A 116,187-nucleotide genomic window follows, 5' to 3' on the forward strand; every position below is an offset into this window, starting at 1 on the left:
CTTTAAGATGATGCAGCAAGTGGTCTTTTCCACATGTGATGATGTATTTCAGGACAAGAGTTTATTCAAGATTTTCCAAGCCTGTGGGCTCCTGATCCTTTTTCAAATTACAGAGATGATAGCATACCGGGGAGAATTGTGATTAGTTTAAACTCTCCACAGCTGCGAGAGATGAATGTAAAAATTCCACCAAAAAATCCACTTCTTCTGGATTGAATTTACCTACACGACACCGAGTCCCAACCAAGGGACCACTTAAAAGAGCTGGAGCAGCATCAACACTATTTAGTTTCTTCCATCACATCAACCCAGGGAATGCTCACAACTGTTCTACCCAACACATCCCTCCCAGCAGCACTGTCATCGTAGGGGCTGGGGTAGTAACGAAGCCCCAGGATGCGTGGGGAGGAAAATGGAACGATGAAATAAAAGCCTAAGTACGAGGGAATTCAAACAGGGCTTGCAACTCATTACTTGGAGTACCAAGAGAATTGTAAAACACCTTGTAACCGAGAGGCTTTGCTTGGAGCTGTTAAGGACTGCAGCCCCTACTTCATCACGGGCTGACAAATTTTGAACAGCCTTGGCAATGCGGGGGAGGAGGGGGGAGCGCTGAGTTCTCTGTCTCAGCTGACCGGAGGAGACGGCAATGCTTTGTTTTGCTTAACAGGCCCTCTCTCTCTCTTAATTGCCTCCTTGGGTTTCTAATCAAGTATTGTAAGATACAGCATTCACCTCCATCATTTGTCTCCAAGCGTCAGCATTGACAATGCCAGCAGCGCAACTACCTCGAGACGTTGAACTCCCCATTGTCTCTGAAGACAGAGGAGACCAGAGCAGACATTGGAAGACCAGTCACTGAGATCCCCTACATTTGTCTGGATTTATTAGTATGGCAATAGACGAGACGCTGTTTTATGGGACGTCCCTCAAAAATGCTAAATAAAGCACATAAAATTTAAAAAAAAAAAAAAAAATCAAATCCCACTTACCCAAAGAAAAGGAAGCCTGTGGCTCAACTGCACGAAGTCCCCAAAACCCCATAGCCGGGCAGGAGCCAGCAGAGGCTTCCCTCAGTGCCCGGGCTGAAACCGGCTGGAACCAGCCAGAACCGGCTGGAACCACCCAGTCATTCCCCCACCCAGCACCTGGCCACTTCTGCTCGTGTGTCCCCATCTGTGCCACGGGCTGTGGGGAACGTCTGGTGGTAAAGAAGCTGAGGCCATACTCTTGACATTACACATTAAACCCGCTTTTATGTCTTTCATGCCACTCTGTGAGGAGATATGCCCGAAATACCAAACTGTGCTCTTCACAGTTGTATCAGGTAACGTTACCCTCAAATATTCCCGGCGCGTCTGGGCTGGGCTGGGCCGGGCCCCTGCAGCCCGTTCTGAGGCGGCCAGCCGAGGCGGAGCGGCCCGGTTCAGCCCGTTCGGAGGCGGAGCGGCCCGGCTCGGTGCGGCGCGGCGCAGGCTGTTAGAGGTAGTATGGCGGGAAAAACACCACTAGCATGCGTAGTCGTGGCCGAGTGGTTAAGGCGATGGACTAGAAATCCATTGGGGTCTCCCCGCGCAGGTTCGAATCCTGCCGACTACGGCAGAGTCTCACAGCTCTGCGTTGGGTTTTTTTTCGCTTATTTCCTTCTCCCGGGGGTGGCGGGACGGCAGGCGGCGCTGCCCGATGGCCACACCGCCAACGAGCGCCCCACACACCCCACAGGCATCCCCAGACCCCGGCGGGCACGGAGACCCCGCCCCTGCCGGCGCCGCCGTGGCAACCGCTGGCGGCGGCAAGATGGCGGACGACCTGGACGAGTTGCTGGATGAAGTGGAGCGGCGGCTCTGCCGCCTGCCGGGGATAGGGACGGTAGCCGGCCCCCGGCACGGCGATGGCGAGGAGGAGGAGAGGTCGGCGGCGAAGGAGAGCAGGTCAGCGGTCCTGCGTCGGTCCCGGCGCCCTTACCCCGCTCCCCGCCGAGCGGGCAGCGGCAGGGGCGGGGCGGCCCGTCCCTCCGCCGCACTGTGGGGCGGGAGGGGTCGGCGTCCGGCGAGACCCCTCGGGAAACGAAAATACCGAGGTTCGGGAAGTGAACCGGTGGCCAGAGGTCATCCACTGTCCCGTCGTACTTGTTTTTAAACCAACAAGCCGTGTGCCGATGAGCTGAGTTAGTTCAGATGGTCTTTGTCTCTCGGGAGTGTCCCAACCACGGATTAAATATGGCGTTAAAAGCTGCGCTAATGTGCTTGTGAGTTAGGATCAGGGGTTACTTAGCTATACAACCGACCTCATGATACATAAAATAACTATAAATTTTGTGACTTACGGCAGGAAGAGCTTTAGCAATAGTATTCTAAACCGGTTTATTCTGTTGATACTTATGTCATTTGTGTGTTCTGTTAACACTTTTTTAATTGACCATATCTTCCACAGTAAGTGCATAACTTACACCCTATGCTTTCATGTATCCAATTCAAATTTCACAATTTTCCAGTGACGATCTGACTACTGATAGTTTCAGTCATGACAGGGTCGGTGCTGATGGGACTGCCAAGGCGCTGCCACGTCGCTGCCATCCCAGCTCTCATAGGCGTCTTTGCTGCCCTCAGGTTTCCATCCCAGCCCTCACAGGTGTCCCAGATTCGGGTTGGGAGGTCTGTGGACCAGGGAGGCTTGGTCTGATGTCTCCACAGGTGGACTGCTGAGTGCTTAGCCAGTGGACATCTCAGGGTCCCAGGCAAGGATCCTAAGGAGCCAAATGACTAATAGAAGACCAGCCCCCCTACCTTTGGTCACATTACTGGACTTACCTGTTGTTTGCATAATGGTCAGATGAGCACCTAAATTTAGTCAGTCTAATTACAATTTTTTTAAAAATCACAGTTATCTTTCTCAGGACTAGACTTGTTCTTGATTGGTTGATGCAGCAGTACTACATGCCTCCCTTTCTTTGACAAAGAGCTATCAAACAGCAGACTTGAGTGACAAGGCTCCTCCATTGAGTGAAAGCAAAGTGCAGGTGATCTCTCTAAATGCATGCAGTTTGGCAGGGACTCCTTAGAACCCCTGCAGTTGTATAACATGAGGAGAGAACTCCCTCTGACCTTTTTATATTCCTGCTGCTGAAGATTAATGTGAAAAATCAGGGCTGTCCAGTTTGTTGCTCAGTAAGTGCAGCGTGGCTTATATTATTATAGTTTTATTCAGGGTTGGAAGTGGTTGGAAATAAGCAAGCAAAAATAAGACCTATGATGAGACAGTTCAACAGGGACTGAAAGGCGTCATCGTGCAGTTTACATCTGTCCAGTCATGATTTGGATGGCATACCTTAGATACTACAGAAATATTAGAGGAAAAAGGCTGCAACTAATCTCATGTTTTAACTTACAATTCTTAGAACTGCTCTGATCATGCTACAGAATGAAGGCTGATTTGTTTTCTTTTCAGATCAGCTAAACTGTTGATGAGTGCTGGCAGCAGTGAAGAAGATATAGATGACATTATTGATGAGATCTGTAATGACAGCAGCTTTGCCAAAACACCACTGGTGAGTAGGAGTCAGGGGAAATGTGGAACAAATGAGAAACTGAAACTGTTTTCAAGCAAAAAATGAACTAAAACAAGCTGTAGGATAACTTGGAAATAAAGTAGAAAGGAAAATGCAACATTCCTATAATGAAGAACAGGAGAGATATGTAGAGATGGCCTTACCCAGGCAGAAAGAGGCAATTAAAGGAAATGTGAGTTCAAGATAGAGCATCCTGTCAAATATCATAGAATCACAGAATGGGTGAGGTTGGCAGGGATCTCTGGACGTCATCTGGTCCAGCCCCCTGCTCAAGCAGAGCTACCCAGAGCTGGTTGGCCAGGACCATGTGCTGGTGGCTTTGGAGTATCTCCAAGGATGGAGACTCTACAGCTTCTCTAAGTAACCTGTTCCAGTGTTTGACCACCCTCACAAGAAGTAAAGAAGTTCTTTCTTATGTTTAACTGGAATTTCTTGTATTTCAGTTTGTGCCCATTGCCTCTCGTCCTGTCAGTGGGCCCCAGTGAGAATAGTCTGGCTGTGTCTGTTCTTCCCCATAACATATTCTTATACCTTTATAAGATTCTACTGACCCTTGTATTCTCCAGGTTAAATAATTCCAGCTCCGTTAGCCTCCACCTATATGTCAGATGGTTTTAAGTCCTCAATCACCTTCGTGGTCCTTTGCTGGACCCACTCCATTATGTCCATGTCTCTTTTGTACTGGACACATCACTCCGAACATGTCTGTGAGGCCATATCTGGAGTACTGTGTCCAGTTCTGGGCCCTCCAGTACAAGAGAGAGATGGAGCTGGAGGGCCTTCAGCAAAGGGCCATGGAGAAGATCAAGAGGCTGGAGTATCTTTCATATGAGGAGAGGCTGAGAGAGCTGGGACTGTTCAGCCTGGAAAAGAGAAGGCACCAGGGAGACCTTATCAGTATGTGTAAATACCTGATGGGAGGAGTAAAGAAGGGGCCCGACGCTTCTCTGTAGTGCCCAGTGACAGGACAAGAGGCAATTAAGTTCCATCTGTACACAAGAAAACACTTTCTTACTGCGAGGGTGGTCAAATACTGGGACAGGCTGCCCAGAGAGGTTGTGGGATCTCCATCTGTGGAGATTTTCAAAACGCAACTGGACACAGTGCTAGGCAAGCTGCTGAATCTGACCCTGCTTTGAGCAGGAGGGTTGGCCTAGATGATCTCAAGAGGTCCTTTCCAGCCAAAATGATTCCATGCTTCTGGCTCACCAGTGCTGACTAAAGAAGGATCATCTGACTCGACCTGCTGGCAATGTCCCTCCTAACACAGCCCAGGATGCTGTTGCCTTCTGTGCTGCAAGGGTACCCTGCTGGCTCATGGTGAGCTTACCATTGACCGCATTCCCTGTGGCCTTCTCTGCAAAGCTGCTTTCCAGCTGGTCAGCCCCCAGTGTGTTCTGGTGCATGAGTTACAGGCGCAGGAGTTTGCATTTCCCCTTAGTTGAACTTCCAGGGATTCCCCTCAGCCCATTTTTGCAGTGTGTCGAGGTCCCTCTGATTGGCAGCGCAGTCGTCTGGCACACAAGCCACTGCTCACCATTTTGTATCATCTGCAAATGACTTCTGTCGTTTGACAGGAGGAGACACAGATGAAACCACAAATTTACATTATCAAAACAGAGTGATAGAAAACATTGCAATTAGATATTCCCTTAGGTATCATTGGAAGAAAATTGTATTATTAATGCTTCATAACCCCCTGTTATTTTCATGAGTGACATTGGTTTTGGTTTTTTTTGTCTTTGATTTCACAGAATCACAGAATGTTAGGGATTGGAAGGGACCTCAAAAGATCATCTAGTCCAATCCCCCTGCCAAAGCAGGACCACTTAGATGAGGTTACACAGGAATGTGTCCAGGTGGGTTTCGAATGTCTCCAGAGAAGAAGACTCCACAATCCCCCTGGGCAACCTGTTCCAGTGCTCTGTTACCCTCACTGAGAGGAATATTCTTCTCAAATTTAAGTGAAAGCTCCTGTGTTCCAGTTTGAACCCCTTCCCCTTTGTTCTATCGTCGGTTGTCACCAAGAAGAGCCTGGCTCCATCCTCGTGACACTCGCCCTTTATATATTTATAAACATTAATGAGATCACCCCTCAGTCTCCTCTTCTCCAAACTAAAGAGACCCAGCTCCCTCAGCCTTTCCTCATAAGGGAGATTTCTTACAAAGTGGCTAAAACTGAACCAACAAAAAACACTTGTATACTACAATATATATGTCTGAGTCAGAATTATTTCAGTAAATTTGTATAATTTTATCATTTATATCCTGAGGACTTCCCATTTAGGATCTAGAATTCTAGCATTCAAGATTTCAAATAACCTGTTTCCTGCGCTGCAAATAGCAAACTTCAAAAACACTTTAACGTTCTGAATAACAGAAGTCCGTGATATGTTTCAGTAAAACAAAAGCTCAAAAACACCAAGGGAGAAAGTTCCTAACTTAAAACTGGTTTTAAAAGCATAATTATTAAAAAGAGGGCATGAAATACTAAGTGTTGATTATAAAGTCGAAGTGATCATGTGGTGTTAAATTCCATCAGGCAGAGCTGGGAATTCAGTATGGGAAGAGAGTCCTCATTCCCCATTTATTTGTTACTTCAGCAGCTTTTGTCCTAAAGAGCCTCACAGAAACACAAGAAAATTCCCAAATTCTTAGTCCCCTTCTTCTGTAACTGAGACTTTCTGGCTCCTGCTTTTTAAGTAAAACAATATTGTTAACTTGCTCTAATGCTGCCTTTTATTCTTTGATTGTTTTTAAATAGAAATTGAAGTCTAATTCTGCAAGTTTCACACCGGAAAGCAATAGTGCTGTTGTACAGGCTTATAGGAAAAGGTAAGTGAAAAATGTCTTGGCTAGTTGAACATAGCTTGATTATATCTTGTTGTCCACCTAATAATACTGCTGCTGTTTAATTTGTGTTGACAATAACTAAGAAAGAAACTGAGTACTTAGAGAAACATTCATTTTAAAGAAAAAGGTAAACACAAAGATAATTTTGAAGAATTACTAATGTGCTTTCATGTGGCCAAAATTAATTATTATAAATATATTAATTATTTAAGTTGTTGAACAACAGCTTCCTTTGCCTTATGGAAATACACATTTATCAGATGCTGCAATATATAGTCCCATATATATTTAGTATAGAGAGATGTTGTCATAGTGTTTTTCTTTGAACACATTGGTAATGAAATTTTAAAATTCTATAGTTTGTAAGTGTTTGGATGCTTTGCCTATATTTAATAAATATTGGTTTAGAAGTACCATTTTGTTGAACTAGGAGAAGCATTGTAGTACTATCTCCAAAAGGTTGTGGCGTAATTTAATATTTTTTAATGAAATCCATATAGGTGCTGTCCAGTGTACCTGGGCGGAAGCTCTTCACCATGTGGCATAGGAACAAATATTTCAAAAAGGTATGAAACGTAAAAAAATTAGTTCTACTTGCTTTATCATTATTTTTATTCATACCTATATTTCTGGAGCTCTGCATTTGAACTCAACAGGACAGCCCTACTTTCATCTAAGCATGTGGCTGCCTGTAACTGCAGTTGAAGTCAGCTGGTCCCTTCCAATCCTCTGCTGTTGACCACGAGATCTTTTGTTTGTTTGAGGAGTTGAAAGATGTATGCAAATGAGACATGAGACTCCAAAAATCAAAACCATGTAGTTAAGGAAATTGCTGCTGTATTGTTATTTTTCCCTGCTTCTCTTCGGCTCTCTGTGTGATGCCAAGTATGTCACTCATCTAAGTGGGCTGGTTTAAATCATCCTGGAACCTGAACTGAAAATAGCCAGAGTGCTTTGCAGCTGCAGCTGAACTTAGTAGGAGAGATATAACACTTCAAAGATTTATCCCCAACACCCTGTAGAACATTATTACATTTCCATATGGGATTTTTTGTGGTAAGTACTTATGCACTTGATGTGTATTTGAATGCTGGGTCAGGTACCATACCAATGAGGAAGACCAAAGAGAATATATCCAGAATATCTGTTTATTTTATGTGTTCAGTGAGGTTAGGAACCCATAAAAATAATACATGATCGTATTGTTAAAACAAGTACCATAAAGAATGAACCAGAGATGTACAAAAAAAATAAGGTTACAGGGCAACCTTGCTTCTAGTATATGTGAGCGAGTGCTGTACTTTAAAACCATTATGGTCTGTGTAGCTTCTGTGATTGTAATAAAATCTTGGAACTTCCTGTTCTTTTTTGACCAGAACATGTGATCAACTACGTTGCACTGCCTGCGACTTCCGTGTGTCACTTTTCAATGATTACATCTGGGATCAGTCCTGTGATTATCTTTTTTTCAGGTATGTCTGAGGTAGGTTTGGTAGTAGTATCCTGTTGCTGTGTTTTGGGGCTTGATAGGAACAGGAAAGGTGAAAAGTCCTTAGCACTCCTGTGTTATCTAAAAAGGAGAATACATGCAACCTGTGTGCTGATCAGGTGGGAAAGTCTGGAGGGATGAAACACATCCCATAATCTGTTTTCATATCTACTGCAATATGCAGTCAGTCTGTGTGATGGATCAGCCTCTGGTGTGCCATTCCAGCGTGCCTGCAAAATGAATGCGGACTGTTTGGCATGAACTTCTCACCATACCTTCAGTCACACAGACTGTGATTGCTTCAATCAGGTTTTCTTTTTTCCAATATCAATTATTATGTGGTCATGTTCAATGAAAACCAAATACATTTGTTTCTTAACAGACTTCTTTTTGAAGCAAGATATGATTAAATGAAGGGTGGGACTCTTTTTTTCTCCTTATATTTGTGATGTCTTTGACTTTAATTATTTCATTTTTTTTTAAGACTTAAGGAATTCTTACTTCCAGGTTCTCTAAAACTGTATCTAATGCCAAGGCTTAGTGAAGGGTGGCGTAGTAGGCATGCTCCTAATACAGACATCAAATTTCAATTCCTTTTATTTTAGTGAAGTCTGAATGTGCCCATTAACTGATGGAGGTGGTGGTATTCAGATTGTGTTTGGCCACCAGGGGTGTGACAGCTGTAGTAGAACAGTAAGGGAGACATCATCTCCTTTTCCATTATTTTTCTTTTATTACATGTTATTTTTTTCCTGTATTTCCCTTCCAGTTTCAAAATTTGAATGAAAATCTTATGTTCATTGCAGGGGGGTTGGACTAGATTACCTTTGAAGGTCTCTTCCAATCCAAAGTATTCTATGATTTTCCCATTGTTTAAAGCAGCATTAAATATACAGTGTTGCACTAGTCTTTTAAGATGAGTTTGGTAGCTGAAACTGTTAAATAAAAATATACTTCTTTTATTTGCTTAAAGTCTAAATTATTCTGCTTCTGAGATCTTGAAATTAATAATTTTTTTTTTAAAAAAAGAAAGGCATTAGTTTCAGATACTTGGAACATTGATTAAAATCTGTAATCTTTAGCAAGATATCTAGCTATTTATTTAGAATAATCTGAATTTTAAAAAGCAAACTTGAAAATTAAACATTTGCTTTCCATGAGTAAGTGTCTGACCTCTTTTTCTAAAAATTCTTCCTTCGATGTGTGTTTTGGGTTTTCTTTCTTTATCTGGGCTTGTTAATGTTGTTTCTGAGCAATTCAGTGGCCAGTAATTGGTGGTCAGTGGGAGGTCATGAGAGCAGGGATAGTTAAAATGCTAAATTTTCTTCACTTATTTTTTGAAACAACTTGTTTTTGTAATAGCCATGCTGATTTTTCATTTGTTGTGATTGATGCTTGCACAGGAGTTATTTGTGGTTTGATCTACATTCTCTTATGGCCATTTCATTTCAGTCACTTAAACAACCATCCTGAGTAACAGTTCCTGATGAAAAGTTTAACTCTCTAATTGTTCCCATTCTGCATAGGGATTTTAACAGTAAATTTGATAAAACATTTTTGCTAATTTCTTAACACAAGAATTAACTCTACCTGGTTTTCTTCCCCACTCTTCCTCTGGAAGGGTCTCTAAATCTGATGGAGAACATTGTTTACAAAAACATCAGTCTCCAGTTGATCTGAGAATAAAGCAACTATGCACCAAGACTGGTCTCAGGAAAGGATTGTGTTCAAAACAGAATTTAAACATATCCTTAAACTCATTCATAACAATGTTACTCAGAAATGTTCTTAAGAGCTTTTCTGAATTGAAATGCCCTCATGAATCTTTTTTCTTTAAAAAAAAAAAATGTGTGATCCTCAACTGAGTTCACTCCATTGACAGGAATAACATGCCTGAGCTCAGCAAACTAAGAGCGAAGATGATCAAGAAGAAAGGAGCACGAGCATATGCTTGTCAGTGCAGCTGGAGATCCATTAATGAATTAATGGACCTCCAAACAGACCAGCAGCTTCGGTGGGTTTGCGGTAAACATGCAGAATGAAGTCATCTTGCGTGTGGTACCTGCTTGTGTGGAAACGGGTTGTCGATGCAATTCTTTCCCGCACAGTTTTCTGAGAAAAGATGGAAACCTGAATACTTATATCTAGAAACAGATTATAACACCCAGACCTCAACTCAAAAGCTTTTTTTTTCAATTCAACTGTCTTGCAAGCAGTAAGGGGAGTTGAATTATTAGAAAGCTCAACCAGTTTGGAGGCTTGCTGGAAGGTAAATGAGGTTAAAGCTCATACTCAGTTAAAGGAAGAGGAAATTGACAGATTTAGCCATGGGGCAAAGCACCTTGAGGCTGTTCCTCATATCTAGCAGAGCGCCTTGTTTCCTGTGTCTGCAAAGTCTTGGACTCCAAGTGATGAGCTGGGATGCAGCCATGACACACACAAGTATATGAACTTCTGCATAGAAATTAATACTGCTGTTCTGCATTGCTTGTAGCTGTTAATGAGCAAGTGGGTGTAGATCTCTTTAAAAATTACTGCAAGATCAGCTCTCACCTCGAAGGTTTCAGCATACCCCAAAACTTTATTTTACCCACCAGTAGCCAAAAACTGCAGGTGCTGGAAATTTCCTTCCAGTTCCTACTGCTTTCTTCAAAGCATTTTCAGCTGACTCGGGACCTTTACCACAGTGAATTTCTTGGACTTCCCTTCAGCCTTCACTGCAAGAGGTGAACAAGTCATTGTACCGTTATTAAATATTGTACAATTTTAAAGAGATTCTGAAGAGTATATGACTCTTCTGTCATTTTTTTCAAGGGAAATAAGGCTCGGGCTTTTAAGAGGGAGAAAATGTATATCCCCACTGGCATTCAAGTTTGGATTTTTCAGTTTCACTTAGCTTTCACTTCAGCTTCACTTCAAAATACTACATATTCAGAAAGTGTAGCTGTCCTGTTTCAACACACTCCCTTCCTCCAGTAACATAATAAAACTACTTCCAGTATCATTTTACTTGGTGAATTTTCTTGATTACTGTTAATGTCACTATAGTTTACGAGCTCTTTCTTTTCATTATGTATAACACAGGAGGTGGATTTGAGTTTTGGGCAGGCAGAGAGGAAGGAAGGGATTACAAGTCCTGGCAATTGCTACATTGAAAAGTGTGTCAAAATGGGAAGTCTGTCAGTATTTTTTGCTATGCAGAATGTGGTACTGTACAAATAAATTCAAAATTGATTACTTTGTGCAATTCTACACAGAGCCTTTTTTTTTTTGTGAAGTTTTGCTCATGGCTTTAAATCTGTATATTGTCAATCTGTTATTTTTCTGAGCTTTTCCAAAACAATTATGTTAACTTTTGTATAGAAGTCATCTCTTGAATCTGTCGCTTTTTCTGTACCCCTCTGAAAGAGCAGATCCCAGTAGTGACCAGAGGCATAATGTCCTCTGCATCCCGCTCACCTTGCCCTTCTGTCAGTGTTTTTTAGAACCTGCACTTAGAGTTCTAAGCAGTAAGTGTTCCTGGGCTTTCTTCAGGTGGGCCTGGGTGATTTCCATTCCAAGAGAAACATCTGTGCTGAAATGGTAGGAGAAGAACCCCCAACAGTAGGATGTAATTTATTAACAAGCTCCAGAGAAGAATAAACCTATTTTCCATCCTTTTTCTTGAAGAAGGATGCATTTCAAAAAGTGCTAAGTTGCCTTGACTTGCCTGTTCCAAGGCCATTTGAAACTCATGACCAAGTAGCCCCACAGGATGCTCTTTTGGCCTGGATTTGCACTGGAACTTGTGGCACAATGTCAGGAACAAGTTAGGCTTGAAACTTGTGAGCAGGAAACGGGGAAAATAATAAGACCCATCTCAGTTCATTAGACCAAGTCTTATGTGACTTGGAAAAGGAGCATGTCTCCTGTACCCTGCTTTAAACAAACCAGCAGAAATAGTCACCCCCACTGGAGCAGTTTGCACTACCAAGTGTGTGGAGCGAATCATACAGGAATGAAAGCTCAAGACATCCGTTCTGGTGATTTTTGTGGCAAGCAAACAACCTGGAGCACTTGAAAAGTGGAGACTAGGAAGGAATTAAGACAAAAGAGTGTAGGAGAAGTGAAAAAGGATTAACACCAATATCTGTTGACATTAGTCAGCATTTCTCCTAGGTCACCTCATCCCTCACTCTTCTGTTAGCCTGAAGAGCTGTACAAAGAGAGCTCACTTTCTGAACAGAGATTATTGTCAGGCGATTTGTATCACTAACGACATTAAGACTGCGGTCCAAGCACCAGAAATGTTTGAAGATAATCTTTATTGATAAATATATATGGGAATCTGAGCATTCCCATGAAATCATCATATTTATTCAAGTGTAGTTACTTGTTTCTGGCCTTGGTCAGAATGGTGGGATATGACAGCTCTTTGCCCAAGTGAAGCTTTAAACGTGCAGAAATAGTGCTTATTTTATTGGTCTTCATTACAGAATTTAGAGTATTTTTAGATGTGATAATAGTTACTATGTCATTAAATAAAATTATTTTGTTGGAAAGAGCAGTGGTATTAAGTATTTGATTTCCCTTCCTGTGCTTTCGTCAGTTGCATGTTACAAACCACTCTGAAGTCATAAAATAATGTGAAGTAAGGTAAAATTTGAGCTTGAATATTCATTTGATGAAGGCATTGTAAGATGGCACAAAGTTTTCAAGTTGTACCCCAGACCCTTAAGTGATACTTCCATGTCAGTTATCTGAGACAGCAGGGATTATGTAAAGAATTCTGTTCAAAAATGCCATTCAGCTGTTCTCAAAGGGAACTACTTGGAACAGTTTTGTGAAGTGCATATGTGACCGCGGTTTTGCTCCATTTTTTTGCTTTGGACGTTTATAATACCATTTCTGTTTGTGAAATGGGCAAGGAGAAAACTTCGGACTTTCATTTTGCTTGCATGATATGCCTGGAAATTTTCTAGCCCACAGCATTAGTCTGCAGCAAAACGAGAATCCACAGAAAAGCATTCACTTGGAGATGTACTCAGTGGTTTAATGTCATACCAGCTTTTCTAAATCTATGTTCCGTCAGTACTTCTGGATAGGAATCCAAATCAGATGTGCATCGTACATTTTGATAGCTTTCCTTTATCAAATTTTAATGTGCTGTTCTAATTATATCTCACCTGTTCTACCTACAAACTGTGGAGAGTGTCCAAACCAGATGGTGAATATATAGCTCAGAAGAGTCATTATTAAGGCTTTTGTCCTGCCATAAAATTTAACTTACAGAAGCCTAATAACATTACATATTGCAAGCTCTACACTGTATATAATTGAATAAAGATTTTTTTTTCCTGAACACCCATTTCAGTTTCGTACTGAAGGTATTCTGCAAATGCCAGGCACTGGAAGCTGCCACTTGTTGAAAGACTGCTCACTTCTCTTGTTTCCTGACATGTGAGTCTTCAGGTCATGTAACCAGCACATGTGGTAGTCACACAATAGGGGAGGGACTGGGCTGGGTGCTATGCAGGCAAATTTTTCTTCCTTCCAGGCTCTTTTTGCACAAGAGCTGACCATTTTTTTCTGTTGCGTGACACCTGATAGCTGCAGACAGGCCAAGCTGTAGGGGTTGGAGTAAAGGACTATCAGGTGCTGCGCATCTGTGAGGGCTGCATACGATGTCTGGGACTTGGCAGGTGTGCTTGGATAAGAGTATTTTCGAAATGTCGATACTTGAAGAAATAAAAAGTTGGAACAAATTTGAATTGTGTGTCGTGGAAATTCTACTGTGTTGTTCTTATTCAAGAGAAGCCTTATGAAAATGGTGTAGGACCATGTTTTCTCTGTCAGAAGGATTACGAAATGCCCTTAACAGAAAACCATTGTCCAGCTCATGAAAAACAGTAAGTACTGTTGTGTTTTCTCACATCAGAGAGGATGTAGCACATACCTGAAAAGGAAATGAGCTTTAACATTCTTTACGAGATAGCATGAGGAGAGCACATTAAATTGCAAAGAACTCATAAAGTTGAATGCATTTACCACATTCCTTGGATATTTACTTAGAAGAAATAGTAGAGCCAGCTGCTATGGGAAGGGGCAAATAGCTGAAGTTCTTGCAGAGTGGGATGCTGGTACCTCGGTGTGTCAGTCAAGGCAGGTTATCACTGGCATCATACTGGTCCCTTAGAAGTGGGAAATCAGTCAGGGAATCGCAGCATTTGCTGTCCCATGGATCTTGCTGTAGAAAACCATTCTTTGTACCAAGAAGTTGCTCTACAACTAATCTTGGTTCTCCATGATGATGAAACGCTGCCTGGAACACATTAGAGTAACAGACACAAATATTTCCTATATTGCAGTGTCACAGAGCACCCTCAGAAGGTAGTGTTCATATGTGTTTAATTCACATTGACAACTTTTGTTCTGTTGGGTTTTAAATGCGATTTGGGGTAAAATGTGATTACACAATGTAGTCTGCAGAGGGCAGAGCAACACCGCTCAGTGTTACAGCTCAGGCTTCTGCTTCATTAATACAAGCTCATACTTCTTGTTTTTTTTCTGGAATAATGAATGTTGATATTCAATGGGCCAAGGCTTTTTGCATTTGTTTTCTAATGCTGTAATTATAAGTGGAGTAGCCAGATTTGTGGCAACTCCACTTGATTTTTGTGTGACTTCATCCAAACGGTCCTCAAGTGTCCACGGCCAGTACTGGAGCAGATTAACTTGTTCAGCTGTCAGCTAATGAAGCATAAAATAATCTGTGTGTATATATATACATGTAAGTGTATGTATGTTTATCCTCCAACAACATCAGTGAAAAACTAAATTGTCTTTGGGATTTGCCTTTCACCCACTCTGAGTTAATTTTCCATGACATTGTTAAGTGGTTTTGGTGAGTAGAGGTTGTACACTTTAGAATGTCATAATGTTCAAACAAAATGTATATAGCACACCATCCGAGATGTGAAAAGATGGCAAATTTTAAAAAGAAAATGTCAAAAGGCTGAGATTTAAAAATACCAAAAAATTGTTTCTATGTCAGAACGGAATGAAGAAGCCCAGAGATGCTGCAGAGCAGTCTGAGCCATGGCAGTGAGAACTGCCCGAGACCTGCACCCTGCTGTTCGTCCGCCCTGAGCCCTGGCTGAGGTTTTGGGGAAGAGTGAGTTTTAAAAGGTCGTGTCAGCTGCACATCTCCAAACAGCCACCTCCTGTGAACCCACACACACACGCGAGTTATTTTTTAGGTCTGAACTCTTCTAGTTCTTTGGGAATCCAATAAGGGTGACGGCACAAAGATTTAGAGTGGATAGATGTAAATGTGATCTCCGATAACCAGTGAAGTTGTGTCTATTTCTGTAGAAGCTTTTAACTAGAAGCACAAACCATGAAACTAGAATTTGCTTATTTTAATGGTAAAATAGGGATTATCACCTAAATTTAGCCTAGTTACACCATAGGTGAGTGTAACACTCAATTTTTTACTCCCTTCCTTCCCTATGATCACAGAATCACAGAATGTTAGGGATTAGAAGGGACCTCGAAAGATCATCCAGTCCAATCCTCCTGCTGGAGCAGGAACACCTGGATGAGGTTACACAGGAATGTGTCCAGGTGGGTTTTGAATGTCTCCAGAGTAGGAGACTCCACAACCTCCCTGGGCAGCCTGTTCCAGTGTTATGTCACCTGTACTGAGAAGTTTCTTCTCAAATTTAAGTGGAACCTCCTGTGTTCCAGTTTGAACCCATTACCCCTTGTCTTATCATTGGTTGTCACCAAGAAGAGCCTGGCTTCCTCATCGTGACACTCACCCTTTATATATCTGTAAACATTAATGAGGTCACCTCTCAGTCTCCTCCAAGCTAAAGAGACTCAGCTCCCTCAGCCTTTCCTCATAAGGGAAATGCTCTGCTCCCTTAATCATCTTTGTTGCCCTAACAGAAGAAATAGTTGAACAAAAGGTTTTAGTAGAGGAAATAGAAACAAGCAAGGCTGAGTAGCAGACTGCAAGAGGCTGCATGTAGAAAAGTTTTGTGAAAATATTTTTTCAGGCAAAAAAATAACCCATTGTTTTTTGTTTACTTCTAAACTGAAGAAGACACACCAAAATGAAAGAAACAAAAATAGCTTGCTGCAGGGAGATGTGCAAATGTCCACAATTTGCCAGAAGCAAGGACAGAACTTCATATGGGAGGTGTCCTTTTTAGGAGTCCTTTAGAATTGCAATTCTATGGGCTGGCCCAGAAGCCAGGGATGAATCCATCCTCTCATCCACTGCCCTTCAGTCACTTCCATCCCAGGAACCTGAGCTGCAGAGGCAAGCGAAGTGCAGGAGGGACTTGTCCTCTGAGGGTACCTGCTTGCTTCCCCAGAGGATGCTGTGGAACACGTGAGCTGATTCATTTGGGGTTGGGGGTTGTCCCCTAAAATGTGTGAGAAGGGCTTCCTGCAGTATTTTGAAAGATGTTTCTTGGTGGTAGGTTTTAGATACAAGAGCTAAGATAGTCACATATTTTATTTAGATATTATAGTCAGATATTACATTTAGATATAAAAGCTAAGACATTCAGGGCTGCTAAAATCCGCTTAGCCAGTGGTTTATGACTGTTATTCAAACATAAGCAAATAATCCTGAAGTTTTTCATGAGAGTTTAGTGAAACTGAAACCCTTACAACCTTGGAGTGCACTGAGAGGCAGAGAGGAGGAAGACATTTTCATAGTGGTCAAACAATATTCTAGCTCCAAGTGTCTTAAATACACCTATTTTAAAATAACATTGCTTACAGAGCAGAAAAAATGTTAACTAACTCTTGAGTGGTGGTAGGATATCTAATAAGTAGCCATAGAATTTTTCAATCTCTATTTAAAGGCAAGCAGAGAATGAAATGTATGTGATAGTAATTAAATACAGCGAGCACAAATCTTTCAGCTAAGGCAAAGAAGCTTTGGGCCAGTCAGCGATCTGACAGTGCTCAGCAGCCCATGTCCTGCCCGCCCTGGTGTAAACAGCATTCACAGGAAGGGGGGAAACAGCTACCAGAGACAGGAAGGTTGAATTTAGCATCAAACTCCTTATCTAGGAGAGAGGGCTGCTCAGGATGCTGGTAGGAAAAAGCGTACTAATTGCTCCAGCAGGCTCTGACAGCTGCCTGGCCCTTCCTGGGGAGACCATTCATAGCCATGTAATCAGGGTACATTCTTGCGTGTGCAGATGGATTTAGGAAGAGATTAAATCTTGAGGACAGTTATCCAAAATAATGCTTAACATGGTGTATTATGGTCTCGCTAAGTCAGCTACTGATACTTGCAGGAAGAGACTGATCTGCAAGCTGAAGTAAGAGGGGGGGTGTCTTTTAAAAATCAAAGCTTTATCATAATAAGAGTTATTAGTTTTTAGCCCTAAAGAAATATAAGCCTTTCATTAATTTTAACATGAACCGCAATATCTGGTTCATATCAGAGCTGGCACAGCTCTGGTTCCAGCACTTTAGAGATAAAAGTTGTTGCAACATTAGTTTACGTGCATTGAATCAGTGAGGTATCTTGTTTACAAGTGGAAGATAAATGGCTTCAAAACTTTCCTTACAGAGTAATCAGTTGCTCATTAACCTATGATGCCCAGTTTCCTTTTGATTTCTGTGTAGATCTTGGGAAATCCATCTGTCCTGAGCTTACAGCACAGCAAGGCCCCATTCAATCAATACATGCTCCTCAGTGGCTGAAGAGTTAACACAAAATTGTAGTGTCCGCTGTATTGATTTTCCTATGAATGATGACTCTTCTTTCTCCAGTCTTCCCTAAAGTATACTGCAAAATTATTTCAGATATTCTCAAAACTTTGTTCAAGCTAAGACTGAGAACTGGGAACACTTAAAAGCAGTCTTCCAGTTGCATCTTCCCACATATGTCAAACACCTCTTTTCACTTTTTTTTTTTTTTTCCATCCTAGATATATATTTAGTTCAATTCCAATAAGGAAGGCTGGAAACAATTAAACTGTGAAAAAGGAGAGTGGTATACAGAAGTCTACCCATGTACCAAAGAGCAATAACATATATCTGCCCTGGGTAACTGCAAAAAGAACATTCTGGATTTGAATTGCTAAAACAATTTAAGCCAAGAAGATATCAAGGTCCATCTGTTCTGCCAGCTGAACGTGGGTAGCGCACATCAGCAGTCTCCTGAGTGCAGGAGGATACGGTGCCACAGCCGTCAGCAGTCTGAGCACCCAGAGTACCCAGCCAGGTGCTTCTCGACGGGGTTGCTGGTGTAAGCTAAAATCCTTAATCGCTCTGGTTTTGCAAAAGATTTTTTTCCCCCAAGGTATATTGGAAATCCCTCCTAAAACCTGGAGAGCATTACTTCTTTATAAAGAATATGTTTGTAAAGTGGATAATTTCCAGATGTCAAATGGTTTCTCAGACCTTGCAATAACAATTCACTACTCAGGGTTCTCAGCCAGTGCTGGGCATGTGGTTTCACTGGGTATTTTCAGGATGCATGGCCAGGCAAATGACACCTTTAAACAGGGGAAAAACAAACAACCTAATAGGCAACTCACGGCAGAGAGCACCTCATCAGGTTTGTCCCAACACATTCTCACGTCATTGTTCCATAGAGTAACAGGCCATAAAAGAACAAAGCAGCTACTTTCCTTTTCTGTCAGATGTTGCAAGTAACTCATATTTCCTGTTCTGCTATTTAAAGGACTAAGGTCTGAAAATGGGAGTTCATTAACTTGTCAGAAATGAAGTATTTTTATTCTACAGCCACTTTTGAATGAATGACGTAGGCACAGGCCTGGAAGGCACCTCGGCAGAGCAGGTTGTGCCTCCTGCCCTGGGACAGGACTGTCCCTTCTGCAAGCGCAGGCTGGGCCTTGGCGCAAGTTGCCACCAGAAATCTCCCTCCATTCTGCAGGGGAGCTGGGTATAGCACAGGTCAAAGAAAGAGAGACCAGGGGGCTCCATGCCGGCTGTGGGTCCCAGGAGGGGCAGCAGGAACACCCATCTCCCTGTGGCTTGGTGGGTTGGGCTGTATTTTAGCCAAGAAGTACACGGGAGAATGCAGGAGAATTCCGATAAACTTGCACCACTGCTATTTGGGCACCAAATCCCTCTGTATTTTTGACAGTCTCTCCTTAAGTGAGCACATTCACACTTCAAACATTTAAAAATAAAACATTGCTTCCCACTCTTTTTTTTTTTTTTCTTTCCTGATGGTTGTTGTTTTCTTTATGGGCTTGAAACTATGCTTATTCATCCTTCAGAAAAAATCTTGTCTCAGTCTGGGAAAAGCTCAGGGGACACTTGCAATGCAGACTTTGAGGAAGTAAATTTAGTTTCTCAATGAGTCGAACCACTTCAACTGTCACAATTGACAACCACCCTTCTAAACTCCTGATGGAGAAGGAGCTTGCTGCTCTGGGACGTGCAGCGTGGTGCTGCAAGGCCCTAACGCAGCTTTGCACCCCAGGAGGTCACAGGCCACATCTTAGGGGCCCAACACGGGTAACTAAGAAAAGCAAGTCTGTTGTCAGCAGCCTTAAATTTGCCGTGCTGGAGTCTGGACTGCTGAGAAAAAATAAATAAATAAATGTAAGGGTTCGGAGGTTGAAATAAAGGTCTGAGAGCAAGGCCACAAGTCGGGTACCTGAAGCTGTTGTTTTTCAAAAGGCAAAGTCTTCCTGAAATGCAAAAATGTTTGCAGGAAAATCTTCTCACTCTCATATACTCTGACTCAGCACCAGTATGTAAACTATAGACCATGAATATACTTGTGTATAATTGTCCTCATGTGAGTTTCTGCCATCCAGGTAGGTGTGGGTGAGTTCTGAGGAGTCTGCTCACTGGATAAACACACCTGAGGAGCTCCCTTTGCTCTCCTAATTACACTCTAGGAAGCCTTGGTGTACAGCACCAACCCATCCTGCCAGCTTCTGGGCTACATTTTTTGATTTGTGCACCTTAAATGCAAAGAAAGGGGCTTCGAGCAGGAGCTCCTCTGTGGTTGCTGCCAAAAGAGTAGCAATGGATTTGAAAGGGGAAGGAGATGGAGGATGCTGTCTGGGAGATGAGAGCCAGCAGAGATCCTTCCACACATCCCCCTGTCCTAAATCCCATACAGGGAGCAGGGATTTGAGGCTCCACCTTGTAAGAAGAAGGAGCCTGTCGAGCCAGGAGTGTGCTGAGCCTGGGGAAGGCAGACGTCAGCCAGAGAGAGGGGGAAGAGCAGAGCGAGGAGGCAGGCCGCACTTCCACAAAAGTCTGGGGAGTTCAGACAACGAATAGTCACATGCATTACTTACCTTTTAAAATCTCTCCATATAGTGCTAGCCATTAAAAAAAAAATAAATAAAATTGACAGTCACAGCTCTTAGTGAGGAAAGCAAAAAAAAAAAAGATAAAGAACATAAGAATAAGGTGCAGAGCCACAGCCCTAAATCAGTGTAAACAGAATGTGCTCCTGACCCAGAGATTTTTATATCTTATTGCCTTGAGAAATTATCTTCATTTGATTCATAAATCAACATGATGCAAACAGTGTCAGGAACTTAATAGTTCTGAGAGGCGCTGATACTAAAATAAGGTATGTGGGTGCTGAAATGCCTCCCAGCAGGACAGCCTGTCGTGTGGTTGTGTAATGGGGATAAGTACAGTATTTCTTTGGAGCATTAACCTGAATTAAAGGATGAAATCACTGGGTGGCTGGGCAGGGATCAAGCGACGCTCCTTGTCATTGCTGAGGCTTTGGCAACTGTAAGAGAAATTGCCAGACCATGATTTAAATAGGGAAACTCTCACTAAGAAGTGCAGCAGCTTCCTTGCAAGGGATTTCTTCTGCCTGCAGCACCAGATCAGCTCTTGGGGCAATGGTAGCTGGGGAGGAGGAAGTTCAAGAAGGGGGTTCAAGGAAGGGTTTGGCATTCACACCCCATCATATCTGCCCCCAGCTTCTGAAGGGCACAGCTCTGGTCTGGTCCTGCTTACCCCGTGGGCTTCAGTGGCTCTCTGTAGGGCCGAATGGTGCTTTCCAGGGACAGCAGCTGGACGAAATGTTAGGGACTGGTGCAAAATCAGTTTATTGTGTCTATTATGCAGCCGCATTGGGAGTTACATACCTAAATCCCTGTGCAGCACGGCGGGGGAATGCTCTCCGCACAAGGCTGCTTGTTCTCAGTAATCCTCTCAACTCACTGCTCAGAATACAGCATGTGGCAGTAGCTGCCGCGCCATGGAAAAAATGTGATACACACCAAAGTCATGCAGAGCCTGATCTTCATCTGGGGTCAGGCCGTGTAAACCAAGGCAATGCCTACCACAGCCGGTCCATCCCGCTGGAGGCATTTCTTGCCCTGGGCGCAGAGGCAAGGCCACACACTGGCAGGAGGCACCACTTTAAATTCAGAGCGCTTCAACAGGATTATTCCAGATTTTCCTGGGGGAGATAAAATATTAATTTAGCCAACAGGACATGTACAAATGCCATTTGTTTGAGTTAAATCCACCAGCTTTGCTTCAGTTTGAGAGATGCTTCCAAGGAATAACCCTCTCCACATGCTTTGCTACTGGAAAATGGATTTTAAGGTGCTATTGACTGCATAGGGCCTGTAACAAAGTGTGGCCTTGCAGAACTGCCTTGTATCTAGCAAACAGCACAAACTTAAACCCTCTCATCCCCATGCTTACACACCAGATAGGCTTACTGCAAAGGATGCCCACTGGGGTAGTATTAGCTTTCAGTGAAGGGAAGACCGGTCCCTGCGTATTATATTCTGGAGTTGAGAGAAGAATGACAAAGGCCTTGCCCACTAGATGAGGATTTTGAGGCTCCCAAGTGTTGGCTCACTCCGTTCCCTCCCTGCATCAGCAGCCCCAGGTCTGACAGCTTTTCTCTGCTGCTGAGGCTCATGCAGCTGTGTGATTTTGTTGTGGTGACTTTCATGCATAAAAGCTCTTGATGGGATGAAGCTGGCTGGCCCACACACATCCCCTCAACCATCACCACTGCTAGCTTCTGCGGGGCTTCTGTTCCCAAAACCAGTGCCCAGAATTGCAAAAGAATATGGCCCGAGTCAAATGATGTTAACATGTAATTGCACACCGAAAAAATCTTCCTTTGCCACTGATTAAAGGCAACATGAAGACATTTGGATGATGTGTTTCCCTAAACCGATCATGTGCCTGAGCACTAAAGCATCCTGTAACTAGGCAAGGCAAGCTGTCTGTGGGACAGCTTCCCACCAAGACCGGTTTAACATGTGCTAGGGAACAAGTGACGACGCCTTCACTTGGTTTAGAGTGTAGGGTACATCAAACCAGCTGGGATGATTTTGCATCATCCCTTTCAGCACTGTCTAGAGCTAGGAAGCCAGAAATAAGAACAGTCATCCAGATTTCGATACTCTCCTAAGAAAACTAGTTTAAGAGTCATACCTCAGGAGATTATCTAAATGTAGAATTGCACTACCTCAACAAAAAAAAAATAAACTAATTGAAACTTTTGCAAAATATTGTGCACGTACTCCCCCTTACATTTTAACCAGGTGTCTTTTGTACCAGTCTCCACCATCGCTTGCTCCAGTGATTTTCAGTGTGTGCTTCCTCCACCTTCAGACAGGTCACAAAAAATAACTGAGAAAAGCAGTTTGGCAACAGGTTTGAATTCCTTTGGTGTAAGCACTGGAAAGTATCTGGGAGAATGAAAAAAAATTTAAAAATCAAATAAAATCAGCTTCTTTAGTTAGTTAAATGTACATGTAGCTAAAGGCTGAGGATAAAACCCACCACTCCCTTGGATGATGAGGCCTCGGGAATGACCTGGCCAGCTCACACCGCAGCACGGGGCAGGGGTGCCACAGAAGGACACACACCGAATAGCTGCGAAGTGGGATCCCACCCTGTCACTTATTTTCCCCATGCTGAATGCTTCAAAAGTAAAAGAGTCACTGCCATTCATCTCACCTCTGCTAAGCCCAGTGCTGCTCAGGTCTGCTGTGATTTCCAGAGCATCACTGACCAGCTGCAAAACTGGTCCTTGCTCTTGGGCGACCAAGCCCCAGCACACACAGGGCATTACATGGCACTGCACTTCCCGCTGTCCCCTTCCAGAAGACCTTCTCCTACACATAGGACTGCAGAGACATCCCCACAGTGCTGTGGTTCAGCGTCACAAGAAGCCCTCAGCCTTGCTGGCAGGTGGCAAGTTGAACTGGGCTGGCTCTTTGGGGGAGATTTTGCATGCGTGATTTATTGCTCAGTGCTTCCCACAGCTAAAACGCAACACACTGAGGCTGCAGGGTTTAGAATCTGAGTCCATGCTGAAATGCACTGATTATTTTGTAGAATTACTACTCTATTGAAGGTTTGAGATTCCCTCTAAGGCAAATTCTGAGGTAGTGACGTGGTGGGATGGAGAAAGGCTTACTGGGGTTTCGCCCCTTTTTGTTCTTTAAATGATATTTTCAAATTATAGAAATCATATCATGCATCTGATCACATCCCAGACTGGCAGAACCATTCCCAATAGAGTTGGTCTCCTTAAATTGTTTAACGTTTAGAAATAAATAGAGGTATATTATAGATAACTTCTGTCCACTGAAGTGTTGGTTCATTTACTCTACACTCATCACTTTTTCAATTTGACAGTTTTTTAGGAACTACTTTTGCAGAGGCAAGAAAGTAGCATAAATAACGAGTAGAATTTCATTGTCTTTACCTGCTCAAAAATTAGTAGTGTTTAACTACATTCTTAACAACCATCACTCCTAGCTACATCAGTTATAGTTGAACCCACTGATGTGCTTAAATGTAGCTAAGAAATATGAGAAATATAGAGGGGAAAATCTAGCAAGAAAGAGACACTTTGGAGTGTTTGTGTCCATACACGCCCTTTTACTGAACTGGGATTTAGATATCTCATAAAAGAGAGAGTCTGGAGCAAGGAGCTCACCCATTCCTGCAGTTCTTTAACATTTATTTAAAGCACTGTGCATTTAAAATGCAAGAGGATCACGTCTATATTAGCAAATATCAACCTGCAGATGTTTCCTCTGGTCAGTGAAAGTGCCTGAAGCTCTGTCCTGGTTTTGACAGGAACAGAGCTCATTTTCTTTCTAGTATCTGGTATAGTGCTGTGATTTGGATTTAGTGTGAGAAGAATGTTGATAATACACTGATGTTTTGGTTGTTGCCACGTAGTCAAGGACTTTGTTTCATCTCCCCATGCTCTACCAGGTGCACAAGAATCTGGGAGGGAACAAAGCCAGGACAGCTGACCCAAGCTGGCTGAAAGGGCATTCCTTACCATATGATGTCAAGCTCAGAATATAAACTGTAGTTGGCCAGGGAGAAAATACCACTGTTGAGGACCTAACTCATTGAATGGTAAGGAATTGCATTGTGCATCACTGGTTTTGTACATTCTGTTATTATTATCATTATTTTCTCTTCATTTGCTGTCCTATTAAACTGTCCTTATATCAACCCATGAGTGTTTTTTTCCTTTCTCACTCCACTTTGGGCGGAGGAATGAAGGAGTGGCTGTGTGGTCCTAGTTGCTAGCTGGGGTTAAACCACAACAAGCTCACAAACTTTTCTCTTGCCATCAGAGCAGATGTGCAGTAAGGCAGGTGAGAGACTGCTTATTCAACACAGAAATAATCTATCAGTGACCGTGCCATCACTACCACCCCCGTTCCACCTGCAGGCACTTGGCAGGGGGAAACAAGAGATGCTGCAATGAGGAGAGGTGTCACCGAGGAGCGCAGAGCATGACTAGTAGCCAAGTGGTAGATGGGAGATGGAATATAACCGATGAAGAAGCTTGAGTAGGTAGCACATAGCAAAGAAGAAGAGCTGAAGTGTGTATGGGAAGTGCAGGACTAATCCATCTTTCCAGAGGAAACAGAGAGAGGGATAGGACAGATATTTGTGCAAAGGAAACCACAAGGGACAGCGATAGATGCAGCATGGCAAAGGATAACATAAATGCCGTTGGAGAGGACCACTGCACCAGCAGTACTGACCCACAAGAGGAGCTGATTCATGTCCACAGCAGCAGCCCAAGAGGAGCAGGTGAAATACTGGAGAACAGACTCCCTGGGTGAGGGCTGGAGGTGGCACAGTACCTCGTCACCTCACTGAGGTCTCTCAGCCTTCAGCCAACGTGTCCCTCCTCTTGTCCTGGGCAGGGCTCTCCATTTAGTGGGTCAGGCTTTGACATTCTTACTATGCTTCCTCTCATTTTTTAACTACCACAGTGCAGGACATCAGCAGTAAGATCTGGAGGACTATCCCAACCTCACTCAGAAGGGACAAGAGGAGACACAAGGGCTTGTTTGTGCACCACATGCTGTTTCCTCCTGCATTGGATGGGTATTCTATTTCAGTGGCTATCAGAAACTGGGAAACGGTGCTGGCCACAGAGAATGTAGCTGCTCTTCTCCAGCTCCCTGAAAAACTTAGGAAAAGGAAGGGAAATGAAGCAAAATGAGGCACCTATTTCCAAGTCCCCCTCAGAGCTCCCTTCCCTCACTCCAGCAGCTCGAGACACACTGTGAGCGAAGAGCATTACCCCAGTGCAAGCAGGGTTGTGCTTTACCAGGGCACTGCACAAGTCCAGAGGTGCTTCCCTCCCACATCCCACCCATCAAAAGGTTTGAGCTGCCTCCAGTTGTTGCTTGTGGAGCTGCCGAAGAGCAATGCACAAGCTCTTTCTATCCCACCAAACAGGGTAAAAAAAAAAAAAAAAAGATACTTTTAAACATTGCAGGTTTAGATTTGCAGAAATTTATTTTTCTTGCAAAGTAGGGGGGATGCATTTTTACTTCCTATGATCAGTGCCAGCTAAGTGCCCCCCTTGTCCTTTTCTCCTCTCTGGGGCCCCAGAAGTGATGGTGTTCCTCTTGGCACTTGTGTGCACCTCTCCTGCTCTTGATCCTTGACTCAATGGCTTTTTCCAAACAGTGAATTTTCCATGAATCCTGTAGCCATGTGGCCTGCACTAAACTTGACTGCAAGCAAAAGGCACTCAGGGCAGATAGTGCCTTTAGGGCACAGCGGGATGTATGGCCCATGGATGATGCTCTGCCCACCACCGCTTGCTTACACATTAACACTGCAGCAACTTTGGAAACAGCAACTTTAAGAACATGCTAGATGAATTATATACAGGTTTGAGCTATTTCCAGTTCCAACCGTGAATACTCAGCTTGTAGAAGAAAAGCCCAGGTACTTCAGGAATAAGAAAAACCACAAACCTTAAGAAGCTACAGATCTTAATTCATTACTTTGGTGCTCTACACGGGATGGAGGTCCCAACCCTGCTATAAGCAAAAATTGGATGAGCAAAAACATGAGGTGAATATCCCACTAAATGAGAGAATAAAAGCCAGAGCCTGGACCTTTAAACCCCACATCTGCCTCTGCCAGGAATGCCATAGCACTGCCAAACACCAGGAGCAGCAGGTAATACCATTGCCTGTATAACACTGTTTTCATTGCTATTTTTTTTAAAATTAAATCAACACCTAAGCTCTGTTCTGAAACATCAGGCTGCTGACAAACACCCTCTAGTCCCATAGGGTACTCATAACCAGGCACAGAGGTGTAAAATGGCACCTGGCATGGTGGGGGCCTAAGTGTCTTTCACCAGTAGACACTGCCTGTCTGCCAGACCAAAACTGCTCCCTGGTGAGGTGCCATGGAATGGGGGAAAACCACCTGCTGGGCCGGATCAGGCCCTGCTCCTGGCTGGGGATGCTCATCAATGCCCCTTTCAGAGCAGCAAGTTTAGCATGAGACACCTGAGCAAACATCTGCATGTTTCCAGGCTATTTGCACGCCCCGTGGTTTCCAGATGTCTCTCCCTGGCCTCTGCGGGTGCCCCCAGCTTGGTAGCACCCCCCTTCACACACCACAGAAGTGAGACACACATCTTTACCCAAACCTATAGGCTTTGGAGTAGTTTTGAAGCAAGTTTAGTCTCCTGGGTACTGACTGTGCTGGTCCTTGATGCTTCAGCTGCTCCAATCTGCTCAGAGACACGAGCACTGCTCTTTTTCGTCAGGGAAATGGCTGTAGCAAAAGAAAAACAATCATTCCTTTGGTTTTCCTCCCCTCTCAAGAAGACTTTAAAACAGCAGAGTTTCTGTGGCTTCAACCGCAGCTTCTGCAATGGATTGTGCGCACCATGGGCACTTGGCAGGGTGGCATTTGCTGCCAGGCACAGCGGGATTGTGAGGTGCTGTATTTAGATTCCTGTTTTCTGTGTAAGTAAAGACAGGGTGAACAAGGGACTTTCCTCGGAGCTTACAGGACCTACCCTTCATCCCCACTGGCGAGCCACTCGCCCCATGCCCTGCACTGCCCCAAAGCTCATGCCTTTGTGGGTGTGGGGCAGCACTAGTGTAAATATTAAGAGAGATGCTTTGGCCTGCTCAGAGGCTCTGCAAAGCATCTGTACAGCAGAGCTGCCAAGGATAGGTTGTTCTTAAAGAGCAACAAAATAGATTTTTCTTGTGCTAATGCGACTTGGAGGGGATAATTTTGGGAAGGAAAGTCCATGTGTTTGGAGACAAGTGTAAAATGTGCCCGTGACACATGTTCAAAGTGAGATCTGTCCAGAGAGGCCCAAGCATCCATATGGGCTGAGATGGGGGGTTTTATTTTCCCCACTGGAGAAACTCATTTGGGGTGGCAGAAGATGCCAGGGAGGGGCAGGAGGCTGCAGCCAGCCACTGCTCCTCATGCCCTGAATTTAATAACCCAGTTTTCTGTAAGCACCATGAAAGCGAAAGACTGAAGGTACATGCAGCTGCACAGGTATTGCAAGCTCAGGGCGGGAAAACTGCACCCTGGCTTGGCTTTCCTACCCATGGCCCACGGCAGTGGGCTCCTGGGGCTCAGCACCACCCCTGTGCCCCGTGGAGATGGGACAAAGATGGGGAGCTGGCACTGGCACCATGCAGCTCTTCACCCCAAAACACATGGAGGAGGGTGGTGTGGGCTGGCCCCATGTCACCATGCAACTGCCCAGGCAGCTCCACCTCTCAGACACCCCATGTCATATACACCTGGCTCAATGACCGCAATATTTAAAATTACCACCACCTGAAATGCCTGTGCACCAATGCACGCAGCATTGGGAATAAGCAGGAGTTAGAATCCTGTGTTCGGTCAGGAGATTATGATATGGTGGCAATTACAAAGACATGATGGGACAGCTCACATGACTGGAATGTGGTCATGGATGGCTATGTCCTTCTCAGGAAAGACAGGCCAGCCAGGCATGGTGGTGGAGTTGATTTTCACGTGAGAGAGCAACTACAAGGTATTGAGCACTGTTCAGGCACAGAAGAGGAGCAAGTTGAGAGTCTATGAGTGAGAATTAAGGGGCAGGCTGGTAGGGGTGATACTGTCGTGGGTGTCTATTACAGGCCACCAGATGAGGATGAGGAAGTTGACAAGGCCTTCTACAGACAGCTGAGAGCAGCCTCACAGCCACAGGCCCTGGTTGTCATGGGGGATTTTAACTGCACTGATGTTTGCTGGAAGGACTACTCAGCCAGCCAGCCACAGTCTGGGAGGTTCCTCCAGTGCATTGATGATAACTTCCTGATGCAAATGGTGGAGGAGCCGACTAGGAGAGGTGCACTGCTGGATCTCATCCTCACTAACAAGGAGGGTCTGGTTGAAGCGGTAAAGGTTGAGGGCTGCCTTGGTTGCAGTGACCATGAAATGGTGGAGTTCAGGATCTCATGTGGCAGGAACAGAATAGCAAGCAGAATTCCAACCCTGGACTTCAGTAGGGCCAACTTTGGCCCTTTCAAACAATTGCTAGGGGAAATCCCATGGGACAGGGTACTCAAAGGTAAAGGGGCCCAAGATAGTTGGTTAGCATTCAGGGACTGCTTCTTCCAAGCTCAAGATCAGAGCATGCCAACAGGTAGGAAGTCAAAGAAGGGGCCAGGAGACCTGCGTGGTTAAACAGGGAACTGCTGGGCAAACTCAACTGGAAGAGGAGAGTTTACAGATCATGGAAGGAGGGGCTGGCCACTTGGGGAGAATATAAGGCTGTTGTCAAAGGGTGTAAGGAGACAACTAGGAAAGCTAAGGTCTCCTTAGAATTAAACCTTGTGAGAGGGGTGAAGGACAACAGAAAGAGATTTTTCAAATATGTTGCAGATAAAACTAACACTAGAGGCAATGTAGGCCCACTGATGAATGGGGTGGGTGCCCTGGTGACAGAAGATACAGAGAAGGCAGAGTTACTGAATGCATTCTTTGTCTCTGTTTATACTGTCAGAGGCTGTCCTGAGGAGCCCCGTATCCTTGAGGCCTCAGAGGAAGTCAGGACAATGGAGGGGTTTGCCTCGGTTGATGAGGGCTGGGTTAGGGACCAATTAGGCAATTTGGACATCTATAAATCCATGGGTCCTGAAGGGATGCACCCGCAGGTGCTGAGGGAGCTGGCTGACGTCATTGCTAGACCACGCTCCATCATCTTTGCCAAGTCATGGGAAATGGGAGAGGTGCCTGAGGACTGGAAGAAAGCAAATGTCACTCCAGTCTTCAAAAAGGGGAAGAAGGAGGACCCAGGTAAGTATAGACGGGTCAGCCTCACCTCCATCCCTGGAAAGGTGATGGAACAACTATCCTTGGCGCCATCTCAAGGCATATCAAGGATAAGAGGATCATTAGGGGCAGTCAGCATGGCCTCACCAAGTCGTGCTTGACCCACCTCATAGCCTTTTATGAGGACATAATGAGGTGGTTAAATGATGGTAAAGCAGTGGATGTGGTCTATCTTGATTTCAGTAAAGCATTTGACACAGTCTCCCACAGCATCCTTGCCGCTAAACTGAGGAAGTGTGGACTGGATGATCAGGTAATGAGGTGGACTGGGAACTGGCTGAAGGGAAGAAGCCAGAGAGTCATGGTCAATGGGGCAGTCTAGTTGGAGGCCTCTATCTAGTGAAGTCACTCACGGGTTGGTACTGGGACCAGTACTATTCAATATATTCATCAAGGACTTGGATGAGGGAATAGAGTGCACTGTCAGCAAGTTTGCTGATGACACCAATCTGGGAGGAGGCTGTGCTACCATCCGGTGAGACCTGGGCAGGCTGGAGAGTTGGGCGGGGAAAAATGTAACGAAATATAACAAGGGAAAGTGTAGAGTCTTGCATCGGGGCAAGAACAACCACAGGCACCAATATAAGTTGGGGAATGACCTGTTAGAGAGCAGTATAGGGGAAAGGGACCTGGGGGTCCTGGTGGACAGCAGGAGGACCATGAGCCAGCACTGTGCCCTTGTGGTATCCTGGGGTGTATTAGAAGGGGGGTGGTTAGTAGGTCGAGAGAGGTTCTCCTCCCTCTCTACTCTGCCCTGGGGAGACTGCATCTGGAATGTTGTGTCTAGTTCTGGGCCCCTCAGTAGAAGAAGAACAGGGAACTGCTGGAGAGAGTCCAGCGCAGGGCAACGAAGATGATGAAGGGAATGGAACATCTCCCATATGAGGAAAGGCTGAGGGAGCTGGGTCTCTTTAGCTTGAAGAAGAGGAGACTGAGGGGTGACCTCATTAATGTTTATAAGTGCATAAAGGATGAGTGTCACGAGGATAGAGCCACGCTCTTCTCAGTGATAACCAATGATTAGACAAGGGGCAACAGGTATGAACTGGAACACAGGAGGTTCCACTTAAATATGAGAAGAAACTTCTTCTCAGTATGGGTGACAGAGCACTGGAACAGGCTGCTCAGGGGGCTTGTGGAGTCTCCTACTCTGGAAACATTCAAAACCTGCCTGGACACATTCCTGTGTAACCTCATTCAGGTGTTACTGCTCCGGCAGGGGGATTGGACTAGGTGGTCTTTTGAGGTCCCTTCCAATCCCTGACATTCTGTGATTCTGTGATTTGTAGGTCCAGCTGAATGTGAGTTCCAGGAAGCACGTGCCATACCAATTAGTGCTAATGACTGTTTACTCCCTGCATCCCTTCCCATCTGCCCACTTGCAGCAAGTTCAAATAAATGAATACTATTTAAATAAACAGTGCATTTGTGATTCCTAGTAATTTCCCTTGAAGTAGTTATGACAACTGCATTAACTGGTACTAATTCAACATGCTGCTTGTAATTTGGCCAGGATTCAGATGGGAGAACCTGTTTTCATAGCAGCTAATAAAAGGTGGTTTATTGCTGCCCTACCAGGTGTCCTGTAGCTGCAGCCTCTTTCCCAGCACAGGAGCCACAAGCATCTGCTTATCTTGGCACATGCTTCTGTTGGAGAGACGATACTGTACAAATAGGCCACGTTGGTTATGATGCAGCCCTAAGCACCACAAGCAGTCTTTCTGTTCCATCAAGGGAAAACTGGGTGGAGAAAACGTCTACCCAACAGTTCCACCTAATGCCACGCAGCTCAAGCACATTAAATAGCACCTGGAGCCCAGGGTTGTGTTCATAGGCCTTGCCCTAAAACTCAGCTCAGGCTTAGGAAACCAAATTACACCGTGATCTTGCTTATGCATCATGTTCACAGCTGTTTCAGTTTATGCAGGTGCTCCTGGAGTTGCTGCTGAGATCAGACCTGTGGTGGTGATCAGCCTGGCAGTGCCATGAGCCCCAGCCCAGCCCCAGGAGTCAATGGCAAAACGGGAAGCTGAGGGAAAAGGACTGCAGGAAGTTGGCAGGATCCCCAGGTCCACATAGGCAGTCAGGCTCTGTACTTACTTCACCTCAGCAAGGGCAGGAACTGAATTAAAATCTGGCCTATGAAGGCTGTGTGGGCTCTGCTGGCTCATTATAGGGTGTCAGATGAGGGGGTTTGCCCTGTTAACCAGTGAAATGGCCAGGCTGGGAGAGGAAGCCAAGGCTGAGACTTCTCTTGTCAGCACACCCAAATGCTGGTTGTGAATGTACTCACCTGGTGACTGAGAACTGCTTAGAGGGACATAGAGTGGGATTTGCTCATCAATAAGCCCCTGTGCTTTGAAACGGTTTGTCCTGGTGTGGACGAGGACAGAGGGCACATACCCCTAGGGGATGTAGGAGAATTTGCCAAGTCCCTCCTTATGGCTAAAGATGCTAAGCTTCTGCTAAAACTGTCAGTTAGTAATAGCCAATAGGAAAAGAAAGAGTATTGGGTTTGGTGGTCCCTGTCAAGGCCGTATGAAGACCTGATCAGTGGTGGCCCCCGAGCCAGCGATACCCTGGGGTTGCTAGTAGCGTCATGGGAAGCTGCAGTGGGTTTGCTTTGGGCCTGCCTGTGTCACCACGCAGCAGCACATCCCTGCCCCGCCAGGTGCTGGAGCATCCCTGTCCTACCCCTCCACCTAGAGCAGCCAACTGCACTTCGTGCCTTGATCTCCAGCTGCCAGGCTGGGGGGAAAAGCAGTTCAGCAGCAGCAGGAGGCACCACAAGGTCCTTGGGTCACATTTGGCTCTCCTTCCCCACAGGAACAGTCTCCTCGATGTCAAGTGCTTCTGACTTGAGAAGTGCTTGGCTGTGAGAAGCAAGTCCTGGTCCACTTGCTTTCACTCACTGCTGGTGAGGCACCACACGCGCAGCAATGGCAAATCTTGTGGGTGTCCAGCCGTGGACTTAAAATTTTAAAAGCCTTGTGGCTGCATGGCCACAGCAGTGACCCTGTGTGCAGTTGGATGAGGAGATGCCACCACCAGCAAGCAGCACATGATGGAGCTGCTGTTTGCAGCAGTGCCAGCTCTTCACTTTCCAGCATTTTGGAAGATGCTCTGTGAAAGAAGGTGTTATTTTTTGGATCCAGGCTTGTTTTAATCACTCAGTACTCCTTGCCATTTCAGGAAGATTGAAACCAGGCAGAGGATTGCTGGGGGATTACAACACACGTGTAGCTTTGTCTCATAAAAGTCACTCCATGGCCTCAAGCAGTTATTTTGCTTGATATCTCCCTACTTAAAACCTGGGCAAGCAGCAGTGCAAAACAGCCTGTGGACACTCGGAGGGGTGCTGTGAGTTTATTTGGTGCTTAGCCAGGCACCAGCTTGCCACTGATGGGTGATCAGTCACCCAACTAAGTCAGGTGTGAATGTTAGAAACTGCATTTTGATTCCCTGCATGCTTCACCACACCTTCAGTAACCATGTCTTTATTTATTAAAAAAAAAAAAAAAGTCAAAAGCAAACCACAAACATGACTGGTATGTTTTAAAGTGGGTGGTGATGGTTTATCACATACTAATGCAGACTTAGATTCTTTCTCCAAGATGCAGTTAATTTCACATTCATGATACCTGGGCATCTCCCCTCTTTCCCAGGTGCAGGTCCCATCTAAATTCCAATTTTCAGCAGCACAGCATAGAGCTAGGGCTGGCCCTGTGCTGAGGAATGAGAAGGGAAATTTTATAGTCTGAAATGCTACAGAAACCAAAAGCCTTATGTGTTTACTACCGCATTATCCTCATTTTCTGCTGTAAACTCTGGAGAGACCTCACTCCTGGAACCTCTTCTGTAAGCCAAGTTGTTGCAGCAGAGAGCTTGCCTGGCCAAATGACTAATCCTTACTTTAACTCTACAGGTAACAACACAAAGCAATCCCGCACCTCTCCAAGGGGCAGGCAGCATTTGCCAGCACCCTCCATCCCCACCCTCCATCCTCCTACCCCTGGGGCTGTGCCCATGAGTAACTCCATGCTCACAGCCACATCACCCGCCACCCCCTTCTCCCCATCGCCCCAGCCAGCAAAGGACTGGTTGTGAGCAGCAGCTCCTGGCTCAAGGGTGGCCAGGCACTGGTATGCACCCCAAAATCATGCATGATGAAGGCTTAAAAACACTTGTCTCACCTTAGCAACAGGGTTCCCATTGGGGTGATGTAGGTTGCAGGAAGCCATGTCTAAGCAGCCAGCTGTCCACATGGCTACAAGAAGAGCTGAAAACTCCACGTTCTTGCTGCTTTCAAAACAGAAAATTGAGATCCAAAAAAAATTCTGTTTCAATCAGCATGTTTAAATGGTTTTTAAGCTGTCCAGAGGGAAAAGGGTTGCTTCAAGCAGGGGTTTTGGCTTTTGATATGAGCTGTGCTGGTGCTAGGCTCCACTCACGGTACGTGATGGGAAGCTGAAGGACAGGGACAGCACAGAAAAAGGAGACACACTCACGCTTGGGCAGACCCTCGTGCACCCAGAGCAGCAGGCCCACAGCCAGCCCCCAAACACCAAACAGGGATGGGGGCTCGTGGGATCCAGCCCTCAGTCCTGATGGTGAGGGACCCCACGCTGCACCCATGCTGCAGATGGAGCAGAGACCAACAGTGCTGGCAGGTAGGGACAGGGCAGGGAGCACATCAGCACCATCCCCAGAGAAGCACCAGACCCTCTGCTGCATTAGAACAAGCAAAAGTGTTCCTTAGTGGAGCCACTCCAGCATCCCTCTCAGATAGTGTATTGTATTAGGAAATTTTACTAATTTTTACATTATCATTTTCTAGAAAAGTATGAATTTGTTTCTCCTGCCTGGGCTAGAGACCAGCCCACCAAGAGGAATGTCCAGCAGGACAAGAGTCATCCTAGACCAGCTTGACCACATCTCAAACCCTGAGTTTTTTTGTTGTTTTGGGTTGGTTTGGGTTTTTTTTTTTTCGGAAGGGGGAATGTTTGGGGTTTTTTTTTGTTGTTGCTTTTACCCATTTTACCTTTTTTTTTTTTTTTTCATCTAATCTATTAATATCTTACCTTCCTCTTTCTTATGTCACTTCCAGACCCTTCTCTCTCCTTTTTTCCCTTTGCAGCCCCTTTACTGGCTGTCCTCCCCTCCCTTTTCGCAGCATTGCAGGGAAAACCATCACCCCTGAATGTGGCTACAGGTACTCAGCAGTGCAGATGATGGCCTCACGTGCCCCCTCTGCAACTCTCACCTTGCAGGCTCAGCAGCTGTATTTCAGGCTCATGGCTCTTACCCATCTGCATCCAAGTGGGCAGCAATTGAAGAAGCTTTCTTGACCTTGGCCTGAGCCCATGTGGTGCCACCAGCAGTGGTCACATCACCAGTGGCCACCTGAAAGGGAGAGGCTGGGTTTGCCCAGGCCAGCCCTAGCGCTCCCCTGCCAGAGTTTCAGCAATGAAAGATGCTGCTAAATTGTCAAGCAAGAAGAGGGGACCGCCTTGCATAAAAGGTTTGTACTTTTAGGCCATTACGCTATTTGCCACAGAGGCCAAGGGCAAGGGGGTGACCTAGGGAGGAGAACTATAGACAAGGAGAGCAGAGATGCACCCCAGACTGCAGAATCAGGCTTTGGAAAGGGTTTCAAAACCATTAGCTACACCGTGGCTTAACCAGGAAAGATACTAAAGCTGCCAAATGAAAGAGAAGACAGGAGCAGGGTTGCACCTTGCACAGAGTTGCCACCTCTCAAGAATTCAAAGATCACAACTCAGTGCTTAAAAAGCCAGAATTTACATATAATACATTTGGAGTCTTTATTTCTCCTTCAGATTGGGAGCCTTTAGGGTTCTGTTTCAGTTTTCCTCCCAAACCACTTACTGCATAGTGAAATCTGACATTTTGATGTACTTCATATCACTCCAGGGAGATAGAGCTTTAGAAAAACACCAAATATTAATATATCAAGAGGCAACAGCACCACTTTCATGGCCCTGTGCAGCCGTTTGCGATGCTAATAGTCAGCAAGAGGGTTCCTCCACTGCCGGCTGCCAGAGCAAATTAACCGTCCTGACTTCCCTGCTGAAGGAACTCTGCAGTGTTACCAACACAAGAGAAATGACAGCAAAATGTGAGAGAGGCAGAATCTGGTTGGGAAGGAAATTAACGATCAGCTGCGTCACTCGGTCCCCACTGCTTTGTGGGAAGCATCACTGAAGCAGCGCACTGCCCTCATGCCAGGTAATGTTGCAGCATCTTCCTGCCCACTGGCAGGCAGGCACCAGCCTTGCTTTGCACAAGGGAAACAGCACCATATTGCTACCCTAAAATGAATGCACAGTGCTGCCAGGGGGGTCCATATGCACAGCCTCCAGCCAAACTCTTGCCTTCTCCAAGGGCTCTTCACAGTCTTGGGTTTCTCATCCTGTTTGTGTTTCAAAACCTAGAGGTATGGTTTTAGCCAGGTCTTCTGTGTAAAGCAGCCCTGTTCTCTTACACTGCACACACACATGCCTAAACAGCTTTTGAATCTGCTCACGATATTTTAACATAATTTGATAAAGAAAAGAAAAAAGTAAAAGCCTTGAAGCCTACAGAAGTCTTGCAAAGACAGAGATCGCAAATAAAGATCTTCCTGTCACCCTCATGGCAGGACAAGCTGATAAATGAAGCCAGCTGACAGCAGGCACCATGGAGTCCCACAGCAGAGCATGCCCCCAGAAATGCATCTCTCCTGGCTCACACAACTGCCTGTTTACAGCACTTCTGTAAAAATTTTGCAATGGACAGTTACAGCATTTCAGAAACACATGCAACATCTATCTCATCCTACCTGGCAACAGCTTCGCCTTGCAAACAGCAGCTCTGGCACCACATGTCAGCTACACGGGTACCAGCGGGGCTGAAGGGTTCAATGGAGAAGGGCCCCGGTGGATATGGTGACTCCGCGCAATAACCAGCAGATGCCCTTTGCACCACAGAAAGCACAGCATGAGTGAGGTTATGGCAATGAGCAGTTTTCTCTGTGTGCAGCACGGTTTCCCTGTGATGTTGGCCGCATCGAGGTGTCTACTCAGTTTGAATCATGAGTCTCCTGTCTGATTTCCCTCCATGATAAGGCTTTTAATAACTAACAGCACATACAACAAAGTAAATATTCAACCAGCTCAGAGCTAGATTGCAGATCAAACATCTTCAAATCTTTCTTCTTTCCCTTTTAAACACAAAAACCCACACATGCAGCCTGCAGGGGAAAAGATTGCTCGCCTAGCACTTCCCTTAGCTCATCAGATAAATAAGCAACTACGTTTTGTACTTTACAAAAAAACAGGCGAGGCAGCTACTCCACTGCATACCACGGTGATGTGATGGTGAAGAGCCAGATGCCTGCCAAAGTCTGGCTCCTCTCCTGCCCTTGCTCTTTAGCTGTGTCCTCCAAGCCAGCACACTGGTGTGACAGCACGGGCTGCCCCAGCTGCCTCTGGCCAGGAGGGGTGGCAGCTGCCATCTCGGGTGTCCTTCCCCACCGAGTAGGAAGGCCACATTCAGATTGAGACTAAAGCAAAACTCTATAGACTGACCATGGCTACAAAGTGTAGGCTCGAAACAGAGGGAAGAAAGAGGGAACAGGAGCCACACCTTCTTTCCTGGTTCTGGATTCTGCAAAAGCAGGTGCCAGCCCCAGGGCAGGATGTCCCCAGGAGGACCAGCCAGAAGTTGATGTCCTCCTAGTTCTGTAAACCAACAGGGCTTGGCAGGGCAAGGCAGTGGTTTTTGGTAAGGGGGATAAACTCTCCATCCCCCCTTGCCGGGCTCATTTCACCTAAGGTGGGATGTGGTCCCTGTGTAAAACATCCACACGGGAAATGGCAGAGAGAGTTTGTGTCCAGTCTCAGCCAGACATTCAAGAAGTCACAACTCCATCCATGTCCCCATTCTGAGAAAAACAAAACAAAACAAAACACAACAGTACACCCTGCAAAGCACTTTGGGACTGCTAGAAAATTGCTTTATAGTCCCTCTCACCCAGGTCAGAAAACTTTTATTTATAAGAGCTATCAGACTGGATCTGTGAATGGCATGTGTTTGGGGCTGAGCAGTGGCACCAGATTTAGAGAGGTGCTTTGTTGGAAGCAGCAAATCTAAGATGGGAACAAAGACTTAAAGCTTTTCATTTGTGAAGAGTTGAAACTTGAGACAGGAAAAACCTAAAATTAACCCTGCACTGCTAAAGCACAGCTTTGGCTGCCCAGAGAGTGTTAGTGAGGGCTGCTGTGACTGTCCCTCTACCTCTCATTCTGGTGGAATAACAGCTGGGTCTCACTAACAGCTCGGTATTTACTCTGGTAGCACCAGGTACTGAACAATTTCCCCACAGGGCAGGTAACAACTGACAGTCACTTACCTCCGAGCATTTTTTTTCATGATGGGAGCTCGTATTCATGAGTTTCAAGTAAATTGTGCATCTCTGTTCACATTATTTGTACGGCTACATATGCTGCTGGGTCACAAGGATAAGGATTCCCTTAAAGGGTTTTGACTGTTATTTCTATTAAGAACGGTGTTGCAAAACCAACTCGCAGCACCTAAAAATTAAAGTTTTCCTCATTTCCCTCAGCTTACAGGCAAACAGCAGAAACTGGCTGCCTTTCCCTTCCCCTCTGTGCCTTTCCTGCTTTCCACTGCGGCATACTAGGGCCAGAGCAGGCAATTTTCTTTCACAGGTGCTCCTCTATGAACGTCTTGGGAAACAGCCTCCATTTCCACACCAGATGCAAACATCCCCTTGTCTGCATTTGCTCCTTGGGTTAAAAGAGTTGCCCTCTCTCACAGCTGCAAGGAGTTTCATGCCATCGCCTCAGCGGAGTGCATCGAAGCAGAGTCATCGCACAGCCCCTGCCGCAGCACGAGGGGAGGACAGAAAGTGGCTGTACACCAGACACCAGGGAGTTCCCGCTTCACAGCTCCTGACCGCAGCAGCTCCTGCAGCCCCCACTACCCCATCCTAGGACAAGCTGCCTTGGAAATCTGTTAAACCAGGCTCAAGTTCTTGACAGTGCCAAGTTACTGCGGGGGGGACTGCAGCATGTGCATGGGGAAAGAGACGATCAATGGCATCTTTCATCAGATGAACGAATCTGGGTAAAGCACAGGACTTGAAGATCTGCGGGAGGGTTTCCAAAGGCACTGAAGAGCTTGGCTGAAGGCTGCATCACACACTAAGCTGTGAACTAGCCCCCGCTCGACCCCAGTCACATCCCTGGGAATGGCCCATGCTCGGCCCAGGGACACGGCTGCTGCAAGCAGGTGGCTGAACCGGGCAGATGTCATCTGGGGGCAGGCGGGCTCTGACGCAGCTGGGATTTAGACCATTTAGAGCTTTACGGAGCATAAACTGCGCCTTACATCCTCCTGCTGTAAAAGCCCTGATGGCTGCTAGCAGCCAGTGCAGCAAGGACAGGGCAGAGCAGGCACAGCCCAGCCTGGGAAATCCTCTATTTGCCTCCATGGCCTCTGCAGCTCTCAGCACAGTTACACAGATCACAAGAGAAAAGTCCCATCTGAAGCATTTCTTTATTATTTAACCTTGCCTCAGCTATTCCCATGCCAGGGGTATAGAAAAACATGCATGTAATTCTGTTTTGGCATCATGCATAGAGAGAACCCCAGTTGCTTGGTCACCAAGAGGAGTTTGGTTTAACCTGTACATACACTGCACTCTCCCCACATCCCAACACGCCTGAAATGCAGCTCTTAACATCCAGATAGCACTATTGTACGGGTCAAGCACACTGTACAGTGGAGGACTAACTCAAGGAGGAGCTTGGTGTGAATTTCCTGGAGCCACCGCAGTGCTGAAGGTGCTTCCGGTGCACAAACATTGTACAAGGCGGGGTGGACTTGCACTTGGATCCAGAGCACTGTCATATCCCCACCCCAAGATAGGTGAGGGTATTGCCTCTGTGAGAAATGGGAGGTTGGGCCTTGTCACAAAGTCACTGTGGTTGACTAGAGGAGAACACAGCACACAGCTGAGAAAGGGAGCCAGGAGGAAAGGAGCACACTGACAGCCCTGGGCTTCTCTTGCACTGCCCTGAACCAGTTGTTTCTCTGTGACTCATCCCTGCTTCTCCTTTATCTGCCCTTTTTTCTTCCAAACTTGTTAGAGAAGGCAGGTCTAGGCATTTATATGAGGTGAAGCAACAGAGGAGCCCTTATCTCAGCAGGGACGCCGGTGTGTTTCGGGGTGTTGCCCCGCAGGGGCGTTGCAGCCGAGCAGGAGCAGCACTGCTCCCTGCTCCCCAGCCACCTGCCCGCAGCTGGGCGATGCCTGCCCTGACACACACTTCTGTTCCAGGGCAGACAAGATGGCAAATGCCTATCCTGATTTACTCCACGGTTCCTTGCTTCAAGTTCCACATCTTTCCCCAGCTTCTGGATGGAAGCACAGTAGCGTTGTAAGCCGTGCCAGGAGGGTTATGCTTACCACAACAGGCAGAATATTCCTCTGCCACATTAAACTGCTTTGGGCATTAAGGACAGACACATTCAGGTGAGGAAAGTCCTCTTCCCACTACCATAAGCTGTCATGGTACCAACACCCACAGATGTGCTATTTTAGTCACAGGCAGACCCACAAGTGGGGCATGATGCACCATGGGCCATGTGTCATCTGAGACACAACCACCCCAAACGCAGCAGGCTATGCCAAGATGTTTGACAAGCAAACTCCAGCCTGGAGCAAACCAAATCACCACACTGAACCACGTTGAACTAACATCAGAACTTCTGCTAAAAAAAGAGTATTTAAGAGGCTGGATAATAATTTTCCCACCTAGACAGAAATACGGTATGGGTGAGAATGCACGGCAGAGCAGAGGGATGGTAACAGGGTGGGAGAAACATCTTTGTGTGAAAAACCTGGGTACAAATAAAGAAAATACCAGCAACTTCTAGAATCTCTTCCTCCCTCTTTCCAAACCCATGAAATTAGAAGATTCCTTTCTCTTTTTGGGGGGGAAAGGGAGAAAGACAAAACACAAGCAGGACAAACAAAACTGAAATAAAGAGTCAAGTTACCAAAAGTTTATAGATGTAAAGCAGCACCTTTATGATCCAACTTACACAAGGCAGATACATGTCCTTTCAGCAAAGGCAGCTAACAGTACCCCCAGCAGGTTAAGGGAGCTGCCCCTGCCCCTCTGCTTAGCACTGGTGAGGCTGCACCTGCAGTACTGCATCCAGTTCCTGGCTTCCCAGTACAGGAGAGACATGGACATGCTGGAGAGTCCAATAAAGTGCAACGAAGATGATTAAGAGACTGCAGCACCTCTCCTATGGGAAGAGGCTGACCGAGCTGGGACCATCCAGCCTGGAGAAGAGAAACCTCAAGGTGAACTTCATCAATGTGTGTAAATACTTGAAGGGCAGGTGCAAAGAAGACAGAGCCAGGCCTCCCTCAGTGGTGCCCAGTGACAGAACCAGAGGTGAAGAGCACACACTGAAACACAGGACGTTACCTCTGAACATCAGGAAACACTTTTTCACTGTGAGGGTGACCAAGCATTGGCACAGGTTGTCCAGGGAGGTTGTGGAGTCTCCATCAAAAACCTCCTGGATATGGTCCTGGGAAACCAGCTCTAGGTGGCTCTGCTTGAACAGGGGTTTGGACCAACTGACTTCCAGAGGTTCTGCCAGCCTCAGCCATTCTGTGACTTCACATAGGAGGCAAACAGGCATTGTCCTCCTCTCCATTTACCCAAGTACAGCAAGACAGAGAACAGCTCACAGATTTTTCTACAGCCAAGGAGTCAGGTCAGTCCCGGCCTCGTGTCACTGGTCCAACAGCCCACAGGACAGAGGAGCAGAAGGGATCTTGTGTGGTTGGCCCTGTTGGTTCCTTGCTACTGCAAGCAATCACATTATATGCATTCGACAGACCGATACCCTCCCTTTTATCCCTGCTTCGGTTGTCACTGCGTGCTGTGATTAATAGCATCAGCTACAAAACCGGCAGGGTCGGAAGCCGGCCTCGGGCACCAGTCACCTGTACACAGGCACTGACGCTTGCACAAGCGGGAGGACAACGACATGCACCTCTGACGCTCTTCTGACACAACCGAAACAGCCTCTGAACACAGGTACCGCCAAAGAGCACTGGATCCAAGGCTGAAACTGCAGATAAAGCTTCTCAGGCAGCAGCTTCAGTGCCAAGTATTCATTGTGAGCCCCACCTACCTGACCACAGCCAGGCGACGCGCACGAGATGTGCTAACACTTGCCCCTAGGAGCAGTTCCAGTCTCTGTAGTCGCTCCATCAACTGACTGCAAACTTCACCCAAACCCATCCATAGCCTGTGGTGAACCTCCCTGCACCCCCTCACCAGCTCTGAGCCACCTGGCCCGCTCAGGTGGGGTTTGCAGAGGCACAGCCAGGCAGCAAAAGAGCTCCCAGCATTTTTGAAGAGCTGCTGTAAAGCTGCCAACAGTGCTGGGCACCCCGTTCCAGGGCAGACAGGCACAGGGCGTTTCCAACAAGGCACAGTTCCTTCCCCATGTGTCATTACCTGTCTCCAAAACTACACCAAAGGAGCCTGTGGCATTTGCAGCCTTTAAGGATCACTCATTGCACTTTTTGACATTAATTTGTACATACTGACCAGCGACAGCAGTTAACTGTTTTTCCTGCTCAAATTGTTCCTGTCCATTGAAACAAAGGGTGACAGGGACCATGAGAGCAATTGTACTTGTCTGCTGCTCAAGACCTGCTGCCACACCTGTGAGACTGAAGCCACCAGCTTCCACTACAAAGCACGTGAGGGCTGCTTTGTTCTAGGCACGACTAGAACTGCACTGTGCTTGTTTGCATCAGGTTGAATATTTCCTGCAACAAGCAAAATGGGTTTATTCACAAAAAGAAGAGGTTTTCCTCAGATTTACCACACTTAACTTCCATTAAGAGAGATAACATCTTTACATTACTTGGACTGCAAACACTAAGAAGCAAGCACTCCAACGGGAGGTAACTTTGTCTGCTTCCAGAGATCTCATATGAGAGGAGATGCATCCATCACTAAAAGCCAAAAGATAATTGTATTCAGAATGGGCTTTTTCATGCATTCCTTCTCGTGTACACTGCTGTTTCAGTGCTGTTAAAAGCATTACACTACTCCCTTGTTTAAAAGCCAGATTGGTCCTTCCAACCTTTAAGACTCCTCTACTCAAAACAACAAGTTATACATAATAAAGGTCAGGTCAGATACACACAATGAGTAACACTATTACAGGCCTATTGCAGACTTCTTTTTTCTTTTAAATAGTAAATTTAGCTTTAGAAGAAAAGCCTCAGAGCAAGCTACAGACCCTCTACGGCCCATTCTCACCGAAGCTGGTTCCCTTTCCTTCTGCACCTGGCAGCAAGTTCCACAACACTTTGCATGCTCACAACAGACTTAGGCCCCAGGTCTTTCCTTTCATACTACATTAATTTACTAGCATGTTCATTTTCTCAGTGTAGCAATTAGCTCTGTTGTCTTCCTTATTTCTGGCACACACGTACGCATCCCACAGCCCATCACAACACGGGAACAATGCTCTCATCATCCCTGTCAGACAGGAGAGGCAGGCTCAGCCTTCGGTTACTCATCTTATCTTGCACAGTAATTCCCTGGTAAGGCAAGTATAAAGCAAGCCAGGAAGGGAAGCAAGGAAATTACCTATATACATATATATATATACACATATAAGCAGGGGTGCCAGCTCATTTTGAAGCAGTCAATTCTGGAGACACAGCAGAGACCAGGATGGGGCAAACGGGTACCAGGAGGAAGCGACTGCTATTTCAAACAGGTGCCCTTCCTTCGCTGCTAAGATGGCTTTCTTGGAGGCTGCTGATGTTACAAAAACCTGTTACATGCTCAGAGGTTAAAAATGCTCAACAACAGCATCAGGTTCTGTAAAAAGCAGCCAGCAAAGCCCTAACTCATACTACAATGCAGACTATGATTAAATTTGCATACAGGCAACAACTTTTGGAGAGAAAAATCTAAGTAGTAAGTCTAGCCAGAAGCTAAAATGAATTGCTAACAAGCCACTCACACTTGTAACAGAGCTGACCACATCTCCTTTTCATCAGCAAAAAAGACTACCTAAGAAAGGTCAACAGATGCTCTTGAACATCTGACTGTTGGCCTTGAACTCATAAACATTATGCCTCAGAACATCTGAATTAAATGAGCTCTTGCTTTCTGACTGAATACCGTTTAGGCTTGGGGAATCATCTGTAAAAGGATTTCTAAAGAAGGTTTCTTTTAGATGCGTTCTTACTATTTAATCCAGTTACCCTCTGTGTAACTGAGCATGACCCAGAATGGGGGGGTGAAATCAGGTCTCTTTGCATCACCTTAGGTTTGTGCTGCTGCTGCTACTATTTGGTAGCATCTATGCTTGCAGAAAATAACCTGAGACAGAGTTGCTTAAAATACTAGATACAAGCATCTGCAAGTTTTATAAATGTAAAACTTAATTCAAATGGAAAGATTATTCCACTGAGGCAGGCTAAACAACAGTTAGATGCACTAAGTGACCCTGAAATGACTCCTGCACTTTGGCAGATTATTTACTGCCAATTCAGTCAATTTACATTTTTACCCTGTGTCCAAGTGCAGTTGTGGTGTTGTGATTTTTACTCTGGGCACAGATAGGATTTTACAAGCAATTAAAATAAAAATAATTTGGAAAACAACTGAACCTCCAGCCTGAAGATCAAAATTCAGATTTCTTATGCCTGATGGAGCCTAAGAACACTTCCAAATCCTGCAGCAGAGCAGGGCTGCCCATCGCAGCGCAGCAGGGCTGTCCATCGCAGCGCAGCAGGGCTGTCCATCGCAGCGCAGCAGACCCACCGTGGCTGTGCTGCACTCCCCAGCAGCTCCAGACTCGCTCACGAGGGAACAGAGCAGAGATTCTTCGCGGCGAGCACGCCGATGAGTCACGGGAGCCAGCGCTGGCAAGAGACCGGCTGCAGGCACAAACAAGTAGCTCAGATTTCATCAAACGAAAGGCAGTAAACAGCCAACAGACTTTCTAATACATACAACAATCATTTGCTACTGAGGAACAAAACAATAAATCAGTACTCTAACTCTATACCAGTTGTATCACTAACACAACCAGACATTCTTCTAAATTACAGGAAAAACACAAAAATCACAATAATGCGATTCATAATCTGCATCCGCTTAAATATTAACCAGCAACAATGATAACCACCGTTTCATTTTTATTAAGAGATTAGCTAAAGTATATTCCCCAGGGGGAAAGCCCCACGTAAATACAAGGTTTCTGCATGTCAGTTTCATAATCTGACTGTTAAAAAAAGAGACTGTAAAAGCCCAGCTGCAAACTCAGCGCTCATTGATCCACTCGCCCATTTTTTTTTTAACTTTATTTCAAACTCAGTTACAGCACTTGACCCTCGCATATTGCTCATCAGCTACAGGAAGTTCAGCTGCAACAAACCTGAAGGGAAAACAGCCAAATTTATTTTAACAGCAGTTTGGGTGTAGAGGCTAAAGTCAGTAGGTTTCAATTAAAACCTTCAGAAGATAGACTCTTCCCTTTCCTTTCGTATTTCTAGTGAACAAACCATGAAGCACTGGCAAAGAGTGTGTAAAATGTGAACTCGGCTAAAGCAAATAAACACTTCTTTTTTCCAAAATAGCATCTTCTACAAGGCAGAAGCTGACAGTAGAGCCTTGCAAGAGAGACTCTGCAGGTACAGCTGTTGTTTTCCTTCCCTGGGATTTCAAAAGCTCATCAAAAAAGAGCGGGTGAAGACTACCACCAACCAAAACACTGCATAAAATACACAGAGAGTGACCATATTTAATCACCATTTCTAGACCTTAGGAGTGTAGAGGCTCCAGGAAAGCACTACGTTCCTCCCCAGATTGACACCACGAGAAGTCTCATCACAGCAGTGCTGTGATGGGGTGCAGAGCTGAGCCAGCACCCCTGGACCTGGGGGTCCCTCCAGCCTCTTCCAGGGGCTCACCTGCTGCCGCTCCAACAAAAGCCAACTTTGCCAGCCTACTGCTTGTCACACTCGAAGTCCCAGAGTTTAAAAAAAAAAAATAAACACATAGGCTTAAAGCTACACCATATATTTGTAAATAAAATAATTTGACAGAACAAGATTACAAGTAAGAAATGAGCCCTTTCTAAGTACATGAGAAGTCAACGTTGAGTCCATTTTGTAAAGTTTTAAACAAATACCACTGAGGGATAGGAGTATTACCATAAAACATATTTTTTCCTTAATGTTTTCTCAAAAAGCTTGGACCATATACATCAATTTTAGATGAAAAATCTCCCCCTGCACACATTGGTTTGGTTACAGCTTCAGGGATCAGTGCAGCACAGTGCAAGTTTCATTCACAGATTAAAAGATATCTGAAATAGGTACAAGAACATTCTGCAAAATCTAGGATGTGATCTAACTCTCAGCAAACCCTTTCCCACTGCTTAAAAAGGGCTGAAAAGTAACCACGATGTTTAGAAACACAGAGAAAAGCACACAAGGAGATGGACTCTTTAACAAGACAAGTTAATATTTGACAGCTTGAGGAAGAGGAAACAATCACATCAGAAAGAAAATGCTTATTAATCATTGGAAGGTACGTACAGGGGAGGTTTGTACTTCGGTAGAAAAACTGAAGCTGACAAGTCTCCATTCCTGAAACATAACTATTCAGTAAGAGAGGTACAAAAAGTAAGCACTATTAACTGAAAGTGCCTTCTCAGAATCATCTGTTTTCCCCTGCTGCATCATTGTCTAATCTTTCAACAAATAAGTATATGCAACTACTTATTTCAGCTAGTCTTTGAGTATATACAATTGTTTATTGCTATCTGGCAATTTTACAGAATCTTCCTGGTCCCTTGTTTCCATCAGAAAGTGTTGTCCCCTCTTTACGTTTATATCAAAGTAGATCAAACACTCTTCAGTGCTTTTAAAAAAAACCCTTTCTTTTTAGAAACTGCCCAAGCTAAAAATATTAATGCAATGTTCACCTGAAGCAATGTATTGCAGACTATTAATGCAGAGTGCCTCCCTAAAGATGCTAAGTGCATCTTTAGCTACCAGAAATCTCACAGAGGGCTACGGCTTTGAAGTGCTCTGCTTATTTTTATTAAAAAAATATGACTGACATTTACAGCATACAGAATGGGAGACTAGTGCAATATGCAGCATTGATTGTTTATTCAATAAATATTTAACCCAATTATTGCCAACCAAGGCAAACAGTGCAGAAATTGTCACTTAAAGAGATACAAAAGTTTAATAACATTTTTTTCTATAAAGTCAGTTGCTACTATATTCATACAACTATTTCAAAAAGGTTTTTCTGCTTCAAAATTGACGCTACCATTATAAAAATATAGAAACATAGAATTTGGGGGTTTAACATGTCTTTGCAAGTCTAACTTTTACATTTATATAAGAACATGACATTTCTGTATTCAAGAACTTATTAAAAGTAAAAATGAGTGCTACAGTAGAGACATTTTCTGCACTGACGATTTCATTATAGTTCTTAAATACATATCTCTTGGTCCTGGATATACATTTAGAATGAAGTAACTTGCATCTCACATTTATCCTGAGGTCAGCTGTGTAAAAAGGAAAGCCAATTCTATACAGATACTTGCAGGCTTTTTGTTCAAAACATGAGGTTATTTTTAAACAAGCCAATACAACTCTAGGGGAAGGAAAAAAGGAGGAAAAAAACCCACCACCAATGTTTCAAGAAACAATCTAGTGTCATTTTGAAGATTTTTTTTTTCCAAATATACATTGGGTGTAACGTCCAAATGCTATATCACCCAACTAAAATTTCGGTGTGCATTTGCCAAATTTTAAACTTAGAAACCATTCTGAAAACACATAAATCCCCGTGAAGAGTCACCTTAAGCTTCTCATCTCAAGATCCCGACCCTCAAGGCAGCTCCTGCGAGGAGAACCCCGCTGAAGTCTCTGGGAATCTGCAGAGTCTTCGGGTCTCCGTCACTCACCACGGGGCACGGTTAGGACCTTGTCAAAGCTCCACTTTGAACACAGCGGTTATTTTCAATAGCACCAACAACCTCTCCGACACCAGCATCAGGCAAATACAGATGACATAGGTTTGTTTCTTCCTGAACGAGCACAATTGGTACAAGGCACCGCTTGGCATAGGAAGTCATAAATAAGAGCAAAACAAGATAATTTTGAAGTTCTGTGACATTTAAGTTTGCAAGTTATGCCACATTTGAACTCATTATATACCATGGTTAAAAAAAAAAAAAAGATGGTCTAAGAGATTAACCAAAACATCACTGTTTCATACATGCTTACAGTTTCTCCTCCCCATATCTGAAAAAACCCACATAACAACATACCAGTATGAAACATTAGGAAGTATGGGTTGCTAAATTAAAGTACGTATTACTCGCCAATCTTCCACAAAAGTATAACCTAGACAAAACTCAAGTATGAGAAGTCGGAAAATATTCTGATAACATTTGCAATAGTCTATCCCTGCAGAGGAGTGAAAAAACCTATTGTCTAGAGAATTCATAGATTGAGGCACATTGCAATTGAAGATATTCAGGCATATTTTATGGCTAGAACAGGATTTTTCTGAGGAACCACACTATAGACTTCCCCAAAAGCAGCTCCATATGGTTTGAAACGCAAATTGCAACACGTGGGAAAACAAAAAAGTTTGGTCCTTAATCACTACTGTCTTCATCATCATCATCATCGGATACATCATTTAAAGACGATTTAGGTGACTGGCTGTAGGAGTCTGATCTCGTGGACTGACAAGCAGTCATCTCCCCAGTAGAAAGAAGATCGTAGCAGAAGTCGCAAATTCGCACGGGCTTGGAAGACTGGCTCGGGAGGAGAAATCTCTTTTCGGAGCAGGGCCCGCACACGACAAAGCCGCACTTGCGACAGTGGTGACGGCGGTTGACGGGCGTAAATTTTGCTTTCTGACAGCGCATGCACACAGTGGCCTCCGAGTCTGGAACCCAGACGGCTGCATGTTCGTTGCTCGGAGTCTTCCCGCTTTTGGAAAGCAAATCAGAAACACACTTATTTATGTGGTTCATCCACTCAGACTTCTCTGTAGCAGTGGCAGCATACACTGCAAAAGACTTTGTTGGGGTCTTGATAAGCCACCCATTCCGTAAGTCTCCCTCATCCTGGATGGAATCAATAGTGACATTTTCCAATGGGATTATGTGCTGTTTATTGTATTTCTTCTTCTGGATGACAATGTTGCCATAAACGAGAATGTCATTGAACAAGAAGAACTGCCTCGCTTTGGGCTTCTTTCTACACAGCTTTGTCAGTACTCCCTCTCCGATCAGAACACGGCCAGGAATAGTCAAAGGTTGACCAGCTGCTCCAAAGCAGTTTTCCACTATACTTATTCTTCTAGTATTTGCCTCGCTGTTTGCCAAGCGATCCACCATCTTTCACAAGTATCCTAAAATTAGGAACACCAAAAATAAGAAAAGTTTGTTGTTAAAACAGGACTGATTGAACAGCAGCCTTCCCCAAAGGAAGGCACCAACCCCACATTTCTTAAAATATCTAACAGAACCTGCTGGCTCAGAAGCACCGACTTAGGCTAGATTTAAATAAGTATTAACACCTAAGAATTTTTAGCAACCAATTAGTATTTTTTTCAAAAGCAAAAATGTTCCCTCCAGCTGACAGCTATCTTTATCATACAGACAGCACCCACAGCACCGCTCACGAGAGCCTCTGGCAACAGACTCAGAGGCTTCCCCTCTGGTAAGGTTACTGCATCCTGGTTTAATGCTCACATCTCTCTGCAGATCCTCCTGCACCTACTCTCTGGATGGTAAAAGAAAGGATCCATTGTTCCAAATTCTAACACTGATGGAAACGACTACTTAACTGAGCAGACTGGAGACCCATGTTAGTGTTAATAGAATAAAAATTACGCAATTGATGTTTGCATAGGAAACCATCTCTAAGCTCAGTATTTCCTTTTTCAGTACATAAACCTTAAATCATGCGCTAAAACCATAAATCTGCCTACCAGAAACATTTTGTACAGGCCACAGCTCGCACCCCCCCCCACCTGCTTCCATGGCAAACTCTGGAGCCAGGAGCAGCGAGTGAGTCACGGCAGGTGGCTCATCCCCTGCTTGCTGTCATCTTCTTGCAGGGCCACCCCGGTCCCCCCCTTCCTCATCTACTCGAACCACATGTGCATCCATCACTATCAGGCGACATGCACAGGCAGACGAGCAGAGGACAAGTCACACAACTCGCACCTGCTCCTGAGAGACACCAAGTGACCTGCACCAGCTGAAAGTTCAGGCACAAAGGCTTCGTATTGCAGAAGGTGCTAATTAACCACAAAGTACATGTTCCAGTTACGGATTAAAACCACCCCTTGTCCTTCCCCAAGTAGCGAATAAGATTCTCTTGTAAGGGTGAGATTCCTGAGGCATCCAACAGGGAACTGAAAATAAGAAGTTAATATAGTGATTCATACCTCGGCAAACCACTTTTTAGCCCATGTTTTACCCCAGGGCTTCCTGGGTAGAAGTCAGGCAAAGGGAACTCCTGCCTGTCTGATGCAGATCTGCTCCCCCCAAGCTCCCCCTGACTACAGCCACAAAAGTTGTTTGACAGAGCAGCAAGACAGCTGGTAGAGGCAAGACCTACAGACAGACCTGGCTCTGGCCATGCAGGAGACAAATCTCCTGAGCTTTCCCTTCCAGCTACTGCAGGTGCTCATGACATCCTCTGGTAGAAACCACTGCTTTGAACAGGTCTGAAGGAGAGCCGAGTAACATATGCTCCAGCACCAACTACCTGTGCTTCCCACCACGATACCAGCTTGGGAAGTCCTCTGTGTTCACCTACCTTTTCTTTTGAATCTACACTGCCTGCCACCAATACAGCATCAGCCCATAACCAAGACAACACTGGGCTGGTGGTGGCAGAGAAATCTCTCAAGAGGCCTCATCTACATAAGCATTTACCCATGACTACGCAAATCCTCATGCCCAATGTTATGTGTGATTAAAAAAATAACCTATAAGTTACTGCTCTGAGAATTTAATTAGTTCCACACTAAAGCAGTCTGACAAGTTGGCTTCTCAGATATAACTAAACTGACCTTTTTTAAGCTCTGCACACAACATCATCTTACATAAAAGTCTGACACTGAAGACAGAAGAATTTATTAAAGATATTACTCAGCACTTCTTTTGAATTTTCTTCATATGCCTTACAGCATCAGTTACAATATGCGAGTATTATGTTTGGTAGAATTACCAAGCCACCAAATTGGAAATCATTTTCATCTGTAGAAGGTCAAGACAAAACACAAACTGACTTATAAAAAGGGTTCAAGACATTTAATTGTGCTGCATCAAGGCACATAAGCAAGTACACCTATATTATTTTCACCAGGCATCAGCCAACCTTAAAAAAAATACACACCACTCAAAGGCTGACTTTCTCCAGTGCCCTGACCAGTGATTCCCCATTTAATCAGTTCAAAAACATTTTCTTTACAGTAAGTTTAAGCCATCTTCACTGCAAAACAAAGAGTTCTTTTCATTCTTCAATCAGAATAACCATCACTACCTGTGGCAGATGCACTCAAATTCAGTTGCCTGACTGCCAAAGCTCAGGACTGGGATTGAGGGTTAAATTGCCACTAACTGCCAAATAACCATTCCCACCTAACAACATACCAGCAATGAACAGCCTTTGTAAAAGCCAAAGCTGAACCAACAGACTTCGAAAAAGCAAAGAGTCAGTCACTGGGTTGGTCTGAAGTTATTTAGTTATTTAGTAATCCCATGGGAAGAAAAAGAAATAATAAAATAAAATAAATAAAATAAAATAAAATAAAATAAAATAAAATAAAATAAAATAAAATAAAATAAAATAAAATAAAATAAAATAAAATAAAAATCAGTCAGCAGAGTGTAAAGGGGACAGACCAAACAAATACACTTTTCTGCAGGTATAAGTCAACATGCACTACTTCTAAACTTACACTTTTATATTAATTGCCTGCAAATTACAGCGAGCTAAATGCTTTTGCTAGTGCACGTGGAACACACTCATTCCCCCCCAAGCCCCACAGTCATACACATGAGTTTCAGCAAAGCAAGCTCTTGGTGTGAAGTTGCAGCGACCTGTGGTAAGTACTCACTGCTTCACAACTCCAACTCAGCACCCTCCGCACTCCCTGCCAATAAACAGCAAACTCTGCTCAAGGTCACCACGAAAGCTTTCAAAATACAAGTCGCTGGGAGAAGAAAACAGGGGGAGAAAAAGCTAAAGGTTTTAATTAACTGTTCTCTAGGATGACCTAAGAGAAAACAACTCTAACCGGGATCATTTAATAATCATCCTGGCTTGACACCAAGACACATGACTTCAGAACTTGTGCTGAAGACTGTACTTCCAGCTTGTGAAAATAATCAGTTACTGGACTTCAAGCAAGAATTCAGGGCAAGTTAAAGACCATTAAGAAAGACAAGATAATCACATCTCTTCTAGATTAAAACTTTATAACATTCAACAAATTCTCACCTACCACTCTCAATTCAGGTAGTAAAAGCCACAGACTGCTGATGAATTATTCTACCTTTCCATGGCATGAATTGTACTTTCCCACACAGATTAGACTTTTTAAAATTAGCGGTCTGACATTTTTAAGTTTTTAGAGAACTGCAAATCGAAAGTTCACCTGAAATCCTGTGCAGACTAATGCTCATTCACCTTCACTAGCCTCTTCTGAGAAAGGAAGTCCAGAAATGCATAATGAGAAACTACTTGGAAAGTATTATGATTACAAATAATAATGAATCATGGGAAAAAACAGACCAGGAATACAAAAGAGAAGGCATCCCTAAGTTGTAAGAGCTAAAGTTAGAAGAGGTGCACCTCTTCTGCTCAGGAGCACACAGACCAAGGAGAATATGTTAAATTTAAAGACTGTCTATACACACAAAGGTACTTTTAACCCCAAGATGTCAGAGTCCAAAAGCTCTGCAAGTTTATCAATTACCAGTCTTTCATAATTACAACAATCTTTTCTTAAAGCATATTCAGATACATAGTAGAAGATGACAGATCACATCCATACCCTGGAAGTTCATGGCAATTTCCTCATCTCTGCCAGCTAAAAACTTTCTTCAGAAGTTTCTGCTGTTGGCCACTATAAGAAGTGTGTACCAGATTACTGTCCTCAAAACCCAATCAAACAAAGCAACTCCCAAGTGATGGCAAATTGCTGAAAACATGCCCCAAATCTTCCCCAAAGCAAATGAGGAACAGACCAGAAACAGGGGCTTCGAAACAACAGGCCAGGCAGCTCCACTTAAGGGAAGAGTGGGAGCATCTTATACAGAGTCTCAGTTTATGGATGCTATGGAGTCAAAAATCTCAGATCTACTGTTCAGACTTATCATGTTTGACTCCAGTTTCACACTTTTTGCACACAAACTCACAAACATCCCCAGGCCCTCATGCAAGAAGGACTTCATTTGCCTATAAGGACGACCAGTCCATCACATCAGATTCATCATCTGTGTCCTGACTGCAGTGTAGTACTACTGGCTGCCAGGCTTAACATCGCAACAAACAGACCACCTTGTAAGAAAAATTAGCTACACAGAGCTGCACCATGAGCAGGGTTTAGCAGCCTTTCTGAATAAATAAATCTCAACTCTGAAAATGCTGCAATACCTTCAGTTTGTGCTCCTTCTCACACACATGCTCTCAGTAAGCACATTTCACTATGAGGGTGCTGGGCAACGACTTTCATCTCCCTAGTGTAATATGCTATCTAAAAGTGACAAAATATTTCATGACACAGAAAGCCCCAACTCCTCTACTATATGCAGAACTGTCTTTGACACTAAGTTATTTCTACTTTTACTCACCAGAAGCTTCTACAGAAATAACAATTCTGTTCAAGATAAAGATCTTCTTGCTCCTCTACTTCACTCCAGTTTTACATTTGTATCCTGTTAGGAGGAACTTCAAAGTGAGCAAACGTGGATGCTACTGAAACCTTTGAAGAATTAACAAGTTACCCACCTACCTAAAACACAACCCCCGTTGAGGAAGTCATGTATTTACTACAGTTATTAACATTCCAGACTAATACAGCAGGAAAACAATTCTGTTAGGGTTGCTGTGCACTGACCAGCCACTTCCCACAAAATTGTTTCTTTCTGCCACTGTATCCTGGTGACCAAACAGACAACCTCCCAGGACTTCATGCTGCTACAAGTCTTATTTTAAATAAGAAAATGTTTATGTGCCAGCTCTGCTCTTGATAGAGGTCAGATTAAACCGCACAGAAGAATAACTGTCATTGATGACAGACGTAAGGAGTCAACTAAAAAGAAAGCAACTGTGACTGACACAGCTGCACCTAATTCAACACTGCCAGGAAAGTCTTCTACTACTACATTACCACTGTAGCAGTTGGCGTGATCGTCAGAGCAGAACCACAGGTAACAGAAGGGTGCTGGCGGGGAGAAACGCTATGATGAAAAAAGCTATTCTGGTGTAGTGGTGCAGACTGCATAGAGCTCAGCACAAAAACCTCTCCTCGCCCCAGCTCAGCACATACTGTCATCATGACCAGCGCTCCCTGCAGAGTGCAGGACAGGCACAGACGTGTGCAGGAGAGGGACACAACCTGGATTCCAGGTTTCTTCAGCGATACAGCAGATCCAGCAGCGCTCCGTTGCTTTCTGGCCTGGGCAAAAACAAGTCTTGTCCAGTATAAAGTCCCTGCTAACAAGCATTAATTAATAAGCATCTAATTTTTAGCATTATTTTTCTTCAACACTCCTTCAAGGGAGGGAAATGCTACTGGCCTTGCCATAATTGCCAGTTCATCTATAATCATCTTTCCAATTGGGCTGTTAATGATTACATTTAACACATCGCATTAATACAAACCAGCCAGGCAAGATTTCTCAGAGCCACAGTATCAGGATGCAGGTAGCTCATCCATTACGATGTACATTCACAGTTAAGGTGACAGCTTCAAGGCGAAGAGAGAAAAACAAAAGAAAAATAAAGAAAAAAGTGTATTTAAGCTGCTGGGGGAAGTACAGGAGCTCAAAACCTAGCACACAGAGGCCCTTCCAGTCCCAAAGCAGCAGCACATCCTGGATGTGTTCAAGTCAGATGCAGTAACACAAGTGCAATAAAAAAAAAATTAAAAAAAATAAAAAAATTAAAAAAAATAAAAAAAATTTAAAAGTCTCTAACCACAGTATCTGATCGCACCATTAGGACGGATGAAATGAGATCTAGATATTGTTACAGTGAAGCAGAGAGAACAGAAAAAGACTCAAAAATGGAGAAATGCAAAAGGAATAAAGAAGGGAAACGTAGAAATAGCAGATCTAAATTCAGGCACACAACTCTTTGCCATCCAATAAACTTCTAACTAATTATCCAGTTGTCATACAGAGCCCTTGTTCTCACACGTACAAACATCAGCAACCCTGATCTACCAGGTACATTTGAACTAACCTATTTCCCCTCTTGCCCAAAAATAACATATGTTTCATAATAAAAGTTTCTGTTTAGAGTCAAGAAAAGGCAGAAGTTAAAGGTTTTATCATGTCTGACTCTACAACTCAAAGGCTCTGAAGAGAGATTTCCAATAGAACTGAATAGAACTGTTGTTTTATTATACATATTATTACATATGTGAAAGGTACAGAATATCAATAAAACTACAGGACAGAAACAAGTAAATTGTGATCCTAAGACAGACAAGGACTATCTACATACTAGATATTTAACGTGCTTTAAATGACTGGTTTGTAAGATGATTCATCTTTTGGGTCTACAGAGGGAAATATCACACTCTCCTTAAAGAGAGTTCATCTGGCAGAATCAGTCATTTAGTACATAGTTATGTATATTTTTAGTAATAAGTTTCAAATAATTGTTATACATTATACTATCACATCACACAATTTCAGTTTTCCTCTTGTACTTGGCCTATGCAAAGAAAACATACTAATTTGACTTACTAACAATTAAGTTACCCAGGACCCTCCTATATCCCCCTCTGATTTAAAGCTGTCTGAAGTAGTAAAACCTCTACTCTTTATGGACAAACTTTCAGCTATTAAGGCACCTCAGTACTCTAATACAGCACTCTAATCTCTAGTAATATTAAATGTCTTAAGAACAACACTAGACTTTTTCACCACTGCTAAGTAAAATAGTGTAAATTCCTGAAATGCAACCTGTTCAAGGAAACTTACGACTAATGCTTTGAAAATAGTTTTAGTGTTGCAAATTGTTGAACTAAGCATGTGCACAGGAGATATTCAACATTTCTGATACACATCAGAAGAGAAATCGGCATAAATCTGAAGTCTTACTTTGGCCTCACCTCCTACGCAGCTCCTTCAAAACATACAGAGACGGATAACACCACTGCTTGTCCTGAATGTTTTCCCATCTCAGTTTGGTTGGAAAAATTAAGCTTTCTATGCACTTAGATCTGATTAGCTGTAATCAGAATCCAAATGTTCATGCACAAGTCAGCACTATCTGTCAAGTATCATAAACGTAATAAATAACAAGAGCTGGATTAAAGATAATACAGAAATACCAGCAGGAGATACTGAATTAAATTTTATTTCTATTCTTAGGTATGTATAATAAAATATTGAGGAAAATGAAGTTTTAAGTATCCATTAACTCATTTATGAATTCATTAGTATTTCATTCTATATATTATAGTTACTTAAATGAATCTATAACAATTATCTACAGGGGGTTTTAATATAAATTTTATATTTCCACTATTCACCAATTGTTTTTTATAAAACAGCAAAAAGACCAATTTGACCATAAAGTTAAGTGAAACTGAAAGAAATTTCACCCCCAAAAAAATTGTGTTTAGAGGAGACACAAGTATGACAAATGCTTTCTAAAGGTCTTTATCACTGCTGAAAGCTGACATGACAGCCGCAACGAGATGCCAGTGCTATGCTGTAGCTCACTGTCCTGGATACTATTTAAAACATCAGACAACACCTGTCACTTAAGGAGAAATACAGCCTTCTAACAAGCAGTTCTCTAATAATTCTCTTTACAAAAGTATTCCCGAAAATGCTGCATTTAGCAATCTGTCCCACCATTGCTACTGCAATCAGCTGCTAAGGCTGCAGAGGATAACTTGATAATATCTGAAATATATTAATATCAAGAATGACAAAAAGCTACATCACAATACTTCAAGGAAATAAGAAAGACCAAGAGATTGAAGAGACTATGTCAAGGTAGAGATGACAGCAGGAGACTCTAAAATCCTTCTGAACTTCTTCAACACAGTCTTTATCCAGAATCACTTTTGACTAATCTAGTTAATGACTGCAGCATTCAGAAAGGTAACAGTAGCAGAACAGAAACTTTGACTTGATTTACAAACAAAACAAACAATTTCCTTTTCCCTTAAGGCAATGTATGATGACGCTTCTTTGCACCATTTTCACCCCCCTATTAACTATTGGCATTTCATAAAGTCAAAAAAGCAGCAAGACAAAACACCAGAAAAGGATGATGGCGATACCAATGCTGGTTTGGGTTATTCTAAGGAGGCAAAGACGCTTGTGACATTTTCATCCAAACACTATATCAAAAACATCCTGTAGGCATAAATCAACACTGCACTGGCACGAAAGTGGAATAGATGATATTGTGAACCTCTCCCAATTCTCATTTCCATGAATCTCAATGTAATGTTCTTGTTTTTTTATTCTTCCCCCCTGTGAAGACACAGCTTCCTGCATTGCACAAGCCTGCAGAGCAATGGCTACAGCGTGGGGAAACACCCATGAGCTTACCCACTCCCTTACTGGTATATCCAGTACGAACCAGCAGGTTTAACCTTCATTTGTCTCAGTCTGTTGGTTGATGTTCTCGCACCAGCCACAGACTCGCACAAACCCCGCTGGAAATACACGAACAGCAATCACCTTCCTCCATCATGTGCGACCTGTGAATACTCGGCCTTGCCAATATTTTAGAAATCCTTAGATTATTTCTCAGTTCAGCATTCAGTCATGTCCAAAGCAAATCCATGCATTTGTCTAGTGGGATGTCATCATAAACCTGTCATTACCACAATAACACATATAGATCTGTTTGGTTTTTTGCTTTTAAACTGCTGCAAATGACTGTCAAAAGTCTAGTGACACTAAAACTCTTCCTGAAGGTACAACGTAGAAATCCCTTTTTTTACTGCCTAACATCTTACACTTTAATCATTCTTTCAATACATTACAGTTTAGTATACTCTAATTTTCAACTTCCAAGGAAGGATTGCTGTTTCCCTTTAATTGACTGGTTGTGTAAAAATTGCTTATTGAATGTAAATTCTAAATGAAGAACAAAAACAAAAAACAACTTAATTATCAAAACTACGTGGCAAGTGCACTCCTCTTCAAATTTGCAATAGCCATTATCCAATTGAGCTAGGAATGCCTAAAAAGGCCAATTCAATTTTGGAGATAGAGATAATTTCTAGGTAGATCTTGCAAGATGTACAACCTTATATTCCTCAGCCCACTCGGGAGCTAGTTTGGGTACAGAAAGCGATTTTTAGCAAAAAGTTATGAGTTCTGCCAAGCAGCATATGTACTAGCACAGCAAGAGCAGAGCAATGCTGTTGCACTATCCAAGCTACTCCGCTGAGCAGTCAGCACCCTGCTGGAGCTGCTGCACGCAGGCAAAACCAACCTAGATCAGCACATTTACTTCTCACGAGGTTTGGTATTTAACACAATAAACCTCAGACCTGCTTATAAATAGAAAGACCAGCTCCCATGTCCTGAATTACTTATAATGCTAAATAATCATAGAGGAGACCTGAGGAAAACCAAGGTGAGCAGAGCGGGCTGCACCGCCCGACGAGTTCAGCCAGTCTTGAGCCCACCCCGGGCCAAGGGCCAGAGGAACCACCGCGGCCGTGACGCCACGTGCCGCAACACCAGCACTCCAGCTCTGAGCAAGAAACATGTGGCACCCACTTAAGAGACACAGAAATCCAGAACTGTCGAGTCCCAAAGCTGTTCCTGTTACCTTCTCCCACTTGGTAGTAACAGAAAAGACAAAAAGTAGAAATCCAAACAGCGTTGAAGGATTCAAGTACATGACCATGAGAGCCTCAATCCACTCCTAGACCAACTGGAAGTGGTTGCATTTTCTGCCCGCCACCAGCTTCCTTGAAAAAACTCCCCAACTGCCTCTTAAGGGAGAAGGACCTCACTGCATTAGTCCAGAAGCAACATTCTTGTAAGAGATCCAGCTTTTTAATGAAATCAGCTGCTTATTACCACTGTCAGGCTTCTATTTATAATAAACCATGGTAGCCTGGCACAATAGAGACAGATCCGCTGCTGGAAAGAAATACGCAGATCTCCATTCCTCAGCTGGTAGTCAAGGGCTGGAGCAACACAGGGAGCAAATTCCTAAACCCGGTTCATCTCTGTAACCTAACGCATCTGCCAACGAGCCGAGCACTCCCCAGGCATTGATACAGGCTTAGGTGGCTCTGAACAGCACCTGGGAAACACGGCACTGCCAGCCCAGACGTGAAAATCCTTAAGGCCCTTCAAGAGGCAGAGGAGGTAGCCAGCACATGCATGTTGAAAACAGGCAATGGCTAGAATTAAAGGAATTTTAAAAAGAAAAAAACCTGACAGAACACAGCCACACAACCCCAAGAGCTCGAGTTCTGTTAATGGAGGTAAACAGGCAGGCCTGACCCACCATGAAGAGTGTTGTCAATCTGACATCAAACTCATTTGTCAAAGCATAGAAAGCAAGATCCAGGCAACTATGGGCATGTCAAATACTTGCAGCTGTCAGCATACTAAAATTGGTATACCTAAAAAGGTTGAGTTTTTCTGTTCACATAAACATACAATAAACTATATAACACACATCCCCTTTTAAAGTAATGATCAAACAATTAACTGGGAAAAAAAACAAAACAAAACAACACATAATATTTAGATCAAATCTCTGCTGCCACGGGAAAATACTCTAGTATTTTAACTTTTTATTTGCACACAATTGGGAGCACTAGCAGTGGTTAGCTTAGCTACCAAACTGCATCTTAACCAAATTGCTGGGAACATACAACAGAATGCCATTTCAAAACCAGCTTCCACAGATCTTGAGGCCAAAATGTTCAAGCTCCTCCCAAAGTTCTCTGCAGCTCCAAGTAGCTAAAGGCCATCAGAAGAACAGCAAACAACACACCAGCACCTTAGAAATGTGCCTCAGAGTCAAGGGTCGAGGACAGGAGTGTGGGACCCTGCTCCAGCTCGAGATGCTCCAGCAGACACCAACCCCACGTGCTGGGCCAGTGTTAAAAGGATCACTCAACCAGGCTGTAACACCAAACACTAACATGTTTTTCTGTTCACAATTTAATGTTTCTCTACTCCAGTTGTTCAGCTGCCTGAAGAGTCTCTCCCAGCAAATGTTGTTTTCCAGTTTGGCAGCAGCGGCTCACCCCTCCCTTCCAGGCTGCCCTTCCCATCCGATACGCTGCCTCAGAAGGAACAGCTTAATTAACGACAGCCCACTCACAGCACCGCAGCGCACATCTGGGACAGCAAATAACTCGACATGTACAAATACCACCACATGACATTAAACTGACATCGCATGAGGGACATGAAAACTCCATCAAAAGCATCTGACCAATTTCAGAGCAAGTTAGATCCTGCCTCAAGTTTTGCTAACCCAGCACAACTAAGAGAATCCACAGCATCAACACAGCTTTTAAATCTTGAAATAGATGTATATAAATTCTTTTGCAGGGAAGACACAGTATCATTACTATAGAAAAAACAGATCCAGCTACCGCTGTTACACCAGAAGCATTGCCAAATCCATCTTGTAAGCAGTTCCCTAAAACCAGGTTGGTTGTGTGGTTTGTTGTTGTTATGGATTATTGTATTTAGAGAACACATGGAGGCAACTTGCTAACAGCTAGTTAGGCCATTTCTCAGTCTATGTGAAAAAGGGGATTTGGTCTTCAGTTACTGAAAAGATAGTACTTGCCAGCATGCTTCTTGTAGCATCTTTAACCTACAAGTACGGAACATTAACAGGATTTCTGATGAGTATCTCTCATACGCAAACATACACTAAAAATAGCACCTCCTGAATTTCAGAGCACCTGCATGCTTTAGCACTTGAGAGCTACCAGAACATCTACAGCTGAAATTAGCTTCCTCGAGTTCCGAGAATTTTATTTCCCCTTTGTTCATGAATGCACACCTATGACACACCTGTCTGTTCACTGCCTTATGTCTTTCTACTATGTATGGGTACTTAAAACAGCCAGTGTAAAAAAAAAAAAAAAACCCACACCACACAAGTCACACAACTGTTTTAAGTTTTCTTTAGTTTGCTTTTGTTACCATTAGGAGAGAAGCTACTGAATTTTACCAACAGTCCAACAAGGATGAGACTATAGCTAATTGACTATAGCATGCTCAAGCTACAGAGTGTGACCAAGCCAGGCAAGAGCCATCAACTTCCTACAAATTACTGCAACATAACAGGGCATCTGCCTTTAGCAAGCCACGTTTTAAAACAGAGTGAAGTTTTCCCATGCAGTCTCACAATTTACAAGTACAGCAGTATAACCATAATAAAAAATGAGGTAGTGATGATATATCAATATTAATTATTTTCACATTCATGTGTCCTTCAGATTCAGATATCCTGTTACAGGAAAGGAAGCTGCACGATAAAGATGTTTACCAGCTCAGCAATTCCAAGCATTTCCACAAAACTAAACAAGACACAAGCCAAGCAACAACACAAACTCCTCCTTCAGCCAGGTGCAATCCCCTCTTCTGCTGCTCTTGATCTAAGTAAGTGAAGAAATCTCCACTTTAGGAAGCAACGCTAATACTACACTACAGAAATACTTCCAGGAGGCCAGGCAGCTGGCTGCTACCTAACAGGGTAAAAACACAGAATCACAGAATGTCAAGGATTGGAAGGGACCTCAGAAGATCATCTAGTCCAATCCCCCTCCCGGAGCAGGAACACCTAGATGAGGTTACACAGGACTGTGTCCAGGCAGGTTTGAACGTCTCCAGAGAAGGAGACTCCACAAGCCACCTGGGCAGCCTGTTCCAGTGTTCAGTCACCCTCACTGAGAAGTTTCTTCTCAAATTTAAGTGGAACCTCCTGTGTTCCAGTTTGAACCTATACCCCTTGTCTTACCATTGGTTGTCACCAAGAAGAGCCTGGCTGTATCGTCATAACACTCACCCTTTATATTTTTATAAACATTAATAAGGTCACCCCTCAGTCTCCTCCAAACTAAAGAGACCCAGCTCCCTCAGCCTTTCCTCATATGGGAGATGCTCCACTCCCTTAATCATCTTTGTTGCCCTGCACTGGACTCTCTCCAGCAGTTCCCTGTCCTTCTTGAACTGAGAGGCCCAGAACTGGACACAATATTCCAGACGTGGTCTCATCAGGGCAGAGTAGAGGGGAAGGAGAACCTCTCTCGATCTACTAACCACCCCCCTTCTAATACATCCCAGGATGCCACAAGGGCACAGTGCTGGCTCATGGTCATCCTGCTGTCCACCAGAACCCCAGGTCCCTTTCCCCTACGCTGCTCTCTGACAGGTTGTTCCCCAACTTATACTGGAACCTGGGGGTGTTCCTGCCCAGATGCAAGACTCTACACTTTCCCTTGTTATATTTCATTACATTTTTCCCCGCCCAACTCTCCAGCCTGCCCAGGTCTCACTGTATGGCAGCACAGCCTTCTGGCGTGTCAGCCACTCCTCCCAGCTTGGTGTCATCAGCAAACTTGCTGACAGTGCACTCTATTCCCTCATCCAAGTCCTTGATGAATATATTGAATAGTACTGGTCCCAGTACCGACCCGTGAGTCCACTAGATACAGGCCTCCAACTGGACTCTGCCCCACTGACCATGACTCTCTGGCTTCTTCCCTTCAGCCAGTTCCCAGTCCACCTCACTACTCGGTCATCCAAACCACACTTCCTCAGTTTAGCGGCAAGGATGCTGTGGGAGACTGTATCAAATGCCTTACTGAAGTCAAGATAGACCACATCCACTGCTCTGCCATCATCCATCCACCTCGTTATGTCTTTGTAAAAGGCTGTGAGGTTGGTCAAGCACGACTTCCCCTTGGTGAAGCCATGCTGACTGCCCCTAATGACCCTCTTATCCTTGATATGCCTTGAGATGGCACCAAGGATAGTTGTTCCGTCACTTTCCAGGGATGGAGGTGAGGCTGACCGGTCTATAGTTACCTGGGTTCTCCTTCTTGCTCCTTTTGAAGATTGGAGTGACATTTGCTTTCCTCCAGTCCTCAGGCACCCCTCCCGTTTCCCATGACTTGGCCAAGTTAAAAATGAAGTGCTACTGCACCACACTGTCAATATTATAGCAGAAAACCAGAATATTCAGACATACTAAGGCCCTTAAAATTCTTAACTCCTAAAAAAAAAAAAATAGAAAAGCCAAACAACTTCTACCACTAGTTTACCAGCATGATCAGACAAAGGGCAAGTATTTCTGGCTGCAGGGAACCGTTTTCCTACCATTGAAACCTTCTGAAAGCAGTTGCTCCAACTGGTACCACAAACGGTTCCAGCCCCAGCACCGATGTGCACAGCAGGACTGTCACCAGGCTGCAAACCAGCAGCCCAGCTGAAAACAGGGGCACACAGGCAGCTGGAATACAGCTTGGGATCTAACCACATCTGACAATTTTCAGGAAGCTCCACGACACTGATGTGCTGCAACCATGGACCTGTCACGGTCACCCCCGAACAGTATTTAAAATGTATTTATCCAGCAATATTTAAAATACATAAGCCAAGCATTGAATTGATCCTCTGGAGCAAGGGACATAAGCCCTTTTTTATACTCAGCGACCTACAGGTGGACAGCGAAGACCCAGAAAACTGACCTTTGGCAGTTACTGACAAAAGCCAAAAGGAGAGCTTTAACAATGACACCATAAATAGAATGTCAGTCTTCAATATAACCAGCTTTTCAGCCATAACCTGTGTGGTAAAAGGGCAGTTCACTTGCCTCCAAGCTGCTAACCTAGATCAGAATCAGGAAAGAGGAGGAAAAAAAAAAAAAAACCACTGTCACACAGAGCTTTCAGAACAGAAGTACACTGAAAATCAGTCTCTGAAGTTTTATATTACCAAGTATTGACAGCTAAGTCAGGAGAAACGTAAAGGCAAAGAAGGGAATAGGAGTCATTTCCTGCAAGAACCTTGTCACCACAGCACTGATTGTAGGTGGCCTTCCTGGAAAATGCACTCACTGGCTTTTTTCCCTTTTGCCGCTTGTCCGATGTCTTTGATGCATTTCAAAGTTATACGGAAAGCACTCAGAGTACAGATATTAGAGCACTCAGCACAATCCAGCCCTCTGAGTGCAATAACTGCATCCAGAATAGCACTGCGCTCCTGCTCCCCACGGTTCTCATCCAACGGGGTGTTTTCCTTTGCTCTTACACCCTTATTGCTGCAGCAAAATGACACGATCTAGAGGAAACTTCAAAGAGCACTCCAAGGTTTGCACTGAAGTTAACGTGCACTGTTCTGAGAAAGATGCTATCTGACAACATGAATGGCAGCAGGTGCTGTATACTCTTTAATATTAATTTGCATTAACAAATTATGCATACACTTTAGAAATGCAAATTCCAAAGAACACACAGTAACTTTTGCAGAAGGCATACTGTGTACTACAAGGCAAAACAGTTACATCTAAATGATATGTTTGAGGTACAAGAGGTATCTAGTGAAAGCTAAAGCTGCTGATAGAAATAATATAAATCACTGCACAGCAACCCCCTGTATCTGTTTGAATCAGTACAACTTCACGAGAGATTACATCTGAACACAGTAACTGCTTGCACATCACCTTATTACATTCGGGAATGGGGGAGGTGTAGAGAGAATATTCCTGCATTTGAAATCCTTAACTTTCAACTGGGTTTTTTTGTCTTTTACACTTACAGAAAATGCCAAAATCCTGCTATATTACATATAGAATATGCGTAACGCTGTTTTTTTGTAAAACATAATGATATAAAGAAAAAAAAAAAACACTCTTCCAAAAAATTTTTAAAACCTTTAAATTATTTACAATCACTAACAGGCTAAAAATATAAAAATAAATAGCATGATTACATCCAAGGCAGCAGCACTCTTACCTATTTAAGAAACTTGGAAAAAACAAAGTAAACATATGAGTGGATTTTTTACTACATAGTATTAAAGTGTCAGGCTGAAAAACATGAAGTACACTTCTGTTCAATAACACTTCTGCACATTATTTATTTTCATAAAATGAGAATCTTCGTCCTACAACTCCCAATCAGGCCACTTCTCATGCAAGCAGACTCACCCAACACTTCAGCTAACAGATATATTTTCAGAAAATTACAACTGCAAGTATTAAAAACTTCAACTCTCCCTCACCTGCACATCCTGCTTTGACCCTAAGCTTTCACTTTTACACCTCCAGCCCTGTTTGGTGAAGACAAGTCACCAAAAACATTGCAAGTGTAACAGAACTGGTATTTGTACCCGACTTCATTGGCTCTTGGTAAGGTAAATGTAATGTTTAAAGCTCCATTGTACCACGCCTCACCTGGAGCTGCAGTTCCACCTCTCTCTGGGGCTCTCAACTAACCACAATGGTAAAAACCCAAAAGTCACAGTGCCATTTGAACATAACGACCATTTCACCAATGATCATTTTTGTAAACTGAAGGGCTTCATGATGTTACAGCTAGATGTTCTGTTAGTCCAGCGACACATGTAATACTAGAGTTAAGCCTCAGTACGTAATTTAAGGGAAACAGAATGCAGCTCTTGCTAAACAATTATTTCATCACTGCATTTATTGAAAACTTGCTGCTAGGTGAAAAGACACTACTCTGCCGCTCTCTAGAAGATACGAGAGGAAAGCAATCCAGCTTCTCCAGCTCAAAATTTCTACTCACCAGTTTTCGTTTAACATTTAATGGACTTCCTCTCCAGGGGCTTCTGTGCAAAGCAACATTCACAGACACATCAAAAGGCACATGGCCCATTTGCATTCAGAAGGAAGAATTTGGGACTTACAACACTCCACTTTCACTGCTGTTTTGCACATAAGCAGCGCAACACCTGGGAAAATGTTATTTAACAAACTCAGCTGATATAGGCAACGTTTACCTACAGAGAGATTCTTATTTGCCACTTGATTAATCAACAATACTTAGATTATATAGTTTAACAGCAAAAACATTGCCTCCTAGGGTAAAAAAAAAATCCTTTCTGCATGTTGATGAGTGCATACAAAGCAAATAAGCTGTAGAATCTCAGCACTGGTTGCACTGCTGTCTTTAAATATTTCCCTTCTTTCAGAGAGTCATCCTTAAAATAATTCAAGTCTTAGAAGCTGAAAGCTGAATATTTAAGTTCTCTTTATTTTGGGAGAGGAAGAGGAATTAGCAATGTCAGTTCTAGAACTGATTCCAGTGTTGTGGGTTTGATTTTAGACTTGCTTCGCCTACTGTATTAACCTTGTCTGAACTGAAACTGCCAGGCACATCACAGCATCAGATGTGGTGCGTGTCAAATAAGCGTCAGTCCCTACAGTAACTACTCAGCACACTGGACAGCCTGAGTTAGGACTTAATAGTACTTCTGGAACCACTCACCAATTCAACCAAAAGTCAGGCAAAGGAGTCCTCCATCTCTGGTTAAAGATATAAGCGTTTGCTTTGGTTATCAAAAACTTGCATTGACGCTTCATGCCAGAACTTGAGCTATAACCTCTTCTCTTAGCAGGGACAAAGTCGATGCCAAGATGTGCTGCTCAGTAGACTCACTCATCGCTTTCTTGCTGTGATGAGCAGTTCTGCATTTATAAATATCGGTGTCTATGCACACAGGATTTCAAATGAGGCGAGAGGAAAAACACATGGCTGTCTTTTCCCGAACCGCTTTCAGACACCACCTTATGTGCCACATGTATCTTAAGCAGACCAGCCTCATTCCTCTCCAAAATATACGAATTTCACACAAAAAACAACAGTACCTCATGCTCGCAGCCGCACCACTCGCGGTTCCGCTGCCTTTATTTTTTTACCCACAGCATGCAGACTTTCCAGGCGACTCGCTCCGAGAACGAGGAGCAGCTTCCCCCGCCGCCCCCGTCCCGTCCCGCCCGGGCCCCGGCGCGGTCACGAGTTGCTGAGTTTCGGGCACTTACGTAACGCGCGGGACCGGGGCCGCTGCTGTATCCCCCGCTCCCGAAGGCGAGCTCGCTGCCGAGGCTCCGCAACGCCCTCAGCGCCCCGGGACCCGCCGCCGCCCCGCTCCTCCCTGCCCATGTCCCTCCCGCCGCGGCGGGAAGCGGCGGTGCGCCCACCGACGGCCGGGAGCGCCCCAGCCCCGCGGCGGGACAGCCCCGCACGGCGGCCGCCAGCGAAGCCCGGCGCCGTCTCCCGTTGGGGGAAGCTCCTTCCCTGCCAGGCAATCCCCGGCTCCCAACATGGCCGCGGAAAAGCGGCCGGAGCCCCGGCGGGGAAAGGCTCCGCGAGGAAAGTTTCTTTCTTCCTCTCTCTCCCTCCCCGGCCGGCCCCGGCGGCCGAAGCCCCTTCACTCAGGAGACGGCCGGACACACTCTGCTCACCTAGCCCGCTCCGCTCCGGCTGCCGCCCCACCGCCCGGCCACCGCCAGCCCCACACCGCCGCGGTCATACACCCCGCCGCCGGGGACGGGCTCCGGGACACCGCCCGCGGGGCGGGGCCGCCGCCATCTTGGGCGGAGCCAGGAGGCGGGAAGCGCTGAGGCGGGGCCGGTCCCTCCGCGGCGGGCGGGCCGGTCCCGGGTCTGGGCTCGCGGAGCCGCCCTGCGTGAGGAGAGGGCGGGAGCGCCCGGCGCTTCTCAACCCACGAGTGGCACCTCGTGGAGGAAGGGTTCTCAGGACAGGGAACTGCTGGAGAGAGTCCAGCGCAGAGCCACGAAGATGATTAAGAGAGCGGAGCATCTCCCTTATGAGGAAAGGCTGAGGGAGCTGAGTCTCTTTAGTTTGGAGGAGACTGAGGGGTGACCTTATTAATGCTTACAAATATATAAAGGGTGAGTGTCACGAGGATGCAGCCAGGCTCTTCTCGGTGACAGCCAATGATAGGACAAGGGGCAACGGGTACAAACTGGAACACAAGAGGTTCCACTTAAATATGAGAAGAAACTTCTTCACAGTGAGGGTGACAGAGCACTGGAACAGGCTGCCCAGGGGGGTTGTGGAGTCTCCTGTGGAGACATTCAAAACCTGCCTGGACACATTCCTGTGTAATCTCATCCAGGTGTTCCTGCTCTGGCGGGGGGACTGGACTAGATGATATTTTGAGGTCCCTTCCAATACCTATAATTCTGTGATTCTGTGACACAGGAGCATTACCTCAGTTTGTTTTTTAAAAAAACCCCACATTTCCATTCTTTGTGCACCATCCCGGGGCCGTGTGTTATGTCTGTGGCTCCAAGCACATTTTCCCAGAAGCAGATGAGGATGGTCACATTTTCCATTATTTGTCTACATTATCACTTTTAGCATCTACACATCAAGACATCCAGAGCAATATTTTCCAAATTTAGCTAGCTGTTCAGCAGCTAACCCAGTCCACCCAAGACCTCCAGCCGCTGATGGGTGCTGCCAGCATGGGAGGGTGGCTGGGTGTTTTGAGGAGCTGTGGGGTGGGAGGGAAGAGGGCACAGCTCCCCCATTTCGGCAGTGGCATCGTGCACTGCCATGGTGTCGTTCCAGTGCCCAAGTCTGTGCCCTGGAAAATGGCCTGAGGGGATTTTTTTTTCAAGAAAGTTTCACTTACATGCAATACAGCAGGGTTTCATTTTCCAAATTTCACTTTATTGGGCAATAACGTCGTTGGTTTTTCTGGGGAAATAAATAGACTAGGTAGGTAGTGGGGCTTTCCAGCAGTAATAATGAACCCACTGGTGGTAATAATGAACCTACCACTCCTGGCATTGGAGGTTCCACCAGAATATGAGGAGAAACTTCTTTACTTTGAGGGTGCCAGAGCACTGGAACGGGCTGCCCAGAGAGGTTGTGGAGTCTCCTTCTCTGGAGAAATTCAAAACCCAGCTGGACACATTCCTGTACGATCTGCTCTGGGTGACCCTGCATTAGCAGGTGGGTTGAACTAGATGACCTCCAGAGGTCCCTTCCAACCCTGACCATTCTGTGATTGTGTGAAGGTTCTGGAATTCATCTGCATTTTTTATTCCAGCTCAGATGGGGGCACAGAGAGGTGAGAGCTGCATCACCGAGCTGGGGCTCTCCTGCTGTGAGAGACGGACATGAGGAAGGGAGCAGAACATGGAGGGCTGAGCACACGTGTCCTCCCACCCTACAGCATGGCAGCCTGTCTGTCTGCTGCTCCCCTCAAATCCAGCAAATGCTGCCCTAAGTGTTTGCTAGAAGACAGAGATGACGGAATGGTGCTCTTTCGTTGTTGCAATAGACATAGCTTCTGCATGCAGGGCACATTCAAAAGCTTCTGCGTGGGGATGTGACAAGTGACACGGACAACTGCAGAAGACCACCAACATAAGTTCAGATATGCTCCCAGCTCTGGGAGTTAATTTCCTACATAACCAAAGCAAGCAGGGCTGCTGAACCCACATCCCTTCTGCAAGTAACAAATCTGAGCCCTCCCTGATGGACCCTGATAAAGAGCCCACAAGCTGTGCTAAGGAGAAAGCACCTGGTGAAGGAGAGCAAATCTCCCACTGAAACAAGAAACCCATGGCAAGCCACTTGCATTCCATGCATAAAGCAAGCAATAGCTAGAAAACTGAGTGCGTATGAAAAGCACCTTTTTATTAATGCTTTTTCTTTCTCTAAACAATGCTGCGGTAGCTTTTTAAACCCTGATGTAGATCCATATAAGTTGCCTGTCAAAAAATTTATTGGTTTGGATCATTTCTGCAAAATATATGAGTTTTCTTTATCACTCTTATCACTTCCTCACTTATTTTGGGGATCTGGTCATTTTGTTCCTAGACAAAAATAGAAGAAAAAGTTCTGTAATGTTCAAAAGACACCACTCTGCTCTTGAAACCCAAAAGCAGCCATAAGAAGTGGTGGTTGATGGCCATTTGACTTTGTGCCCTGTCCCCAACAGTGACCACTAGTGGAGGCTTAAGAAAAAAAGAGAGCAATTAAATACTTAACCTCGTTAATTTAGCATCTAATAAGTGTTCTTTGGGGGCAGGGGGAGGAAGGAATGTGGGCTTCATGTGACAGAGGATGCAATTAATAAGTTCCTTGGTAGACACCAGCTGATAAGGAATGCTTAAATTTATCTATTTCCTTTTTTCACCTTCATAACGTGTCAACGTATTAATTCTTTTAAAATTCATTGTTCAATGATTGAATTATCCAATTAATTATTTTTTTAAATTAATATATATAATCTATAAATACACATTACTAATTTGTACTGCCATCTATTTCTATTCATTCTATAGGATCCATCACACTTAAGAGTATAGTTTGTATTCAGAAAATTATGGCACCTGCTTGCTAACCTTTGAGCAGTTAGTTCTTGGCAAACCCACCACAGCCAACTAAGCAGTCAACTAGAGCCAAAGATGACCTGCGGAAACTTGCTGTTAATCATTTCTGAACATCTCGGTTCTCTAAACAGAACTCCAGTCGAGTGTTTTACCTTCAGTTGGGTCAACGTGCATTAGAATTTTACTCTTGGCATAGGGAAAAAAAACCATTGTTAGTAGCCAACAGACCACAACTGCAATGGAAATAGCCGAGTGAGAAATATTCTCACACTATTTTTATTAAATTGCATTTAATGCTCATGAAATTGATATATTGTGGTTCTCATTTTCCATATAACATTAATGAGTAGAGGCAGTCAAAAGAACATAATTTGGTACTTGGCTTTAAGCATTTGCCTTTTAAAATAAAAACATGTAAATGCATGGGCATATTTTTTTTTCCTGTAAAAAAAGCACATTTGTCTGTCTCATGTATTACAAATAACATGTCCCATAAAACAGGGCCATCTGTAATTTTATTTCATTTTAAAATATTTTGTCAAGCTTATGTTAGTAACATGAATTTCTGGCTGTTAAGTATCTTCTAAAAAATTTGTTGTGAAGGTTTTGAGAGTTGCATTAAAATGAAGAGCTTGCATGGATATATTATTGTGAGAGCCAGAATCTGTACATGTACAATAGAAACTAAACCTCAGGACTCAAATTCAAGACCACAGGCTGATTCCAAACTTCTCTGGGTTAAAATTGCCTAAATTTGTTCTGTAAATTTAGCCCCAAGCTGTGAACTCTAATTCAGATAGATATCTGTACTTTTTGCCTCTGTTTTTGGCTGAACCCAGTCCATGTACAACTGTTACCAGAGCTTAACATTTTAACCTGCCTTAAACACTAAACTGAAAATTGATATAGCTCATTTCCTGATGGATTGCTTCTCTCACACTGACAGAAATGGATCGCTGGTTTTGACACAGTAAGGATTTCTGCTCACCATCTGTATACTCAAAATCTCTTTGGGACTTGAAAGCAACTTCTGGTCGGCCAAGGGAAAACTAACAAAATCCATCATTTGTTATCTGAGTTTTCATATGACAAGAACTGATCATAACCAAGAGGCTGCACTCATTGTACACCTAAAGTATGAAAGAATTTGGCAAAGAAGCAACCACAAGAAGCGAGGCCTGTCCCTGAAAATGTTCGTAGTAGAAATTCATATAAACATAGAATAACCTTTCATTCATCTGGTGTTCATCCCATTTTCATTGCAGAAACTTAGTTCTCTTCCAAATAGCATCCTTCTTCCTCAGTTTCCACAGCCAAGCTGCTAGCCAACAGCCTGACATGAAAGGGCTCACAAGTTGAACCAGAAATCCCTCTTTGTTCCTGAGGGATCAGCGTGTCTCATTCTGTCCTTGCAAATATTAATGTCATTTTTAACTTTAGCTTTGATTAAATAATCTGTAATGCTGAATTCTAAACTTGCACTGCTGAAAGCAAAAGATGATTTTCTACCCCTTATTAGAAATTAATCAGATGAAAGGGGTTTTTTTTAAGGCAAAAACTTCAACAGGTGCTAAGCTTTGTACTTTTTGGCTTTCCAAGTGCCATAAAGGCATAGCATTTTTGCAGTTGAAAGCTTATTATCTTTCTAAAAGTTTAGACTACAGGATTTGTTAAATATGCAAATCATATTAATCTGGCTTTGTGGGGGGTTCTACAAAATACTAAGGTAGTTCAGTCCCATGTGTTCATTTCTGAATAAACCATTTGCTGAAATTTGGAATTCCATCCCTGAACTGTCCTGGTCAGAGCAATGGTTTAAAGGGGGTGAACTGTGTCCAGCTGGGGCAGTAATGAGCAATAGCTAAGAAAGTGTGGATGGACAAATCTTCAGGGTGCTTTTACACCTTCTGACCTTAGAAGATGACAAACAGATGTTACACTGTATTTGCATCTCCAGGGGTTTCTGAGCAATTACAGTGTCTGACCATGGGCTGGCAGGGAAGGACTCTCAGACCTGCATCCCTCCAGGAAGGGTTTGCAATGAAGCTCCCAGTGGGCTGAGGCCCAAACCCAGATCTCAAAGCACATAAACACCTAGTTCCCGGTTTCAGGAGTGGACACCAGATCTCGTTGCTCTCCTCTCAGAGCTGACAACTACAACCGCTGTGCCCATGCAGTCACAGTCCCTCTCACCTCTTTCCAAATGCATCTTGAATCCTGTGCTGCACCATGGAATAACCCCTATGGAAAAAGCTGAGTCCCACAGAGCAGACTGTATGATGTGGTCATGAGAGAAACATCAAACTCCCCATACTTGGCCAGCTTGGAGCCTGCCAGAAACAGCTGCAGGCACCTCCAGGACTCAGAAGACCGGGCTCTGTAAAGATCAGTGGCAGCTGTTGGGCAGTGAGTAGTCACTTGCACTGCGATTTGAGATTTATGGGGTAAATTTCTCTTCTGCCTCACATTAGTCGCTTATGTCCTTCACTTACACTACACAAAAAGCAGGATTTGCAGGCAGCCAGACTTCATGTGACTTCTGCAGATACAGTTCAGACCTCTCATTCCCCAAAATGGCATCAATTATGGAGCCCCTTACATGTGTTCACCACTGGCCCAGCCCTCCCATGGAGTTTGGGTTGGGAGTGGTGAGCAGGTGTTGGGTTGGTTTTTATGGTTTTGTTTGTTTGTTTAGGGGTTTTGTTTGGTTGGTTTGGGTTTGTTTGTTTTTGTTTGGGTTTTTGTTTGTTTTACTTAGAATGAAAATATCTAGGGGAGTCTGACTGAATCTGAGAATTTCTACATTTGTACTGACTGAAAACAGCAGCCAACCTTTGCTTGGGCTTTTTGGTTGGAACAGAGACAAGACTTCTAAACCAGAAAGCTATATAAAAGACTTTGTTGAAGGAACCATGGTTTTTCTGACAATGAAGAAGCCCAAGAGTTATATCTTAACTATTTTTCTTTCCTCTTCATTTAATTTCATGCCTATTTAAGCATGGCAATCTAAATAGGCATGAATGTCCTAGACCACAATGTTTTGCTCTGCCTGGGGTAACTAAAGAAGGTGTGAAATTACAAAATTTAAGCTTTCACGCTTCAGCCTTAACTGATTATATGCAGTAATACGTCAAGAACTAGCATTTAGATACACTCTGGCAAAACTAGACACACGCTCTGAATTTTTAAGCGTTTGAGGTTTGGGGTTTGATTTTCTTTTTTTTAAACTACAGGCTGAGAGAAGTCTAAAAAAATCTCCCCACCCTAACCTCAACATTTTGGCTTTGATTCTCCAGAGCACTGTGGTTCTGATGTAGAAAACCATACAACCAGCATACAGAATTTCTCCTCCCTGTTACAGCCCCTCTCTCATTGGCACAGACTAAAGACCAAGTAGGAGTAGGCAGCAAACATGATGACAGTCACTATGTGACCAAGAGTCACCTGTGAATGTATTTCCCTCCTTGCTTCACTGGAAACCAAATGAGTTAAAACATCATTTATGTTGCTTTACAATAATCCTGAAGAATAGCTGTAAATCCTTAAATAACAAAGCAAATGTTATTTTTAGTCCTGTCATCTTCCTAAACTAGAATAAGTTATAAATTCAAAATCTCTGACAATTAAAAAAATCCTGTTATGTAATGCATAATATAGTCCATCTATGCATAACATTTCATCCATAAAATGGGTAACTGGATCCTATGGCTATAGCTGATTCTGCTCATAGATGGACTGGTACTTTAATTACTTCCCAGGGTCCCTTTTGGCCCTCTTTTTATGATGCTGTACTGAATATCTGAGTGAAATCATCAAGATGTTTGCATAAGAGATCTGTATGCCAAATTGACCCTATTTGTTCCCGCTAAGAGATTGCCCGTAGGGAAAAGCAAACAGACAGCATGCATTTGTGGCTATTTGGGAAAAGTAGATCTCTCAACCTATTAGAGCAAGTTGTCAGTGAATATGAAGGTTAAGTGGGCATGACGATTCATTAGGCGCTTAAAGAAAAAAATATGTTTAGGTTGATGAACTACAACTGAGCTAATGTAATAAAAGGACAAATGAATTAAAGCTGAACTAACACAAATACCCTGTCTTGTCACACGCTGCCTACCTGCAACTTGAAATATGTTGCAGATTCTGTGCATTATATACAACCACAACAAAAAAAAAGGATTTCTGTTTTTAGGCAAGTTCCAGCCTTCTGGATAGCGACTTACAGTTAGAGCTTTGCAGATTTTTTTTTTTTTAAATTCTTTTGGAGTCTTCAGATTAGTACAATAGAAAGTTTGAATGGCCTGAGTAAAAAGGCAGTGTGCTCAGCCCAAGATGCACAGAGCAAAATAACCCTCAGCTCCAGACAGCAGTGCTTGGGCAGCTGCTCCTAAACCTTCCAGCAGGTTGTACAGGAGTAGCCACCACGTACAGCTGTCTTCTATGGCTGCCTTGACAAAAAACCCTCAACCGCTAATAAGTTGCACAATTAAAGGTTTCCAAAGTCCCCTCTCTAGTATGAAGAAAGAAAAGCAGCATCTTCCTTTAAAGACGCCCAGCTTTTTTATCCACAAAACAGAAATGCACATCTATTCCGCCCTTCTGACAGAGAGGCCTATCCTGGAACAGGGAATCTAAACCAGCCATAAATTAACCCACTGAATATATAACTTGCCCCTTTTGGAGAAGAATGCTAAACACCATTTGCTTTAGCTGAGAACATAAATCAGTGAATGATTATCTGTGAATTGTTGTCTGTCTGTAAAGACAAGTAACAACCAAAGTATTGCCTGAAGCATAAAGAATTCTTGTATATTTTGTCCTGATTTATGTATCTATGGATGTTACTTATCACAATTTTTTACTGGATCAACTTCAATGGATTCAAAGTGTTTGAGGGTCAGTCACGTTTTTAAAAAAATGTGTAGACTTAGAGCAAGATTTGTGAAAGCTGAAAAACAGATGGAGATGTTTTGAGATAGAAAGACAAATGTAGTTTCGAGAATGCACAACTGCCATGAGCAAATGCAATGGCCAACAGGTTCTGAGAACATTCAGCATAACACTCTATCCCCTTCTAAATTTTTTTTATAACTAAACATCTGTAGTTCTTAACCTGGCATCAGAGCAGTAAGAAAAATAAATCCTCACTTCTTTGGCAATCTGTTCATAATCATCTTAATGGTTCCTCTTGTATCTTCCTTTGAAAGACACAAAGACAAATGTGGGTTTGAATAACACAAACAGTGCACGGCACTCAACTTCTGCAGTAGAGCAGTTCCTATGTTTATGGCTGGGAAGCATTTTCGGATACTGTTGATCATTTTGACAATAGAGAGGACCAAAGTAAAATGCAGATATTCAAAGGTTTAGCTGTGAGGAAAACGGGGACAATCTGCAGGATGCACTTCTCAAAAGCAATAACTAAGATTTTTCCTTGAAAATAAATATCATCTTTGGTTTGCTTTTACTAACACCATTATATGGCTGAGTGGGAAACAATTAACCTGCAAGATCACCGGGTAAGTGATGTCTGATGTGTTCCAGTTCATTCAGGACTTTTGATGCTGTAGCTGCTACCTACCATGGACAAAATGCCATCTGTTACAGGACTAATATAATTCTTATGCTTTGCTAGCTTAAACCTGCAAGTCTAAGTGGAAAGAGACTCTGGAACAGACTCCAGTGAACTGTTCTGAAGAGAAAGATGAAGATATAATTCTGTGCTTTAGCAAAAGCAAGACCATAAAGATAAAAGACATAAAAAATGTAAGGTCACTGAAGAGGACACCCACTAGAATGCTGCTTTACATGGACCAGACTAACTAGACATGGAAATTATTTTCAAAGATGTAATTAGCAGCTAGCAATAGATTTGCTAGTTGTTCTTCTGATACAAATAACCAGTAGGTTAGGATCAATAAGAAAATACTTTGCCAGATTAAAAAATAAAGGAGAAATAGGAGAAATTTTTGTCAGATGTAGAATTATAAATTATCAGAACTGATGAACAGAATTTCTTATATGGTACCAAATGCTACTGAGAAATAAAAGGAGATAATACTAGTGGAAGCAGACAAATTAAGACTACCTTGTTTGGCAGGTATTTAATGCCTCCATTCACAACATTGCCCCTAAGGGCAGAATCAGGCATAACCATCCAAGAGAGCCAGCTGTTCCCTGAAGGCTACAAAGGAGACATAGATTGCTTATTCCAGCAGCCTCCTGGCATTTGCAATTCAAAGTGCTGCTTTACTTTCTCAAAACTCTATTGTGACAATTTATTTATTCCAGATCCCTTTTACTAATTCACTGGTAAGTCCCCTCTCACCATGCCAACCATTCACTGCATCGCATGGCTGCTTCTCTACACTACAACAAATGAGACCTCGCATTGATGCATTGTAAGCACATTGTCAAGATTTGTTCCACTTCAACACCGAAGCAAAGCACTGGCCTTGTGGCCTGGAAGCAAGATATCACTGTAGCCACTCAGTGCCCTGGTGATCCCACATGGTGCCGGCGCAGGAAGGAAATAACTGTTCACCAGACCTCTCTGCCACATTCAGCACCAAAGTGGTAAGATACAGCAACTGACTTGAGAACCAGACAGAACCTGTTAAGATTTAATTTTTACAAGATAGCCAGTATACTCCCGATCCAGCATACATGGATTTTTCTAGGTTTTATCACTTTTGATTATGACACCTCTAGTAATACAGAAACCAAGATCCTGAGCTGAACACATTGAAAGAGAAATGTCTTATTCAGGATTAGGACACTGCAGAATTAACCAAGATCTGTATCGCAAACTGACTCCAAACATGTAAAATAAAATCACCAAATGAAGGATTTAATATTGGGTTCCTAAAATTTCTACCATGCTGACAGTTTCTGTGATTAAAAAGGCCATGAGTCTTGTTCTCAGAAATTCATTATATAGCATTGTCCACTAAAATACAGGATGCTGTTACACAATCAAGCATCTGGGGAGATTAACCATGATTAAAAAAAAAAAAAAAAATCTCTGGGAAAAGCAGCTATTTAATAGAACAAGAATGACAGCAGAATAAACTACCAGATTTGTGCAACTGAATCAAGCTGGATGTTAAGAAGTATTATTTTACCAAACAACAAATAAACCAGAAATATTTACCTTGATCCTACGAGATGCTGAGTACAAAACTCCCAGTAACCTCCCACCAAAAAAACAGAGCAGTCTGTTTACAGAGAGGGAGGACTAAAATGACCTGGAACATCGAGGAATGTGTTTCTTCACAGCACCGAAGAACAGGAACTGAAGAAAGCCAGGCAGGAGGGTGTCCTGAGAGACGTGGTGAATATGAACAAAGGGGCAGTCGAAGCCAGGTTGCAATCACAGCTGTGGGCACAGGCAGAGAGACGAGGGGTCGGGAGGACACACAGCCAGGCTACGAGCAGAGTGAAAACGCCTCTGGCTGAGCTGAAGGTCAGGACTGTGTGAGGGTTCTTCCTACGCTGTAAAGCTGTCCTCACCTGACCTAGAGACACTTCAATGCTCCATCTCAACACACAGTTCAATAATTTCTGTACTACATCTCTGTTTCACCATTCTGAAATTCTACATAAACACTACGTAATTAAAACAGCTTTTCCTGACAGTTTCTTGCATTCAAATATATGTGCTCATTCTTTCAACTATGAAGCATCACTAGTACTTGCAAGAAGTCTGCTCCTTGCACTAAACAGAACTGCTTGGCTGATTTGTAAGGCATTTACTGTAACTGCTTTTGGGCACAAAGCAGTCTTCTTTTTTTTTTTTTTTTCAGTAAAGTGTCAACTGTCAGAAGTATCCATTAGCACAGAATTTGTCCAAAAAGAATACTATCATATGGCTGTTATTACAGGAAAGACAAGAAAAGTAATCTCAGAACAGCACAGCTGACTTGGCAGGCATGTGAAGCAGAGAAATCAGCGTAATATTCCAAGAACAAACTTAACTACTGCCAGCAAGCTGACAGCTACAGTTCATGCGCATCTGCTGTTTCCCATGAACTGCACTTTGCAGAAGTGTGAAGTTAGACACTTAACAATTATATCAAGCTAAGACATTAAAGAAAATCTCAGTACTCTGAGTCCATATTAAAAAAAAAATTTAATATGTTTTTTTCCAAGATCTAATATATAAATGCAATGGTAATAATGTACTCTTCTTCTGTAAGCTTGGATGAAATATGTTGAAGTCCACTTTTCGCATATTACATAAATAATCATCTAAAGCAACCTAGAAAAGAAGAAAGAAAGTATATTCCATATGGTGCACACAAATAACTGAGCATTAAGTTTAAAAAGCAATACATGAAACTGAATGGGAAACTGCAAAAAAGTCTTGACAGTTTGCCTGTTTTATTAAGTGGTAGCATAACCATCACATTCAAAGGACATAAAAAGGCACATTTTGTGAAGAGAAGCATTTTTTACTAGACCAAGCAGCATAGAAAAAAATTAGACAGGATTTTGGGCTCTTGCATCAGAATGATGGTTTATGAGTATCTTGGGTGAAATTATGTAGTTAAAGAAGAAGGATTATAAGTGTTGAACGAAATTAGGAGGTTCCACAGTCAGACACACATTATGATATCCAGAGGTTTTAGGTGTAACACCCTCCCAAAAGAGACAAATGAAGTATTAGTTCATCATGCTTAATTTGGTACTCTACTCTTCACAAACACATTAGCACAGAAATGAATCCATCACTTAACAAGTGCATGATATCACACCCACCGTACAGAAAAAAGCAGGATATGCCTTCACAGGAACTTTCTTACTGAAAGATCTAGCCTGAAAGTAAACAGGGTAAGGCGGGAGAAAAAAACAACAACAAACAAAACATACTTATTAGGAGAACATAACATTTGAGATTAAACATCAATTACTATATATAATGGTTAGAGCTAACAGACTGTATTACAACCTTCATTCCTTTTTATTTTGACATCCTGAAACTATAATCTTACATTATGTGCAAGCCAGCACCACCCCTCACTGTATGCAATAGTAATTACACAGAAAGCATATAATAGTGGGAGGGGACCTGCTAAAATTCGTGTATGTTTTGATAGCCTTACAGTTTACATGTAATAATAAACCAATGTAAATTAGCATCCATTGTTCTGACAAAGTTCCAAGTTTCAACACTTTTCCCCCCCACCAAATACCATTCCACAGCCCAAGCGACAGAAATGATGGAAGACCAGGAATGCATTTCTCTGAGTGCATCTTTTTAGTCCAGTGTTCTTATCAGTCCCAGAAGTCCAGTTATGCTCCATTTACATTTATGGGACTCTGAAAGTATCTCAATGCCTCAGGTCCACAGTATCTAAGTATAAACAGAGTCTAAACCATGGCTGAATCAAATCTATAATTTAAACCCACATACAACTCAGGCACATCTAACAGAGGTGAAGCAAATCTTCCTGTAATGTTTATTTATAAATACAAAATTCCCCATTTTACCTTTTTTTTTTTTAACAGATTAAAAACCAAAGCAACCAACCAACCCCTTATGAATATGAGGAGCATGCATGAGTTTCTATTAGTTTTCCATGGATCTTTCCAGACAACTGAGAAAATCAGGCTGAAACTTCACTAGAGAAAAATACTGAATCTTTTCATAGGGCAAATGATTTTAGAACTTTGAGATGTAATAACATGTGTGTGCGTATTTATATATATACACAAAGGAAAATGCTCCTCCCTGATCTAATGCTCTGCCTTACTATTATTAATTGCAAGATGAAAAAAGAAAGTAACCTTGCTTGACCTTCTTAACCCAGAATGCATTTTATGTCAGTCAGAAAGCATTTTATCTTCCTTGGTAATTTGAGTCCCTAATGATCTAGCATAATTGAGATAAACGCAAAAAGCCTAAAGGAGACCTTCTTTATAAAGAGGAATGGGCGAGGGAATGCTTAAGAGAGGGAACATGTAAATGTATTCACAGGCTTTCAAAAGGATCACTGTGGGACTGACAGAGCACTTTTATTATATCCTTTTATTCTAATAAAACACCCAATTCCTAAAGAAAACGCCAATCTTCATTACCTTATTTTGCCCTCTGCTGGTCATCAGTCGCAGTGTCAGGAAGAGCTGACCACACTTCAAAAACTTTTATCCCAAGATTAAGTGCCCCATTACTGCAGTATGGTGCATATAGCATCACTGAGAATTTAGCACTTGAGGATTATGTTTCTCCTGACTGTGAAATGGGGCTGGTAACCGTTACCCTCATCCTCCAAAATATGTGGTTTGTGGAACAAATGCTGAGATTGTTGAAACCTCTCTGCAGGGTTTAAACTTTACCCTACCCTGTAATTCCAACTAAGACAGAGGGCAAGTGGCTGTAGAGACCCTCAGGCAAAACAAGATTGTGATTTTATTCAAGAGAACAGATGCATTTAAAGGCACCAGCCCATTACATACACCTGAAGTCTTGAAATACCCAGCAAATGTTGCCAGCAAAAGTCCATTTCATCCATTAGGGGAGAAAGTATCTTTATCCTTGCATTAGCAAAGACCATCTGATTACCAAGGAGGCTAATACCCTGTTATTACTGCCAGTTATTGACAGTTCAAGTGATTTGAACACTCTAGAGATCCTACACTGTCAATTATTCTTCGCTGATTATGATGGAGGCTGGAAGCAAGTATCCAGACAGTGTTTTTTTTTTTTTAAATTAAGATGATATAACCCATGCATTTAAAAAAAAGGGGGGGGAGGGAAAGGAAGGATGCCAAGATCAACATTCTATTTAATAAAATGCTAATACCGCCCTAATCTGGTTTCCTTGTGTTTATACTTTTCTGTTTAGTCTCCAATTACATGATCACGTTGCATATTTTCTATAGGGCCCTCCCAGTGCATAACACAGGCAAGGCTCTAGGAATGGAGTGGGAAGGAAGGGGGCGTAACGTTCTGTCTTCTTCAGAAGCTGGCTGGCATGTTGGGAGCCAGGGGTCCAACACACTAAGATTTATGAAGTTATCTGAAAGGCTCTGAAGAACTCTATTCTCTCCCTGCTTCTGTCCCAAAGTTTCCATGCAACACCAGCAATCAAATCTTAAGCAGCTGGACAATAAATATACATAGTTCATTTTCCATGTCTCCCATCCCTGATATGAGGCATTTCAGGCCAGACACTCGGCATTTTTTTAAGCCACAAGTGCAACCAATGCAAACGCGTTGTATACACTGTGCATTATGGGTTGAAGGGTGGGGAATAGGAAAAAAAAAAGAAAAATCAAGTTATTTCAGCTTGAGCAAAGACAGTGGACAGTTTTGACCTTGGATTTTGTCTCTATTCCCTGCTTCTAAATGGAATAAACCATCTCCCTGGGCATGTGACAACAAAAACTGAGACATCAGGTGAAACGACATGAACATGAATGCATTAAGTGCAAATTACAGTCTGTATTAAAAACAAAGCCCAAGGCTAAAAATTATTAAAAAAAAATATAAACATTAATCAACTAACTAAGCGCTGACTGAACTAACCAGAGCTGCCTCATTTTACCTTCAGAAAAATGAAGAAGGGCTCTCCTGTCTCTACTGCATAAAACTGTGATCACAAGTCAATGCTGCAATGGAGGATTATATTAATGGTGTAAATACCGATATAAATCTGGCATTTCTTTCCTTTGAAGTGGTATCTTTTCAGACCACCTTGACTGGAAGTACTGGACGCAATACTCAAAGTATATGCATACACAACTTGTAGACATAAGAAATTCTTTACAGTGCTTCTTGCAAGTTTTGTTTTCTAAAGACAGACACAACATCACTGATGAAAAATCCTTTTGCTTCTGTATTATGTACCAACAAGCAATGCAGAGTGCAGCTAAAAAAAGAGTATTAAAGAAAAATAGAGTAGGACTCTGCAGTTCTTCAGGATTCATTATCCACTGGTCCAATCAAATAAAGTCTTTCTTAATTCACTTGGCCGTGACCCAGGAAAGAAATAAACAGAAAGCACCTTTTCCAACATAGCTTTGAGCATGGCTGGTCACATCAAGGAACGAATTCCCCCTCCCACACACAAAGCAGCAGTTAAAGGCAACACGCTCTGCTTGCCTGGCAGCTCTTCCACCATCCTGTGAAGTACCATATGCACAAGTGCTTCCTATGGTGCTGATCCTACGCTGGCGTATAGTTGCATTTATAAAAGTCTGCTTGAAGTTTCTCTCCCAGTAATCAGGTTTTTAGTCAGTATTTACATATATTCAATTGGACCTGGCTGTGAGTAAACTGCCTCCTGTACATACAGATAAATATAACATTAATACAGAAGTAGTTGTAATATTTAAAGGTTTTGTGTGGTCGTGTTTGTTTTGGTTTGTGTGTGTTTGTTTTTAATATAAAACCTCAAAGTAATTAAAGGCAAAACATTTGAAATTAAGTATGCAGCTGTAAGTCTTCCTACAACACATGCACAGTGCTTTGTGAAGATTAGCATCAATTATGTTTATTTAAATAAACAAAAGGGAAAAAATCTCACATGTTCTAGATGAATATGGGCCTGGCTGGCAATGTCGTATATTACATCTCTCACATTTTTCTCTTGCTTGCCTCTTATGAAATCCTCTTGTGAAACTCCATGCTAGACATAGGAAGGAAAATCAAAAAGAGAAAAAAAACTCAATAAATATCAAGTTTCCATTTTAGGTTCTCAAAAACCTGTCCCAACAACCAAACTAGTGACACAAGACTGAATCAGCCTCAATGTTTTAGCATTGCTCCCTCCTTTTTTATTCTCCCCCTTTTTTTGTAAGTGACTTGGAAAAAAATTCAAGAGAACAAAGAGAACAACCCGTAGATACTCTGTCTACATGAATTTGATCCACAAAGACTTTGTAGTCAGTCAGATAACCAAGTCAGATTTTAAAGTTTTGGGAATTTAGATCAGTTTAGATGCCCAATTTCTAAAACCATAATCCAATAACTGGTATTAAGCAGAAGAAAGCCAGTAACGGTTAACATGGAAGCCATGCTGGTTTATGAAGTAAATCATTATCTTGGGGTTGGTGTGCACCATCAACTTTGCAAATAAAATACCCAAAGCACTCTAAATTAACCCAACCAAAACACCTCAACAAAACCCCCCAAAAAACAACCTCAAACTTATTCTTTGACTATAGTGACCAATATAAGACATAATATGGTATATTCAGAATTGCACTGGAGACAGGGACTCCAGGGGAACTGCGATACTTGCCAGCAGCCGAAATTTTCACAAGACACTCAGTCTGCACAGAAGGCATGCAAGCTGTTTTTGCAGTTTCACTGTAAAACACCTTCCGTGGCAAGGCATGACTGCGATTTTTTAGGCTATGTTTGAAAAGCTGAAAACTTGGAAGGCCTCCTGTATCATCCAGTCCCAGAAAGGCTGAAAGCAGGATGCAGCTCCTCTCTGCAGTCTTATAACCCTGATCGATCTAAGTTTTTTGCAACTACCTAAATCACTAACTCCAAATCAAAACTTTCAATTGTATTGAAAAGATATTCAGAAAACACTTGAACAACTGCCTTAAGCATCACCAGCATTGCAGACATTTTGGTTAAGCATAAAAAGAACAGCATTAACATTTAAAAATATAGACTGGAGATGAAGGAGTAACAGCTGCGGTGCCTATAGATCTAGCCAGAGAACACTAATGAATAAATCTGAGTTTTAATCCCACTTTATCTGAATTGCAAGATCTGCTAAATTACAATGCAAAACAGGTGTACAGTTTAAATTGGAATGCTATACCATCTATTACAGCAACATCTGGAAAGTATGCTTATAGCTATCAAATCCGTAACCAAAAAAACCCAACAAACGACAACCAAAAAAACCCAACAAACGACAACCAAAAAAAACCCACCAGCACATTTATTAAAAGGTAGCAAAGAGAAATACAAGAAGGTTGTTCAGAAGTAAAATTTCTCACAACGCTTCCTTTATGGGGATAGGGGGAAGAAAAACAAACCAAACAAACAAAAAAAAAAAAAAAAACAACCCACACCAGACACAAAAAGACCCCCAAACCACACCACAGGCCCCATTCCATATGTGTATTTCTACACTTTAATGGAAAAATTCCTGAAAGCTAAAATATTCACAGAATCACAGAATCACTACATTTAATAAAAAATAAAATAAAACCCAGAAACCCTAGAGTTTCATGAAGGTCACTCATCTCACCTCCCAAAGGATATAAAACCATGACAATGGTATATTACTAGGCACAACAGAAAGAAGTAAATAAAAAAGATGTTCTGTTTCTGGTCTAATAAATTATGATCTCATATCTAGCGTTGAGAGACACAGTCAGAAACACTATACTGTTCAATTCCAGACAAATTGCTTCTCTTACCAACATACAAATGTCCATGGGAAGAAAGACCTTTTGTCTTGCGCTATGATACGGAGTTGCTCTCAAACAGGTAACTATGCCTTGCGCTTTCCCAATGTGACTGGCTGCATGGTCGGCATGGATGTCCCTCACACCTAAAATTGCAGAAATAACATGTTCAGAAACATACTTTCAGGCCTTTTGAGGGGTATAGTCTTCCCTGATGTGTACTACAGTCATATTTAAGGAAAACTAAGTGTGTTGCTCCATGATAGAACTGTCTATGTTCATAAATTGCCTTGAGATCTCATCTCAGAGGTGCAGAGCAGGAGGCAAATTCATTGGTTTCCACATTTAGGAGCAAGATGCCTCTTGGCTTGTTGCAGTTTCTGCAAAGTGTGGCACCTGTTCAGATATAATACATCAGTACACAAACTCATTTTCATTGGCATGTCCTGTCCCAGAATAACTATTCCAATAACTGTTTTTCTTGCCAGAAAAATCATTCAAGTGTGAGATTCCTGACAAGCAGTAGTGCTTACAGCACGATTTCATTATTAGCTGCAGCTGATTCAGCAGTGTACTGAAGCCAAACAGAAGGGTCCTAAGCTTCCCCCCAAACCCGTATTTCTGCCAGGTGCCTTGTGCTGTGACGGGCAATGAGGGAGCAGCCCGGCAAACTGAATTAGATCACGAAAGCAACGGAAAACTAACTTTAGTCACGCAACAGTGCAACCTGTGAGAGGGAGATGAGAGGGACAAAGCAGCAGCGTTGCTCTTCATGGCAAAACCATGCAGGTTTGTCTTAGACCCATCATAAAGCCATAATGTTTTCACAGGACTGAGAAAATTTAAAGGAAAATGGAAGTTAAAATTCATAGAAGATCTAACAGAAGCAGCATTCTACAACGAAAGGAGGGTACAAGAATTGCAAACTAATGAGCCTGACACCCAAAAATTATTAATATACTAGGCATACCAGATTCACTGCCTGAGCCTTAGGATCATAGAATTATTTTTATTGGAAGAGACACTCAAGATCGAGTCCAACAATTAACCCAACTGTGGCAATAAAACATGTCCCTAAAAATCTCATCTATGTGGCTTTTAAACATTTCAAGAAATGGTGACTCCACCACTTCCCTGGGCAGCCTGTTCCAATGCCTGACAACCTCTTCTGTGAAGTTTTCCTAATATCCACTTTGAACCTTCCCTGGCACAACCTGAGGCCATTTTCTCTTGTCCTATCACTTGCTACTTGGCAGAAGAAACCAACACCCTCCATGCTACAACCTTTCTGTGATGGCAACTACATCATAGTTTTTCTGCAGCACAACCTTTGAATGGTCTCAGAACTCTTTCAAAACAGCGGCTGTAAGAAGACTACATGGACTTATTTTGGCAATGGCAGTAGAAAGCAGAGTGTGGCTTGGAGGAATCAATGGATATTACTTACTGATACTGACTGGGCAGCTCAGGCTTTACATATAAACTAAGAATAAAAATATTTTTTAAAAAAAAAACAGCAGCTGAAAGAGTAAGAGTTATTATAGCAATGACTTGTGCTCAACCTGGGAATATGTCCCAGAAGTGACGTTCTGAAAAAGTCTAACAAAATTCTTAGTGGCTCCTAACTACTTAGACTCCTAACTACTCAGGCAAGGAATCAGGGACCACAACATAAATATTTTTAAATTACAGGAGCTGGGATGAAGTACCAGGATGTTGGACAAGATTATCAGTCAAAATGAGCTTGACAAAAGGCGTACATGGAAATCAGGAAGAATAAAGCAGCACTGCTACTAGGAGGGATACACACAAAATGGAGACAGGCCAGGAATAAAGAAGCTAAAAAGCAAAAGAAATTTAGCAAACATGACCTGTAACGAAACCACGTCCACCTACTCTACAAAAGACTGCTGATAGGAAACACCCAGAAAACAGCTGTGTTCAATTAGTTTCTCCATTTGTGGAAAAAAACACAGAAGTTAACTGTTTAATATGCAGTGAAGGACTTTTCCTTAGATATTTTGTAACAACGGTATATTTAAGAGAAGTTCAACATGACAATAGGGAAACTAGAAAACACAGAGCCCCCATAACAGATTTTCAAGAACAGGCTCATCTGACTTTCATCATGACTAAACTTCTTCAGGATCTAAGATGTTCTCAGAATGGAAGACGCTGGTATTTCTCGTACTCCTACAGTTCTTCAGTCAGGAGTTCAGAAAGACACTTGGAACATTTAACTGATTACTTACTGAGGAAGTGAACATCAGATGTTAAGAGACTGGTTCCTCATTTCTTCCTAAGAAAAATGTGCTCAGTGTATCTTTTTACTTCTCCCTCTTTTTTCTTTCTAAACTCTTTTAGCCTCAGCACTGGACTTTCATCAGACTAGCAAGAGTAAAATATTGCTACAACAATACTAAATACCACTAAATAGTAGTAATTCTCACATTTCTTTTATGTCTGAGATCATACAGGGAATACTTCCATAATGCAACCAACACCTAAAAGAAAATCACCCTTTTCTTCACTGCAAAGAACATTTCTTTTCCAATCTGTGACTCGTGTGTTAGACATGACACAGATACTAGTTCTTAACCACAGGGATCATATCAGGAGGAGGATTCAGACCCAAATTTACAACATGACCAATGGAAGTTCATAGGTTGGGAAGTAAGCTGTTGAAAGATAACGAGTGTATATCACTGCAATATAGAACAATGGCTGCAGAAGAACTACGGTACTTTGTGTTCTGACAGGTAGGACAGCCAGAAAACACAGTGAAGACCTGAATTTACCACACGCTGAAACAGGAGAAAGAGAAAACAAAGAAACAAAGAACGGAGCAGTAGGAAACCGCACTTCAATGAGCTTTCCACTGAGCAGCTTCCAAGGAAAATACGTAGTTCTAGGACAGGTGCAGTACAAGTCCAGATTTATGGTTGAGCATTCAAACGACATCTGAAGTATTCCCTAAGATAACTTCTACTGAAAGTAAACTCCCATGGAAAAAGAGTGGGCTTTTTGAAACATCAATACATGTTATACCTCCACTAACGAGTCATCAACAAAATCTAAAAAGGGGAAAACACCTACCCAGCATTTCCAAGGTGAGGTACAAGAGAGCACTCTGAGTGTTCTCAGAATACATTTCAAGCTCCTGGATGTTATGGTATGCTCTGTCATCCAAATTCTTCTCCTGTAATAACAACAGAAAAGTTCAGTAAAACATAACTGCTATTTGTACAAATTTATTATTACAGTCATGTCAGTCTAACCCAAGATATAGAAAGACAGTAGTTGTCCATTAAAGCTTACAGCAAATCTAACATAGCCAAATAACCACATGGAACTGCAGCCAAGTCTGGTTGCAAATGTAATTTTTTGCAACAATAAGAAATCAGAATTCTTCGTTAAAAAACATACAGCCAAAACAAAACACCATATGGTATTCTTACGCTATGGGGCTGCTAATTTTAATACTTAATTTGCATATGAAGCACAGAGAAATTTAGATAAATAGGAGTGTATTTAAAACATGCACAAAAATCAATCCATCAAATATGCACACAAGTTTCAGTCATATGCAAACACTCCCAAAAATATAACTTCCTCCATCATTCTTCCTGTCCTTGTTGCTTTTGTGGTTAAAACATATCAGTCTTAAGATTGAAACCCATCCTAAGATTAAAAACCTCTCAACTCTTCCACAGCAATGACACTATGGGAATAACTGACCATCAATTTTCTCAAGGTGTAACTTCATGAGACACTAACTCCAGCAGCAAAGCTAGCTTAAGAAATTCCTGCCATCAACTCTTCATTCTTGCCTTTGTGTGAGAGTTAGCAGCAGCATCACTGTACCAGTGAAATTCTTCCTCTTTTTTTTTTCCCAGAAAAAAGGGTGGATATTTTAAAATTCATGTGATTTGAATGCTTCAATCTACAGCACTGCTTCGAAAAATCTCTACAGCCATCAAAAAGAGATGCAGCAAAGTGCGGCAGAAAGGTTCAGACGGGTCATTCAATTTTTGAGATTTTATATCCATGACTAATCACAAAAGGTGGCTATTTAGGGGCAAAATTCACATGGTAAGAAAAAAGTTGAAGAGTAACAAGATTTGTGTGACTTTTTGCAACATGCAAATGCCCTCAGAATGGTACAAAAAGAGACCACATATGAGTTTATCTTCTTGCGCATCTTCACTTCCATTTCTATTAAAATGCAGTTTTCCAGAACTGTTAACAGTTGCATATGGAGATCTTATTACTTAATCCCATAGGATACAACACCCCTCACTTAAGTACAGAAAAGGTATTTAAGTGTAACTCCTGATGGATTACCTCCAGGGGTAACCACTTCAAATCAGGAATAGAGAACAGTAACAGAAAACATGAGCACAAATACACTGGTTATCAGAGCAAGAAAGATGTGGATTCTCAAACTATATCTATTTAAAGCAAAAATAAACACAGGATTCTATTAGCCATTTTGGCGAGAAAGAGCAGAAATTACAAGTAGGAGCATCATGGGAGAACTAAAAGGACATATAGCAGTATCATTCTTTAAGACAAATACTACTGCCTGGAAAAGATTAATTATTTAAGCTTTTGTTTTACACACAAACACACAAAAATAAGGGGAAAAAAACCAAATATGACTAAAACCAGAATGAGTCTTTGACTGGTAAATACTTACTCTTTCGTCAATGATTTTCATGAACCACATTTTAGTCAAGTTATGCCTCCTGACAGCCTGAAAATTACGAAATAAAACATCCATGTTAATGTATACAAAGTGATGGAAGTACTGTATTCTGAAGGCTGAAATATATTTGAGATAATCCTTTTCTTACAAGGATTATATTCACTGAGTTAAATCAAAGTGGCATGTCAGTGGAAAATGAGAATCTTCTTCAAATACAAAAATGGAGCTTGTTACAAGTTGTTGCACACAAAAAATGAAATCCTGGACATCAAGCCAGCTAACTAAAAGTATCTAATTAAAAACATTTTTGAAAGCAATTTATCCTTTCACGGAGTTATATGTTCCCACAAAATATTTGGAGATAACTATATTCACTCTCCAAACAGAACACAGCTTCCTCCAGAGTCAAGCAAAAAAAATATTTCCCCTGTAAACTTCCAAGTAAACGTCAGTACAACATACCAAGACGTACTGTCAAAACAGCATCCTAAAAACATAATAATATTAATATTATGGCTTTGTTTAAAAACGTATCCCACAGCATTGCATATTCACAAATTCTTCTTTTTGGCACTTCTCTTGTATTTTACATCGTTCAAGTACCAGTTCATTCTATCAGGTTACATTCAGTCCTCTTACACACACTGAGTTTTGCAGACCACACTGTAGGAAAGGCTACAATGACACGTCTAGATATTTATAAACAAACACACAGTGTCATGGCCTCTTCTGCTCCTCACACTGCCCTGCCAGGAGGTGGGCTGGGGGTGCACAGAAAGCAGGGAGGTGACACAACGGGAACAGCTGACCCCAGCTGACCAAATTAAGATTTCACACCATATGATGTCATGCTCAGCAATAAAACAAGGGGAAGGCTGGTGGAGCTGCTGCTCAGGAACTGGTTGGGCATCCATCAATTGGGGGTGAGGAATTATTTCCATTTGCATCACTTTCTTGGGGTTTATTTTTCTATTCATTATTTTTTATCTCTTTTCCTTACAATTTTTATTATTGTTATTACTATTATTTCTTTTAAATTATGAAACTGTTTTGATCTCAACGTACCAGTCTTTTACCTTCCAATTTTCTTCCCCATTCCACTGGGAGGGGGGCTCAGTGAGTGGCTGTGTGGTGCTTATTTGCCAGTTGGGGTTACACCACAACAATGTTTCGGGTTTTTTATAAGTTAGTCTTCTGCTAATAAACATTTCCACCCCACTTTGATACACACACAAGCACCCTGAAATTAAAAGCAGTTGAAAGAATAAATACAATCATACCCAGAACTAACTTGTACCAAACTGACTCAATCAGACAACAAAATAAATTAAGCTACACTAAAACAAGTACAGCTCTTTGGAAAGGAGAGAAAAGCATTTTGGGAGAAAACGGTCTTGTTCCTTGGAAGTTTACCACATGCTGGAAGAGAGACAGAAAGGAAACAAAAAGCAGAGGCACAGACAGATTGACATGCAAAATGAGCAATTCTGCATTTTAGTGTCTGCATTAAAATATCAACCTAGATGCATCAACTCCTGTAATCCCATAAAAAGGCTCACAACATTTGCCAGTCTTCATTCTAACTGTACGAAGCCGTTGTTGTGGCTGAAGCACACACTTTATCTGAGCTGGAGACACCTATGAAGAGCCTGAGTCCTCCTAAATGTGACTGTAACAGGTGTTTTATTTTACTTCTTGGGTTTATCTATATTATCTCTTAAACAAACTGTATCTTGTTTAAATCCCAATTTTAACATAAATGCAAGTGTTGATAGACTGGAACAAAAGCTCACCTATGCTTTATTTCACATATAAAGGAGGAAGAGTCAGGGAGAGGCCACAGTCTCAGCACTGCCAAAAAACACTGAAAGAGGATTTGGGAAGGATTCGTTTTTGTGGTCCCAAGGTGCAGCAAAGTGGGTATGAAGCAAAGATGACAACAAGTGAAATGCTCTAATCCCGCAGGAATTGCATTGTTCTAACCCAGTGTTACAGTGAGTGCCCTGCTTTTCCCGGGATTTCAACACGAACAATGCGGATGAATACCTGGATGAAGACTCCATATTTCACTGCCTATTTTTCAACAGGTCCATAAACCTAACTGCCTATGGGTTCTATGTTTACTGTATTCAGCTACTGAGATGTAGACAAACTGAAGCTTTTCCTGTCTAGAAGCTCAGGAATTCTTAGTTTAAATGCAAGTTGTGATCTTACATAGTAGACGCCTTATGGTAGCTGCTCTTTTGGAAGGTTCTAAGCCACTGGCTTTGGCCCATGGCCTTAAGTTAGTATGGAATTTCCATCCCCAAAGACATTTAAAATGGAACTCAATGTGACCTTGACAACCTAATCTAGCTTTGATGTTAGACCTTCTTTGAGTGGCAAGTTGGACTACATGAGAGCCAGACATTCCAACCAAATAAATTATTCTGTGGTTGTATATCAGCATTAAGAAGAAATCCATTTCTACTGCCTTCAGACCTCAATCATCCATCAAACATATTGATGACAGTCCTAACAAGAAATAAAAAAAAATTTGCAAGAAAGCCTGTTTCTTTGGCCATGTCCAGCAGAGGAACAGATCGGTAGGTGTACTTCATGTGTGATGTTCCATTGCTCGCAGAACTCGGACATCTTAATAAACCTTTAAACAGATTATTTAAAAATAAACTGTCAAGTTCACAAGTACATTGCCTGTTACTCAATGCACACAAAAGGATCTGTGCAAAACATAATACATGAATAGAAGTCAGCAAGCAACTCGTGATGTGAGGAGAAGAATGTGTTAAGAACTTCCTGTTATCCAGTAACTAGGTATGAAGGTATTGGGCTTTTCCTTATACCCTATATGCTACTCTGTGCTTAGGCTTCTGTCTTTTTGTACAGCATACTCTCTTCAGGTAGGACTAGCACTGGCTCAGGAAAGAACGCTTATGTGTTTCTCTTGCTATCAGCTTACCAAAATTTCCTCTGTCCTTCACCCAAACAGAAGAGAAAAAGACAGATGGTTCACAAAAGTCAGACCCTTTACATAAGTCCTACCTAAATATCCTCTTTTTCCAGCTCTGTTCTTCCATTGTAGGTAACACAAAACACCACACAGACACAAACACAAGTTACATTATCTGTTTTTAAAAAAAACAATGCTGTTAACTATGCAATACAGGTCATACAAAATGATGACATTTTTCCACACAGTAATATTTTAGTTGAGTGAATTTTAGGACAATAAAGGTGTATTTTACCCTCCACAGTTCTGTAGCAACTGGCTGATGTGGTGGGTTATCACAGTATATATTTTCCACAGCCTCCCTCCAGAACTGCATTCGCATCAAACCTGTAGTCTTCTGAGTTATGGAGTCTTTAATCTGGAAAGGATACATCTGGAGTGAAATTCAGAGTTTTTTTAAGGCACATAGTTTATCTACACTGAAAAGACAGACACATGACATAGCCAAACTCAGCAGGGAAAGCACTCAGTTCTGGATTTATATTTATTCTTCATAAAGCATATGAACATACAGAAAGTAAAACAAGTCTTCACCACAACCCAGAGAGATTAAGTCCTGGGTGACAATCACCTTTGCTTTGTCCCCAGCAGGACAAGCACCAGCGGTGGCAGCAGCAAGGGAGGGCAGCGCCAGCAGCACAGCCTAGACACTCTGACCTGGCATTTTGCTCACTCAGCACATTTCCTGAACCGCTCCTTTCTGGCAGGTGTTACCAACTTTCCCAGTTGTGCTGGCAGTTTCTGGGCACCTGGCAAAGGGGAGAGACTGCAGCCGCTCCCCTCCCACAACTCTCTAATTATTGCACACACTTCCCTCCCAGCAGCCTTTCCATCACCTGCCTTCTGCCAACAAAGACCTGGGACTAATTGTATCACCCAAGTTTTTGACAGATCTTCCACAAATAGGATTTAGCTGCATTTATCAACTTAGTCACTGCATGAGAAGCCAGGACATAGATGCAATCACACAACAGTATCAAGGACCACTGTTGCTATAATTCAATTTTAAAATTCACAACAAAGAGGAAAATCAGAAAAACTATATACCTACACAAAATAAATTGGGAGAGGCTGGCTACTTTCAAAGGACCGTTCAAAATTAAAAGTTTGTATTGCACTCTTTATCATACAAAAAGTTATTATTGGCAAAACACCACCTACTAGTGTAATTTAGGATATTGAAACTGTTGTTTTAAATTTCCAGAGTTCACAAATATATTTTAATACCTGCCTGAGCCAGTTCCACATTGAAGGCTCTCAAGGCAAAAGCAGAGGTTCGAGATTCCGCAGGCAACAGCAGAGAACACAGAAACCCTTCATAGTCACGCTTTCTATAAAAGGACAAAAAATACATTTATTATTTATAGCTCTACGTAAATTGGGTGTGCTATTGCTTGCTTAACAATGGATTCCTAAAATAGTAGCAATAAGTTGTAGTTCAAAATTCTGACTTAGCAAAAGTAGCAGCTTTTAAGTTTACTTTAAAATAAGACATACTCCACGAGAGAGGGGATGCTGTCTGAACTCTCAGTGCACCTCTCAAATCCAGATCTCAAGATACTTGGCTAAAGGCATGGAACAAGGCCTTGGCAGAACTGCAAATAGAATCCAGATTGTCCAACTTCCAGACTTCTGTTCCAAACATGAAACCACATTTCTTTAAAAGACTGTGCTTTGGAGCTTGGCAGAACAGTGCTTGCTGAACCAGTAAGTTTTTGTTGCCATATTCAAAGCATAAAAACTCTGTGTCTTGGCAGCTTCAGCGCAGGTAACTTGTTGCCAACCTAGAGTGATATGCCTTTGTTTGGCCACTTGGGTGTGCGACTAAATTTAAAAAAATAAATAAAATAAAAATCACAGCACACAGAATCATCAATTGAAAAATCATACATAACTGTAGCTAACAAAAACACCTGGTCACCTCTGAAAAACTAAATTGCTTGTTTTGAACAACATTTTTGTGTACTTTCTGATAAGCCTGTAACCTAACTCTTCATTAGAACAAGACCAGCAACTCCAGGTTTTGCTTGGAGAGTGGAGAAGCAGGTGTCCAGGAAAACACATTTACTCATTGTCATGAAGTCTGCTGTTCTTACATGTACTCATGTTTCCTTGAATAAAAGCTTAAAATAGCAAAGCCAAACTAAAACCAAGGGTTATTAGGGTTGCTACTTTTAGCATCGAACAAAAAGTATTTAACAGAGGTTCCTACCCCTACAATACACAGCAGCTGCAGGAGTAAGAATTCTCAAGTTGCAAATGCTTAGAGTTTTCACAACAGTTGTGAAACTTGTTTTAGAGCTTGATGCAAATCTAGAAGCATCAACAAAAAAATTACATTTATGAGTTTCAGCAGGCTTTAAAGGTCACCTTTGTATTAACAGATGCATCAAACTTCCCTCAAGACACTTTCTGAAAAGCTTTATCAGCTCAAAATGTAGTATTTTTTACAAGGCTGACTGTAGTAATACCCAGTATTGCCCACCCTGGGCAGGGCTGCAAGGTTTACAGACACATTTTCCCAGTTCCAGTTATGCAGTTTGCCTGTGTTGTTCACACAACACAGAACCACCTCTACTTCCAGAAAGGAAACAAAGAAACACGTTACACAAAGTAAACAGCAGCACAATAGAGAAATTTGTCTTTCCTCTAGTAATGGTGTTGGCATACTGGTGGGTTTTTTTCTCCAATTATTCTAAGCTTAAAAATTAGGTGTAGCAAAAAATAGCTAAGGAAAAAAACATCACAAAGAAATGTGAATTATATGCTGACAGTACAACCTTGGACATAACAGTATAAAAGCAAATCCATTAAGCCTCAGCCTGTAAAACAAACTTCGTATTGCTATAGCTCATGTTCCACCTCAACTCTCTTCGTGTATTAGGGTAAGGAAAAAAGAAAAGAGGGAATGACCTTAAGTCTGGTATTGAGTGTTTTTCAGTTTTCCTCTCAAGTAAGTATAAGCTTACATATGAATCCACAGATGGAAGAAAAGTTGGTTATGACCATTACTGGACTTCCAGTATAATGAAACATTTTAAGTCTTAAAAATAATTTCTTCCACATTACAAAACTCCATAATACCATCAAGTTACAAGCTTGTCTTCCAGAGCAGACATCATAAACAGCAAGAGACGGAAAACATATCTACCAGGGAAACATATTTTTAATCAAATAGCTTAAAGCTACTTGTAAAAGAGTTATTTAACATAAAATGGAAAAGCCAAGAGAAAGGACATCTTGCACACTGCAAAAAGTTGTACAAATCTACAATATTAAGGCATAACTCAGTTGTTGTTGTTGTTCTTCCTAAGGTGTGGGAGACTCAAATTCAGGACTGGGAAGCTGCTGATGCTTGCACAGCCCAAGTATTTTATTTCTGTTTGAATAGTAACTCCTTCCTTTTCTTCTTATTTTTTACAATTTTTTATTTCCATGCAACATATTAGCTACTGTGAACAGCAGCTTCAATTAAATGATGCCAAAAGCGTAACTACCTGTCATTTTATTATTCTGAATTCTATTATATTTTTATAACCAGTCTCTTTCATGGTTTAACAAAAACAAGCTTAAATTCAACGATCTCAGCTTTTGTGCCCTGGAATCTAACTATTCTGTTCACAGTTATTTGTTACTGAAAATACTTGTATTATGTTAACTTTACTGGTATATTAACTGTATATGCAGCCTCTGTTCTCCTGACGAACAGGTAGACAAATCCTGGGCAGAGTAACCAGAACAAAGGTGTAATCTGAAGTTTTATCACGGAAAATGCGACCTGGTTATGTATTCTGATGCGTCTGTAAAGGTCTGCTGCTTGGTGCTGCATAGAAAATTTAAGATTGTCACATTTCTTTCCATTAGTTTTCCTACTTCAAACATTACTGCAGATCACACACACCTTTACGTTTTTTACAAGAAGTCTGGAGAAGATGATCCAGTTCCACTCTTTCCATACTCATTTGGAAGCCTTCCCTGCTTTTGTCAACCATCTAGGACAACTATATCCAAAGAAACATTATTTAAGTCTTTATAAAGAGACTTGTTTGAGTTTCTACATTTTAACTCTGAGCTTTTGCAGACTAGAAAGCAGCTGAGGGGCCCTGCATGCTGGATATGGCCCAGAAGCCAAGCAGGGAACACTGTTGGGGCTGGATGTGTCCAAGCTGCGCTCCTGCTTCTCCTGGAGCATCCTGGATTTGATCAAAAATTGATACTTTTGAAAACTAAACTTCCTTCTCCTCCTGCATTTAGGTCAGAGAAGCTACTTGAGCTGTCTGTCCAGCTGTCAGATTTCCTCTGCTTTTGCATGTTTTCCAAGGAGCACTCGAGAAGCTTGGCTATTTCTCAGTAGCCAGGAACACCTGAAAACAGCCATTATCTTCAAACACCCACTTCGGTGATCTTTCTCTTCAAAAATCCCAGAAAAATGAAATGGGAACGTTCACTATTTCAGAAGAAAAGCAGCTGTGAAAGATGCGGGGGAGAGAAATTGCCATTTACAGCTTAAACCGTCCACGCAGCTTAAACATTTTATCGAGTTTCCGCTGCTCCCCCGAGAGCCGAGGCCACCGGCCCCGCTCACCTCAGGCCCGCCGGGCTTACTTTCGGGGCCAGGCGAAGCCGAGGGCGGCCTGGGCAGGAGGGGACACCCCGCCACCTTTCCCGGGAGGCTCAGCAGCCGTTCCGTCAGGAGGGAAGCGCTCGCCAGCCTTCCCGAGCCCTGAGGAGAGGAAAATCCCCGCCTCGGCAGCTCCCCCCCGGCACTCACCGCACCAGCTCGGCGCAGTACTGCACCTCTCCTCCGGGCGCCGGGCGGCTCCAGCCCGCTGCCGCCCTCCCGCCGCCAAGCCCCGGCAGCCCGCCCCTCAGCGTGCGGCGGCAGACCCGCTGCCGCAACCCAGCCCGCGCCATGCCGGCTGCCGCCATGCTGCCCGCCATGCTGCCCGCGCTCCGCCCCGCCCGTCAGTCCCGCGGGGACGCGCCGCTGGGAGCGTCTGGCGGAGACACGGCCGGTAGATGGCACCCGAGAACGCGCGGCTTAGGCCCGGTCGCACAGCCTATTGTTGCCATGAAAATGGCGTCTGCTGTACCCCCCCAGCCTCGGTTTCCCTCGGTGTGCGGTTTGAGGTGAATTCCTCTGCTCCGTGCGGACCCAGGCACTTGCGGCTTTAAGCCTAAAGCCTCCCCACAATGAGGAAGCTGAATTGTAAAAGTGTTCAAGCTATGGGCACTGTGGTGTAGAAGCCTCACAGGAGCAGCTGTAGGACAAGGAAAAGCCTCTGGGCTGGTTTGTGTGTGCGGGAGCAGAGCGGGGCAGTTCTGCCTGAACTGGGCAGCTGACCCTGGGCTCAGGCCTCGGTGAAATGTGTTGTTCTAAGTTTTGCAACAGAGGCCCTGTTTCCTCGTCTTGACTGGGAAATGGATTCCATATTGTATGGCGTGGCTGGAGTTTATTTGGAGAAAAATGGTCCTGTTAATCCTGTGCTCACGGACAGAGTAGCTGTGCTCCCTCAGAGTTTGGCCTATGTGAGGATAAGCCAGCAAATACTTACAAAAGTGCCACTGTGCCTGGGAGCAATTTCATCTTAAAACTATACCAGCCCAACTTAGTTGTTACGACAAGCGACAGCAGTCTGGCTTTTCTTTCTGTCCCCAGACTTGCCATCCTCTTCCCTATGCCAGTTTCAACTTTCATCTTATAGTACAGGCAGTTGGTTGAACCAGCAGAAACACACACATCCACTAGCTCCCTTTTTGTTTTCCTGAGTTCATTTTCTACCAGTTTGGTGGCTTTAATCAGTTCACTTCATGGGCAGCTAAGCATCAGTGGCAGCAACGGGGTGTCAGTGCAAGAGAGGGGCTGTGGGGCTGAGAGTGTGTCCATCTCCCCATATGTGAACAGTAATACACATGTTCATTAGCTTAGCTGTAAAGGGAAGCTGTGCAGTAAATACAGGGAGAATTTTGAGTGGGTAGTAATGTTCTAGTGACAAGGTATCTCTTTGGAAATGAGGGTAAGCCTTTATTTTGTGTCACAGAGATGAGGAGGACACTGAGGTTAGGGATCTCACTTAAGCGTTATTTAATTTATTGATTAGTGCTTCCTGTGAGTTTACCCTGAGCCATTCTTCTTCCCTTTCCCTTGTCTCTAAAGTTCTCTTTGTCTTGAAACTCTGGACCTTGTTTTAAACCCTTGCTATGCTTTGAGCAGGATTTATTGTTTGTCAGGGCATCCAAAGGAGGTCATTTAGCTTTGGGTGGAGGCTGAAACTGCTGTTGTTTAAGTTTTCAGGGAGAACTCCTAGATAAATGAATCCAACTCTTTCAGCTGCTGCCAATTCCTGGCAGAAGGGTTACATAAACATACTCTAAACCTCAAGGGTATTATAAATAAATCGTATAAAATATTAACTTTCATTAATCTCTGAATGAACCAAAATGGAGCTAAACTGATTTGAACCCATAGTAAGAGAAGAATAACCAGGTGTTGTATAAAAAACAATAATCCCAACCTCTTTCTCAGTGTGCTGACCTTTGTTTTTTATTATTCTGTACCTTTACCATTCTCAGTAAATTACAATTTTTTTCCTCTAAGCAAATATTTCATATGTCATATATAGTTATTGAAAAGCTTCTTCAAGTCTGTATAGATTCTAGTAAGTTAGCCTTTTGTGCTGCCAGTGCAGTGGGAATAAGGACTTGGCTTAATGTTTTAGTCAGTTTTTAACACTGTATATGAAAACGTAAGCTTAATAAGGGTGCCTACAAACTTCTTTTAATGATCTCATTGTGTTAAAGAGCACATTTCATCACCTTTTGCATGTTTTTCTCAGAAGTTGAAAGATAACTGCCTGTTTCTCTGATGCATACTTCTTACTGAATTATTTTGTCCCGCTCACCTCCTCAGATAAAACTCTTGAAATCCTTGAGCAGCAATGCTAGTGACAGCAACAGCTGGTTTAGGTAGAGATAATTCTGTTATTGCTCCAACCTGGAATTTCTGGAAAAAAATGCAAGTTTTGTATCAGGACATACCAATCAGTTATAGCCAACCCTCGTTAAAAGAACATGCAGATATTATGTGTCAACATATAACTGAGAAAAAGAGACCCTCAGCTGTCCCATGATGGCCAAACAGAGGCTGAAGTTTATGAGGTTTACAGATATTCACATTAAAAGTCTTAATGTAGAGGTGATTGAAGGGAGAGAGACCTGTCTGAGAATATCCGGTGACCGGAGGGTGAGTTGTTCACTGGGGTATAGGAGATTGGCACTGGGAACCCTCTCTGTAGTGACGAGAGCAGGAGTATGAACAGTGATCTGACAGGTCTGTTCTCTACACTCGCATGGACAAGGATATACTCTCCCTCTCATTTTCCTCTTCTGAATAAACCTGGATCCATTCCAGTCCCAGAGTTAAGGAAAAATCTGTGTGTAGTAACAGTAGTGTTTTCTTCCAGTTCCATGCCACAGTGAGCAGGTGTGTGCAGTTATTTTTACCTCGACTACTAAAAATATTAAACCAAAAATCTTTGTTTAAAAGAGTACACTAAGAAAACATGTCTAACTGCAGTTCTTTCAGTCCTGGCCACAGAATAATACTTTAATGCATGTAGTAGCAAGCACTGGGCCACTTTAAAACACAGTTTTCCCCTTTTCCATGGTTTAAGCATCTAAGTCTTGTTTACAAAGTAGATGGAAAGTTCCAAAAAGATCTTGCAGTGAAGGGGTTTCATCTTTGTTGCTGCTGCATTTGTTTATTTTTTTGTAGGTTTGTGTGTAGGTGAGTTGTTGGTAAACTTTCATTTATTTCTTGTTACCATTGTGCTCTTTCACTCCCCACTTTCAAGCACAAATAAAGTTGGTAAAAGTTGCTATGCTGACAGCAGTGGAAAACAAAGGTCTCAGGGATTTACGGACTGTGGGGACCACTGTGTGGGCCTGAGCTGTGTGCTGCAGGACTGAGCTGGAGCAACTGTACTTCAGAGCAAAACAGCAATTTTTCTTCATCCACCAGCACCTTTGCCAGCCATGGCTGTAATCCACTGCACTTAGTAGGAATTGCTGCTCATCTGATATTCTCAAACCTCCTGTGGTTTTTACCTGAGATTCATTCAGTTTTACTCCCATGAAACGGATGGATTTGTCGACGCACTTTTCATACACCATCAAGTAAAGGCCAGATATTGCCAATTTTCAATTACTCCTGATCAGACTGCAGACTCGTGAGTGAAACAGTGGGTATTCAGGTCATGCAACTTTTGTTTACATGATACCTTTTGATACCTATCTTTTGTTAGGATAGTCTCATGTCTTTTTAGCCAGTGGATTAAAATAGGACTTCTACAGAGAGTTATTCAGCATAAGGACATAGCTTCAGCACTCAGATTGTGCTAATTAACCTTAATCTCTCTACTGGTTGTAGGTTACTGTAGGTTACTGATCCTCTCTGACCAGGAGCCCCGCCACAGCTGTGCTACCTTCTTTGAACACACACACAGGCAGAAGCAGAAACTGGGGCCAAGTTTTCAAGGGCTTAGTTCATCTTAACTGCCCAGCTTCCACTTTGACATCAAAATAAGACCTTCAGAATTAAGAAGCCTTTGCTATTAATCTAATGAGTTTCTTTTAAAATCCTGCTCTCTGTGGGGGCAAGGCACTCTCTTCAGAATTTTGTCTCTAGTTTTTCAAAAGCCATCCTAAAACCTCTGTACTGTCATGGGAAGAGGTGACTTATCTGACTGTCCTTGCACAGAAGCACAGGCCCACGCAAAGACAGTTTGGTTCCGTGTTGTTGCCTGGGGTGACACACATACAATATCAGATGCAAATAAAGTGAGTATTTGAATGGAATTCACAAAGTGTATGGTTTTAAGATAAAGTAGAGCCAAGTCCTCCTGCTGCTGCTTTGGATGCAAATGTATTTGTAATGAACTCTTGTTTTTGTATGCATCCCTTATCTTGCACCTGTTATCATCTTTGTTGTAAAAACCTTAGACATAAGCTTGCCAAATGATACGCCCCATCTGTGCTCCCTGGATAAACAGCAAGAAACATGCAAACTGAAAAACCACAAGTTCTTGACAGACAGGTACCAGGGCTTTTTCTCTGGCTAGCAAAGACAAGGTCTTTGTGTTCTTTTAACAAGTTGCCAATCCTTTCTTGTTTGAAATTCTTGTTGTTGGGAGGGAGATGAGAGAGAGGAAGCTGGGGGTGTGCAAACTCATTTTTGGCATGCAGGTGAAGTCAGTTGCAGTTATAGCAAGGATTTCAATAGAATCCAACAAGTGAATGTTTTTTTACCAGAGACAAAATAGAGCTAAACGTTGTGACTGCTGTGTTGGAGGCAAATGTATTTGTTGTGAATGTTGCTCTTGTTTATACCCGTTTGCTTGGACCCCTGCAAACCAGACTAGAACTCAGAGGGAAGGTGAATAATGGGAAACCGCATCACTGGGACTTGTCCCTGACAAGTCTGGAAAGAAACGACAACAGATGTAGCAAGGTGAGAGAGCCCACAGGCATTTTGGCAAAGAGACAGCTTGTTCCAGAACCTTATAATGTTCTACTGAGATCTCTACATTTTCCTATTTGGTCTTTCTTCGGGAACTTACAGGAGGGAGTGTTATTGAGTAATTAAAGCACAAGGCTGGCACCTTGGGTTCTGAAGTCCTGTCACTGAGTTCCTGTGGCAACACATGTCCTTCCTGCAATGGTCACATCTGAGAGTGACTGACATGTCACGGTCCCTGGGCCAAGTCATTGTAACTGATTTGGGTCTTTAGTATTCACATCTCAAGGCCTTTTGGGTGCACAGGATAGATCACTGCTACATATTAGCGGGGTCACAGGGTGGTACGACACCTGTCCCACAGGGGAAACATCCACAGGCCTGTTTCCAGCTTTGCTACCTGAGATGGGGGATAAGACCAGCAGCCCCTGCTGTGCTGGGTGTGGACTGCTCCTTCCTCTACCATTCACCTTTTGCCTTGCTCTCCCTGCACAGGCATGCTGGTGCTTGCTGCTTTTGTATGTTAGAGGTAAAGAGTAGAACTTCGTATCTTGAGTGCCTGTTGTAGACCCTGAGCTGTAGGGGAGTTTGCCCAATGCCATTTCACCAAAACAAGAGACAGAAGTAGGACCCACATTCCTATGGCTGCCTGCTGCATGGGGTCTCTATCACCAAGAACTGGGAATGGTACGGCACCCTGATCTGCCCAAGCCTTGTCAGCCAACGAGGATTATTCATCTCAGCTGGTTACCCTGGCAGAGTCCAAGATGCTGGCGTCTTTTGGCACTTGAGTACCTTCCACCAGACACAAGCCAGAAACCTCTGCCTTCTGCTATTTAAAAAACTGGTGGCCTGAGGGGATCCCTCTTCATTATGGTCAATTGAGCCTGGCCCCTGACCTGTCCAGGAACTTTAACCAGGCTCCAAACTCTGGCAGGGTTGAGTGTACTGCCAGGCAGCTGAGCAAAACATGACAGATTTTCTGGCAGTGCTACAGCAGCCCAGGCACCCTGGCTGCCTCCAAGGCCCTTGTAACAGCTTGTAAAAGGCCTCAGAGAAAACTTTCCATGCAGAACAAGCACTCCTGGGGTGTTGCAGGCCAGGCAATGTGCCAGTCTCTGGGGATGAGACTGGTTTGGGAAGCTAACCTGTAACCTACGGCTGCGAGCAATGTGTCCAAAAGTTATAAAGCTGCAAACACACAAACATGGGTTCACCCTGACTTTTGCTCTCTGCCTCCCAGTGCCAGCCTGCCTCCCTGCTCCTGGTATGAAACTAGCATCGTCTCCTCTCTCCTTCTGTCAGCCCAGCCCCCCATGGCAGGTGCCCAGTGGTCCCAGTGAGGGCAGGCCATCAACTCAGCTGCTTAGCAGGAGCATGCCCCAAACCCTGCAAAGCTTCTTTTTGAAAAATGTTTATTTTTGAAACCCATTATGCAAGGGTGCAAGCCTGCCAACCCAACTGAAATATCCTTAAATGATTTGATGATTTTATACAGTGCAGACCATAGGGAACAATTGTAGGGACAGAACTGCAGAATACAGTGTAGAGACACTGGCGTAGGCTCCTGAGACACTGCAGCACTTGTTCTATTTATGCTCATTTTAAAACAATTGTTGAGAGGATACAGGATTTCCTGGGGTTGGTCTGTGACATAAGAAAAGCTGACATGCAAGAGATGCTATGAGGGTTGACTCTACCAACATAATGGCACTGACAGCCATGTGCAGAAACAGGATCTTGGGTGGCTATGTATTTTTCCTGACAAAATCTTAGGCACTTTCAGCTCTTCAAATCAGCAAACAGGGCCTGAATGTCCATTCAAACTGCTTTCTGCCTAGTCTTTACTTAGCCAACCATGTCCCCTCTGAGACTGAGCCTGGTTCCTCAGAGGTCACACAGAGTGCTTCTGTCCTGTCACGTTGGTGTGCTTCATCTCACATCGCAGTCCTACTCTTTCAACCATCCACATGGGCACTCATGTTTGCACATTTTTCCCTTACATAACAAAAGGAGGACCAAGCATGGGGCAGAGAATAGCTCTAGTTGGCTCTGACTTGGGAAGGGGGGGTGAACTAGACAATCTCCAGGGGCATCTTCCAGCCTCTGAACTGAATCCATTGATTTTGTCATTCTGTGACTGTGAAAAATGTAAATGATAGTACCAGTCCTCACTGGGTCAACAGAAAGCACTCGAGTATCCCTGCGCAGAGGACATACAATGTCGTAGAAATTGAAAGTACTGAAGAAAACTGTTGAGGAAGCAACGAAGCTGACATTTTGTTTGTGAACACCAAACTGAAGTAACTTACCAAATGCTTCAGATAAGTGAACAGGTAGTAAAATACCATGTAGCTAGGGTGTAATGCTGCATTTATTTTCAAGGTTTGGTTTGGTTTGTTTTTTTCCATCCCCTGGCCCTGAGCATGTGAGAAAGCTGCAAAACAGAGACTTCACAGGTATGGAAATGTCACATCGTTCCTCAGTTAGCATCCTTGCTGGTTTACAGGCGGCATTCCTACTCCTCAGAGAGAATCTCTCCCAACTTTGTTTGGCCAAAGTGATTTGCCAGATCCAGGGAGCCTAGGAGTGGGGACACACTTGGGCAGGAGCTGGGAGGATCTTCTGTGGAGGACTTCAGGACACAAACATACATGGGATTTGTAATACTGAAATCTGCAGTGGTAGGTAGAAATGTTGCCCCTAGAGGTGCCCCTTATCAGCCAGGCATAATAACTAGCTAAGTACAGCAGTGGCTGGAAAAATGAGATGCCTAGCTACTGCCCTGCTTTTTACTTCCCCACGTCTGTCTGGTGATGTGGGATCTGAAAGCATTTCTGAAACACCTTTTAAAACCCAACTGTTCTCACATCCACAAACAGTCCAGAGCTCAGTTCTGAGCATTATAAATGTTCGTGCTAATTAAATGCAGCTAGAATAATGAAAAGAGTTGCAGGGCAGACGAGATCGATGACAAAACACCCTTAGAGAGCACAGAAGGGGAAAAAGTGCTGATGTAGAAAAGTGATTTATGGTGATTCTCTGGTTGCTGAAACAGAAGAATTATTGAGAACCTTAAGGAGAAAGGAGCTTTAGGTTGGAAGATTGACAACTAGAAACCATGGGGAAGTAATCCTTTCTGCATCAGTATGGCAAAGCTTCAGTTCTGGGAGGCAGGTCAATGCAGGTCAGTGCTTGCACTGGAAATGCTAAGCTGGGGAACTTCTCTGGTTGCCTCCTTCCTCCATGTTGCCTTCTCCCCACCTCCTGTTTGACAAAGGGAAACCAGTGCATGTCCGTGTTGTGATTTCACATACTGAGCATTCAGCTCCAGGGTCTAATTCCTAACCAAAGACTCCAGTGTAGGGCAGCCTGATGCAAAGATAAAAGAAGTTGCTCCAAGTATGGTGACTCTTATTTTAGCACAGAGTTGGCAAGTTAATAAATGTGGCTGGCATTGGGATTTGGCATCTGTGACTGCAGGGAATCCTTTTCTCACCTTTTATCCTACGTAGGCCACTGAAATCTTTTAACATAAAAACATTTTGAGATCAATCACATATACATATCTAGCTGTGAGTTATTCATACACAACTGTGAGTCACTTTGTAGACTCACAGTAATGGTGTTAAAAACAAAGCAAGGATAAACCCTTATTCAAAGTGCCTTTTTTACACTGTCCTATAACCTGAAAACATTGTGTGAAAATACCATCACTCCATATTCTACACAATAACTAATATTCCAGCATGATCTGTAATTCCATTGCAACCCAGAATGAGAATCTGGGAAGAGTTAGCTTGTTGATTTTTGAAACTTTTACATTTCTTTTGGATGGAATGGAGTTACATATTGGAACAATCATACTGTTATGTTTGGACAGTTATTTTATGACCATCACAGACTGTAATTAGACATAGTTGTCTCTCTTTAAAGATACCGTTTTCTTTGTTTCAGGAATTTTCAGCCAGCAATTATTGCAATTGGATGGCATTTCAATAGGCAGTCTTCAGCAGACTCCTACGGTGAGTCACAACATTGGCAAAACACGGCAAATGTGGTGGTGTAATGTCAGGTAACAGCAAGTCACTGTCTTCTGCTAATATTTTAATGACAACTGTCTCAAGTAGACCAAGTTTTCAGAAAGTGTTATTCACACATAATGATCTAGGTTGCAAAAATGCCCTTGGAGGATAGAGGTAATAAAATAACCAGCTAGTTAGTACGAACTTCTTCATTTAATTTTGTTGTGTGGAAAGCAGCGTAGTTTTCTTGCATGAGAAAGGCACTGCTGTTGTCTGGAAAGTTTCCATATGGCACTGCAGCTTTCAGATTGCTCCAGTCAAATATGTCAATCAAACATTTGCTGCATTTTGATTGTTGTTGACTTGTACATCTATATGTATTTCAGAGACTGGCTTTCTTTGAAAAGTAATGCATAGCTGTAAAGTATTAGTCATTAATCTGGCACGATTTAGCTGTGAAGTATTAATCGATAATCTGGCATTGTTACATGCTGGTTTTGCATTCTAATTTCCTTTGTCTTTATTATAAAATAATGTTATTGCAAACAAAAGGCAAGATCACTTTTTGTTCCTTCTGTTCCAGAGATGTGTTTCAGAAACCGCCTGCTGTGCGCCTTTGCATTGAAAAAGCAAGCAAACCTGCCCAGCTCCATAAGCGCCTGTGCTGCTTCCTGCTCGCCATGACTAACACAATTACACCAGAAGGAAGTTTAAAATAATTTCATTAGCATTTGGAGATGAGGTTCATCTTGAGCCAGGCTTCAGACCGTGCTTTCCACAGTGTTTGGATCACTGAAATACTCTTACATAAGCCTAATTGACACAATTAGAAGAATGACTCCTTACAGATGTGTGTGTTGCTGTAGCAACCTGGGGGGAGGGCAGCCTAAGTGCCCTCCGTATTTAGCAAAATAATATTAATCATAACAGGTAGAAGAAGCACTTCATCCTTTTTATAAGGCACTTGCTCAGGAGCCAGGTGCTTTAGCATGTTGCAACAAGGATCACTGTAATGGAGTTGAAATAATTTGAAGGCAAGCTAAAATTCTTTCAGTAATAACCAAAATTACATGGAGACAGAAACATAGCCAAATGTTGCCCAAATCTCCCAGGATATAGGCAGGAAGATTAGCTGTTCAAAGCTTTGATTCTGCTGCCATAGGAACGCTGGGGAAAGAAAAACACGGAAGGCAGCCGTGGATGCAGGAGGAGGCCTAAATTGCTGAGCTTGTCTCAGGTTTATCCTACCGAAAGGCCAAGTCATCCAGTGGGAGCACTGTGGTCAGATTTCAAATCCATCTGCCACCTCCTTTGTGTTGGAGGGACTCCAAGGCACTTCGTGTTGCTGGATATGGATATGGATATGGATATGGATATGGATATGGATATGGATATGGATATGGATATGCATGCAAGTGTCAATAAGCAACAGCAGCATGGTGGGATGGGAACAGGTCTCCTGCTTTCCCTGTGGCACACCAGAGCAGGAACAGCTGCTTTGCAGAGGGCATCCGCATGGGTTTTTTCCTGACTCCATGTTGCCCATCCCTGGAAACGTGCACATCACATCCAAACAGCATGGTCTCTTTGAAGAGTCAAAGGGACCATGCAAATTACACGAGATTCATGTCTTAAGACTTGTTTTCAGGAATCTTTTGATTTGAAGCCAATGAGAAGTATTTTGACTAATACGATTGTCACTTCAAAGTTGTTTTAACTAGCACCATTTTAAACTTTGTCTTGATGTGTTTGTAACTTGAACAGTCACATTGTGTTGCTACAGAGTGCAAGAAAAACCTGGTCAGTGCTGACTGGGACTGAATAATGGGATTTCCATTTTCAAGATGAAGCAACAAGTGAATAGCATGAATAAACAAGCAAGTCTGAAAAAAAAGAGCACTCCTCTTTTGGATGAGCATGGAAAATACAGATGAAAAGGGATCTCAAGAAGTCATCTATACCATCCCACCCTCTACAGATGTATTAATTTTATCTCTTGTCATTCTTGACTAAGTTTTATCTGATCTCTTTTTAAAAAGATTTACAATCCCCAGGCAATCTAGCGTAATGCATCACTAGCCTTATTTTTAGAAAGTTTTTCGTAATGTCTAACCAAAGTCTATTTCTGCTGCAATGAAATGTCTTATTAATCTGCAATATCTTTATTTTTGAAGACTGGACTGCTTTCATAGTTTTGTCGGTTTCCTCTTCACTAGAACCAGCACCCCCTGTTTCTTCCATCTTCCCATGTAAGCTGTGTTTTTCTAGGGCTCTGATCATACGCATTGCTCTCCTCTGTGGCCTGATGAGTGTTTCATCTCTCCCAAGCATGGTGCCCCAAGCCAGGCTTGCTGAGCTTTGCCAATACTGAGAAAAGTGGAAGAATTACTACATGTATTTTATAGTCTCTATTTATATTTGTACCTCTCAGTATGTAGTTTGCTTTTTTTGAAAGAGTATGCAACCTCCAGAATATTTCTGCAGTGCTGCTCTCTACTCATTTGCTCTTCAGCCTGTGTTTTTGCAGTGGATTACTCTTGACCAGACATAAAATCTTGGATTTCTTGTTCTTAAATAGCATCTTATTTTTTTCACCAACAATCCCAGCTATGCAGTTAATTAATGTGACATTGCTCTGTTGAATAGTAAACTTACATTTCTTCCAACTTAATTTTTTTAAAGCATTATCATGCTGGGTTTTTTTTTTGCCTGGGTTCTATAAACCTTCAGCTTTGCTCTAATTATGGCTTCAGAGCCCAAGTACAGTGTGTTCATGTCCAGCCTGCACGTGGCCCCTTCACATACCCTATTCCAGGTACGGTGGAATGATTATAGCTGTTTGACCTGTTGCACCATTGGAAGCTCAGCTTGTCCAGATAATAGTGCAGTTATGTTTACTGTCCTTGCAGCTCTGGCAATTACATCTCATTACACCACCTTAATTATTCAAGTACTGACATTTGAGTGATAATTTGTCTAAAATTCAGGCACAGAGAAAAAGAATTCCTTCAACTTTAGTATATTTTATTTAGCACTGCTCTTGGACTGCCTGTTTTCTCATAACACGTTTCTCACTCTGTCCCAAACAATCATGATGTTTTTCCAAAAACTCTGGAAGATATTCTAAGGCCCTGCTTCTGCCAGGAATTTTTTATAAAAAGCATTTCTACCACAGTGGAAGGAAATACATGTATTTAAAATACATCCGGTAGCATGTTTTGAAGCATTGGCATAGGTGAGGCAAATGGAACTTAGCACATCAGGAGTCGGGCTTGAGCCCAGCTGCTTGATGAATGAGGGCAACGTCACTGTCACGTCATGACATTTTGTCACATTGTCACTCATAGCCAAGAAAGTGCCATTTTGGTGTATATGTTTAAGAACTGAACCATAATAACTTTCTCTAGGTTTTGGACCTCACACTGGCTGAACCATCGGCTGGAAGAATACCTCAGGAGCTGCTCTACCTCACCTTATCCAAGAACCTCTCCAAGAACTTACAGCTATTTGAAAAGTTCTTAGACAGCCTATAGCAAAAAGGGTTAAGTGCAAACAATTCTCTTGCATCATCCCGGTGGAGTGCCTGACTACCTGACCACATCCTCATATGAGGAACTTAGGCAGAGTTACGTCTGCCCAAAGCCACACAACAGGTTAACAGCTAAATCTGGAACTACAGGTCTCTTGCTGTGATGGCTGGACAAGATTATGTTGCTGGCAAGTTTTACTAAAATCTTTGCTGTCATCTGTGGAGTTAGATGGTTATGTGGAGAAGCTATACCTTGCTGTGAACACTAACTTTTCCAAACTGGAAGAGCATGTGGCAGGATCTGCCTCTTGCCTGGAGGCTTCATTAACACAAATCTTGCAGAGACTGAGACCTCATTAATTTGTTATTGTGCAGAGCCAGTTTTAAAATGTTATCTGAAAAGAGCTCTTCAGATGGCTGTAATACCAGATTCTGAGTTGCAGTGATTCAGTATGCAAAGATGACTCTTGCACCTGGCTTCTGTGAAATGCTTAGCCCAACAGACAAGACCTCCCACGCTATTTATTCATTCCGCAGAGCTCAGCTGGCACAGAGTGCTGGCGTTCATCATGTCTGACCTAAGCAAGAAAGGGAACCTGTCAATAAGTGCGTGGGATCCCAAGTCGATCACTCCATGTGTCAACTACATATACATACATATATACTGTAATACACTGTATAAATAATTGGTGAAATACACAGAGACACACATATATATTTGTACATATACCATGTTAAAATTAGATTTGAGCATATGAGTGAAGTATGTTGTGAAGTATTGATTGTCTTTGTTACCAATGCAGTGCTTGAGACCTGGGATCAGGAAAGGTCACATCTTTTTTTTTCCACCGTGATCACGTCAGGCTCCATTGCAATAGACATTATTTGATCTTCTCTCAGAAGTACTTGGCCTTTTTTTTTTTTTTTAATCTGTTTAGGCCAGTCTGAGCTATCTTGTGAAATGTTGGACTCAGCATTTGCAAGAAAGATCCATGGCTGGAAAGAATAACAATGCAGAATCATGTTGTGTGGCTTTGTACCCTGCGAAGACTAAGAGACCTTTCGAAAATAATGGTAATTTGCAATTGGATTAAATCTTATCAAGCACAAATAGAAGCACATCCAAGCATATGATGTGATTCATATTACTTTGTGCTAAACTGATGTTGCTAATTTTGTAACTTGTCACAGCAGAACAAAGATAGTGCCCACTATTTTAGGAAGCATATGAGTCAGTGGGAGAGCTGAAAGGAAACAAATGGATTGCTGGTGAAACTAAAAATGCCTAGGAGATGTGAACAGTGTTTGTCTGCTGACTCTGCAGTTGTGCAGAAAAAATCAAGGAAGGGTTTTAAGCATGGCTAACCACAGGACAAAGCACACTTTGGGCTGACTGTTTAAGGAGGAAGCTCTCTTGCACACTGTAATTCCCACATGATTTAAAACAGATATGCTACAGACAGAGAAACCTACTTATCCTCCCACTGAACATTAACTGAGAATCATTACGAAGATGGATCCAGCATACGAAAATAAATTATGGCACCAAAGTAAGTTACTCCAAAACTGAAGCTATAGTAGTTGATCAAGCAGACTTGCATATACATTGACTGTGGGATGCCCATCAACCTAACATCGCCACTGAAATAAAGAACAAAAACAAAGAAGGGTTAATAACGATAGTAATAACCCATCAAACATCTGAATTGTTTAAGAATTTCACAAATGTAACAAACGCATGTTCAGTGCCATAGTCAAAAATTCACTGGTCGTTTTTCCTTTGGACGATAAGAACGCTTTACTTGACTGTCTTAGGTGGGAGCTGTGCTTCTGCAAAGCCTCTCTAACCACAGGGCAAAGAAGAAAACAGTAGAAGACCGTGGCTCCTGGCTGTACCCACAGATACAATAGGGTCTTTTGGTACTCAGTGCTGAAGGAGAGGACAGATTCAGGCAAGAGCAGTGAAAATATGCTGGACTTTTGCTAGTACAAGAGACAAATATGAAAGAAGACAGACAATCCCCATGGAAAACATTTGCTGAATGCCTCTGGACTGAGGAGAAAAATCGTTCACATAGTAACACAAGCAGAGGCACCTGCCCCTGGCTTTGTGCTGGCTGGCACTGCGTTCGGCACTGTCTGCTGAGACACTGACACGCTCCCAGGTAATGACTCCAATGCTGTCACTGAAGGTGCTCTAGAAAAAAGCAGAGTTATTCAGACCATGGAAATCTATGCTGACTTCTGAGAGGATTTTAATTTTGATGGAACGGAGGCCGAGAGTTCAATGTGTGGCTAAAGCTTACCATTATTTTTTTAATCTGGCTATGATTTACAATGGCTTCCTGCCAATGGCAATTTGAAGACAGAGTTATACCTGTTTTTTCTCTGGAACAATATGGAAAGCAGGAATTGCATTTTGACAGTTTCTAAGGAAAAAGTGTTTTTTCTAACCAAGGACTCTTTTCTGAAAAAGATGACAGGTTTAATGTTTTAAGATAATAGTTCTTACACAGAAAACTGAATCCCGTAACTTCTTCAGTCTGATTTGGAGGATCGTATCCAGTAACTTCTGCCTCCTTGGATCTCACTCAGCCAAATCATGAGGCTCCTAGTCATGTCAAAATTGGATTCTTGAATTTGCTGAGTTCATGCTCTAGAAGTACAGAATCAGGTCTCTAACACCTGTTTTGCATAAAAGTCTGGAAAGGCCTGCTCTTACTCAAAATTTTAACTTGCTGTTTGGGAAAACAACATTAGAAACTTGTGACTTACAGCAGGAACAATCCATCTGCTCTCTTTAAGCCAATGTTGCAGAAATCTCTGCACTAACAGAGGAAGAAGAGCAGTAAAGGAAGTACCTGTTTTCATTGAGACTGATGTTTAAATCTAGAAGTCCACTTTCGAAAAAGGGATTGACATTTGTGCAAGGACACAAATGTCAGACTGTGCTTTTTTGAGCTTGGTTCTGTTCAGACGGCTCATGCTTTAAACAACGGGTTTGAAATGTTTGTACCTAAATTTGGACAGAAAAGCTTGAACTTTCGAGCAGCAGCTAGTATTATTTCCATAGGGAACAAATATATTTTAAAAGGTATTTCATTGTGTTAATCATAAACTTGTAATATTTTAAAAATTATAAATGCCAGTTATTTCTGCATATTGCATTCAGAGGACAGACCAAGTCCTATCTTATAGCAATGATCTTGCAGACTCATGCAGAAGCTCTTCCTGTACAGCACAGGACTTTCTGCCCCAGCCAGATGGAAGCTATCTTCCATGGAACAGAAGACATTAGACTTGGTTTTAATCATTATTAGGTTCAAAGTATCTGTTTTTAACTGAGCTTTAAAGTGCAAGTTTGGTTTTGGTAGCTGTGCTGCACTGACCTTAAACCAATGACACACATACCAGCAAAGGTGAATGGTGTGGAGGTTCCTGTACAGGTATTGCCAGGCTTGTGCTGCATGAGAATGATGGGTTTGTTTATGCATGTCACTCAGAGTGATATAAAGTGGTTTGTTACACATCATTTGGAAAGAATTTTTATTTCTCTTTGTCTGGAGGATATATCTTCTCCAAAGTTTAGAGGGAGTTTCTTTTTTTAGTCTGTGCAATCTCCATTTGGCATAGTTCTCCCTCCTGCTACTTAATGTTTCTAACACAGAGATAGATCTACATTGTCACCTACCATTTAACCAGGCCTGTTTGCAGAGCAGGGCCCCTCCAAGAGGCACCACACATGGCCGTGCTTTGTTACAAGCTCAATGCGCTCATTGTACCTCACAGGTCTTGTGGTAGGAAGGTCAGTGGTTCTGTACTCCATGGCCAGACATGCATTGTGCCTGCTAAATACTGCTGGAGTATTTCATCACAGTGGGAACCCAGACAACAGATCATGCCTTGCATTAATGCCCAGGATCTGGAAAAATCAATACAGTTGGAATAGCAGGGGACCACTGCCCAGGCGTTTACAATTCCTGTGACACACAGAGCACTCTGGATGCACAGGGCAAAATTTGCAGCCATGGCTGTGCCACTGAGCCGCCACTGAGCACACAGAAAGTACAATGGACTCTCTCTTAACTCCCACCAATAATTCAGAATCATGCAAGGGCACCTATGATTGGAAACATGGCTGGTGCCCCTGCTCCAGAGATCGCTTCAGAATTTTTTTCTGTAATACAAATACAAATATAGAAGTAAAGTTCCTCAAGGGAACACCAATCTCTGAGTCAACTTTTATGTCCAGCAAGCCCTAGATGAAAGTGACTATATTTCTTTTACTGTCGGGGGGCCTGATCTAACAACCATTGGAGTCAATAGAAAGGCTAATTGCCTTGAAAGACTTTGCATAAAGCATCTAAGGCCACAACCTGCACCATTGCAATTACCAGAAAATTTGTCATTGACCTCTGTGAGTGCAGGATGAAATACCCGAGCCCTCGGTCAGCAGGTATTGAAGTCCACACATGTAATTTATTTCATTTGAAACCATTCATATGCCTAAGTACTTGCCAGGTCTGGAACAAAAGTGTGCCGACTGCCAGGTTGAGAAGAGGGGTGGCTTTCAGATCTGCCTCTCTCCTGCCAACAGCAATGCAATTTGGAGGAAAGAATAAGCAAGTCCAGTGTTTCCACCATTTTGTGACAATAGGAAATTAAGAGATAAGTGAAATGAAGAGGAAAGAAATGAAGAGCAACACTACAGAAAGAGAAGAGCTTCTATCCCTTTAATTGCTTCTCAAGGGACTTTAAGAAATACAAACACTGACCTTTTAATTTCATTAGGAGTTTGTGTCTCAAATAAAACCTAAGCCTACCTGGGGCTTGCCTACGCTGGAAAAATACATTATGTTAATTGATTAACACTTAATGCTTAATATAACAGCCACTATAAACAAAGACTACTATGTTTAACATTTTTTGTTGACCCCAGGTAACTCAGCTGCCAAACATGACAGTTCTTGTCTACACTAGGTGCTTTGTATCACCTTAATTAACATGTTCTAACACAATGTAATTTTGCAATAGAAATAAATCCTGTAGGGCATTTATTCTGTAAATTTAATTTTCTGTCTCGCCTATCTCGAATTCACAGGCATGTGCTGCTTTTGCCATCTCCCCTCCCCCTTTTCTCCCTTCAATCTTGGAGCCCCTATCATTGAAAATATCACTGATTTTGTGGGCTTTTTCATGAGTTGCTTCCATTTATGAAGCAGAAGTTCAATCAAACATACAGTTTACATGCTTTGGTAGTGCTGATGTTATAAAAATGAAGTTGATCTCATAATTCAAGACGGGTTACTTTGGCCCAGGAAAGTGTTTTCAAATACCAGACATTTAAAGTTTTTGCAAAAATGTTGCAAATCATGTAGCCACGCAGTTTGTCAGTCAAATTACACAGCCTATTCCAAGCCACAGGAAGACACTTTACAGCATTTTTCCAAAGTTTACTTTCTCCATTTTGTTTCACATAGAAAAGCTTTGTCCTTACAAGGAAAAAAAAAAAAAAAAGTACAAAAAAATATATTATTAAACACTGAGGTTAAAAGATCAAGAAGTTTATCTGGGCTCCAGCAACTGTAACACAATCATGTTGCATGTTGTGTTTTAGTAGAAAATGTTATTATTGCTTGCTACAAATCAAGTTATGCAGCACTACTGAAATCACGAAAAATCCTAAATTGTTAAGATGTATTGCTTGTAAAACACTGTTTGGCCCCACATCACCGATTTAGTTCATTATCTTCCAAAGGACGGAGATACTTGCCTGGCCTGCAATCTAAAGGGACTATTAACACTCCGATATATCCAGAGTTGTATTAAGCAACCAAAGGTGTGCAGCACGGCTCTGCCAGCTCTCCTGGACTGTAACCCCACTGCCTGGAAATTCCTTTCCTTTTAGCTGCTCAACTGTCAGAATAGCACTGCATTTGTGTTCATTTTCTTTTCCTTAAAGAGGGAGTGGATGGGGTAAAGGACCTAATGCATGAGTTTTCTAAGGCTTCAGATGTGTGACTTGGAAACTGTGCAACCCAGGTAATGTGCTTCAGCCTAATAATTGTTGAGGGATGTGATTCTGCCCCTCTGCTCTGGTCAGACCCCACCTGGAGTCCTGTATCCAGCTCTGGAGCCCTCAGCACAGCAGGAGACATGGACCTGTTGGAGAGAGGCCAAAGGAGACCACAAATATCATCAGAGCAATGGAACAGCTCTGCTGTGAGGACAGGCTGAGAGAGCTGGGGTTGTTCAGCCTGGAGAAGAGAAGGCTCCGAGGAGACCTTATTGCAGCCTACTTAAATGGGGCTTAGAAGAAAGATGGGAGCAGACTTTTTACCAAGTAACAGTAGTGACAGGACAAGTGGCAATGTTTTTTAACTGAAAGAGGGTAGGTTTAGATTGATATAAGGAAGATGTTTTTCAATGTGAGGGCAGTGAGCCCCTGGACTAGGTTGCCCCAACCAGCTGTGGATGCCCCACAGTGTTTAAGGCCAAGTTGGACGGGGCTCTGAGCAACCTGACTTAGTACAAGATGTCCCTCCTCGCAACAGGGAGGTTGGACTAGATGCTCTTTGAAGACCCCTCTCGACTCAAACCACTCTATAAATCAAGACTGTGCATATTTAATTACTAATCAAACACTCATGTTCAATTAACTTGCATATTTTGTTGCATTGTTAATGAATATTTTGTACAATTAATTACCTCTGTTCATAACCACCTGCTTTC

The 116,187-nt window shown here is 42.8% G+C and overlaps 3 protein-coding genes, 1 long non-coding RNA gene and 1 other non-coding gene across 20 annotated transcripts; 2 read left to right on the forward strand and 3 right to left on the reverse strand.

Annotated features, from left to right (window-relative positions):
- The first annotated feature begins 1,208 nt into the window (after positions 1–1,208).
- On the forward strand, positions 1,209–13,654 carry CFAP418 (cilia and flagella associated protein 418). Of its 4 annotated transcripts, XM_065832763.2 has the most exons (8): positions 1,209–1,327; positions 1,723–1,931; positions 3,448–3,547; positions 5,323–5,427; positions 6,333–6,403; positions 6,922–6,987; positions 7,798–7,893; positions 9,793–13,654. In XM_065832763.2, exons 2-8 carry the CDS (start codon positions 1,798–1,800, stop codon positions 9,950–9,952), a joined length of 732 nt encoding a protein of 243 aa, XP_065688835.1. In that variant the 5' UTR covers positions 1,209–1,327; positions 1,723–1,797; the 3' UTR covers positions 9,953–13,654. The 4 variants fall into 4 exon arrangements, with proteins under 4 accessions (XP_065688835.1, XP_071660028.1, XP_071660030.1 ...); XM_071803927.1 differs by lacking the exon at positions 1,209–1,327 and having other exon boundaries at positions 1,669–1,931; XM_071803929.1 differs by lacking the exon at positions 1,209–1,327 and having other exon boundaries at positions 1,669–1,931; positions 7,798–7,904; positions 9,793–9,875.
- TRNAS-AGA (transfer RNA serine (anticodon AGA)) lies at positions 1,518–1,599 on the forward strand. Its single transcript has one exon. It is a non-coding gene; the product is annotated as a tRNA-Ser (tRNA).
- Positions 13,655–33,023: 19,369 nt separating the features above from the next.
- On the reverse strand, positions 33,024–36,589 carry LOC139827348 (uncharacterized). 2 transcript variants are annotated; one of them, XR_011737868.1, is made up of 3 exons: positions 36,379–36,589; positions 33,731–33,836; positions 33,024–33,265 (listed from the first exon to the last, which is right to left on the reverse strand). It is a non-coding gene; the product is annotated as an uncharacterized lncRNA (long non-coding RNA). The 2 variants fall into 2 exon arrangements; XR_011737869.1 differs by having other exon boundaries at positions 33,731–33,839.
- Positions 36,590–45,693: 9,104 nt separating this feature from the next.
- On the reverse strand, positions 45,694–77,619 carry PLEKHF2 (pleckstrin homology and FYVE domain containing 2). Of its 7 annotated transcripts, none has more exons than XM_071803935.1 (3): positions 67,381–67,484; positions 66,404–66,603; positions 45,694–49,084 (listed from the first exon to the last, which is right to left on the reverse strand). In XM_071803935.1, the coding sequence occupies exon 3, from the start codon at positions 49,068–49,070 to the stop codon at positions 48,321–48,323; it is 750 nt and encodes a 249-aa protein (XP_071660036.1). In that variant the 5' UTR covers positions 49,071–49,084; positions 66,404–66,603; positions 67,381–67,484; the 3' UTR covers positions 45,694–48,320. The 7 variants fall into 7 exon arrangements, with proteins under 7 accessions (XP_071660036.1, XP_065688992.1, XP_071660039.1 ...); XM_065832920.2 differs by having other exon boundaries at positions 66,404–66,625; XM_071803938.1 differs by lacking the exons at positions 66,404–66,603; positions 67,381–67,484 and adding an exon at positions 77,538–77,619.
- On the reverse strand, positions 76,900–97,339 carry NDUFAF6 (NADH:ubiquinone oxidoreductase complex assembly factor 6). Of its 6 annotated transcripts, XM_071803932.1 has the most exons (10): positions 97,159–97,288; positions 96,289–96,388; positions 93,615–93,718; positions 92,623–92,745; positions 89,369–89,425; positions 87,766–87,868; positions 84,682–84,815; positions 82,821–82,922; positions 79,051–79,107; positions 76,900–78,550 (listed from the first exon to the last, which is right to left on the reverse strand). In XM_071803932.1, the coding sequence occupies exons 3-10, from the start codon at positions 93,633–93,635 to the stop codon at positions 78,422–78,424; spliced, it is 726 nt and encodes a 241-aa protein (XP_071660033.1). In that variant the 5' UTR covers positions 93,636–93,718; positions 96,289–96,388; positions 97,159–97,288; the 3' UTR covers positions 76,900–78,421. The 6 variants fall into 6 exon arrangements, with proteins under 6 accessions (XP_071660033.1, XP_065687457.1, XP_065687458.1 ...); XM_065831385.2 differs by lacking the exon at positions 96,289–96,388 and having other exon boundaries at positions 93,619–93,718; positions 97,159–97,339; XM_065831386.2 differs by lacking the exon at positions 96,289–96,388 and having other exon boundaries at positions 97,159–97,298.
- Between the last annotated feature and the right edge of the window lie 18,848 nt (positions 97,340–116,187).

This window comes from Patagioenas fasciata, chromosome 2 (assembly GCF_037038585.1).
Source record: "Patagioenas fasciata isolate bPatFas1 chromosome 2, bPatFas1.hap1, whole genome shotgun sequence".
In the NCBI taxonomy this organism is placed as follows: domain Eukaryota; kingdom Metazoa; phylum Chordata; class Aves; order Columbiformes; family Columbidae; genus Patagioenas; species Patagioenas fasciata.

Coding starts and splice junctions, on each gene's coding strand:
- CFAP418 (XM_071803927.1), top strand. CDS start 1,684: ATGGCCACACCGCCAACGAGCGCCCCACACACCCCACAGGCATCCCCA. Junction 1,932..3,447: donor TCGGCGGCGAAGGAGAGCAG/GTCAGCGGTCCT, acceptor TTTTCTTTTCAG/ATCAGCTAAACTGTTGATGA. Junction 6,988..7,797: donor GGAACAAATATTTCAAAAAG/GTATGAAACGTA, acceptor TTTTTTGACCAG/AACATGTGATCAACTACGTT.
- NDUFAF6 (XM_065831385.2), bottom strand. CDS start 97,328: ATGGCGGGCAGCATGGCGGCAGCCGGCATGGCGCGGGCTGGGTTGCGG. Junction 93,719..97,158: donor TACTGCGCCGAGCTGGTGCG/GTGAGTGCCGGG, acceptor GTCCTTTTATAG/AAAGCGTGACTATGAAGGGT. Junction 92,746..93,618: donor TCAATGTGGAACTGGCTCAG/GCAGGTATTAAA, acceptor TATCCTTTCCAG/ATTAAAGACTCCATAACTCA.
- PLEKHF2 (XM_071803938.1), bottom strand. CDS start 49,070: ATGGTGGATCGCTTGGCAAACAGCGAGGCAAATACTAGAAGAATAAGT.